Genomic DNA, 121,821 nt, shown 5'->3' with positions numbered 1-121,821 from the left:
ATGCTGCTTCAATACACATACTCATCGATCTACGACGCCTACCAAGCCTTTACCAGTATCGTGTTGTGACCATTTCGTGCAATTTGCTTGTACTCGACATAAGGATACATTGGGTATTCGATAGTTTCTGTCAATACTCATCTCCAAGCGGTGTGTACACAATGGCGTAAAATCGATCGAAAATTATTACAAGTTGAACACTATCACCTTCGTCAACGTTTTGCGTCGAATACTTTATTTCTCCCAATATCTGCAGGCTGTCGCAAAACAGTTTAATTATGAACATAAATATTAGCAACATTTGAAGAGCAAATTCGTTATACAAATAGCGAAAATGTTAGAGCAGATGACAACGCATCATATATTGGACGAATATAATATAATAGTTTCATGCCTACGTTAATACTATCCTATGTAAACGGATAATATCGCATCGATCGTCTGCACTATATTCACGTTTATGAAAACCGGAAAGTATTAATAATATAACTTCGACACCGACACTAATTGATATCGGATGGCCTCGCATTGCTTGACACGGCCGATGTTTGCTTAACCTCATGACTTCATATCGCAGATTATGGTTGACCCGCGCAGAATTATATATTTCGTAATTAGAAATGATAGTATTCTCCCAACGCTTGCTCCTTTGGTACTACTCGCGACACCTTTCTGTGCAGTTGAAGTTTTAGGCATGAATAAACACAAGCCAATGACAGTGCAACTCAATATTCGTTACAGTTTGGTTATCTGACTCTCATGCAGGACAATATAGAAAACGTAGAGTAAGTTTCATTCTCAGTTTTGGTTGACTTCACAAATATCTCCCTGTTGCCGCGACTACAAACGAATATGCCGTTGCCCGAAACCAGCAGAATATATTACGTCGGCAAGCTGTGAGTCTTCGGTAACATGATTCTGACATATGTCACTGCAACGCATTGTATATCAATGATATGACGTAATGATAATACTGGTAAAGTTCTGACCAAATCTTTCGAAATAAGTAATATGCACCGAGAGATTATATAACTGAGAGAAAACAACAAAAATATTACCGCTATTATGACAATCTGATTCTGTAAGACATTTGAGCTGTTAGCCTATCACACATTTACCATTCTTATTATTAGTTTCGAAGCACTTTTGATTTGCTCATACATTACACATTTCGACCAAACTGGGCCATATAGCCGGTAAAGGTCTGAATCCCGGAGAACACAAAACACTATACACACAGGACAAGGACATTATCACGGTCCTTCCTAAATTTTGCATAAGAATTGACGCAATGGCACGTCGTGGCAATCCCAACGCGCTACAAAATAGGATCCCAATGCACTTACGACGGAAATAATACCAATGCCAGACATGCCCTTTTCAGCACGATATAATTACAGAAAGATAAACGTTTTTAGAGTAGTGTCTAAATTAGCGTATCGCTGTTAGCTTTGAGAATGTTCCTGAATGGTAAATACATGTAATTGCAAGACTCTGTCTGCCATGAACAATTTTCGACCACCTAGTTTCATGCAGGCATGATAAAGCAGGCAGGTGGTTCTATGGGCCCCATAACCTCAATCGATGTTTTCTGCAACGTATAAAGGTTCACTATCCTGCGTGGAATAAGATCGAAGCATTTATGAGTCTAAAACCGGATGCACATGGATTCTCGCGACATGGTAAATCGAGAGAGTCGCTTCTATTAACGTCACACTGCTGTGCAGCAGGGGTGTCAAACTATAGATAACTAATCTCCGTAGGTTACTTATCTATAGTCAAACTCAAGTGATTCAACACTTCAGATCGCTCGCGGGCCACACCAAAATTCCACAGTCCCAAAATACCTATAATCCATGCTCTTGTTTCTCATTTCAATACTTCATTAACCAGGCTATATAAACAATAGTATATTACATTTTATGGGGAAGCGAGTGGCGCAGTGTGCTAAGCGACACCAATGGTTCGTGGTTCGAGTCTCGGCTTTGCCATGTTTCTATGTGTCGGAGGTTTATCTGGGCTCCTCATCGCCGATCCCGCTGATACGCAGCGCCTTGAATGAGCCCAGAGGAAGAGTGAGCTGAGCTCCGAAGTAGGCAGCAGAGACCAGCAAGAGGACGCATGAAAGCAAGAGCGAATGGAAGAGTGGATGTGCGCGAGCATGAAAGTCGTCCAGAGTGTACAAGAAGCAAAGAAACTGAACTTTACGAATACATTGTCGTGGCGCACAAGGCCTAGACAGGCGATAAGCGCCACTGTCATTGTTGTGTGATAATAATAATATTACATTTTATAACGGATCATAGAGGTTATATTCTAGGGTTACCATATTTTAGAAATCTGAAAATTTTGAAAATTTTGAGACTTACAATGCTGGAGTAAAATCCGAAAAAATAATAAATTTTCACCCGACATTGTGGTTGGTTTACTGAAAAAAATAAGGTCAACTTTCCGGCACAACTCCCGAAATACCCGCAGGAGCGTTACTTGAGTACTGATTTGCTACATCTCAGTCGAATTTCAACCAATATCTAACCTAATTTTCAAAAAAGTGGACAAATTCTCAAAAAAGAGGACATTTGGGCGTCCTCCGAGGACACTTTCAAAAAAGTCAAAAAAGAGGACAAATCCTCTTAAAAGAGGACGTGGTAACTTTATTCTATTCTGGCTGCACGTTTATTCACAAGCAGTGGAACTACCAATAATACAGTTATAAACCGACGAAACTGTGGCTCTAAAGATGATATCAGTTGGCATATTTCTGCGCTTCCTTCGTTTTAGAGATATATTAGCATCAACCCTTCGTATGCGTTGTGAGGAATGCAAAAGATTTAACTGTGAACACGGACGTTGGAATTTGCTTCATATTATTATATCGCGACTCGGGTTTCTCTCCAGGCTGGGGACCTCCATTAGATATTTACTGTAATCTGCATATAAGGGTTTCGCATTGGCGTTTTCACTTATGCGAATAACTAGTTTTTGGTCAGCGAAATGAATTCGAACTCTCTTGCCAATGTCAGCGCCTCAGCGGCCTGCTCCTAATGGTGACTAGAAACCACAACATCGCAGACGGGTGGTTATAATGTGGTCTATAAACATACTCGACATGTGCTGTCTTGAAGGACTATTTAATGGAAGTATTTCTTATTAAAAATCTCAGAATTTGTTAGTAATGTGCTATATAGGCTAACACGCATTTTTCAATCTTCTCAGAACTGCTTCGCGGGCCGGACGTTTGACACCCATGCTGTACAGTGCATACACTGCACAGTTTGGGGATTTGTGATTCATCAATCCGGCTATATGTTTCTGTGACATGACCGGTAAATCTATGAATTTGAAAGCGCTTATTTGTATCGGTTTGGCTACACAATGGAACAAAAGTGCTTAAAATAGTTGTCGGAAAATTGAGCATGCGACACAATGGACAACGACAGTTGAGCATGGCAAACTTTAGCATGTGTCACTTCAGCATGTGCCTTCATAACCCTGAAACTAACCCTAACCCGTAACATAACCCTGAAATTAACCGCTATTATATATATCCTAACCCCAAGCCTTACCCAATCCAAGCCTAAATTCAACCTTAACCTACCCCTAACCCGTAATTTAGCCCCCATGCTCGTGTGTCTCATCCAATTGCCGCATGCCGAATGCCCATGCTATAGTGCCGCATGCTCAATACTCATATGTCCGCGGACCGCTTAAAATACAATAATACAGTTTCCTATTGAATGGTTCTCAGACACCACGACTTCATTCTTATTAGATACACCGATGTATGGTACACATGCGCTACATACGTCCCTAACTCGCTATCAATTGCTAAAGAAACGCCCTGATGTAACTCATCCAAACAGGTATAGTTGCCCGAATGACGAGGAAAACTCTTCGCAATTGGCTGTATCGCCGCGCATCTTCTATGACCGAGAGAGGACCGGAAAATCCCTGTGATTCTCGCATCGCGAAGCATGTGTGAATCAGACAGGATACGCTCTAACGCAATGTTCGCACTTGTTCTCAACATCAGCATACATTATCACACCGTGTAACACGATTTTTGTTCCCGGGTTCTAATTGATATTTCCTGATCACTCTCACCTAGAAACTTCCAAAAATCAATATACTTCAATCCAAACTTTGATTTTGTGGTTTGGAGAGTGATTTTTTGAATTTATTAGCATGTGTAATATACTGCATGGTTATACTGATTTACCCTGTAGGAAATTGATATTTACCAAACTGTCATTGATCGCTGATACATGGTACATTGGAATTTGCACAAAAATGTATTAACTGTATCCGAATCAATGTTAAATGCAAAACTAAATAAATATTTCAGGCTAATACAGTTCATGTATAAAATCAGTCGAAAATGGGATGTTTCGCTGGATTTCATCCTGTAACACGATTTTTGTTCCCAGGATTTCATTGATATCTCTTGATCTGTCTCACCTGGAAATTTCCAAAAATCAATATAACTCATTCCAAACATGGATTTTGTGGTTGAAAGAGTAATTTTTTTAATTAGCTAGTATGTGCAATATTGTGCATGGTTATACTGATTAGCCCAATGGGAAATCGATATTTATCGAACTGTCTTTGATCGCTGCAAGTCCATTTTTAATCGCTTGGCATCGACTAAGAAGTAATATTCTATAAACATATTTACTAAATATTCTGACGAGTTAGTCCAGTGGTTCCCAACCTTTTTCGTCTCGTCCCCCCCTTGGCCGATATTTGAGCTAAAATCCCCCCCCCCCTATGAAAAAGTTGCCTCTGACTTAAAAAAGGAACTTTTAACGCACAACCATTTGTCGACTGAGCGATTATTGGCCAAACATATCCAGATATGTCCGACGCATGTCGAATGCGGACCGCACTAGACTTTGGTAAAGTACAGTTAAATTTGACCTGTTTTTTACTAGTTGGGTAGCCGCTGATGAAAAATATATCACCAAGTCCGCTTGCTATGGCTTTGAGTTGAATCAGTGAATTTGGTATGTTTTTCACGTGAGCTCATATGTTTGCTTTAAAAGTTGAACAATTTCAGCAGCGGCTTTGTGCTGAATTCGGCTTGACATTTTCCTGCTTAGTAGCAATTTGGTCGAGAGGCTGTCGCGGGCCCAACGAAATCGTCTCGCTAGCCTCACATTATCAGGGGGTGTAATATTTACAGAAGGCATTTAAGCATACACATAGCTTAAAATCCGCCAAAGAAACATACAATTGTAAAGAACTAATTTCTACTTAACAGTTCCATACCATAAATATCTAAAATCCTTGTGGACCCAGTGTATCTTCCGATACAAAGCCATAGCCAGATTCCCCCCTCAAAGTTTCAAAATTCCCCCCAAGGGGGGAATTCCCCCCCGGTTGGGAACCACTGAGTTAGTCGTAGGCTATCGATTGCTTTTTTGCGAAGCAAATTAGAAGTAACTTTTGGTTATTTTTCTGTCTGGCATGCGGTTGATTTTGACTTTGCATAATAATTAGAACTTTTGTTAATAAAATCAAATCACAAAGCACAGGCATTTGGTACATGGAAATTTGCACATAAATGTCTTAACTGTATCCGAATCAATGCCATCGTTAAATGAAAAACTAAATAAATATTTCAGGCTAAAACAGTTTGAGTATAAAATTATTAAAAATGGGATGTTTTTCGGGATTTTCTTTTGTACTCTATATCTCTACTTTCCCGCATTGAGGCCCAGACATAATCTCCCATCACGCTTTCATTATATTGCCCTTAATATTTCATTTCAAAATATTTTATTTCTTGATGCAATCGCTCCCGTTGTTCTTCTGAATAAGCTCCCATATTATCTTTGAACTCTTCCAAGTGAGCATCAAGCATATGTAGTTTCATAGACATTCTGCACCCCATGTTTCCATACGACTTTAACAAATTGGCAACGAGTTCAGCATACTTATATTCCTTATTATTGCCCAAGAACCCGTTCACCACATCTGCAAAGCTATCCCAAGCCTTCAATTCAACATCACTAAGCATTTGGATAACATTATTCGACTTGAAAATATTTTTAATTTGTGGGCCAATAAATACACGAACTCCTATTTTAGCTTCTGACAGTTCAGGAAACAAGTTCTGGAGAAACTGGAATGCGTCACCACCTTTATCCGATGCTTTCACAAATTGCTTTATAAGGTCAAGTTTCATGTGAAGGGGAGGCATAAGCACTTTGTTTGGGCTAGAATCAACCGAGTTTGCTTTACGTTTGTCTCTGCAACAAAAAAAAATCGTTTCGTTTTGGCCATATTTGCTTTTTGTAGTGTTCTGTGGTTGCCCTACTATCCCAAAGGCAAAGGTGCCGAAGATACTTGGTGAACCCCTCCTTGCATACCCATCAAAAACGATACCATTTGTAAGTCCCCAGTTACATCCGAGTTATATTTAAAAAATAAAAAATATTTAAAAATTAGCAATTGCAAATCATAAAATATCAAAACCTCAAAACTCAACCCTGCGAACAGAAAGATCTGTAAAATGGCAAATATTGCAGAGCATATTAACATTTAAAAGTGATTAACATCCATCTTGGATGCTCTTTAGCCATATTTTTGATTTTTTTCTCAAAAATAGTGCGATTTTAGAATTTCATTCTCTAAACCACAAAAGCAAAGTTCATATGGAATAAAGTTGATATTTGACACTTACTGCTTCTAAGCAATAGGGAAAAATTGATTAGAACCTGGGAACGAATTTTTTTTTTGTCGTCACATTGTGTAATGAATCGAAGTACTAAATGTGAACGTAAAATTATATGGCTCATATTTCGCCCACGATCGCCCAACTGCGTAATTCTCCGACTTCATGACGTATTCCGATAGTTTGAAATGTTCCAACGGATGTGTCGCTAAAAGTACGTGGTCTTACTATTATCATGTACGCGTGACTCAAATATACTCACTGCATCCATCAGCACATCACTCATGACGTATACAGCGAGCTATCGTGAAACACCCAAGCAGTCGAAGAATCCACGCACTTCAAGTTATCGGTCATGTGAAAATACACGATTGATGCAAGAAAGTGCATTACGGGTGTTAGCTATCTCTACTACATATTTCCCGCTAAGAAGGTAGTTATGAGAAAATATGTCTACCATAACTATACATATGACGTATTTCGCACCGAAAACCATTGTAACTGATAGCTGGATGTAGTAAAACACAACCCCCACGAGCAAATCCGGCTAAAATTCATGACTCATCGTCTTATCTTTTGAAATTGAAAATTCATCTCACGCTATGTGAATTCGAATCAGTTTTATTTGCATCAACTCTGACAAGAATGGGAATAAATTTACAGTAAAGGCGAAGGAAGTGCACATAAAATTAGTTTACAATTTATTCGAAGGATTTTATACTATGACAGCGTCCTGATATTTTAGCCCTATTTAAAAGAGGGGTTGCTCGTAATATCAACATTTCCCTGATATGGTGGCAGACAATAATACCAGTGTACTTAAATATTAAATATAATCGCTTTTCACTGTATCTGTTTGATGTTTGATATAGATTGTCCAAGCACGTGATTCCATCTTAGAGTGAAATAGACCGTTTACTGTTCAATGTTCAGTCGCGTGCGCACGAGGTACGTCTGGCATCTTCAGTCTCAACTTATTTTTGTTGCAAATATTTTACACTTTTACAATCCTAAAACGAAGATTGAGATACGAAGTTTGCCATAAGCACAGCAACGGAAGAGACTAGCCTGGTAACCAGTCCACCGTTGATATGCACAACGACTTCATTTTTAGTTGTATCCTCTTGATTTTGTCATTTCTTTACCTTCGTAATTTTTCCCTCAGATAGTAGCGATGGATGCAATACGCCTATAATGTTTCTAAAACGGCATATTTCTCCGGTGAGGGGACACCTTTACGCCCCATTGACTTTGGAACGGGTCGGTAGCATTTAATCCGGCATTTCCAAGTTGATAACAGGCTGGATTATCATAGTCACAAGCAACATGCAATTTATCAATCAGTATGGCAGGTCGGAAACAAATTACATAATCGTTAGTTCGCCGAAAGCGCCAGATTTCTGAATCAATATGGTTTTCACTAATACTAAGAAGACTCTATATATTTTGCATACAATTAGTGGATTTAGTCGATGATTAGAGTAACACCGTCTTCATTTGTCGGCAATGGACATGGTTATCTTACTCCCCGATATATATTTCCGAAACGGAAAAGTTATGTCAGCAAATATGATGCTGAAAAAATCCAGATTTTCGGACCAAACCCCGGAAACGGTGGTAATGCTCGAAAAGTCCAGATCTGGATGAAAAAAAAACAGGCTTAGGATGTCTCCAGAACTATGTAGTACTATGTGATATAGAAGATTAACGATGACGCGATCGCTCTCTAGAAAACGATTAACAACTTAAGCAATAAGCATACAAGTGCTTAACAATCGATTGTGCCTATGGTTTACCAACGGTTTGAGAATCACTGAGTAAGGGTATTGCATGCTGAACCCTGCATTTTCACCTCTATGACTGACAACTCGCTTACTTCCGCAGCTATTCTAACTTTCGAAGGCGGTTGATGATCGATAAAATGGACTATTTTCTGCGGATACGAGTAGCTAACATTCGGCACTGATTGCTAAGATCTACCAATCGAAGAATGTTGCTACTATTGCACTTATCGATGACCGAAACGCCACTGGTTGCCTTCCCGAATTTCTGATGCACGTCATATTAGTTGGCAGACAACAACAATACATTTCACGCTGCCTGACGTAAGTCCGGTTCTGATCGAAGACTTTGCGATGACGACTCAATAAAGTCTAACCGCTTGGGACGCTGACCACAAGCACCTATATGCCGACTGCTACTTGACTGTTTGTTTACGAAGAAATTAAACAGGGTTCGATTCAGACGCATGTATATATGATTATATCCGTGGTCCGTCGAAATAGGAATATCAACATTATCATCATCTTGGTTTTCATAGTGTTCAATTGTATGCGAGCTAGTATGAAATGTTCCGATAAGTATACTCGTATAAATAGTGCCGAAATAAGTGTGAAGAATCAAATCTAGCATATATATCACTATCCATCCACGTTACAGTATTGGGCGGAATTGGCTTGATGGCAACGTATATGCGATTTATCGGGAAGCACCATCCAGTTTCGCTTTGGTCTTTCTCAACATAACTTCAACGAGTTCGTCTACTCCGTATTCGTGCGACCACCCCCAGTCTTTTCGGGCATTGGCGTCGTCAAATCGCTTCGGCCACTTATCAGCTGAAACATACAAACTGGTAACAGCCAAACCCGAATGCAAGTCTTGATATATCCAGATTTGGTGATACAAAGTACGTGTAGAAACTATAGATTGATAATGCTGTTGAGCGAGCGAAAAGTATTCCACCTTGTTTACATAGAGGTGCTCAGTAATTGTCGGTAGCCACTTTTACTTTTATTTAGTAACGAAATGGCACTGTACGTCTACCTTGCCCTTTACAATCGGTTTACATGTGTGTCTTTCGAACATTTAATTTTCTATTTGAAAATACGCATGCGTTAACGAAGTTTCGACATTGCACTGATTGAAGGCAGAAAACTTGAATTTTACTTCAACATAATCTTAGAGCAGCGTCTCAAGAATGACACCATGTGACAAAGACAACCTGCGTTGCTCTTAGACGTCACCATCGGACGCCACTGTCGGACGTTCGTAATTTTCATGCTAGAATCCACATGGAAAAACTCACCAATATCTTGCATCCTCTGGACTACTTGGTATTCAATTTGGAAGTTCGCTATTCGTCGTTTTATTGCGCTTGCTAGCTCTTCCGGAGTAAAGCTCATTGCGTGGATGTTGTAGGTTCTCAAACTCAGCTTGTCGCTAGGAAATCCCATGAACTAGAAAGAAAATATTTATTATTTTCGTTTAGGCGCTGACCGTGACCACGAAAATACATTTTCTAACACGACCTGCGTTGCATGTTCTCCAGCACAACATACACCAGAGGTTAGTGGTTGTAGAACAGGGGCGGCCAACATACGGCCCGCGAAGGGATTTTGTCCGGCTGGCGGACAGTTTTCCGTGTTACATGATAGTGTGACCCGCGGCCCCAGTCTGCCGAGATTCCCCACTACTTGCTTACATACGTCAAATTTTAGTGACTGTATGTCATTATACACATGTATGCCCACTTGCGCAGCGAGCGAGGGTGGAGCTTACGCGTAAATTCGTCGAAGCGAGAAGACTTATTGCATTATCGGCATGTACGGTGTACTCAATCCTTAATGTCATTTGTTGTAATCATGATGGTGTTTGTCGACTACAATGGTCATTTACACCAGGCCGATAATTCTTATTTTTGATTCCGTAACCGTCGACTTCTAGCACGGATCACTTCTAGGCTTCTGTAAGACACCGCTTAAGCCAGGGGTCGCCAACTCAAAACGAGTCAGGGGTCTCCACTTTCAAATTTCGTGGAGGCCGCGGGCCGCATGAATTCAATATCGAGATAAAATAGGCCACATAGTTGAAGAACCACACTATCTCGTCCCCTACTAAACCCAAATGAATTGATATCTTGGTAAACTTGGATACCGGGCTTATCGAACGCCTTGAAATCTTAATTAAGAATTGCACCGCGTGTTGATTGATCATAGAGAAGCAGACATCGCGGTGCCTGTATGACAATGCTGTTTTCAAATCCACATTGTCTTCGTCATTATTGGCGAGAAATGGCTTCGAAGTTACATTGCTGTCGTTAAAATACATTCATTGAATACGATTTATCCCTTGTATATGTGGATAAATGGGCGAATAATGTATCGATTCAGCAATCCGGCCCGCCAAGTTCCTAATTTTCCTATATCCGGCCCGCCGACTGGAGAAGTTGCCCGCCCCTGTTGTAGAAGGTATGTTCGACGGTTAAGGGTTTCCCAGCGTTCCACATTGTCAATGGCATCGGAAATTTGAACGGCTACGGGGCAACGTGCTCGATTTGCTGGGATTTCAATTTTTATCGGTCGGCTCTATCACAAAAGTCATATTTTCAGCTTGTTTTGGTATAAAAAATCATGGAAAGTAACCAGTCTACGCTGCTCTCATAAGAATTCGTGAGACGGTTCTATATTACGGGCACGGACGGGCTAACACCACCCACTTGCTGAAGTCATAATATACATCGGTATTATGTGATGAACGGAGCTCTAAACACGACCTTCGGAGTCCAGCGTCACAAGTAAAACTCATTGCATCAATTAGGCCTACTTGACCGTGACTTGTACTCACATCAACCGTTGCCCGTATGCAGTCATCAATATACATCATAGGCAGCCTCGTGTCTGACTCCAAGTTACATGCAAACCTCCCACTGGTCAACGCGGACTGGAAAATATCCACCGCGTAGTCTGCAATCGGTTATCTTTGTCATTCCGTATGCGGACTGTGACTTTGGTGTATTCCTTTACCTGTTGTTCCACCTCCAGGTTCTTTTTCAGATGAAATAATTCCGGGATAACGCAGTGATCGGAAATCCACCCCGTATCGATGGTGGTAGTACTGTGGGGATGGAGAAAAATTATTTCAGCAACATATGTGAAAAGATGACCTCACACATTGACGCTTGACACGTCGGTCGCGATTGACCGGACTACCGACCCGCTGGTATAGGGGTTTATTGTCAGTCCGTGGGATGATTTTAGATTGATGATCTACCATTCCACCATGACTGATAAATATTTGGAAGTGTGCCGTAATTGGTCTGATCAATTGGGAGGTCAATTGGGAGACATTTCACAGCCTGTTCACGGTGCCACTAGACGGCTGTAATAACCAGCTTACTGGGGTTATTTACGCGCAACTCGGTGTGGATGGTCACGTCCGATCAGTGATTACTTGTTAGGACATGCGCAGAGTTTAGATGGAACGTGAACAAACATGCTTTTTTGCGTTTGAAATATGTTTGCCAATGAGTATCGTACTAGTATTTACGGTATGGTTATTTCAAGTATCGTTCAAGGTATTACTTTTTCGGAGAGTGTTGTTTGAATGTTCGTTTGGGGTTTCGGTACGCCTGACTGGAAGAGCGGTGTTGGAGGTCAGTTGTTTCCCACATGAGCAGCTACTTTTTGAAATGGAGAATTGCGGTGATAAAATGGGATCCCACCAGCTCTCGGCTACATGTTTCAGATTCTCCGTTTTCTCGCATCATTTATTCGTTATACTGCTTGGAGTAAGCACAGATTCGAGCATTAGGGAATCTGTAATTTGGCGAGGCCGTACAACGTTATTGGTACGGTCTGATTGCACGGATAAGCTTAACCAAAATTTGCTGTAACTTTGAGCTGACGCCAATGTTGTAGTTTAGTTAGTAAAATTCTATCGATCGGCAATGAGTTTTGAGTTCGTAACACAATGAAGCAGTGTTGGGATCAAGTCACTACCTTCGAGTCACAAGTCATTTCGAGTCACTGCACATTTTGACTCGAGTCAAGTCAAGTCAATCGATTTTCGAAGGAGACTCGAGTCAAGTCAAGTCACTAGATTTTTGGAGGTGACTCGAGTCAATTCGAGTCTAGTCAAGTCAAGTCACGAGTCAAGTCGCAATTCAAGTCAAGTTGTATTTTAGAAGTATGAGGCACGATTACGTCATTGCATTTGGCGATCAGACAGAAATACAGATTGAGCCTGCGTCAATGGTTGAGGAGTATATAAACTATATTCGAATTCAATTTCAATAAAACAAGAGGTTTGGTTAAGGTAAGAACAGAGAACAGATAACAGATATAAATATTTTGCTAATAAATTAATTTATTGCTCACGATAACGTAAGCTGTAAGCTTCAATCACTTGGTTTGTGGTCAAATTATTTGAGAGAACAATGGAGGCTCAGTAAAACGCACGATCAATGAATAATTGGTCGCTCTCACGGGGTACGCCGCCGTTTCGCGAACAATCCGAACACATGCAAAAACAGTGATTTTTATCGACACCGATTACTTGATATGACTTGAAAATGACTTGTGGATTTTGCTCCGAGTCACGAGTCAATTCACATTTCTGATACGGCGAGTCAAGTCAACCCAAGTCATTTGTGCAAAATGACTCGAGTCAAGTCAAGTCATACGAAAAAGGTGACTCGAGTCATCCCAACACTGTAATGAAGTCACCATAGTCTATAATATTTACCTCGCCCAGTAATTCGGCATGGACCTTCGCCACTCCGTATATTGTTTTAGGTCTTTGAATGCAGACATCCGGAGTTGGGTCTCGTGGCGATTCGGGACCGAATGCTCCAATAGTGCTGGGAATAAACACCCGTAGATCGAATTCTCTAGCTGGAAAATGAACGGGAATTAGATAAGCAAAATATCTTCCGGACAAAATCAACTCGGTGTGTGACGAAACTGTCTCAATCCCATTCAACAACTTGTATTATCTAGTGCAGTTCGTGCTAAATAAATTTGATGAACCAGCAGTCCGATTACGGTGACTTTCTGGATTAGTAATAATGAATTGATCGCTTCTAGTGCGACTGAGACATACAGAATGCTTCGAGACGTAGAATATGTGGTAATCTTTACCCATATATTTGTATCCCAGTCACGAACCATTTCACATTTCTCATAGGCCGAGTCCCAGTTAAGGTCTTTTTGCGGCCGTGACTGGAGTTAAGTCAAGCCATTCAAAGATCGCGACCCTATAGTCTAACTCCAGTCAAGTCATGAGTCGAGTCGTTCCAACACTGTCTCTGATATAATATCGTAATTTCGAATAAGGTAATTAATTTACTCACCAAGCTCGAGGACGTTGTGTACCGACTCAATGTTTACTTTCATCGCTAGAGGTACATTCATCTCTCCTATTGAACTCAAGAGGGCACTGTAGTGGACTATCCAATCCACTCCATGATTCACAACAATCTTTCTGAGACTTTGCAAGTCGAGAACATCAGCAAACACAAACGGGCCTGCACATGTAAAATTGAGTCGAATAAGTTCACTTCTAATGGGCCGAATACAGAGTGTCTTTAGAATAACTAGAAAATCTGTATACGCCAAAATCTTGACCTTGAGTAACAGTAAGTTTTATTGGTCAGGGCGCCGATTTTGTATTCTGGTGTTCCAATCCAAAGTGGTTTCGATGTCGGACTGGACAATTAACGGCCACTGATTGAAGTAATGTTTCAGTCATCCGTGCGGATTGTACGTTAATTATAACTTACTCACTTAACCGGCCGAGTCGCCAAACCTCCACCGGATACAAATATATGTGTATACGAGGTCGGGACAATATTTTGAATTCTAAAAAATTCGTAGCGTAACGAGGTTATCGACTCGGTACCTGATGCAGCCTCTTCTGGTGTTGGCTTCTTAATATCTGACAGTAACACGCTTTTGTTGCCGAACAATTTTCTGAGGTTTCTGGCGAGACCGAGACCGAGTTGACCGAGTCCACCTGGAGAAATAAAAATCCCTTTTATACAGGAGACAGACAGGCAAACAGATTTGCCCGGTAAAAAAATGTCACACAAAATAGTACAACACGGATCATAAACAGCGATACGACCATATTTTGGCGATCAAAAATAGTGTGAAGTTCCGGAAAGATTTCGCTCGAAAATATCTGCGAGGTGTATAGTATAACATCTTGGTGGTATTGAGCAGAGATGTTCAAAGTAGTCAAGAAAGATACTCAAGTAGAATTAGAATAAGCGACGAAAAAAATCTACTCAAGTACGAGTAGAATACTTCTTACATAAGAAATCTAAAACTACTTGTAGTAGGAGTAGAATTGACTGACTTTAAATCTACTCATGTAAGTAAGTAGTTGTGAAAACGATCGTAATTCGTTCGCATGGACTGTCAAAATCAGCAAATGTGCAAAACGATAGTTTCAAACGCTATTGGGGCAATACTTACTGTGATGAAAAATTGGATATAAGCGACAATGCGGTGTGAACGAAACCACGCAGCCCAGTATCTAAATTATATTCAGCGATACTTTCGTTAAAACATATTTGTGACTCCATAACTACTGTGCGCGAAGCGCAACGAAAATTATGGGTGTTACATGACTTTTATAAAGACTAAATGTTGGTCCTACGTGAAAACAGCCCAGAAATTCCGTAGGCTATCTTTCTTATTGGGAGATTAAACTACTTCTACTTGACAAACTGAAAATAGCGAAAAGTAAGTAAGTAGTTCACAAAATATTACGAAGTAGAAGTAGAAGTAGCGAAAAAAGATCTACTTGAGTAAGTACCAGAAGTAGAGGATAACTACTTGAGTACTTCGAAAAAGTAGAAGTACTTCGCTACTGACCACCTCTGGTATTGAGATATATATCGCTTTACCGATTCTGGAGATGCATACTTTAAGAAGTCAATCAGTTCATGGATAGGAATGAGGATACGTCTACAAGATTTCCTTTCCCATGATTCAAGACACGTTCCATGACACATCGTCTGCCCGCATATTACCAGGGGGCATTTTCCAGACATCGTTCCCTGGCAATGCGCATTGTGAAAAGTAGGTAGCCTATATGTGTTCGGGATAGGTAGATTATAGCGATATGTGTGGATGATGTCGCCACGAAAACCTTGATGAAAACACATTTTATATAACGGTAGCGAATGGACAAGACATTTTATCTAAAGCTTCCCTTTCAAGATCCCTTCACAATAACGACTTAAGACATGTGCAGTTGACTAGAACATTATTTCCATTACCTACCATCGCTTGCTGGCGACACATAATAGAATGAAAAGGCTTGTGCAATATATGATTGACATTGCTATGTCCCTACAACATGATACCAACAGCCTTAGCGTCGGTAGATATCGACTGCGACCACAATTGTTTACATTGAACACCGTCGCTTGGTGGCAGTTAATACAGCGACAAAGGAGCTTTTTAATTATGAGGCAGACATTAGACCAGAGGTCTCAAACTCAGATGTGCTTGCGGGCCAATTTCCTAATTTGTGATGACCCGCGGGCCGCAGCATCAATAAATAGGGGTATTCAATCTATAATATCCAACTAGGCCTTATTTAACGGCACCTTGCAGACAGGCTTTCCACAACCATCGAGAAAATGCAATTTACTATTATACTATTCACGCTTGGCACGAACAAATCACATTTTCAAATATTTGAATAAAATAGTTTTTGTGCCGGGCATAATTTGTTAGAAATAATGAGTTTAGACATCATGCGAGACGATGTATCATGACATCGTAAAAGCTGTCTGTGGTGATTCGTATACTCTTTTGTATTCAAGCCATCGTGCATCATGTAATCATTGCTTTTCTAATCATTAGTTTCCAATTCCTCTGTTACTTAAATCGCTACTGTTACTGTTATTGTTCTATTTGACGCCGAGATTTAAGTTAGTAAAAGCCAACGAAACAAGAGTCTTCTGTTTACTGGTACGACACTGTCGAGTTGTAATATTGCAGCTAGTGGACCTTTGAAATGCCACAATTTTATGTAGAATATTTTAGAATTCACCAAAGATTGATCTGATATCAGAGCATGTGAGCGGTGTAGCCTAATCGGGGTTTCTGATATACTCGTGATAAGTATAGGCTATTGTTACTGTCATTGCCAAAGTCAAATTAAACCAGCGTTAAGTTTTCTTCGATTAATATTGGAACAGATCAATAACAACTTAAATATAATCATCATTGTTCCATAGTAATAGAATTGTTTCTTAACCGTTTTAGCGATCGTACCCCTTGTACTTTCAATTAGATTTCCAGTGCCCCCTGTCGATTTTCAACACAATTTCTGATATGGGTCCTATAACAATCAGAAAGCCCATTCACATAAAACCGCGCGTAGCGCGAATAATATTTTCCAGTTTGCTAATTAATTAGCCCAGAAAGTATTCCACAGCTTATAGGCCAATTTCCACAATGCATCTGGTACCCCCTGTGGTTCTTTGTACCACGAAGGGGATACGGACCCCTGGTTAGGAACCCCTGTAATAGAAATGACTAATCGCGGAAGAATCCATTGGTGTTGCAGCTGTGGAGCGTACCACTACCTTACTCGCAACCGATAATAACATGGACAGAGAGCACAAACAACATCCAGGATGTAAATATATGTCACGGGGGCCACAGAATGCCGATGGTTTCAATACAGACCTGATTAGATTTCTATCTATATTCTATATACCCTACGCAACGCAAGCTAAGGGATTTTGATATATTACTATTCCCCACGACAGCTTCCTAGATTTTTGCGTCCGTAGGATTGCCAAGTCACTATTCCGAGAGTCAAGTCCTTCTCTGATATTAATGTTCGACCCTACTCAACTCGAGTCACTTTTAGTTTATCACTCAGTCAATCCAAAATCGAGTAATTTGACGAAAGGTCGCACCACACAAAATCACAATTTTCAGTCACGAATCATCAACGGTTCATGTTTTGTCACCATGAACCTGAAATGTGACGTGATAGCGATCTTCCACTGCATGGTAGATTTTAGGAAGCGATGTGATAGTGAAGTTTGTTTAGATTTCAGGTTTTTGTAGTAGTTTTAGAGTAAACTTCAAGTTCCTAAATCTAAAAAAAGATATATGATACTAGAATATATTGTGGAATACTTGAAATTGAAAAATGCCTTCGCGGGCCGCACAAAATGTTCTCGAGGGCCGCATGCGGCCCGCGGGCCGCGTGTTTGAGACCTCTGCATTAGACAATACGTTACCTGTAATTAAGACTCTCGTGTCTGAGTTGTCTTGTATTTCAGACATAACTTGTGACGCAGGACTCGAGGAGAATGACGGCCGACTTTCTTTGGTACTTTTAACACACTTTGAATGCCCAATAGTGGGTGCAACAGAAGAAAGTTTCGCTATTACCGACCTGGGATGGTCGGCGACGCATCGACCAATATTTATTATTCCTTTACGCATTATGACCGTTCAAAGTTTCTAACCTGCCTGCAATGGAATAAATGGATGAAAGTTCACCGTATTGCCTACCACCGATTTGACACATATCTATAAATATACTGTAATTGCATGGCGGAAAAACAATATAGTGGATCGCTCTTCGCATACTATCATGCAGGGAAAATTACCAAGTGTATGGGTTTCGTGGCTCAAATATCTGTTGTTCAACGAAATCATCTGTTCAGATATTGACCCTTAAACCTCATATGATTGGCAAATCCTGTCTATAGAGACTGTGCAGTTGGAAAGTTGGACTCATTTTGCGCACTCTTCAGATACGACTCCGACGAGCCTCGACTACACTCATGGACTATCCACATCGTCCGTTTGTATATATATACTGTATATATCATTCACAAAACAATCGCAATTCAGTTTCACGTGTTGAAAACTTACACTTTCCTTGCCTCGGGCGCTGCGAAGTTATATGATTTATCAAATCCCGAATATCCTGAACAGTATACCTAATTAATCCAATTATAAACTCTTCCCTCAGTATCTCCTGCGGGGTAATGAAGTGACATGACTTTATTTTAACTTGTCAGGTGTGTGTTTTGAACGATAATAGAAAAGAAACACAAGACAATTGATCTAATAGGTAAACTACAAAAGAATCGATGTGATCTGATACCTGAAGTTTGACATGAGCGGGTCACGTGACTGACACACCTCTCTGTATCTGCGACGGCGGCAAAAACGGAGAAAATATAAGTCTAAATGCAGTAATGTAAAGTGTTCTGTAATTTAGTTTTTTAATGCGTTTTAATGACATATAAATTTCACAGTAAAACAGCATGACGGTGCGAATTATGTCCATTCATAGTCTGTCCCGCCTTTGTTCGGCATACAGCGTTGATGACCTTACATATGCTGATCACATCGATTGTTGTACGTAGCGAAGTAGAAGCATACTCATAATATAATTAATCATAAGGCATAACGTAATCATGAACACTAGTGTCTGGCCAAAGAGACTTTATTTTATGTTAATTTGCGTCAAATGTTATGGTAGGGGGCATGGCTCTTTTCGTCATCCTGGATACGGCAATGACTGTTTTATTTCAGGGTTTACTGCATCGAAAGCCATAAGGGTGTCTGTAATGAATGTCTCGATCGGTAAATACAAATTCCTCTTGTAAAACCATTCGGATAAGCATTGCCGTGAAGCAGGGGTGGCCAACCTTTTCAGCCAAAGGGCCACATTTGATTGACAAATTACTGCGCGGGCTACAAGCCGCGCGAAGCGCGAATTTTTTTCGAAGTCCATAGGTCAATAATATCGTCACTTGAATATAATGCGGGTCTGCTGTATATCGCTAGGCTCAGTTTGCAAGGGAAGGACTATTCTGCGCCTGGACATATCGATATCGAAAGCTTCGACCAACATGGGTCAATCATTTTGTGCCTAGGTTTCATATAGTCGACGGTCTTTCTGCGAGCGCAAACGCAGGTCGCATATGTTAAACGACACTTTGTGTCGTAATCGCGAATAAAGTTAGACTCAATCTGATACATTAGGCTTTCTTTCATCTTCACAAAAGGGTAACAATATTAAAAGCAAGAAATCGAGTGACAACATGTTGCGCGAAGTGTGTAGAAATTTTTTACTTTTGATAAATCTATCGCAAATTATTCTGCTTTATTGTAGTGTACGAAGATAAACCAAAATGTGACTGTCTCATGGATCTGCCAATGCGTTGGATCTGATATTTTAGTCATCACATTTCAAGTGTTGCAGCCAGACTAATCAGAGTTTTGGTTGGCCTTGTAAGTTCACACCACAATCTGTGCAGTCCATTTTTGATAATATTACTAATTTCGGAAATTACCTCGCGGGCCACTCAAAACCTTCTCGCGGGCCACGGGTTGGCCGTCCCTGCCGTGAAGAGTACGTTGTCAACCTTTCAACCTTTCGTGATTTTACTGTAATCATATTCTCCATAACTAAACTAATATAGTGTGCTTATTCACTTTTTATGCTGTCCGAGGAGGTCATTCGATACTGGACAACTTCAGGTTTTCCATTTTCGTTTGAGTTATTGTTGTTGTAGAGTACGATTTGATTGGCGATTTTAACTCAATGGTTTTGTTCGCCATTTTTGCGATGATTGTTCATGCATTAGATTACTGCATTCGTTGAAAGAGTGAAATCTATGACATCCTCGAAGAGCCGTGGGTCTGTCAGTGGGACTTTCAATTTCATTGATACTTTGAGGTGCGAGCATTTGTTAATCAGCGCTTTCCTTTGAATTATATTCCGATACTTCCACCCGTCAGTTCTTCTCGGATTACTACATGGGGCGGCGATTCATCGTAAGAACTTGATATCCCAAATAGCCGACTATAGCGTTGAAACCAAATCACGCCGTTTTCTTATGGTGCAATGAAACAACGATGTTGGCCGTCATTAAAATCATTTATTGAAATGCTTGCAGTGAATACATTTTCAATATGAAATCTTTGTTTCGCACAAAACCGTGATTGGCAACGAAAATCCCGACGAGGCTGGAGACGCAGGATGCTTGATTAAATTTGGTACACGTTGCAACACTTTTTAACAGGGTTCTGCACCCATTAAACCTATTTCAAAATATAGCGCAATAAGTCACAATGCTCTCAAAATGATTATAATGTAGGATCAAAAATCATTGAAGATAAAACGAGCTTTTATGATCCGTTCGGGTTACATTTGAATAATTGTGAAGATGGTCATTGCTTCTGTAGCCAGACTCACATTATAACGAATTTTTGAAGCCTTGAAATGCCGGAACTATTGGACTTGGACTTTTGTAGGTCGCAACAGTTGCTAGTACCTCTCATCACAACATAAACCTGCAACACTTATCGTCAATATGGCACATAGGCAGATTGTTGGCAATCGGGTCATGCAACTCGAATCAACAACTTTTTTCGTAATACGGGCATTAAATTATGCTCGCTGTCGGCGCTAGTCATCATTTGAACCTGTATCCCCCTCTATCTGACATTTCACTGAACAACTTGCACCATAAATCTCTACGATACTAAACAGTTATACGGAAGGTTTTAACCTTTCTTCCTTATATTGTTTGGCACAATAGCAGAAATAAAGAAGTAAAACTTGAATGAAGGATAGTATAAAATGGGCAATAGAATGGGGCGTGAAAGGTACAGGAAACTATAGAACACCGTGTCGCGAGAATGGAATCATTTAGTCGCCGGAAAAAGGCATGTCGGTAACAGCCTGGACTCTGTTCGTCTTTGGCGGAGCGTTGGTGATCCGCATTCCGCCTTCTTATGTCCGGAGTGAATCTTCGGGGCGAATCTTTCCTTTATTAATGGAGTCAGTCTTCTGAGTGTTGTCTAAAAGCAAACATAATGAATGACACCACGTTCTACAGCTATACTGTTTAGTTGTAAATTTTTACTTACGATTTTGCTTTCGGAAGTTTCGTTGGATGCATTGCAATTTGAATTGCCTCCCAAAGTTATGTGGTCATCGGGAAACCTGACAAATAGTTAGAAATGTTTAGGTGGCTAGGCAACAAATTGCCCTTGTTACTGAGATATCGAAGCAGAGTCTCACGGGTAACTTCAATTTGAAAATGTTTCCCAATTGAACCAGCGACAAGCATAATTTTAACCGATTCCCTTTTAGCATCTTCCAAACTTTCTATCTTATATTTATATAAGAAATCGTTAGAGTTCTAAAGTTCTATATACAAAATACAGCAGATTGCGCAGTCTCATTTGTATTAACTTCATGGAACTGCAATCGCTTAAATTTTGCGCATTATGGTCAACATTATCCACAAACAGGTCACCATGCTTCACAATATTTATATTATAATAATTAAAATAACCATGGTTTTTCTAAGAACGGGATGCATCAACAATGCTCTGATGTTAATTGCAGTCACTGGGAAAGCAAGTAGTTGCATGAAACATGATTTATTTTAAATCTGTATAGCTTTCTTACTTAGTCTATCGCACTTTTTATGCAGTGCGAATAAGCTGGGATATCCGGCGATACGACTTGGTCCAACCCAGCTGCGAAATTTGTTCTGTTATTGCACTTCATAGCGATTTGGTTTTGAGATTTACCTGTAAAGTCGGCTTGAATCTGCGAACACTTCCTCCTCCCATTTTCCCTTTACGGTTTCTATTAAGTGACTGGAAAGGTAGTGCTGAAGAAGCTTGACTGCCTGAAATAAGTATTATCCGTGTTGACCGGAACGACTGAACGTGCGTACAGAAATTTTTACTCATCTATATCCTACGTACAGGCACTTGGGATTCTATTGGGAGACAATTTATTCCTGAGGATTGGTATTAAGATGCTATGTTGTTTCGAAAATTGTCATTTTCACGACACATCCTACATTTTCTTACAATAGCATTAAATCTCAACGACAAAGAGCAGAACAGAGTGCAAGCTTTTCAACAGTGCTTTGCACATGTACAAATAAGTGATTTGTGGTACAGAACTTCAGAATAACGCGAAACAATAACTTCATATTGTTAATTTATTCGCTAAAAGCTTTTCGACTAACTCTCATCAGTAGCGAACGTTATTCACCCCATCACTAACGTTCGCTACTGATGAGAGTTAGTCGAAAAGCTTTTAGCGAATAAATTAACAATATGAAGTTATTGTTTCGCGTTACATGTACAAATGTACATTGTGCAGTAGGTCTATACATGTAGTACATTCTCATGTCATATGGGCAGCTATAGATCCATTGTAAATTACCGCACCTGCGGCAGTACATACGGTGATGTTGAAATACGTAATCTACATCAATTCAGATCTTTTCATCAGACACTTCCTGGCAACATCGAATGGTCCAAATTTGCATGCTCAATGGTCATGTTCTACCATTCTATAGCTACCGTACATATTAAAATTGTGATTCTTGTAAAAGGTCTGGGTGACAGCATAGCAACAAGAGACGATATTAATAAATAATGTAGCTATTTACCTGTGCGCGTTCGGGTTTCCGAGGCAATTTCTCATTCCCCAACATGATATGATATAACACATCAGTCGCTTCATGCCCAGAGAAACATTTCGAGTAAGTTTTAAGATTCCTTCGGTGGTTCCTACACTGCATCGACTTTCGAAAGGACTGCAACATTTCGTTCCATAGCTCAGTGAAACGGTAGGTCGGCTTTGATCGGAAAGACGACCGATATTCATCCGGGCGATGTCTGCTACTATCCTGAACTGTATCCTGAGACATGGCGTGCTGCATTCTGAGTAACTATAATTCCAAACGTATGCTGGTTCGAATCCAGTTATTGACAGCCAAGTATGAGTTCGCAATACTTTCTCTGTCCATTTATATGCCTTTGGTTGTCATGCATAATCCGCTCTCCAGAATGAAAGCGACGAATATCACCTGTATCGACTTGACAGTAACACGATTTCTCCGATTGTGACATCATCATCAAACAACACGCCTTTGTTTGCAAACAGCCTGCCTGGTTGAGAGCTCAATACTTCGACCGGAAATATTCATGATTACCTATTTTGTTCTTGAACCTTGCGATTAAATGATAATAGGTCGCAATCTAAATTTCACTTACGGATGCAGGATGATTTCCACTGCAGCTTTGTTTCTCTCCAACTGCATTTTGTTACAATTGTAACAAACACATCTTATAGCCTGGAGTATAGTCGCACCTGTGCATATGCCGTGTCACAAAAAGGTTGTAGGGTACTAACCACAAAGTATGTCGGAAGTGAACGGTGATTTTATAATTATATATAGTCTATCATCATTTCAATACCTATGGGGCCGTAACAACCGGGTATATGCAGACGCCAATGCTAGATGCGTGCGGTAGTTACGGAACAAATAGAGTAATTTGCCGCGGCACAACCTATGGAATGTGTTGATCACAATGGAATCGATACAATTGCGACACGACTCGACTCGAGTCAATCTGTGTATTGACTCGACTTGGACTCGAGTCATTGCGCATGACTCGAACCAAGTCATTGGCTCGAGACTCAGACGGCCCAGACCGACATTTAATTGTAATTCCGAAGCCAACACACTATTGGGATTTCGTCTGCTGGTACTGGTACTTGAAAATGCGACCAGAAACTGCTAAGAGTGAGGAAAATTGGTATATTTTAAATGCGAGCCGTTCGATATCACCAAACAGAGTTATAAAAAGTGGGTTTACCAAGACTTTAACTGGAAACTGAGCAGTGAACACAATGACTTGGACTCGGACTCGATTCCTAATTCCATGACTCGGACTCGACCCTCCGCTCGATGACTTGGACTCGGACTTGACTCGGTGGTGAATTGAAATGACTCGACTTGACTCGAGTCAAAACTATAAAAGTGAGATTGACTTGTGACTCGGAGCCTTGTGACTTGGTTACAACCCTGAGTATTACCATGAACTCGAAACATTAATTTTGCCCCAGCCCGTTTCGGTTATGAAATTCCGTATGAGGGTCGTGATTCGCAAGAGCTACATCACAGCCAGCAGCAGAATGCGGGTATATGCCATTGACTACGGGCTTCCTCCAGGTGATTATTTTTTTATTAAGTGATAAATTCGCAGGGTATGTGCGATTTTGGAGCATTTCTATTATCACAAAACTTTAACTGCAGTGGTACGGCGCTATTGTGAGCATGAACGTAACATGGCTTTCGTATGTGAATGATATTGGAAAATATAGCTAAGGCATTCACGATGAATAGAAACATGTCTTTCCAAACCGCCCAAACGGTTGATATTGTTGAGACAAGCGATAATTTAAGCCACGTGAATATATAAACTATTATATCAGCGACCCAATTTAAGTCGAGACGTAGGCCTTATTCAACATGTCTTTTCTGCATTCGAACACGAATTACTGACCCGGAACATAATTTGATTATATGTATTATGTAAGTCCATGACGATCTCAAAAGTATTTTAAGTATTTTCTTAGTATCGAAGTTGTAACGAAATTAGTCATCCGTTGTTGGAAGTATAGACAACAGGCAAGATGAACCAATACATATATCACGGTGTTGAATTGTGTTTTATCCTCAGGTGAAAGGTCCGGACTAGACAGGATTCAGTATTTAAAATTAGGTTGACATTAAAAAATTAATCCTTATAATTTTGTAAACATTCTTCCCGTGACTATTTCATGGCGCTTTGTGACAATGCCACGGGTAAATCACGAACTCACAGAAAAGTCGTTTCAACGAACCTGAGTATCTTTCTACGACATGTTTTCGAAGCCGAGTTACGAAAAACCGAGGGTAGATAAAAGTATCGAAACTTTATTTTTCGTTCATAAGATAACTCTCAGTGAGAAAGGCGTATATTTTCTTTTCTCGAAAACATCGAATCTCATTACTCGAATCGAATCATCATAATTGATTCTCGGCCCAGATTGGTGCACTCGAAGCGTTGTACAAAGCCCTAGCAATGACCCGAATATGAACGTTGGGACCACAGAATTATACGCCCACATTCGACATAACCGTTTAACTTGTCATGAACCGATCACTCGGACTTGTGCAAACTTCTAGATTTCCAAAATGCGCAATTGTAACTAGAGCAAGATCTAGAACTATACTGAAATACGGTACTTAGTTGACGGTCAATTAACTAGATTGGTAGTTTGTGCGATTCTGACGAACCATTGCCTGCTTCCTATATTTTAATGACTGTGACCGACATGTCCAATAGGATGACCATGGCCATACTTGTAATCCACAAACCGGTAGTATATACATGCCGATTTGCCACCCTGGTGATAATCATATTCTTAATGATTTCAGTCTGGATTTGAATATATATTCTGCTTGTCTCTCTGGCATCACAATCTAGCTCGGAGTCCGCGTAGAATAGGACATGGATTACTCTCAGCCTAACATGATGCAGCAAACATCGCAGCGACAACACCTTTAAAGTTGCCGTAACAGCAGTTTTATATTAGTATAGGCCAGGGGCGGGCAACTTCTTAATCCGGCGGGCCGGATAGGGGAACATAAACATGAGGTGGGCCGGATTCCTGATTTTTTTTTTTAATGATTTCAGGGTAACTCCCCCCGTGGGAAGGCGCCACAGATCCGCTCATCCTACCCTCCACTACCCTTTGTACATACAATTGAGAGACGCACACATTCCTGCAGTTGGGCGACCGATTCACGAGCGAGCCCGAATCGGTGATATGAATGCGAGTCGAAATCCGATCATATTTGGCATATAGTCGCGCGAAGCGCGAAAAGTTTTTGCATATATGAATGAATTTGATCAATGGTATTGGTGAGTGTATGAGCAAGTGGTTTCTTCGAAAATTTACAGCACGTATAATTATAATTATGAACATTGATCATGGCATAAGAATATACAATCATACATCCATGAGCTTATCGCAACTCCTGCAACCCAACGGTCTCGGGCTATTCTAGTGTATTTATGATACTGTATTCTCATAATCAAGACACGCACGTAGAGACACTAAACCACGCGCCGCGCGCGAAAAGATTTTATTTTGAATCCATCTGCCCGAAAATATTCCACTATTTATAAATATCACGAAATATTCTCGAAAAATTTGGGAATGACATGGACCCATTCGCCCCTGGCTACGTCAATGCGGTGAACATCAGTTGTATTGGAAGGTCGCTTTGTCGTGCTACTGTTCATGCTTGAAAATGTTTGTGCCTAAATGCATGTACACGGCGACGCGGGCCTCTTCATCACGTAAGACCGAAAACTGTCAGCGGGCCGCACAAAATCCCCTCGCGCGCCGGATCCGGCCCGCGGGCCGTATGTTGCCCGCCCCTGGTATAGGCGAAAGGATGAAAATAATCAAAACTAGCATTAGTATTGCAGAAATTGACCAACACCATGGAATGTGAAAAGTACGAACACGTATGGAACAATTACGGCGAGCAATTCGAGTCTGTGAGGGGGAGGATAAAGACATCGCGGTACCAGACGTGATGCTGTCATTCTTTGGCGGATGATTGGCGATCCGCATTCTTCCTCATTTCTGTTGCGAATGCTGTTAGGGTCGAATCTTTCCTTTATTAACGGAGTTAGGCTTCTGAGCTTTGTCTAAACGCGATAAGAAAGAATGCTCCGATTTTCCACACTGTTAATAAGTCCTCAATTTTGTACTCACGTTTTTGTTTTTGGGAGGTTCATACGATAGACAGTGTGTTGAATCAGCTTCCGAAGCTCTCTGTTCGACAGGAAACCTGCCAAAGAAAGATAAAGATTCGGTGAAAATGGTACGGCAAGGAAGTATCCCGAATGATGGTGACGACATTGAACCAGCACCATGTACACATGGCTATTGGTAGCTATTAGTCAGGCATCGCGGCGTTACATCTCCCTATTTCATCGCAGTGGTCGTTTATACCAATGTCTGAAGGCACGGTTCGACATCTCGATATATAGTCGACTCCGCTAAATTTAGATACATTTTGGCTCCGCTAACTTTTCGCCGAATTAACCGGGCTCGACTGTATATCAAAGGCGGACTTTTATATTAACCTCGTAGGACTATACTGATATACCGACATCGTTCGAGCGACGAATAATGCTCTTGTGATATATCCAACCAACCTGTATAGTTAAACAGATCAATTTATAAATTCGTGATGGTCATAGGCACACAAATAGAGCAATTCCAACTTGGATTTTTTAAAATTGAGTGACAAATTGGTATAGCCTACTATTACTATATGGCACTTCTAGGGCAAGGAGGGACGATTTACCTGTACAGTCGGTTACAATCTGCGAATTCCCTTTTCTCCCATTTCCCTTTGACAGTCTCTATTAAGTGCTTGGAAAGGTAATACTGAAGCAACTTGATAAATGATAACCTGAAATGACAGTAATAAGGTTTGATTTGAAGACTCACGGTGCACACTGCACACACACAACCTATACGAGTATGAGCAATATACTTAGCGTATCAGTCTCTACTAGGAAGTGGACAAGTGAGGGATACAACCATCAAAAGCCCAGTGAACGCCTAAATACACCGGAAACACCATATGCCGATGCTGATATCGTGATATGCCCGTAAATTGCACCCACATCTTGTCCGGTCTTGTGGTTATATACATCTCATTGGCATTTAGCATGTTCGAATTTTAACATGACTATTTTACATGTTATTACAGGGAGAGTTGAAAATAAGGATGATGACAATATAATGTCAGCAGCAGTATGATATTGCAATACTATCCCTACCTGTTCGCGTTCCAGTTTTCGAGGCAGCTTGTCGCATCCCAACAAGATATGATACAAGACACTCGTCGCTTCGTGCCCGGAGAAACATTTCGAGTATGTTTTCAGATTCCTCCTGTGTTTCCTACACTGCATCGACTTTCGAAAGGATTCCCACAAATCGTTCAGTGAAACGATACTTCGGTATTGAGAACAAAGTCGGCTGATCTTGATCCAAATGGCCACTACGGTTGTCCTTGACTGAATCCGTAACTTGTAAAACTATAATTCCTAAGGTACCGATTACGATTGCGAGTCAGGTTTGAACATTCACGAATTTAATTCTCACTACTTTCTCCATCGATTTATACACCCTTGATGGCTATGCATAATCCGCTCTCCATAGAATGTGATTAAACTGGTATCAACTTGACGGTGACATCATATACTTTCGTTATCATATCACAATCAAACTACATGCATTCCTGTGCAAACAAACTCATGCATATGGTCGAAAGATAAATAGTTCGAACGGAAACCTTTATCATTGACCTGTTTTGTTCGTGACCCTGCGTTGTCACATATATAAATAGTTGCACGTGCCGACGATGTGTTTGTGCGATTTGGAAGCAATTTTATTATCACAAAACTTGTATCTGCTATTTGAACGGCGCTACTGCAAGCCTAAGTGTATGAATGGTATCGGAAGAAGCTAACGCATTTGCACTAAATACAGTCATGTCATTCAGAGTTGAGACAAGCGATAATTTAGGCATCCGGATTATATAAAAGCGACTCAATAGATCATTAACCAAATATGAATCGAGACTTACCCCAACACATCGTGCCTGTATCTCAATCCGAATTATGCATCCGGAACATATATTTGACAAAATTTATTATGTACAAGCGCAAGATTATTTTGTGCAATTTTATGTCATTTGTGTTAGTATGTAATCGGACTCTAGAGATAAACTGGATTATTCTACAGTACGGTGTCCGGACCAAGCAGGATTCAGTATTTCTAATTCACGAAGAAGGCATAAGCCGTTTACATATTTAGGTGGTTTCGACCTGCATTTACACCATCTTATCATATTTATATATGAGTTGACTCGAGTCCGGCTCGAGTCACGAGTTTCTGATGACTCGACTTGAATCGAGTCGTTTTTTCAAAATACGGAAATGACTCGACCCGACTCGAGTCATTGCGCATGACTCGAACCAAGTCATGCGTCTCGAGATTCAGACGGCCGAGACCGACATTTCATTGTAATTTCGAATAATAGTAAAGTAACCACACTCTTGGGATTTCGTCTATTGGTACTGGTACTTGAAAATGCGACCAGAAACTGCTAAAAGTGAGGGAAATTAGTATATTATAAATGCGAAATATTCGATATCACCAAACAGAGTTATAAAAGTGGGTTTAGCAAGACTTTTAGTGAAAACTGAGCAGTCAACACAATGACTTGGACTCGGACTCGAGTCATAATACCATGACTCGGACTCGACCCTCTGCTCGAAGACTTGGACTTGGACTTGACTCGGGGGTGAATTGAAAATGACTCGACTTGACTCGAGTCAAAACTATAAAAGTGAGATTGAATGAGTTACTACCCTGCTAATCGACGCACATTATTACCATTGATGCTTGACTCGGATTCGAGCAACTGAATCGTTGGGCCCATAGCCCTAGAAAAAGCACGGATTTAAACGCTGTTATTCCAAAATTGTAGCCCGATTCAACATATATATATATATATATATATCGGCTTTCAATTAAATAAAAGGGCAAAAGAAAACAGGAAACAAATGAACATCAAGATAATCAGTTTTGGGCCCTTATTAAGCGCCTCCAGTGTGGGCGGTCGTGGGCGTCTTCGAGCGATAGCCCGCGTTGCGCTAGCTCGGTCTCTATTGTTGAGCGCCATGTGGTTCTATTCCAGCCACCTCTGCGCCATGGCTCCGTCGGAATGTGGTTGATGATGGCGGCGGCTGGTTGATCGTCTTGATGCCGCACTAGATGACCGATTAAGCATAAGCGTCGTTCAGCAGCCAGCAAACGGCATGGGACTGTTTTTGTGAGTTTGCGCAGAGCATTGGTGGATATGTGCTCCGGGTGGTGGATGCCGAGTGCGTAGTGGAGGAGTGCATCGTAGTTGGCGTTGAGTGTCTTAGCCAGCTCTTCTGTCAGCGTGAGTGCTTCTATTCCGTAGAGAAGAACCTGCTCGACAGTGGCACGGAAGATGCGGGTCTTGAGCTGGGTTGAGGCACTTGAATGGAAGAGGCTATGTAGCCGTCTTGCCGCGCCCCAGGCCTTTTCTCGCCTCGCCTTGAGCGCTTTTCCAGAGTCAGCGACGTCAATACCGAGGTATACAAAACTCGTTACATACTTTACTCAACATCACCATAGCTTGCAATGCTAAACCGCTCACCCACAAAGACACACGATCCTAAGTCATGGTTTGTACTTTCATGACTATTTCTAACAGGTCACATAGGATGAGCAATTCACATCCGCAAACCGGTAATACAGGTCTGTCTATACTGCCATATTGGCAACTGTATTATATTTAGTGCTTCTGGTTTGGATTTGAATAGATTCTGCCGGTTTCACTACCATCACCTTCTATAGCTGAAAGCCTGCGTACAATCGAACATGGATGGATGATTCTCAGCATATTATGATGATGCAGCAAACATCGCATAGACAATATGCTTAGAGAAGCTCCACAGGTCAAAAGTAACCTGAACAGCATTTTTATATTGGCAGGCAAAATCGTGAAAATAACGAGTCAAAAATAGTATTAGTATTACAGAAAGTGATCAACAGCATGGGATGTGAAAAGTATGAAAACGAATGGAACAAATACGATGCACAATTCGAATCAGTCAGTGGGCGGGTAAAGACATCTTGGTACCAAACGTGATGTTGTTGTTCTTCTTTGGCGGAGGATTGGCGATCCGCATTCCGCCTCATTTCTGTTGCGAATTCTATTAGGACCGAATCTTTCCTTTATTAACGGAGTTATGCTTCTGAGTTTTGTCTAAAAGCAAGCATAAAGAATGATTAAATTTTCCACACAGTCAAAATCGTCACTATTATACTCACGTTTTTGTTTTTGGGAGTTTCATATGATGAACAGCGATTTGAATCAGTTTCCGAAGCTCTCTGTTCGACAGGAAACCTGCCAAATAAATATAAATATTCGGTGAAAAGTATTCCGCAAGGAAGTATCACGAATAATGCATATGGCTTTGATATTGAACCAGTACCATGTACAATTTTGTACATATGGGTATTGTGCTAGCCATTGCTTCCTATCTCATCGCAGAGGTCGTTTTAACCTGTGTTTCAAAGCAAAGTTCGATATCTTGATATCATCACCATAAGTAGTCCGACATGGGGTAAACGAGACATTATATCTGCCGCATATGGGCCCATATAGGACTACTTATTAGTGCGGAACATGAACCGGAGCCGGATTGGATATCCGGCCGGATTTTTACAATTTTGGCCGGACTTGATCGGAGCCGGATCAGTACTCTTTCTGTTACGGCCGGAGCCGGATCTTAGCCGGATCACTACTTTTTTGATACGGGCAGAATCTTTATAGATAAACATGACTTTTATAACTAAATAACTACCAACCAACCACACGCAAGGAACCGCCAAGCCAGTGCGAACATAAACAAGGCATATTTATCAATTCACGGAACCCCCGTACCGTGTAGGGCCGGATTTCTGGCCGGATATTTTCATTTTTGGCGGGAGCCGGATTGGAGCCGGATCAGTACTTTTTTCTGATACGGCCGGAGCCGGATCGGAGCCGGACCAGAGAATTGAAAAACCGGATAGGAGCCGGACCAGAGAATTTTACGATCGGCTCCGCACTACCACTTATATGCTGACATCGTTCGAACATAGAAAAATGCTCATATGATATACTAAACCTGCAGTTCAATAGTTAAATTATTCAGCATTAAACACATAAGAGGGATATTACTACTAAAATTCGAAAAATATTGGCGGATATTTATTATAGTTCTAGTGCATTACTAAGGTACTTCTGCGCCACGAAGGGGGAGATTTACCTGTAAAGTCGGTTGGAATCTGTGAACACCTCTTTCTCCCATTTCCCTTTGACAGTTTCTATTAAGTGCTTGGAAAGGTAGTACTGAAGCAACTTGACAGCCTGAAATGAAAGTCATAAGGTTCGATTTGAAGATGCGAACACACAAGATTTATGCGTATGAGTAATACGTTCAGACTGTAATCTGTATAAGCAAGTGATGGATACTAGATTTGACGCTCTGGCCCCATCTTGTGTTCAAAACACCCAAATACACCGGAAACACGAAGTGCCGATTATCGTGTTATGCCCGTAAATTGCACCCACATCTTTTCTTGGGGTTATATACATCGCATTGGCATTTCGTATGTTCTAGTTTCAACATGACTATTTTACATGCAATTACAGGAAGAGTTGAAAATACGGGCGATAGCAAGATAATGTCAGCGACATCACGATAATGCAATACTATACCCCTACCTGTTCGCGTTCGGGTTTTCGAGGCAACTTGTCGCATTCCAACAAGATACGATATAACAAACTCGTCGCTTCGTGCCCGGAGAAACATTTCGAGTATGTTTTCAAATTCCTCCTGTGTTTCTTACACTGCATCGACTTTCGAAAAGATTCCAACAGGTCGTTCCATAGTTCAGTGAAACGATACATCGGTTTTGATGACAAAGTCAATCGGTTTTGATCCAATTGTTGAGTGCTGTAGTCCTTGACTGAATCCGTAGTCATTTTTTGTATCCTGAGAAACTCCTAAGATATCTATCACGATGCGGCGTCGATTTGGAGAATCCACGAATGAATTCTCACTACATTCACCTTTCATTTATATGCTTATGGTGGTTATGCATAATCCGGTCTCCATAGAAAGCAAGCGATAAAGATGTGATTAAGCCCATGATATCAACTTGACAGTGACATCATAACCTTTCGCTATGATATCACAATCAAACAACATGCATTCCTATGCAAACAAACGCAAGGCCGAAAGATAAATAGTTCGACCGGAAATCTTCATTGTTACCCAGTGTTGTCGACCCTGCGTTGTCACCTAAATAAACAGGTCGCTTTTTGGGGATGCTACGCGCGGGTCCGCTATAATTTCCTCTGTGGCTTGCTTTTCCCCGATTGCACTTTGTGACAATTATGTAGACTAGTACATTCTATATCCCGGGATAGCATAGTCTATCTGCATTGTTGTAGAAGCTTTTAGGAGATAGTGATTTCAGTGTTAAAAGGATGTGAATTGTCAATTTATAATTGTACAGTGTGCCTGTGCAATTAGAAAATGTGCAATTACCGTTCCACGATGATGCCAGCGGCGTGATAATCGGGTTTGTGGACGCCTCCCAGATGCACACGGTAGTTCCGCATATTAAATCTACGTCTTTGATTGGCAACCGTAACGTATTCCTTTGATTATAATGATCATAGGGTGGATAATAAGAATGGAGCACTGGTAAAACTGAACAACGGAACCACCCTTTACACTTACTTCTCTATGTAAGTATACAAGGAAACGAATGAAATATTGACAACGTTAGGAATGGCTGTTGATTTAAAAATAGTGATCGTTATTGCCTCATACCCGAATCGTTCCCTATATGTGGTATATGACAATGGTTCTTAAGCGGCGATCCATGGAACACTAGGGGTACCCTGGAGATCAACAAAGACACGCACTCAACTCATGCATATGACTTGTGATGATACGTCCGTCTTCGCTGTCATTGGTTGCAAGTATTTACGATAGGAATGGTGTGAACCCCTGAAAGGTTCATGTTCGTGTGAACGCGAACCTTTTTGAAAGGTTCTGTGTGAACGCGAACGTGACGTCATATATTGCTAATCCCAACCCTACATTTCAGTGAAGTGATGTACAAGATACCTGGCGACGACTCAGGCCACATTATGCCACAATGCTGAAGTATATGCTGACTTTTTAAACATCACCAAATGTATCAACTGTACCAATCAAATGCTATAATAATCCTAAAATCAATATCTTCCGTCGCTTGGCCAACAATTTCGACGAAGACTTGCGAGGGAATATAAGCTTACGCCTTAACGGTCCAGGTCAGACCGGACAATGTGTTCAGCGGAATCTGACTATTGCTACGTTGATATTGAATAGAGTGTAAACGGGTTTCTATACTTGCTACCGATATTACCCCATAAACAAGTTATACAGTGGCCAACACCCCAATCGCACAGATTTGGGTTTTATGATACAATGAACATATCAAATCAAGATGGATCCCGTACGCCTGCTAGATTTATTACATTAGACAACGATGTATTCTTAATATAAATTGCATCGATTGGTTGAATAAGCATCATTTGCTGACTACCTACATGTACTGTATTTCATTCTTGATTTGTGATTGCGGGTCAAGCTCACAGCAGAGAGTTACTAAATATTCACGAACAGCAAGTATTTTTTTTACATTCATGGCAAGGTGCGTGCTCGTTTACTGTTGATTTTTTAATGTTGCCAGCGCTATGCATAGAGTGGTCCTATAGTTGAAATGCAAAGAATTTTAACCAAAGATGTTAAAATGACGTGATAAATCGTGATATCTGAAAAAGGCTCACAGTGAAGAACCTATCAAGGTTTGTTTGTGAACGTGAACCTCTAAATTTCCGAGGTTAACACACAGAACGCGAACGTAGACTTCACGTTCACACCATCCCTAGTAACTGGGCCCGATCAATAGTCGAATAGTGACTGTTGTGGTTAGGGTGATGTATTTTTTCGTTTTAATATAGTAGTTTCCTTGCAATTTGAGCGCGGCATCGTACAAAATGATGCGCCGCATAAAGCAATACGAATTTGGAATCCTGTGCGTGTCACGAATGAACTATTATTCTGGTACGTTTGGACGATTCCAATATATATTTTACTATCCCGACAACCCTGATGAGAGGTTAAGAGACAACTACATGCTACAAAGTGATTAAAAACAAATTGAAGATGCATCATCATTAATTTAGTGCCCAAAATCTTCGAAGACAATCCCTCCGTCAACTTTACCGGTACATCTGATCACGTAGGCTGAGAAAGAATTTTGATGGTAATATGTGCAGTAGGGTTGTCCAAAATTTGGAAAATCTCAAAAATGTTGGGTATCAATGTCTTATTCTATAGATTAGTGATAAAAAACAGCAATGAGCCTGGAATACGCTCACAGGAAAGTCGTTAAGATTTGTCGCAAAGCGTTTGAAAGTAGCGACCGACGAGTGGGCGTGCCAGCGGCCATACAACGGCCACAAAACTAGTAATCACGAAATCGCGACTCTCGTTTGGCTAATCGGCTATGCTTCAATGATCACGACGGTGGTGGCTTGCTGATTAGTTGTTAAAAGAGTTTGCTAACGACGGTGATTCTGTAAGCGCATTGTAGGTTGGTTGGCAGATAATGATTTACGATTAGTTCAGAACATGTTGAGTTACTAAATACATGATGATGAACAAACAACAGCTGCTTCACACAAACTTAAAGCACGACTGGCTTACTGTGAGAGAAACGGCCTCAGCCTACGTGTCTGTTTTGACCGAGGGAAAGCAAAGAAACTGCGGAGAAATATTGCAAAGGCGCTTATATGCAAGTGGTGATCGAATTTCTTGTTTCAGAAAGGATGCATCATCATTAAATACAAATATAAAGCTTAACAATGACACTACTTTGTCTGATCTTATTAGGCTCCAGCCGCGATTTCTGTGCGTAGTAAACCTGCTAGGGATTCTGTTTCTACAATTACAGACTTTTATGCGCAGAAAACAGTGAAAGTCCAGAACATCACAAGCAGGGCTTTGGAGCCTGAGCCGGAGCCCGGAGCCTGAGCCCCGGAGCCGTGCATTTTTACCGGAGCTGGTGCCGGAGCCGGAGCTCTACATAAAATTCAGCCGGAGCCGGAGCTGGAGCCAGTTATTTGAGGGGTAGCTCCGGCTCCGACGTATTTCATAAGATGCTATTATATATGCAACAACCATATCTGCTGAGTTCACATAATTCAACAGCAGGCCTTCGCGAAATTAAGAATCTTTTCCTCTTTGGCGCTACCTTTTCCGACTAACCATATTCCCGAGGATTTAACAGCGGAGCAGTCATATGTACAATGTTCAATTTTCATTCATGAGTGCCGAACCTCGGTATGCGAAATATGCCTGTGAATGTTGTGGGTATTCGGCATACCCGCAATTTCATCATCAGCATAACCTTGTTGGCCAATTGTACGGTTCGAAAATAATGATCACTATGTATTACGCGAAATGGGAGAGAGGATAAAAACGTGATTTCGTTGCACATGTCGATATGACGAGCACGAGACGAGAAATTCCATCTCATCGTTGCTGTGAATTGAATGAGCAAATACTCGTTCTTTCGTGATAGTTCTTTAATCGGGTCGCGAAATTGGACAGTGCTATTGAGCATGCAATTATGCATGCTAATTGGAATTCATTACTGCGCATGATCGTAATTCACTCCAGTAAGGATGTTCGAGCTTAAATAGGGGATGGCAGAAAAGTAGCCCAAAACATCGTTTCACTCAGCAAACAATTGTCGCGGTGCGAGCTACTCAATACGATGTCAGGACCCCATGGTATTCTATGTTGGAGACAAATTACTGATTTGATACGCGATTTCCAATTTGTAATCATCTGTTGCGTAAATTCATTCTTGATGTCTGCTTGATACTCTAATATTCCCGGATTATCGCGCACTGTGACTTGTAAATGTGCAATGTGCAATTGTGCATACTGCATATTTTAATTCGTTATGGGCATGGCGCAATGTGCATGGCACACTTGGCACAGTGTTCAATTCATTTATTCGATTCGTTTGAACGGGAAAATATTATATTCCGATAAACTTGATTGACACCGGATGGACTGGTAACGAGTGTACCAATAACCATTGGCCCTTTGGTACAACTCGAATTTCTGTTGATAACGTCGTGATATCCGCCCATATTGCTCTTACTACAGTTATAGTTGAATAATAGTCGCACATTTAAAGATTGAATTGAGCTGTATGGCTTAATGTTACCGAGTACAGTGCCAGTGTTAAAACGCCGCATCAGAATTCTAATGCTGTACACAGCAATGGCAAGGAGTAAAGTGCGTTCTAGTGCAACTATGATGTTATCGACAATTGACAAGTATTCATTATGACGTCACAAGGCGACACGGCGGCACCTACCACCTATGTCTTCGTTGCTGCATCCGATGTTACGAAGGCTGACAGACTCTAGATCAGTGGTTCTCAACCGGGGGTCCGCGAAGCATTTTCAGGGGGTCTACGAAGCCTCAAATAGTTGATAACCTAATTTGTATTCTTTTACATCCGGATCAATTTCGCTTCATTACTAGTAAAACTCCAGAGCTCAAATCAGCAGAATATTCGTCTGAGATGAAATATCCTACTGTGAAGACCCATTTTAATTGCTAAATTGCCAATAGCCTACTGATACAAACATTTTGCTGTATAGAGATGTTTTGTTGCGGATTGTGGAAAAAATAGATGAGGAAGGTCAATCACGGTGACTTCGCAGTGTCTACAAAATTCATTTTATCCAGCGATATCCACAACCATTTTTCCATAATAACTGCTGCTAGCTAGAAATGACCAGTCTTGACGTTATATGTTTATTTAAAAAATTGTTTGTCAATAATCCTGGTGCCATATTTGTTGCGATCATACCTAAATGTTTGTTCGGAAGCGTTACTCGTTATCATTACATTCGCCACCATCAATGTTTGTGGAGATTGATTCTCGGCATTCGTTCATAGCAAATCGAAGGCACGGATTTTCAAGACACGACCACGTATTTCAATAAATGCAGTTGCAGAATTCGCTTTGAAATAATGGAAGTCAACCCAGGCAATTTCAACATGAACAGTATGATCATATTTTCGGAAAAAGTCATTTTGCTGCTGTTTATCACTAAGCCTGCAGTTATCACTTGCACAAGACGGATGACGATTGCACGATGATGCGCTAAATTGGATCAAAATTTTCATGGGGCTCCGCGGGGGTCCGTGACGGTCCAAAAGGGGTCCGCGTAGACGAAAAGGTTGAGAACCACTGCTCTAAATTACTATGGATAACCAACCTACGGGTAAATTAGTAATCTATATAGACCAGGGGTGGCCAACCTTTTCGGCTAAAGGGCCACATGAAGTTGACGAACGAGTGCGTTGCTCACTAGCCCGCACCAGGGTATATTGTGGGTCGACTGTATACCGCCCGCTGGGCTCAGTTTGCAAGGACAGGACTATTCGGCATCCGGACATATCGATATCGAAAATTTCCGCTAATATACAACAATCATTTTGTGCCTACATTTCATCGTCGACGATCATTCTGCGAGCGCAAACGCGAAAATACTTTCTCTCGTAATTGCGAATATAGTTAGACTCAATCGGCTAAATCAGGCGTTTTTTCATTTTCAGGTGGGGGTAGGCTACAAAGCAAGAAATCGTGTGACAATTAAACACGCGAAGCGTGAAGAAAAATTTTACTTCTTTTTTAGTTTATTGTAATGTACGACGATTTACTAAAAATGTGACTGGACCCTGGATCTGCCAATGCGTCGGAACTGATATTTTAGTCATCATCATCCCAAGTGTCGCGGCCAGACTAATCATATTTTTGGTTGGCATTGCAATTTCACAATCAGAGCAATTCAATTTCGATAATATAACAAAATTTCGATAATATAATGGGAAATTAGCTCGCGGGCTACTCAAAACCTTCTCGCGGGCCACATATGGCCCGCAGGCCGCGGGTTGACCACCCCTGATATAGGCAGACACCTTCGATAGTTTTCAGAGCCGGAGCCGGAGATGGAGCCGGAGCAGTGGTAACAATGCGGCTCCGGATCTGGAGCCGGAGCTAATGTATGATAGAAGAGAGCTCCGGAGCCGGAGCAATGCAAATTTACTGCTGCTCCAAAGCCCTGATCACAAGGGCTGTCCGTGGGGCGAAGTCTCCCAGCAACCAGTTTAACATGGTGTACCATTACGATTGTCTTCTGGAATTGAGCGGGCATGTTAGATGGATTATCGAAATATGGACGGGAATAGCAAAAGGGTGGAACACTCCTGTCTTTGATCAAAGGGGTTTGCTGTTGTGCAATGAAGCACCCAGATGCAGTGTTGGGATGACTCGAGTCATGACTTGAGTCACCTTTTTCGTATGACTTGACTTGACTCGAGTCACTTTGCTAAAATGACTTGACTTGACTTGACTCGGCGTATCAGAAATGTGGATTGACTCGTGACTCGGAGCAAAATTCACGAGTCAATATCAAGTCATCAAGTAATCGGTGTCGATAAAATTCACTGTATCTTGCATATGTCCGGATTGTTCACGAAACGCCGGTGTAACCCATGAGAGTGACCAATCATTCAATGATCGCGCGTTTTACTGAGCTTCCGTTGTTCTTTCACTAATCAAGTAACCGAAAACGAAGTGATCGAAGCTTACAGCTTACGTTGTCGCAAACTAGTATAGTAAAGTAATTTAATGGCATCATAATGTCTATATCTGTTATCTTTTCTTATCTTCAACAAACCTATTGTTTTATTGAAACAGAATTCGAACATAGTTTACAGTCCTCAACCATTGACGCGGGCTCGAATTGTATCGTATCAATTTGTAAATGGCTAATGTATTGTATCTTATCAATTCGTTTCTCAATTCTCCATTTTGGATGGAAACTATAAACTGAGGCTATGCAATTACTTACGTAGTTTAGTAGTTCTACGTATATGTAAGTGCTACAGCGCCTTCTTGCATGTATATTAACTTCTATATTCGTTCATCAGTTCAAAATCAATGACCAGTCAATCTGTATTTCATACATGCTAGCAAAATGCAATGACGTAATCATATCTCGTACTTCGAAAAGGCGACTTGACTTTAATTGTGACTTGACTCGTGACTTGACTTGACTCGACTCGACTTGACTCGAGTCACCTTCGAAAATTGATTGACTTGACTTGACTCGAGTCAAAATGTGCAATGACTCGAAATGACTCGTGACTCGAAGGTAGTGACTTTATCCCAACACTGCCCAGATGGTCTCGATCAATGAGAAGAGGAACCGACCTTTTTCATAAATTACAATGGTGAAGAGTGTGTAGATAGTTGTAATTCGGTTGTGTCATAATGTGTAACATTTTCTGGTGGTAAGACAGCCAGGAGTATTTAGTTGTATTAAGGCAAGCATCGCCTTACTGGACGCGGGGCGGTGCGAAACCCTAGTGGTCCAACCTAAATACTATCCAATCACTGTCTCATGAACCCATAGGGAGAGTATGGCAGCCAGGCCTTCATATTCCGACCCCGGGGATGCGGCCCGTAGTTCACGGCTGTTCTCCCCAGGCACAAGCATGGTGGCGGAGGGATCAGTGGCCGCAGACGCCCCCTCTAAAGCCTGCTTGTGCCGACCGTTTGAACATTGAAGAAACAGACGAAAAACGGTATAAAACGGAAGCAACCTTATGGGTGCTTTGAGTCCAACGACTCAGAGGGCCCTATTACGGGCGCTTGTGGCACATAGTGCTGTGGTGGAATGCCGCAGTGCTGTCACAAGCGTCACGGGGGGAGGTTTACTGCGGTTCCTCCAGACCCCTAAAAAAAAAGACAGCCACCTCGAGAAAATACAGAATGGTTGCGACAGTAACTCGCCCGAAGCGCGAGAAAGTATTTCAAGTTGAAGTATCTGCCGTGACGTACTCTATATTATGTTGATTTATCCACTTATTTGACCACCTGCGCAACTGCCGGGGTTTGGATTGCGGCAGTTACACACCTGATGGCGACAACATATGCCTATGGAAACAGCGATTTATGTGGAAAAGAACTAATCAGCGCCGGCTGTTGCGGCGCAGGATATTTCGATGCCATGATGCCGTTGGTATTTCTCCTTCATAGTGTTTTTATTGTAGTACTTTTTTATTATTCACTATACGTACATCGATGATTTCCAACCTTTTCCTGTATATCACGAGTTATATGAAGCCAATTTTGAAGCTGACGGAACTACATCGGTCAATTAAATTGGCAATTGATTTCACAAAAGAATCACTAAAAATCAGTGCGCCCCTGTACTAATATTCAAACAGGACTCAAGCTACCGCACCCTAAACCCCTCCATTATGGGGTGCTAGAAGGTAAATCGTAAATCAGCATAAAGTAAAGTCATTTGGGGCAGATTTTGTTCTTCTTGGTAATTTTCGTCGCCCGATTTAGTTTCATCGGATTTCTTTATTACATTATATGGATGCTTAAATATATCAAAAGAAAATATAATATATGCATAATATACAGAAATGTCTATTCGCTATTCTAATCAGTATCTAATCTAAATTCACGCTTACCAAAGAATCGGACATTGATAACAAATGAGATAACCACAGCACACATTGGTACCGAAAAAAGACAATGCAGCAATTTACCACTACATCCATCAAAGACAAGGAAGGACTCAGGGAAGAGAGAGAGACGACGATAAGCGAAGGAGCATGAGAATGCAAAGCGGCCGAAAGCTTGAGAAGTCAAGATATACGTGAACATAACAATTACCAATGGCGCGGCGTAAATGAATACACAGATAAGCGCGACGGTAGTATGCATGGGAAAACGAAGACAAGAACAAAGGAGTTCCCACAGTGAATATAACAACAATAGCATATAGCCGACCTGCATGTACGTGATGCGATAAAGATACAATACCAAACAATGGAATTCGCGATTCTGGTCCACGACCCAAGGACGATGATATTATAAAATATAAATTTTGGGAAGCGATATCTTGCTTTCTTGTATCAACGCTTTCGTAAGAAAACGTTTCCATCACTTCGCAACCAATTTAATTCGGTGTGAAGATACCTGCACAATCCATTCGGTTTTTCGTTATTGTGGCGTTAATATCTTGCCGTAAAACATCAATTCGTAAATGTCTAACCGTTTAATAAACGATACCGGCGCATCGCCAATCCAATTCGCCGGAGGTCCGCAGACGAGACCAAGGTATCGATTTACAGAATTATGGAACGAACTGCTGCGATACTTTCGCAGGACTATCAAATGCAAGAAGCATAGAAGAAAACTGAAATCGCATGCGGAGAGTTTCACTGGAACCAAGGCAGCCGACGTCTTACATCGAATTCTGGTGGAGAACGAAAATCTGCAAAAATTGCCAAAGAGACAACAGGTGTGGATTTGATATCACTAATATTGTCACATCGGGATATAGGTAGAAGTGGTCAAAGCAGGGTCATTGGTACTCAGGTTGAATTAGAAGCAATTATGTAATTTTATTCTCAAGTATATAACTCGACGTAGCGATTTCCAAGTAAGTAAAAGATAAATATTCTAGGCCTAGTTTTTGCCTTAAAACGAAGAATGTTATAAAAAAGTAGCCTGAAATCGAAGCCCCTTGAGGGGGCAGTGCAAGTGTAGGCTAAAATGACTTGGAGTACTTCACAAAATTGAAGTATACTTCGTTACTGACCACCTCGGAATATAGGCTATCCATCCGATTATTAGAAACGTGACGATACGTCAGCAGGATGAAGGATGTATTCTGAATAGTATATCCTAAACATCATATTTGTATAATTTTATACATTAGGATACTTATCGTGTATAAATATCATGTCATCTACAAAGCCATCATGTATTTCGCTCTGATTCAGACAATCCAGTCTAGTTGTAGGCTTACTGTGTCGTTAAACTAGCGGTTTCGCAGTGCCAGCTATGTGCTAGGGATGGTGTAAACCTCTGAAAGGTTCAGGCTCGTGTGAACGTGAACCTTTTTGAAAGGTTCTGTGTGAACGCGAACGTGAGCCTCATGACGTCACGTGACGTCATATTGCTAATTCCAACCCTACATTTCAGTGAAGTGATAGCCTATATTAATGCAGAGTTGTACACGATACCTATAGCGACGACTCGGACCACATACTGCCAATATTCTGAAGTACATATTGACGTTTTAAACGTCGCCAGATGTATCAACTGGGGCAATCAAATAATATCATAATCCCATAAAATCAATATCTTCCGTCGCTTTGCCAGCAATTTCGACGAGGACTTGTAAGGGAATATAAGCTTACGCCTTGACAGTCTAAGCCAGACCGGACATTGTATTCGGTGTCTGAGTATTGCGACGTTGATATTGAGCAGAGTGTAAAACGAGTTTCCACACTTGCTACCGATATTACCCGCATTAACAAGTTATGCAGCAGTAGCCGACACCACAATCGCACGGATTTGGTTTTTATGATACAATAAACCTATGAAATCAAGATTAACCCCGGACGCCTGCTAGATTTTGTACATCAGACAGCGATATCAATTTCATTGATTGGTTGAATAAGCATCATTCGCTGACTACCTCTACACGTAGTGTATTTCGCTCTTGATGTTGTGTAATGGCGGGTCAAGCTCACAGCAGAGAGTCACTAAATATTCGAGCAAACAATTTTGTAACAAAGCAAGTAAAATCTTTGAGATTGTCAAGGTGCATGCTCGTTTAGTGTTGATTTTTTATGCTGCCAGCCCTATGTATATAGAGGCCCGCAGGTGAAATGCAATAAATTTCAACCAAAGATGTTATAATGAAGTGAAAATTGTAATATATGAAAAAGGTTCACAGTGCAGAACCTACCAAGGTTCGTTTGTTAACGTGAGCCTCTAAATTTCCGAAGTTCACACACAAAACGCGAACGTGAACCTCACGTTCACACCATCCATACTATGTGTCGTGAAATAGGAACTTTGAAAAGTGCAGGGTAGCCACCCCGAGTACGCCTGTACCTTCATGGAATCAGTTCCAAATCGTATCCTATATATCATGCCAAAAATGACCATATATATGCTCAAGTCTTCGCGCTACAAACACCAGCGCAGTTGATACAATATTCATACGCGGAGGCTACTCTGGTATGGACCTTATATCAAACCAGTTGCATATTCAACAGGCAATCAAGTTGCTACAAAAATACCTCTCCGATAACATTATCGAAACTGTACGAGGGACATGGAGAGATGAGATATTTTCAGATTCGAGGAAGCTGTACAGGTACTCAGACTATATTGTACTCTAATTAAACCCATGGGTTAAAATCCCTTCAAACGCTGAATTACAAATGGGGAGTTTGCAAATATATTTCTTTTCAAATGTCAGCTAACAATAGGCTACTTTTATTGTATTCGCAGTGATGTTGCACCGTCAGTGCTTTTTCATTTTCCTCCCGCAAAAATATGCGCCATGCTGAATCTAAAAACATATTAGAGTGGACTTTGGACCCTTAGATCCAGTTCTCCCGGACCAATATACTCCGTTGATTTGACAATAAATCTTGAATATTCATTCCATGACTTACCGTGCAGCGATTATACACATGTGCATAATGCATACAGGTTTTCACGGCACAACGCCGAACCAGGTCCTAACGAGATCCCGCATTCCGATAAAAAGACAAATGAAAAAGGAGAGCTGGAGACGGACATCAAGTCGGCGTTGATCCCGAGACATGGCGGCTGCTTCGTGTTCAAGACCTTCTCTCGCATATTCAAATGATTCATGTTTCTTCACTTCAGTTTCACGTCCTTTACACGATGCCAAATTCTGCTCTTATAGCCGCAAGCAGGAATTATTTCCACTCACACCGACAAGCCTTTTTGTTGAAATAAACTAACTTTTGAGGTGACATTCTATTTTGGCGTCTTTGTTATTGCTGACCATAGAATAGTATCGACCAGGGGTCAGGAACTTGTGGCTTTTTGGCTACTGAATTCGCATCTTATTTATCAATTTGCTGTATTTTTTCGTTAATTTTCATGACTGTCAGAATTATAATGCTTGCGGTAGCTAAGACAAGTCTTAATATGTTCAAAACCTGGGACATCCAGGTGGTTTTAGGGGTTAGGAACCCGTCTTTTCATAATATTAAAATTTATCTGAAATATTGCCGGCTGATATTTGCTCATTTACCAGTCCGAGATAACAAATTATTTTCTATATTGGTGAAAACACCTTCAATATTTATTGGGATATTCACCGGTCAAATCTAATCCGTCGAGCCCGATGCTAAATTTGTATATAGTTGGAACGGCAAAGTTGCTATCGCGCAGGCAACCATAATTCGCTGTACCCGATATCGCGCGATGCGTTGAATAATCAGAGAGAAAAGCGAGCTTGGCGACGCCTTTATGACAATCCAGTATTCAAATCCCTATTGGCTTCCTGATCATCGGCGAGAAATGGACTCACTTTGGAATGAAAAGATAGGAAGGTGTCGAAACAACTTGGAATAGTTTTTAAGATCAGACACCCACCTTGGCCTATAGAGGCGAAGTAAAGAAGACGCATACACACTGAATGAAAAGTAATGCAATTAATATAAGACGCAAGCGATAAAATGAGGTGACGATGTTAGGTCTTGGTCCGGTTATCCAGAAGGCTGACTAGTATACGTTGAGATGACTTCGAAAACTCAAATGTATTGGACGAAATGGTCTCTTTGACAGGGATTAACGTACCCTATTGTGCAGGCCTATTTTCTACAGAATCGAAATCCTCCAACAAATCGTGCCCAGCACAGAAATAACTTTGGAATACTAATATAATTTCGCCTCGCATGAAATATGCCTCGCTATGCAGTGGCGGCCCTACGAACGGGGAGGCCCCGGACCCCCCTTTAACATCTGTTTTTATGATCTATCTTTCACCACGTCAAGGTTTGGCCAGATGCTGGATTGGACCACATCTATTATTACATGTGTGTAAGGATAGACTATATCAAAACTAAGTAATTATACCGCATGCAGAGACGTGATGATTATCGGGATACGGGACTTTTCTAACAAATGCAGAGATTTGATGATGATTGACACATCTGTACGGAATCATATTCTTGCTTGGTACACGGATTTCCATGTTTATTCGCTATTATCCTTGAAAAAAGCGCGAAAATCAAAAGGGGGGGGGCCTTCGAACAGGGGGCCCCCGGGCGACCGCCCACCTCGCCCACCCCAAAAGCCACCACTGTCGCTATGTGCCTTACGTATGTACCGGACATCAGCGTGGTTTCTAGCATATCCGACATTCTCTAGTATGTATATTGATCATGAATATAAGTCAGCGTACAAAATGTAATGATATATCTTTATTATTACGTCAAAATACGATTCCATTATGGTTCACGGCTGCCATTAATTTTGACGAAAATATGTAGGCCCATATGCAATTCCTTGCGAGTGAAAGCGATCGGTCAGACCTTAGTTGCTGGCCTATTAGCTTCAAGACTACGTGCGAAATAACCACAAACTATGCACTCTAAAAACTGGGCCCACCTTTTAAGGTGTTTCAAAAAAAACCTTCAAAAGAGGAGGGAAATTTTCCACCTTATTCTCACCTGGTGGTTATTTCCCACCTCATCACAAGGTGGGCAACTTTCCACCTTGTCCTATCCGGATTCTGCTTCATCCTACCCGGATATCCTCGAGGTACAGCATACAACCACACTTTAAGCCTTCACAAAACACTAAATCATCTTCATTCCAATGCCTTTATTTGCAAATTAGTCACGAATGTGATCCAGTTTGGCATACTCTGCAGTACTGATGTCTTTTACACCTGGCAAACGCGCCAGAAAAACTGACATGACAGTCACAAACTGCATTTCGAAGATCCAATGAATTTCTAGCATCACTGCAAATGCCTCATGGAAGCTCTCGATATTCTTCACCTTTTCAACATCAAACCAGACGGTCCACTCTTTCTTCGTTGTATCGTAGCAAATTGTAGGGCACGCGGATGTGGGTGTCTTGAAGAAATATATTATTATGTGAAAGAAGCATCAGGTCAAACATACACTTAACACACACACACATTGATGTTATTTCAGTATTCAGCTTATGAAATATACCGGCAGCAGGGCACTGCGGATCCTATTTTCAGTCAACATATGATATCAAATAGCAAATAGGCCAATGTATACGCGGACTTGGCCAGGTGGAAGTGATGACCATTTTGAGTCATCAGCTAATGTGAACAGTAACCTTTAGTAGAGTGGCTCTCAATTTTTTGTCGGTGCGGACCCCTTTTCTTATACATCAGGGCAAGGCATCCGTGCAGACACCCCTAAAGTTTTAGTTCAAATCATGCTCAATAATAGGGCAACCGCCAACCACCTCTTGTCAATAGTCCTTTTTTTGCAAGTTACAAATATACATCTTGGCGAGTTTAAAGTAGCAACCTCGGATAACTGCTGATATCTACTTTTCGAACTACTTGAGTACTTTGCAGCCCTTCATTTCCTACTTCCACTTGAAGTAGCTTTGACGTGGATTTGAAATCACTACTTCTACACTGTAATAACCTAGAAATATCCGAAGTGATGCTTTACCCGAGCTAAGAAAATCACAAATTATATTACCATTCAGATAAAAATTTTAGAGGTCTGCAAACACCATAAAGATGTGCTTCACGGACCCAGAGTTAGAGCTGCGGGTTGTGGGACCGAGCTGAAAAGGGAGCATGGGCTTGTAACACCGGTTTTAGGTTTGCTCCTCACTAAAAAAGGTTGAATACACCACATTAACAGAAATGTATTGATACTATAATTCAATAATTGATAATATAAAACGTAATTTTCAGTATTTAAAATCGTCTCCGAATCTCCACGACTCGACTACAGTTGAAGCTCGATTTTGTGCCAGTAGTGGAATAGTTTTTCCCATCCCAAATTTTAAGCAAACAGGTACTTATAATATTCATAAAAATCCGTACCTGTTGAACCTGGAAGAAATTGCCACATCCTTCATGAAAAATTGTAGGTATAGAAACAATCCGGTCTAGATTTTGAGATGCTGTAAAACAAAATATATTATAAGTCCAAGTTGATCACTGAATACATACAGGTCAACATCAACTCATTACAATACAGCAGAGTGGAGTGCGTCAACGCGTCGCGTCGTAATGACAGATTAGTATAGATTAAAAACAGTGCGAAAATTGATGCCGTGCAATTGCAACATGACTGAAGAACGCTTTATAGGCCTATATCCGGAGAGGCAATTTATAGATGGAAATTACCTACTCAATACAAATATTTGAAGAGATCAATGCTTATGTCAAAATCAACAGCTTTATTACAACAAAAGTAATAGATATAATAGCAGAAAGAGAAAAACATACCAATCACAATCCATCATTTTGTCTTCGGGACATCGATGTCAGCTTCTGCGCTTCATCCTATCAATCATATTTTCAACCAATTCCGCGTGGAGGGGAAATCATGCTCATCTCGTCTTCAGGGACGGGTCTTCTGCAAAGCAGTCGAAATTTGAAATATGCAGTAAAACAGAATAAATATTTCATTTGGAGAAAAATTCGTCAAACCGAACCTCAAATCATTTTTTTAACAGGTGAAGCAGCAAAAATGAGCAGATTTAAATTTATAGGCTTTACTTTGCCTTGATGAGCCAGTCGAACTTTTCATGCTACTAGTAGGGCTGGGCAAAATCGAGTACCTGAGTGATTCAATTCTGAATCACGTAATATGCTTCGAGTCGGGTCAAGTAATCAAGTATCACTCATTATGGCGTCATAACAGAATGTAAGATGTCAAAGTTGGAATATGTACCGTTTATGCCACCACCAAGAATTTAATGCCTTTTATCCATCACATATAAAATGCTTTGGTATTTTTCGACTTCATCAATTTCATTCGACTTGGTGACGATGCTGTTGGATGATCATGACTTCGGAAATATGCTACGTCCAGTAACCTTGGTAGCTTTGGTACTATAGGTTTCGTATGCTACGATACCGCCAATCAAGGTTTAAGGCTTCAACTGTGAAAATTAGTATCGAAACTATAATTCTTGGGTATAAAGTAACTTTCAGTGGAGAGAAGCGTAATATCAGTACCGGTACTCGAAAATATCGTATTTTACTACTCGACTCGAATCATAAGAATTAATACTAAATTCAAGATTCAGGTTTGGGTACTCGAATCATTGTGCCCAGCCCCAGCTACAAGTGATAGTCAGCCTGCCAGTCGCCCAATTGTGCTGCGTACACCAATTCCCTACTGGATCTACTATATAGCATGGTTTCATATCATAGGCTTACCATACGTCCTCTTTTAAGAGGATTTGTCCTCTTTTTTGACTTTTTTGAAAGTGTCCTCGGAGGACGCCCTTTTGTCCTCTTTTTTGAGATTTTGTCCTTTTTTGAACATTTAGGCAGATTTAGAGCAAATTGCGAGTGATATGCCGCATATTAGCACAGAAGTGAAGCTCCGGCGGGTATTTCGGAGTGAAAAACGGTGAATTTACCTCTGAGCGAAAAGATGACCTTTTTTTTTATTTTATTTTTTAGTCATCCACCTAGCAATATGGAGTAAAAACGTTATTTGGAGTTCTGAGCAGACGTGATGACCTTTTTTTTTTTTTTTTTTAGTCAACCGATCACAAAGTGGGAAAAATTAACCGGTTTTTCAGAATTTTACTCCGGTTTTGCAAGTTGCAAATTTCTGAAAAAGTGTCCTCTTTTTTGATTTCCAAAATATGGAAAGCCTAACATATCAGAAAATGACCATAAATTGCAGTTACTAAAAAATTTTTGAACAATTATTTCAACTGAACTGAAACAAAGCTCACTCTGACTTAAGCATGTAGATTTGAAAAGGCAAGTTTGAAGCATGAAAATTCATTCATTAGTCCATTATCGTCTCACCTTCCATTTCTTCACGTGGCGTAATGTAATCTCCATTCTCCAATATGGCGGCCGATCGTCAGACAGCCGACAACGACAGGAACAGTTGAGCAACTATATACGGGTTTATGCTAGCGAGAAAAGAATGCGTTCATACCGCATTCCTTAACAGGAAGAAGCGGTTCATATTTAAAAACGTACAACTAGTGTCTGTGTAGTAAGAAAAAGCACAAGTCATAAGAATAATCTTCATAATGAAATTCAAGAGAAGACATGCGTCGCCAACGCGGTCTCTTCGATCTGTCTGCTTCGAGGTTCGAACGCTGATTAATTAAAGCGTAACCGACATGGCTGATCAGTCAGCATGAGATATTAGAATCTTCGCTTTTTGTGTTCGAATTACTACTTAGTACACTAAATAAATATTATAACTATCATTATTGAGTACAGACTAGAAATTGACTGAAAAGGATAGTAAGATGCAAGTCGAACCATAAGTAAATCGGTGTTTATGAAACTCGATGGTTGAACGGGGTCCGTTGAGAATGTGGTTCCCGCGGAAACTAAGCTGACTTCACGGAATCGCCGCGCAAGTAACTGATGCGTTGCATTACTTTAGTATATATTATTCGATATTATTTTCGTAGTTAAATGCATTCATTGCTATGGATCAAGCCCAGGCTGGTTTCGGGAATATATGACAACGTTGAAACCGCTGATACCAGTCACGTCTTTGAAATGCGTAAGCAACATAATTAAGTTTCTGTGCAGTGATGTGATGATGAATGCTGAACGAGGACGACGGCAGGTTCCTGCAAGCGAGCTGCAGAAGTGTTTGTTTTCGAATTCAGTTGTTCATCAGACATTGATTCTTATACTGCATGTTCATCTGCCATTAGGTTACTTGATATCAGTTGTCAGGATGACAGAAGAGCGAGGTGTCCGTGTTGTTGCAGAGGTAGCGTGGTGGTTCTGATTTCTGCTGTCATTTGGAATGATTGTGTGGTGAGGTAATGTATGAATATATGCTGGCATGGTCAATTATGCATGTTTATGATTTCGGAAACACACTGGAACTGAAGAACTACCGGTACTCTTTGATTGATTGCGCACATCATCATGCTGGTTATATAATAATATTTATATTTCCTATTCATTGCTGTGCTGCTTTATCAAGTGATAATTTTGATTGATTCATCCATTTTGTTTGATACATGGCTGTTCTGTGACTGCTTACTTCTTGTGAAAATTTAGTATCATTCTTCAGGAGTATTATGGTAGGAGGCCTAGTGGTCTTGGCCAAGTCACAGTAACACAATATTTAATTTTGTTGTTGGCATCAGCAATGCATCATGGCATGCCTGGTTTACTTATGTTAACTCTCTCCATTAAGCAACTAATATTGCTTTCTCTGTTCTCGCAGTCTTTTTATCTTAGTTTCTCTGCCTAGTTCCTACCACTTGCATTTATATTCAAAATATATACCGTACCTAAGATTATTGATTTGAAATGTAATATATATAAACCCTTGTAAGGCATTTGTTGATACTAATTTTTTGATTGTAATGTTCATATCTGTTTTGCAGGCTATATTTATGTGAAATAGCACTAAATCAATAGCAGGATTTTTTTCGGATCCTAATTTTGTTACTCAGCTGTCGGACTCCGAAATCCTATTTGACTGTTGGATCAGGACGGATACAGATTCCCCAAATCCCATCTCTGAAATCATCTCATCAAATCATCTCATTTGGCTGCAATTCTCAAGATTCCTGGACAGTAACGGTATGCTGAAAGATTGGTGGAAATTCGATTACGGCATTGGCTATCTGAACCGATTGAAGAAGCAGTTTTGCATCAATATGAGAAGTTTGAAGACTTGACTGTCACTTCATAATAACTGTTTCACTGGCGGATCTGATGTAAGCGCGCGTGGAAGGGATGGAGCTTGTGTCTCTCCCGGTGCGGTAATTCTCCCCATGATGTGGCACGGCGTTGTTATGGTTTTAGTTTGGGGAATTTGTTCATTGATGTTAGTTTAGGGCAGGGCTGGCCAACCTTTTCAGCCAAAGGGCCACATTCGATCGACGAAATATTGCGCGGGCCACTAGCCGCGCGAAGCGCGACAATTTTTCGAAGTTAATAGCTCAATAATATTGTCACTTGACTATATTGCGGGCCTGCAGTATATCGCTGGGCTCAGTTTGCCAGGACTGGACTATTCAGCACCTGGATTTATCAATTTCGAAAGCTTCGACCAACATGCGTCAATCGTTTTGTGTCTAGGTTTCATAGTCGACGGTCTTTCTGCGAGCGCAAAAGCTAGGTCGCATATGATGAACGACACTTTGTCTCGTAATCGAGAATATAGTTAGACTCCATCTGATACATTGGGCGTTCTTTCATTTTCACAAAGGGGTAACAATATTAAATGCAAGAAATCGAGTGACAACATGTTGCGCGAAGCGTGTAGAAAATATTTACTTTTGATAGATTTATCGCAAATTATTCTGCTTTATTGTAGTGTACGAAGATCTACCAAAGTGTGACTGGCTCACGGAAATGCCAATGTGTCGTAACTTATATTTTAATCATAACATGTCAAGTCTTGCTTCCAGACTAATCAAATTTTTGGTCGGCCTTGCAAGTTCACGATCTGTGCAATTCATTTCTTACCAATTTCGGAAATTACCTCGCGGGCCACGGGTTGGCCGGCCCTGGTTTAGGGCTAGTGTTCTGCTAATGTAGTGAGGTCATGCCCGTGTTTGCGGTTTTGTTGATGATTTTTAACTTTTTTATGGTATTTTGTGAGACTGCTGCTATAGGCACTTCTCAAGTTCGATCGGAATAGTGTAGCAGCTGTGTTCTATACTGCTCCTTACGTCAGTTGTAGTATCATCGCATCGTGCTTTCACTTCCGCTTTTGCTACTGACCGCTTCGGCGGACGGACGTGTAATAAAGTCTCTTCAGCATTGTTGAATCGTGCGTGATCATGATAAACTACAGATGGAGGTCTTTTACAACTATGCATTCGCATTCAGATTCATTATCAGGTGATGCATTATATGATCTCGCGCGAAAATACATCTTCCACCTCCTAAAACCCTCCTTATAAAGTGGTGTATCGTATATCACTTTATAGGAGAGTTTTTGGAGGTGGATGATCTATTGTCGGAGGTGGGAAGACGTACTTCACCTTCTTCAGAGGTGTATACCATGTTCCTACCTCTTGTGAAAGGAGGAATTACCGTTTCCACCTCAATTTTAGCCAAAAACCCACCTTTATTTTTTACAGTGTGCGTGTCGTAATTGGAGACCCGTTCCAATCAAAGATAGACAAAACAAGGTAGATAGCATGAGAACGCGTTTTGTACAAGTCGTTTATCGAAGCAATGGTTACGGACTCGAGTCTCTTGAAAACTCGGTATATATGGACTTATTAGTCGGTCAAATAGACTTGTCAGCCTATCTGATGTTTTTAAACGCTTATATTATCCCCGCATCCGCATATTTGTATAATAGAGGGGCTACGGCTAGGGCTGGGTACAATGAATCGAGTACTCGAATCTGAATCGAGTATTAATTTTAATGATTCGAGTCGAGTAGTAAAAGACGACTTGTTCAAGTACAGAAATTATACGCTCCTCGCCACTTTAAGTTAATTTACCAATGAGAATTATAGTCTTGATACTATTTTCCACTGAGGAAGCCTTGAAACCTTGATTGGCTGTGTCGCAGCATACGAGACATAGTATATATATAGATATATATAGATTGTTACTGGAAGTAACACATTTCCGAAGTCATGATCATCCCACAACATTGTCAAGATGTGCAATGAAATCGGCATGGTCGAAAAAATACCAAAGTACCTTTAATGTGACGTAATTTTGCGGCGTGAAAGCATCAGAAGTGGGGCGTGAAGCTGAGCTCAACTGTAAAAATGTTTCGCGCTCGGCGCGATTTACTAACAATATCATTATTGTTTCTCTGTATTTACTTTGAATTTCACATTTAAAAATCTCTCATCCATAGTCGTAACCTTCCATGCCATCAAACTATCCGTTAGGTTTGCTAGCAACCTGGTTGCATTTTGTGATACGACGATATGATCATCCCACAACATTGTCAAGATGTGCAATGAAATCGGCATGGTCGAAAAAATACCAAAGTACCTTTAATGTGACGGTTAACAGCCATCATGTTCTTTGTGGTGACATAAAATGTACATATTTGAACTTTGACATATTGCATTCTGTAGTGACATCATAATGAGTGATACTCGACTCGACTCGAAGCGTAATACGTGATTCAGAATCGAAACACTCAGGTACTCGATTTTGCCCAGCCAACGTCACAATACTACAATGTCAAATGCCGAAGCTGAAAATATTACTATATAAGCAGAATCTGAATATCGTTTGGTATCTGTCAGGTATTATAATGATGTATCTTTATTCGGAGTAACAACTGATAAACACACACACACAATCCGGGGAGCATCCCGTTCCCTAAATAATTTGGTGAGGTTGCTAAAGTAAACTATGGCTTACCTAAATGACTTCAAATTACGGTTACTGTGAATGTGAATGGATCCACCCACTTACATTCCTGGTCCCCAAGCCGTTTGCGGTACAGTCGACGAATCGTCTTTAACAAATACCTCCTCGTCATCTGATCCACGTAAACGGTGTCTTAAAAAGCCCAGAAGTGGGCCGTGCTACAAGTTGGCAGCTGCGGAATAAAAATAAGGAACATCGACCTGATGACTGTTTTATTAACACAATTGGTACTTATAAACACTTGGGTCATTTGCGCTCCCACACTGCGCCACTCGCTTCCCCATCGGCCTGGAGTAAATGACCATCGCCCTTGAAAACACCATGAATACCACAAACCAAACAACCGACATACTTGCAAGACACCGCGCCGTTTGAGCGAGCTCATTACCAGGCACTGCAGGTGGTAACTAGCCGTCGAAATAATTGGTTCATTCAACTTCTGCATATAGTACTTGCTGTGTCAAATCGGCATTTACGTGAGAGAGGGATTCGGCGTAAGGCCGGATCCGTCACACTCGCATTAGGCGAACATCTATTTAAAAGATGTATCCACTTTGTAATGAAGAAACACTGAAGTCGACATATGCATTATGCATCGCTCCCTCACGTCAAGTCGGTGACCAACGACGATTTCGCAGCATGTGAAGGAACGAGTAGTTAATGACAATTGCGATATCATCGGAAGCATATGCGAATCGCGGAATGCGGTTTGTTTGCCGTGACAGGGAGAAAGGATTCAACAATTCATAACCACTTCCAGCTGCGCATGTGAAAAGCTGCGCAGAACACATTGGACGTTAATAAGTTGATCCTACTTTTGGCCACGAAAAGGTTTCATCTCCACATGCATTTCAAAGACCGACACGGTCAGGGTGAGGTGATCGCTCAAGTTATTGGGCTACTGGATGTTCGGCTATTCTGTAGTGTCGTGAAACGTTGTATTTGAAAATCATGGTTGCCAGTGATACAAACGAATCAGGTGGTGGTTTGCTTCGGAAACCGCAGTACAGGTTTACGGAATTGTGGAATGAGCTGCTGGGATGTTTTCGTAGAGCCGTTCCGTGCGAAACGCATAGAAGGAATCTGAAATCATATCGTGAAAGTTTCACGGGACATGAGACTGTCGATGCCTTGCATCTGATTCTGCTGCTGAATGAAAAGCTGCCGAAAAAGCCGAGTAGAGAGCAGGTACATATTTCATATCATATTAAATAGGCTCTTATAGATGGTTTATGACGATGATTTGTCAATTAAAATGCATATTTTAATATTTTCATGCTGGTGCGATAGGCAACCGTCTACCAGTTTAACCATAGTGTCCTACAATGGTGTGGACACACGTAAATCTCACGGCTCACTGCAATTAGATTACGTCACACTTTCCATTCGGTCAAAGGCATATTTTACGATAATTTTTGACCGGCTGGCCGAGCGCGAAAATTGATGAAATTGGTATTAATCGAAAGCCACCGCGGTACTGATTTCGGAAATATAAAATTTATTCTGCTCGCTGTCCTGGAACCCCCCAAAATCAACCTTGCATTTTGCATTGTAACGGAGTTTGGTATTGTCACGCAACGTAATTTATGCTTAGGAGCCCACTGTCAAAATGAAACCAGCTTGGGGAATATTTGCTTGTTTTACAATGGTTTCGTAACAATTAGGCCTTCTAATCCACTAAGGAAGCATGCCTGCTTGCATATTGTGATTCAAACTTTAGGTAGCCTACCACAAAGTTCCATACATATCATGCCACAAATAAGTCTTGACGTTATAGAAGAAGAATGCTCAATACGATATTGCAATGCAGAGGCTACGCCGTCATGGTGCAAATATTCCCGATATATTTTGAGTGTTAACTCAATGCAATTCGATTTCAACAGGCTGTGAATTTGCTGCAGATATACCTTTCAAATCACATGATCGAAACCGTGCGAGGGAAGTGGAGCGATAAGACATTCCGTGATTCTAGGAGACTTTACAGGTATGGGTATTCTCGGCACGCACATTTTACGCAAGTAAATTAAAAGCGAAAAATCTTCGTACGTGATTTTCATATGTTTCGAATGTCAGATCCGACCAACATATATAGACTCGAGTATAAGGATGGCACGAATTTTCATAACAAAAAGGTCCGCTATGTCCTCTCAAACACAAATCACATTTTGTCGTCTTGTCTGTGCCTCTGTCTGTAAAACATCTTGGCGAAGTTGCATAAGTCATTGATCAGGGTACGCGGGGCCTACGAATATCGTAGGCCCCGGGGTACGCTTGGTGAAATTGGAAAGATGTCACTATGACCGAATTACACTGGAACGAAATGTCTTATCATTATGTTAACATACTCCTGGATAATGCTTATGAAGATCCAAGGTTAGTTTTCGGTTGACAAACACCCCTTATTCGTACCCTGTGTTGTTGGGCAGCTCATATAATTTTTTGAGCCCAGTAACAATTTGGCACCGCGAGACCGAAATATTATTAGTAGTTTCATCACCAAGAACCAACTGTGCTGTTGCGCTGGAATAACAGCTCATAATACCATTTTAGTCCGTTTTCGGGACAACCCTTAACGGGGACGGAAGCCGTGAAAGATTGATATCCCAAGCAGAATTATCGAGAATCAAAAATCTTTTCGCCTATCCTCTGTAGCATGGGTCACCAACACGCGGCCCGTGAGGTCACATTCTGCGGCCCGCGTCCTGATTTGAGAATTCGGAAGTATGCTTGGTAAAGCACTTCAAAATACTGGAATCGATTTCAGCTTTAAAGCATTGCTCTTGTTGTTCAAAATATGCTATTCTCCTGTGCCCAATGCCACCTTTTCTCACTAGCTGATACGGTTTCGGCGGTGGTAATAGCATTCCATGGACGCAGAATTAGCTGATTTGAATAGGCAAAGCATATAGCCTTAACACGCAATGGCCCTGAAACTACCAAGAAGAAAACGACTTAAGGCAAGATTAAGCTTTACGAGAAGCGTATAGTTTTCCAGTAAATATCGTGTCTAAAGTAGGGTTACCATATTTTTGTAATCCAAATTTCGGACGCTCTTTAGCGACCACTAGCGGATTTCAAAATGACTTATTACCACATTGTGGATCAATATGACATCACAGCAGTAAAGCTTTGTCTATCGACTAGAGGTGGTCATGATCCGGTTCAGGAGTATGTGGTTGTGTGTTGTAGGCTATAACCAGAGCTGAAGCCACATTTTTTCAGCTTCCTGCCGCCCAAATAAACACTGATCTTGAGCCCATCGTAATTGATGCAACTTTTGAGGCTTACTTTATGCATCTCGTTACTATATGCCTATGGTTTCTGTATGCATCTGGTCGTAAATGATTCGAATGAATTAAATGAATTATGGGAATAATATTGGTACTTCCATGTATTACTATTTAATTTGATCCTCTCTCCGCCCACATGATCAGAGTTAGCGGTAGAGCTGGTGGTGGAGGATGATGACTTCGAAAATTCAAGGAGCGAAATGGTACATCGTTACGTCATGTCAAAACGGCCTAAACCGACTCTATGAACATACCGTTATATTGTAATTGCGATAACAATTAGACTCATTTCTGTAACTGAATGTTATTTTTATTTAATTTTGATCGCAGTCTTGCGAGGGTTGTATTCCTCATATTAAAACCAATATACACGATACTAAATCGCGCGCAGCGCGAAGAAAATTTCATTTAGCACTAATCTTCCCAAAAATAAAAATAATATTTTTTATGTGAATTTAGGAAAAATTATGAGATTAATTCAAAATTCCGTACAGTTAGGCATATTGTAGAAATTCCTCCCGGACGCAGTTTCAACAGTGAAATTCCGGACATGTCCGGGAAATTCATGGCAACCCTAGTCTAAAGTAATCCCAATATCGATTAACTTAGTCGCTGAAAAGTATCGTCAGGTATCATGCGCAGCTCATAGTTCAAAATAGAATGAAAGTGATCATCATGATATTTTTTCAAATAAAATATTATTCATTTTGTGCCAAATATGCCCTTCCCCATTTTAGAAAACACAGCGTTGTACTGAAGTAAAGTTCTAATAACGTGGTTGTTACACTTTGTGGCCTATTTTTATTTCGATATTGAATCCATGCGGCCCGCGGCTTCTACGAAGTTTAACAAGTGGTCCGTGAATCGTTTTGAGTTGGCGACCCCTGCTCTATAGGTTCAATTTAGTTTAGTGTTCATGCAACCTACTTGTATTGCAGTCGCCGTCATGCAGCAAGTAGGCCTAATAGGTTTAGAAGGCATCTGGATTTTAATATTATTGTGAAATTATGCTATTTCGAAAACAGCTTCACGGTGTAGAATCTTCAAGAATTAGTTAGCGACCACGAACCTCTGGCATATCGAGGATCCCACCACGAACACGAACGTCAACAGAAATGTCGCACAATACCTAATTGGGTCACAAGAGGCAATTTTCTATTTAATGAATGATACTTAAACCATATTATTCATACAGATTTGTCTACGAAAATGATGGAGAAACACCTAACGATTACCCATTTGCAAATATAAACGAAATAATGAAAAAGAACACGACGGACAAGGGACACACGTGAAGAATCGCAAGTCGTCGACTATCCTAAGAAAGAGAGGGTGCACGCATTTACGCCCTTTCATCGTCTAATCGGATCAGATCGCTTTTCTGTCGCCTATATATATCAAGAACTCTTGGTATTCGGGTTGTGATTCAAACGTTTGGGTTGTTTAAAACGTGTTTTTATTATTGTTTCCTGTTTTATTAGTCATGGCCACTTATATATGAGTAATAAGTAGGGCAAGTTTTTGCAACTTTTGCAACATTTTTTACAGCTTAAGACAGCTTCCTATGATACTCATAATCTGTGTACTATGAAGTTTTAAGCTGTTTGGAGGGATTTTATGGTGTAACTTTTTGCAACTTTTCTCTGTTTTCATGCCAATTTTTACTGCAAATTTTTATCAAATATTGAGTTGAAATGTGAGTGAGTGAGTTAAAAACATGTTATAAACGATTTCTAGTATGGTTGTTGCAAATGACAACAACCACTAGGAGCATCATATAGGTGGCGAGATAGCGTGTAGTGGTCAGAGGTGGTCAAAGTAGTCAAGAAAGCTACTAAAGTAGAAGTAGAAGTAGCGACGAACCAATCTACTTAAGTACGAGTAGAAGTACTTCTTGCATAAGCGACCAAAAAGTACTTGAAGTAAAAGTATAATTGGCTGACTTTAAATCTACTCAAGTAAGTAAGTAGTTGTGAAAATTATCGTAATTCGTTCGCATGGATTGTCCAAAGCTACAAATTGAGCTACGCGAAAGGTGCCAAGCTTGATTTATATTAATGCATACCAGGGGATAATCAATTTTCGACAGCATAAGCATTCGTCCGCATCACGGAATGAAAATAATGGCATTGATAGGGAAATGCGATACTAATCCTCTGTTTACTCGAACAGCACGTTTTTGAAAATATCATGGTATGGCGCACTCCCCCATAGTATAAGGTCCGTAGTTTAGTCGAAGATACGGAGAAGTTGTATCAGATACGGTGCGTGATTAGTAGACGTTAATAAAAAATATGGTGTATCGTAAAAATGCCATGTTGCGTAGCTTTTATTTCTGGAAATTAAAGACATTACTACACGTGCTTTTATGCTTCAACATGTATGTTATCCAGACAAAAGAATTGATCTTGATAATTAGAACTCAAAGTATATGATACTGGGAGTTGAAGTGAAATATAAATACTACTTTTTAAAGCGGAAAATTATTTCATGTCTTTAGTCCTGAACGTTTCAAAGGTGGTACGCTAAAACAGCTCTAAAACTAAATAGAAAAGATTCCACTTTTCCAGATTAGTAGATGCCATGGACTGCTAGATCACGATATGATAAGTAAATGCTAGATTGCAAAACATCAGTTTCAAACGCTATGATGGACCATATTTAGCGTGATGAAATATTTCATACGGGCGAAGGGCGACAATGCGGTGTGAACGGAACCATGCCAATCCGCTACCTAAATTATATTCAACGATACTTTTGTGAAATCATTTTGGTTACTCCGTAACCACTGAGCGCGAAGCGCGACGAAAATTCTTGGCTTTACTCAACTATTATGAAAATTAAATGTTGATAATCCGTGAAAACAGCCCCAAAATTCCTCAGGCTAACTTCCAGATTAGAGGATTAAACTACTTCTACTTGACAAATTGAAAATAGAGAAAAGTAAGTAAGTAGATCACTAAATATTATGAAGTAGAAGTAGAAGTAGCGAAAATCAGATCTACTTGAGTAAGTACCAGAAGTAGAGGAAAGCTACTTGAGTACTTCGAAAAAGTAGAAGTACTTCGTTACTGACCACCTCTGGTAGTGGTATAATCCACAGCTGCAGCACGAATGGATTGCGGGTTCGAGACCGACCGAGGTCGACTACAGAATTCCTACCCAAGTTTTGCAGGTTTACCTAGGCTCTTTCTCGCCATCTCGTCAGGCTAAACGGTGTCAAATTAAAGCCTAGACGTGGGTCGTGCTAAAAGTCGACATCCACAGAATAAAAATAGTGAAAATTGGCCCGGCGTCAATGACCATAGCAGCCGACAAGCACCATGAATACCACAAACAAACAAACAGGAGCATCATATGCGTTCTTTCCACCATATATACTTGAAAAGATGGCCCATTACCCACCGCGCAATGTTTGCTTACCTGTACAGTCGCCTTGAATCGGCGAATACTTCATTTTCCCAGCTTCCCTTCACGGTTTCAATGATATGCCTGTGCAGATATTTCTGCAGGAGCTTCACTGCCTGCAATACGCCTGATGTGTTTAGCATATACTCGGTTGTCCGCAATGCAAAAAATTCAGAGATGAGTTGAGTAGCCTACTTCGCGTGCTGTTAGGATATCGAGATGCTCTTGAAGTAAGCACAATGTTACGAAATTTCTCGCGTCACGGGTCGATGACAAGCTTATGGACATTTTTTATGCTCGATGTACTTTTCCACACCCTTAGAACTTGACTGATGTAAAAGAAAGGCATAAAGCCGCTGTGAATATTTGATTCCAATCGGCGGTGCTGTCACTCGTGAAATTGCTGATGCCGATTGATAGTCAGTGCAAGCAGGGTTACTTTGTCGCGTAAACGCGTAAATTTTGTGGTGGTGCGGAGTGCGAACCCCGGAAAGGTTTTGTCTCGCGTGAGCACGAACTCTTTCAGAAGGCCCGCCTAATGCATGTATTTGTACATATATGTGCACAAACTTGAACATTAACCTGTGGCATCACGTGGTGTCACATTGCTAATTCCAACGATACATTCCACAGGGTACAGATGTAATATGCTACAATAGCTGAGTAACATATTATAGTTTCCAAATATGCGATTACTTGAAAATTTGATTGTGAAATTCAAAAATGCGATGGCGTTAGTATGACCTATTCGAATTTCTATATAGCAGTGGCTCACAACCGGTGTTCCACGGTACACAAGTAGGGGGGGGTCCATGAGTCAGTCTCTGGGGGGTTCCGAGGAGGTCAAAAGTCACTCTATTCGGGCAATTAGGCCCGATCAGCAGTCGAATTGTTATTGACGTGGTAGTGCATCGTGTGCAGTATCGTGTGGTACATCACACTGAGGACCCTCTTGAACCACGTTTTCACAGTATTATAGGTTATTCAAATAATACGGTGATTATACCAGAAAGGATGACATATGATGCCTTATTAACGCCATCAAACCAAAGACATAATTAAGGGCAAGTTTTTGTTGCAGTCAAATCCGTGGAAATTGCACTTATTTTTCACAAAAGTTGCACTAAAATGTTGCATTTATGGACAAGATCCTTAAAATGATTAGGGTTGTAGATACTCGAATCGTTCCGTATCCAAGGCTCCGTAGCGAATTCCACAGATGCAATAGCCTGAAACAATTGACCCAGTGAAAATATAATTTTCGGCGATCTAGAGCGTGAATGTAAGCTACATCAAATCAGAAAGGACCTAAAATGTAAACGACATTGAAATAATTACGAGATCCATTTATATATAGTGCCAAATATTTCCAGTAAAAAGTTGGTTGCATAAAAAAATCGAAAGAACTTGCAAAAAGTTGTATGAAAAATCGAAAAGAGTTGCAAAAAGTTGCATGAAAAAAAATGGAGAAAAGTTGCAATATAAGATTCCTCCATACCAGGGGTTCCCAACGTGGGCGATATCGCCCCCAGGAGGCGATTTTTCGGTCCAGGGGGGCGAAAATAGCCAAGGGGGCGATAGATGGGCGAAAATGAACGAAGGGGGCGATAGGGGGGCGATTGCGCGTTGAAATGGTTGTATTGGCGTTCATGAACATAACTGCCACACCCAAGCCCTCAATTGGGATGGGGGGCCCACAGCTTTTTCGTGAATTAACATTAAATAAATTATAAAGTATTATTTTGGAAATTAAGGCAACTTTTTCCAAAAAATTTCGCGCTGCGCGCCATTTCGTGGTCACATATTTATTGCTTATTGGTTACCCTTCCTCCAAGAAATAATACGCATGAGTTATAGAAATGGGCATCTCGGCGTCAGCCATTATCGCACCAAGACATATAAAGTTTCAGGCCGTGTAACATGCGACTCCGAGAAGTGTGCCAGAATGAGAAAACCTCGGCGGAAAAGGACTGCCTTTATGCTGACCGACTTCGAAATATATACTATATACATATATATATTTAATTGTCCATGGGCGCCTAAACGGCTGGCGCCAAATGTTTCTGTTCTGGCAATCAAAACCCCACAAAAAATGCCATCTCGCAGAGAAAAATTAATTGCCAGTGCAGAAATACGAAATGTCATTACGTAACGAAGTCATTATACCCACGGGTCCGTCCGAATATGTTCAATTAATATTTACGGGCCCTACATTTTCCAAGACACCTCACTCAGCTGTACCGGTAAATCTGGATAAAAAATTGACAGCAATATATATGCAATTCCCGATCATATTGACCGATTCAATCATGAATGATAAAAATTTTTCGCGCTTCGCGCGAAGTAAGCCGACTAACTAAAGAGTCCAAAAATTTGTGCTGAGAAGTTGCGGTAAAGAGGTATCGGGGGGGGGAGGGGGGTCTGAGGGGTGCATAAGTTTGCTTTATCGCTCTATGGAGGAGGGTCAAGGCCAACGTATTGGGGGGGGCTGACAAAATGATGTTACGGTCCTTTTGGAATCAAGTCGGAGAAATCACCTTTTTTGTTAGTCAAATCACCAAAATTTAGCTGGAAAAGTGTAATTTCGAGGTCGAGCCGAAAAGTTGACCTTTTTTCTTAGTCAACTCACCTGTGATTTCAGTCTGTATGCCCATTTTTTAATTCCCAATATTTGGGGGGCGAAGATCGGTCTGGAGTTTGAAAAGGGGGCGATGAGTCGAAAAAGGTTGGGAACCACTGCTCCATACAGCTTAACACACCATACTGCATAACTTCTGAGTATTAAGGAAGCTGCGGGAAGCGGTAAAAAAAGTTGCAAAAGTTGCAAAAACATGCCCTAAATAATGTGACGGTTTCATTAGTTTTGGCTTCCAGTCCACGAAAGCAAAATCTTTTACCCAGAGTGGTAATCAAGATAGCGGCACCAGATGAATTGAGAGTGACCTTGCTTCAGATTGATTAAAATCTATCCGTCATAAACCTTCATAAATATACCGTCTCACGTCAGCAGCCCTTGCTATTCAATCATCAATTTCCGTTTATGTTTTGCCGGCCCCACGCGAAGAGCAGTTCAATGCCTGAATTACCTGTTGCCTTTTGGGTCTTCTTGGCAAATTTTTGTTATCAAGCAACACGGTGTGCATGACGTCGGCCGCCTCAGAACCTGTGAAGCTCATATAATATGTTTTGAGAATCCGTCTGTGCGTTGTGGTATGCACTTTGGTCCGAAACGACTCCAGCAATTCATTCCATAATCTTGTACACCCAAAATTCGATCTGGACGTTGTCCGGTCGTGCTCTGACAGTATTATGCTATCCATAAGGCTACGGTTATCGTAGTTGTAATCAACGAATGATCGAATGATTGCTGCGGCTTATGCTGGTCACTACAACTGAGGTATCCGTCTATTTTATACCGTTGACAGCTGATGATGGATGGAAGGAGATTACTGCTAAGCTTGGTATCAATGCAGTTCGTACGTATGCCAACCTGTACAAAGTTCAGGAGCATGGCGTAAAGATTTCGGAACTAACGATTAAATATGTTTCCATCGTATTTCGAATTAGTGATAGCCAATGAACAATTGCTGATGATAATGTATGGCCGTATATAGTGTAGCTCGATGAACGGAGCTTACGAGTAGAACATCGAAGGTCACAGTTAGCGATTGAAATCGATATTGTATTCAGAATTAGATAACTCAAATAGATAACACATGCAATTATGCATACGACAGTGACTCTTCCCTGAATCGATTGGATGTCATAGATTAATGAAGATAGGTATTTACTGTTTTTCTCGATACTTTAAATGCGTTGTTGTCTCTGTTAAATCACGGGGCGTTGTTGAACGCAGTAGCCTACCCCAATGGTGCAGATAATTCACCAGGGAATCAGATGAGCTCCTAAAAATCGTCAGTCTTTCAGTTTTGAGAGAATGATGGACAATGGACATACCCTGTATGATCGATTTGGCAGTGGTCTCACAACTCATTTAAATGATGATATCATTAAGGTACGCTCCATGCTTTCAGAACGTTCTTGACTTCTTACTAAATTTAAAGATGACTACAGATTTGCTGATGACTTACATACAAGGCTATCATTCGCGTGAATGTCTACAGACCATTTATGCGGGAAGACGAGCATTGGCCAAAGACGGTTCGGTCTCGTTGGAAGCTGGTTCAGGAGCAATTTGAATAATCCATATATAGGGGGATTATGCTATAGGTGGGTTTACATGTTTTCGAAATGTTCTAGACATGTCCTATAATTTAACTTCGAGACAATTATGTGTGCATATGGCTTGATGCTTTACATACAACTATGGCAGTATAATGTAAATAGGAGAATCAGGGCTTTGGAGCCGGAGCCCCGGAGCCGTGCATTTTCGCCGGAGCTGGAGCTCTACATAGAATTCAGCCGGAGCCAGAGCTGGAGCCCGTGATTTGAGGAGTAGCTCCGGCTCCGACGCATTTCATAAGATGCTATTATATATGCAACAACCCTATCTGCTGATTTCACATAATTTAACACCAGGTCTTCGCGAAATTAAGAATCGTTGCCTCTTTGGCGCTACCTCTTCCGACTAACCATGTTCCTGAGGATTTAATCGCTGAGCAGTCATTTGTTCAATGTTCAATGTTCAATTTTCATACACGAGCGCCCAACCTAGGCATGCTAAATATGCCTGTGAATAGTGTGGGTATTCGACATACCCGCAATTTCATCAACAGCACAACCTTGTTGACCAATTGTACGGTTCGAAAATATTGATCACTATGTATTACGCGAAATGGGACAGAAGATAAAAATGTGATTTCGTTGCACATGTCGATATGACGAGCACGAGCCGAGAAATTTCATCTCATCGTTGCTATGACTCGGATGAGCAAAAACTTGCTCTTTGGTGATAGTTTTTTAATCTGGGCGCTAAATTGGACAGTGTTATTGTGTATGCAACTATGCATGCGCATTGGAATTCTTTACTGCGTATGTTCACCGTTCAACCCAATAAGGATTTTCGACAGTAAATAGGGGATGGCAGAAGAGTAGCCCAAAACGCCGTTACACTCAGCAAACAATTGTCGCGGTGCGAGCTACTCAATGCTACCCCATGATATTTTATGTTGGACACAAATTACTGATTTGATACGCGATTTCCAATTTGTAATCATCTGTTTCCTGTATTCATTCTTGATGTCTGCTTGATAGTCTAGTATTCCCGAATTATCGCGCACTGTGACTTGTAAATGTGCAATTGTGCACATTTCAATTCGTTACAGGAACGGCGCAATGTGCATGGCACAGTGTTTAATTAAGTTGCAATATTAATGAAACATCATATTCGCCGTGGCAACAATTCAGATTTTTTTCTATTCGTTTCAACGGGAAAATATTATATTCCGATAAACTTGATCGACACTGGACTGGTAACGAGACCACCAATATCGAACGTCAAACCATCGGCTATCTGGTACAAATCGGATTTTTATTGATCAGGTCGTGATATTCGCCCATATTGTTCTTACTGCAGTTACAGTTGAATAATAATCGCACATTTAAAGATTGAATTCAGCTGTATGGCTTAATGTTAACGAGTACAGTGCAAATGTTAAAACGTCGCATCAGAATTTTAAGGCTGTACACAGCAATGGCGTCGAGTAAAGTATACGTTTTAGTGCAGGGGTGGGCAACTTCTCCAGTTGGCGGGCCGGATATAGTAAAATTAAGTACTTGGCGGCCGGATTGCTGAATCGATACATTATTCGCCCATTTATCCACATATGCAAGGAGTAAATCGTATTTAATGAATGTATTTTAACTACAGTAGGGTTACCATACGTCCTATTTTTTGACTTTTTTGAAAGTGTCCTCGGAGGACGCCCGAATGTCCTCTTTTTTGAGAATTTTGGTTAAATATAGGGAAAAAAATCGACTGAGATACAGTAAATCAGCACTGAAGTAACGCTCCGGCGGCTAGTTCGGGAGCTGAGCCGGAAAGCTGACTTTTGTTAGTCAACCAGCTGATAATGTGAAAGAAAATTTGTAATTCGGGGTTTGAGCCGGAAAGTTGAATTTTTTTTTATTAGTCAACCGACCACTAAGTGGGAAAAATGCACCATTTTTCACGATGTTCCTCCGGTATTGCAGGTCTGAAAATTTTGAAAAATTGTCTTTTTTTCAGATTTTCAAAATATGGTAACCCTAAACAACAGCAATGTCATTTCAAAGCCAATTCTCGTCGATAATGACGAAGACAATGGTGATTTGAGAACAGTATTGTTATCCAGGCGCCGCCATGTCTGCTTCTCTCTGATCCATCAACACACAGTGCAAGAATTCAAGGCGTTCGATAAGCCCGGTACCCCAAATTTACCAAGATATCAATTCATTATGGTTGAGTAGGTGGCGCGATAGCGTAGTGGTGTAATTCACAGCTACAACACCAATGGGTTGTGAGTTCGAGTCCGAGCGAGGTTGACTCCAGAATTCATACCTAAGTGTTGGAGGTTTATCTGCTCCTACTCGTCATCTCATATGTGTAAGCGCTGTCTTATAAAAGTCCAAAACTGGGCCGTGCTACAAGTTGGCGGTTACGGAATCAAAAATAAGGAGGAATATCGGCCTGGTGTAAATGATCATTGTACTCGACAAACACCTTGATTACCAAAAACAAAATTAGGCTTAAGTAGATCGTAAATGCCGATAATGCAAGTCTTCTCGCTTCGACGAACTTACGCGTAAGCTGCACTCTCGCACGCTGCGCACACATGTATATAATAACATACAGCAGACATGGGGTAATCGCGATTAGTAATCGTAATCGATTACGACGATTACAGCATTTTGAAGTAATCGTAATCGCAATCGATTACATTCGAAAAAAATCCGAAGTAATCGTAATCGTAATCGACTACTTCCCATATCTAATCGATTTTTTTGTGAAAGAACGATTACTTTTTGTTTGTACAAGGACGATGACATAAACTGAATATTCTTGATCTTGAACAAGAATGAGATAATATACCACGTTAGCGATAGCACAAACGTCTGTTTTCAAGCGCCACTACTTATTATTACGTCAGAAGTATTAGCTCTGCTCGTCATTGCGTAAGAAGTATCCACACATAGTAAACAGACATGCGATGGACATTGTAGTGTGATTGTAAGAACACCCCCGTGTTGTATATCAGATTATCAATACACTACAGAAGCCCCTACCTCGCAGCAGGATATTGATCACCACTCATGCCTATAGTTTCAAATAGTAACTTATGTATTGGTGTTTGGTTGTGCTTAGTTAAACGCAGTTTACCGTTGCTGCTTGGCGAGCAGGAGGCCTACGTACGCACGTGCACCTGACGAAGATTCGGAATTTTGTACTCGTCGAATAAAACATTGCAGTTTCCACAACGAAGCATTACAAATAAACAGCTGCTGATATATATCATAACCGAGCCGTGCTTAGCCATTTCTCGTAACAGCAGCTCGCAGTCTGTATATGTATTAAGTTTAAGGCAGAATTTTTATGTTCACGATATCTTATTCTCATATAACTACTTGAAACAGGCGTTGATCGTTATTTCACAGTTCGTTACTCAGCATTTGGGCCTGCCGCCATAACCATCCGCTTATATAGCCTGACATGTTAGCGTGGGTTGTAGCTAGAATCAGAGCCAAAACAGCAATTCGTCCCCCAGTCCAACCGTTGGTCAATTTTAAAAACTGAATTTCGTCAATAATATTGGTAATTGCATTATATTACTATTCATTTATAACCTCTGTCAGCCCCGAGTGTCAGATTTACCTGTAGATCTGGGGCACGTAATTCATTATAGCATCTGGTCTGTTGTTATAATTACTTTATTTTATGTTGTTAATTCGCGACCTCCAGTCTGTTGTATAATCAAAAGATATTGTACTCGCCCAAACGTAGCAGACTAAAAGAATATCTTTCGTGAGACGCACACACAAATTGTTATGGCTTTATTCCTTTGTGGATGCACCGGATGGCATTTGCATTGTGGGCCCAGATTGGAAGGACAGGAGTTATTAGTCACGCCCACCCAGCGCGGCTATTGACAATGGACGAATCCTAAGTTTCGGCCAAGGTATTTCTTTGGTATCGCATCCCGTGGAGTTGCGTGTTGGCCGAAACTGCATATGTCTTTTGGTGTGTTGTGGGATCGTGACGCGGTAATGACCGGCTCCGAAATGCCTGTTCCCATAAAATAGCCTATGGATTTTTTTCTTGGGGGGAAGAGGTATGCATTTCAAACCCAGGTATCTACTGGAGCAGAGCAGTTATCTACCATACGTTTTGAAACAAAAAGCTACTTCTTGTGTAGTGTGTACTGAATATTGCGACGACCGACGGGTTACCACTTACTCCCGCCGTTTATCCGTGTTCAGTTGCATTTCTTCACTTAGAGTTCACCTAGGCCGGGTTTCCGCCCCTTACCAAGAACAATAAACGCTCACTCGCCGGAACTCACACCAGTTCCTCCGGGCTCAGTTGCGTTGCTGTAGTTTTGAATATACACGCAAGAAGGCGCTGTATCGTTCACATATTCGTAGAACTGCCAAACCATAGTTTATAGTTACCATGCAGCCAAAATAGAGAATAGATACGAATTGATAGGATGCAATACATAACCCATTTACTAATCGATATGATACAATTCTTCGAGCTTGCGCCAATGGTTGAGGACTATATAAACTTCGAATTTAATTTCAATAAAACAAGAGGTTTGGTTTAGGTAAAATCAGAGATTGATTACTTTACTATACTAGTTTACGACAACGTAAGCTGTAAGCTTCGATCACTTCGTTTGCGGTCAATTTATTTGTGAGCGAACAATGTAGTTTCTGTAAAACGCACGATCATTAAATGATTGGTCGCTCTCACGGGTTACACCAGCGTTTCGCGAACAATCCGAACATATGCAAGATTCATTGATTTTTATCGACACCGATTACTTGATGACTTGAAATTGACTGGTGAATTTTGCTCCGAGTCCCGAGTCAATCCATATTTCTGATACGCCGAGTCAAGGACAGGACTATTCGGCATTTGCACATATCGATATCGAAGGTTTCCGCTAATTTGCGACGATCATTTTGTGCCAACATTTAATCATCGACTATCTATCTGCGAGCGCAAACGCGAAAAGACTTTCTCTCGTAATTGCGAATATAGTTAGACTTAATCGGGTAAATTAGGTGTCTCTTTCATTTTCAGGAGGGGAAGGCCACCAAGCAAAAAACCGTGTGACAATTAATGAATTAAACACGCGAAGTGTGATGAAAAATTTCACTACTAACTTAGTTTATTGTAATGTACGACGATTTACTAAAAATGTGACTGGACCGTGGATATCCCAATGCGTCGGAACTGATATTTTTGTCATCAACATCCCAAGTGTCGCGGTCAGACTAATCAAATTTTCGGTTGACCTTGCAAGTTCAGAATCTGAGCAATTCATTTTCGATAATATAACAGGAATTCGATAATATAATAGGAAATTACCTCGCGGGTAACCCCTGATATAGACAGACCCATTCGATAGTCTTCAGAGCTGGAACCGGAGCTGGAGCCGGAGCTAATGTATGATAGAAGAAAGCTCCGGAGCCGGAGCTGGAGCAATTCAACATTTACGGTTGCTCCAAAGCCCCGAAGAGAATGTTCAATTGATGTGGTGCGATCGAACAATGCCAACATTGAAATGTTTTGCACGGTCGCACTGCACACCTCCTGTTTAGACTTCAATATTATTCAGGGGTCAATGTGGGCCTAAATGCACTTGACCCCTCATCACCTATCTGAGGCTGGTGAATCGACGACCTGGGGATACGATTGGGACTTAGTTATTCGCTGGGCTTCAGGTCGAGTAGAGCATTGGTTCTCAACCTTTTTGTCTTCGCGGACCCCTTTTGTACCGTGACGGACCCCGCGGACCCCTTCAAGTTTTAGTTAAAATTTAGCACAATTATCGTGCATCAGTCATCTAGGCTAGGCTAGTGATAAACAGCAACAAAATGACCGTTCTTGAAGACATGGATAGACTTTTATTATTTCGAAGGGATTTCTGTAGCTGTATTTCTTATTTCTTGAAATATGTGGTCATGTCTGTAAACTTCACACGTTCGATTCGATATGAAGTGCCGAAAATCCATTTCCACAAAAGTAGCTGGCGTTGAATACAATATTAACGCCTGACGCTTCCGACGACACCATTGAGCACGATCGCAACATATATGGCACCAAAATTAAGAAATCGATTTTTCAATCTAGTTATCATTTCCTGACTAGTCATTTCTATATAGCAGCTCATCTTCAAGATATTCTGGGTTAGTGGTTATGTATATCACAAGATAAAATGGATTCCGTGATGAGGTTTTAATCCTTTTTTTTTGAGACGGACTATAGAAAAAAAATATTTTTTACAATCCTCAACAAAACATCTTTAAACAGCAATATGTTTGTATCAGTAGGCCATTGGTAACTTGAAGATTAAAATGAGTTTACACCGTGGGTGTCAAACATACGGCCCGCCAGACGATTTTATCCGACCCGCGAAGCCATTCCGAGTAGATTGAAAAATGCTTGTATTATCCAGCACATTTGTCACAAATGTTGATTTGTTTGGAAGAAAATACTACTGTTAAATATTCCCCAAGTCAGCAAATGTCGAGTCTGTTCGTAGGCTGCATTATAATCACCAGACTACAGTGTTTTGGTTTAACACTTGTTACCACTATAGGAACAAATCAGGGACATTGACACCCAATTTCGAAAAGGCAAAAACTGAAAAAACAAAGTTGAGTTTTATGGAATAATGTGCTAAAAAGTAGTTATTCAGACAAGCGAAAACGACAATGCCGGACCGTTAAATGAAGTTTACATGGATAATATGTTATTTATACAAAGAATACAATTCAAATATCAGTGCATGGCAGTGACGTGCGGTCAATGGAGGCAGGTGACGCAGTGCCTCACCTGTCGTCAGGGTGAGTATGGGAAAATTGTGAAAACCCTCAATGATTTTGATATATTTCATCGATGTTCACGAATAACTAAATTTGAACATTTTTCACCCAGAATCAACATTTTGCAAATTTAATATTCAAAATACGGCTCGAAAGGAGAGGTGAGGCACAGGTGAGGCACGGGTGAGTCGTGCCTCACCTGCGACAATGCAATTCATGATATACAACTCAGAATCAAAATAACTGGTATCCATCAAATGCTATTGTCGCACTGATTCTGAAAATACGAATATTATTAATGTCAGAGCACCAGAACCCCCTCAAAATCGCCAAGGAATGTTAAATTCGGCTTAATTGCTCACAATGGAATCGCTCAGAAACAATGGCCAGGTGAGGCACAAACGAATCTGCCTCATCCATTATTCGCGGGTGCCTTTATTTTGTGCTAGGAAAATTATGAAAATTATGGAAACTTATGAAACTTATGAAAACTTATGAAACTTATGAAAATTATGGAAACTTATGAAACTTATGAAAACTTATGAAACTTATGAAAACTTATGAAAACTTATGAAACTTATGAAAACTTATGAAAACTTATGAAAACTTATGTTGTGGCAACCGTTATGATTTATTTGACGAGTACAAAATTTCACATTTTTGTCCGGTGTACGTACGTAGGCCTACTGCTCGCCAAGCAGCAACGGTCAAACTGTGTCTAACTATGCCTGCATAGCCAAACATCAATACGCAAGTTACTATTTTAAACTAGGCAGAGTGGTGATTAATTATCCTGCTGCGAGGTAGTGGTGTGTGGAAGGTGTTGATAACCTGATAAACATCACGGTGGGTGTTCTTACAATCACACTAATGTACGTACAGTCGTACATCGAATATCAATTTACTGTGGATACTTCTTACGCAATGACGAGCAAAGCTAAGAGGCTACTTCTGACGTAATAATGAGCGGTGGCGTTTAAAAATCAGATGATTGTGCTATCACCAAACTGGTATCCTTGTTCAATGTTCATGAATGTTCATCGTTCAGTTTATGTCATAGTCTTTGTACAAATGAAAAGTAATCGTTCTTTCACAGAGAAATCGATTAGATATTGGAAGTAGTCGATTACGATTACGATTACTTCGGAATTTTTTCGAATGTAATTGATTGCGATTACGATTACTTGAAAATGCTGTATTCGTCGTAATCGATTACGATTACTAATCGCGATTACCCCATGTCTGATCACGGTATCTGGATATATACGAGAATTCCACCTATTTATATGTGACGCCATTAGTAATTTTGCGTTAATCAAAAGTGTCATTTCAAAAGTATAGTCACGGCTCCGATAAACTGGTAAACGTATGCGATCCGAGGCCAAATCTATACTTTTTGAATCCACTTGCTTTTTACATCTTTCATTTTGAACTTCCACTTGATGTAGTTTTGACATGTCTACGTGTAACTGAGTAGAAAGTTACGTCGTCACTTATATGTCTACTGCGTGTGGATCTCTACGTGTGTGATCAGGATGGCAAGAGAACTCATGGTAGTCATTAGTCAGTCGGCTAGTGCGTACAACTGGAACTGTAGCATCGACTCCAATCGGGCACTATACCAGCCTGTCTTGCGCACACTATACCTTGACTACCAAATTATTTTCTACGATTTTTTAATGTAGCGTATGTAGTTATAAGCTGTCAGCGCAATGGTAGTAAACTCTGTGATTGCATTGTTGGTGACATTCCAATCATATCAATATCAATCTTTACACGAATTTATATTTTAACGGCACCAATAATGTGAAGCATAATATAGCTCACAATGTTGCCATCAAGTCTCGGAGGAAGTATACAGTTCAATTAACATAAAGTATAGCACTATTAATTCATAGCTAGAATAAACAATGAACCGGGAAGGACCTATAGCTGCTTCTCAAAACTAACGTCCATTGTATAGTCAAATTGATGAATTAGCCGAAATAAAACGTCAGGCATTCTGCGTGATCAATTTCTGAATACATCCATCGCATAACTTATATTTCTGTATTTTGCATATTGTTTGGCCTGGCTTGACTTTTATTATTCGACTACGGACGAACGGTATTGTGCAGAAGCTAAAACCGATCCAGCGTTGCGCTTGTGTTGTTCAGCAATTCGCATCAACTGTTCGTGTGGCCATAGCTCAATATACTACTTATAGTTCGGAAGGTGATATTATCACGCTACGGGTGCGGTTGAATGGGAGCTAATTGTAGTGATTTCATCTGTGTGTTTGCTTATTTTTTCATATTTCATATATGGAAGGAGGAGTATTTATGAAAGGATTGGCATATCTATCTGCTCTTCCAAAGTAAATCTTCCCAGTTATATACCCTTAATCTACGTGATTTCACAGTTTGTGTGCTTGTTACATTAGTGGTAATATGGTGGGAAGTTCATTTATATTTCGGCGGACCTGAATACATACCGCACTTATTACAGTTATTGTCGAGCGATGGTAGGAATTGTAACTTGAGAACAAATACTTTTCGACGGATTCTATGAAATCCAAAATTATGCCGTGGGGCAAGGAGGGTACGGGGACGTCTCTGAGTATCCGATCCTCATATCTCAGTAATTACGCAGTTGCAATAATATGTAAGCGATTAGGGGAAGGGAGAGGAACTGGAATATATGAGCATTGTAAGCGCAATGATCAGGTTCATAATCAAAATAATATTTGCGACCTGCTAATCGAGGAAGGGGAAAAAGAATTATAATTTTGTTTTACGAATTATGCAGTGTAACTTTGGTACACAGTGAAGCCCAGTACAGCATCGGAAACAATATTCATCGAATCACGTCATGTAAGGTTACCATATATTGAGATCCAAAAAAGAGGAAACTTTTCAAAAATTCTGAAAGCTCTTGCACCGGAAGAGAAAACTGGTGATTTTGAGAACTTTTTGACCAATAGTGTTGTGTTGACCAACAAAAAAGGTCATCCTTCCGACTCGACTTCCAAATTACCCCATTTTTGCGGTGTTGACTAAAAAAAAGGTTATCTTTGCCATCTCTACTCCACAAATATCCGTCGCGCCGTATTTTTCGTTGATTGTCTTCTCAACTCTAGCGTTCGCTGCGTCTTTGATAACATTTTAACACTTTTTCCAAGAAAAGGGGACAAATTACCAAAAAAAGAGGACATGTAGCCGTCATCCGAGGACACTTTCAATTTATTGAAAAAGAGGGCATATTGTTGAAAATTTTGTTGAAAAAAGAAGACAAATCCTCTTAAAAGAAGACATATGGCAACCCTAACGTCATAGATATTGATATCATCCCAATATGAGGAGATTGCGCATTGAGCAGTACCATTATTCTGCTGGAGCCTATAAGTTCACACAAATAACCTCAGTATTGATCTTAGAATCGTCTGGGACAATACAACCCTACAGGCAGGGCCGTAACAGCACTTCGTCAGCCCCCCCAAAAAAACTAGAGTCTTGGGCTCCCATTGGGTGATAAACCGACCCCCCCCCCTCACGTTGTTCGCCTTTGCCACGAAATTATAGACGTATCGTTTAGTGAGCCAGCACGAAGCGCGAAAATTCTCGATAATTTATATTAAGCTCGGTCAATAAGATCGGGAATTGAATATTTATTGCTATCAATTTCTTATCCTCTCTGCTCACGTAATCAGATTTACCGGTAGAGCTGAGTGAGGTGTAGAGCCCGTTAATAATAATTCAACATCTTCGGGCGGGCGGACCCGCTGGTATGACTGCGTTACATGATGTTATTTTGTGACCTCCTGTCTGCTATATCAAAAAAAATATAGAATTGCCCAAACGTACTAAACTAAAAGATCACACGATTTCAAATTGGTATTTCTTCACTGGCATATAATGTTTCCCTGCGGGGATGATATTTTTCTTGTGAGGTTCAGATTGCCAAGACCAGAACTTGAACCAGACATGAACGCATGTTACATGGTCTAGAACTTTACATGTCTTGGTGCATCGTGGCGCCGTAATGGTCAACGCTGATATGCCCATTTCTATAAATCTTGCGTATTTTTTCTTGGGGGAAGAGTACCCAATACTCAAGATATTGGGCAAATTGAAATCGCGCAACGCGCGAAAAATTTTTGAAAAAGTTGAATAAATTTTCAAAAATTACTCTATCATTTATGCTAATTCACGAAATAATTTTGGGCCCTCTTCGATCTCCCCCCCAATCGGGTGGGTTTGGGGTGCGGAAGTTACGGCCCTGCCTACAGGTCAGCGAGTAGGTTGTGGATTGTGGTTCATATTACTGAAAGTCATCAATTTGTAGAAATTACGTAAGTCCACAACCTGGGCATAAGCAAGCCTGCAATAACCGAAATGGAAAAGGTAGTTGTCACGAACTGTCCATTGCTAAGGGATATAATAATATATGTATCGACGAAATATGCTCAAGACATAGCAATACAGTTACGAAAAATGGGCTGAAGGTCGGGAACGATTCGTAATTGATCAGACCAGATCTAACATGGATCACAAACACGCTTTCACCACTCTGGGGGGATATTATTCAAACCCTATATCATGGGTGGTATGCGGGGGTGTCCTAATACACAGTTACAAACTTTTTTCGCTGAAGTGGTTGCTCAGCCACTAAACTGTCTGACTACTTCTTGGAAATCTTGTACCATTAAGAGAGACGAGAAGTTGAAATACCCGCAGATACAAATTCTAGCTATGATCAATAAAATTTCATTGAGAGGATCATATCCGACTGTGAATCCTTAAGCAATAGAACGTCCTAATATTCTGTGTTTCGATGTATCGAACCTCCCATTGGTAATGCGTTTGTTCACATAGTCTACCTTCCCATTCAGGACCGTAACTGACGCACCCCAAACCCCCCAATTGGGGGGGGGGCGAGCCCGAAGGGGCATAAAATTATTTCGTGAATTAGCATAAATAATATAGTATTTTTTGAAAATTTATGCAACATTTCAATTTTTTTGCGCTACGCGCGATTTCAAGGTGCCAAATATCATGATTATTTGGTACTCTTCCCAAGAGAAAAGAACACGCAAGATTTTTAGAAATGGTCATGTCGGCGTTGGCCAATACCGCGACACGACGCACCAAGACATATAACGATTTAGGACATATTGCATGCGACTCCAAGAAGTGTGCCAGAACGATCGGCAGCGTAAAAACCTTGGCCGAAAAGGACTGCCCTTACGCTGACCGAAAACTTCGTTATGTATATAAAATGCATATTGCATATAGGTTTATTCGTCCATAGCCTAGGCGCCTAATGACTGGCGCCGAATTTTCCTGTGTTGGCAATCTGAACCTCAGAAGACGAATTCCATCCCGCAGGGAAAAATTATACGCCAGTGAAGAAATACCAATTTGAAATCGTGTGTGTCTTTTAGTTTAGTACGTTTGCCCGATTCTATATTTTTTATATAGCAGAAAGGAGGTCACGAAATAACATCATGTAACGAAGTCATACCAACGAGTCCGACCGCCCGAAGATGTTTAATTATTATTTATTATTTACGGGTCCTAAGTTTCCAAGACACCTCACTCAGCTCTACCGGTAAATCTGATAAAGTGAGCAGAGAGGACAATTATCGAAAAATTTTGCGCTTCGCGGTGGCTCGCTAAACGGTACGGCTGATTTCTTGGCAAAAGCGATCAACACGATGGGGGGGGGGTCGGTTTATCACCCTATGGGGGGCCCAAGGCCAACGTTTTTTGGGGGCCTGACGAAGTGCTATTACGGCCCTGTTCCCATTGCACAGGCTGTGACATTTTCCGTGAAGAGTCAACAAGCTGTCAACAAGATAGGCGTCGCTATAACAATGCATGTATGAGGTAAAAAATAATACCGCTGCATGTCACACCAATGCGCTCCCAGACCGGCTTTCAAAACACCGATGAAAAGGACATCTTACTGTGTCATTCACGTAACGCGTCAGATGCCGAACTATGCGTAGTTAGTTACACGATAGTGTGACGAAGTTGCGAAGTCATTAAATTTATGAGCAGAAGATATAAGCATAAAGCAGTTGCTAAATTTGCAATTGAACCTATAAATGGCTTGCGAAATTTTTATCGGCTCCTCATGTCATCGTCACACTTTTTGAATTGAATTGAGCATTCGCTATATATCGATATAAACATTGTACATAATAGAAATTATTCCATAAGTACCGGGGATGAGTTTGAAAAGTATTCGAGAGCGGTCTTATGCAAGGCATTGGACGTTCATCTAGGTCAGAGGTGTCAAACATACGACACGCGGGCCGCACCCGGCCCGCCAGACGATTTCATCCTGCCCGCGAGGTAATTCTGAGTAGATTGAAGAATCCATGTATTATCCAGAGGTGGTCAAAGTAGTCAAGAAAGCTACTCAAGTTGGAGTAGAAGTAGCGACGAAACAAATCTACTCAAGTACGAGTAGAAGTCCTTCTTCCATAAGCAACCTAAAACTACTTGAAGTAGAAGTAGAATTGACTGACTTTAAATCTACTCAAGTAAGTAAGTAGTTGTGAAAACGATCGTAATTCGTTCACATGGATTGTCAAAAGGTCCAAATTGAGCTATGCGAAAGGTGCCGAGCTTGATTAATATTGATGCATACAAGGAGGTATCCAATTTTGGACAACATAAGCATTCGTCCGCATCATGAGAATAAAATGATAGTGTTGATTTGGAAATGCTATACTAATCCTCTGTTTACTCGAACAGCTCGTTTTAGAAAATTTCATGGTATGGTGCCCTCCCCCATATTATAAGCCCTGTAGTTTAGTCGAAGAGCAATACGGAAAAGTTGTATGCGATACGGTGTAAACGCTTTGCGCGAGTAAAAAACGTTAATAAAAAATATGCCGGCTCGTACATACTGTGTAGATCTATTTCCTGAAATTAAAGGCATTACCACACTCCCTACTTCAACATGCATGCTATCCAGACAACCAAATTGATATTATTGAGAACTCAAAGTATATGATACTGGGAATTGAAAGTGAAATATAAATACTACTTCTAAAAGCGGAACAGGTATTTCATGTCTTTAGTCCAGAAAGTTTCCAAGGTTGGTACGCTAAAACAGCTTTAAAAACTAAAAATAAGTCAGAGTCCACTTTTCCAGATTAGGACACGCCATAGACTGCTAGATTACGATTTGATAAGTAAATGCTAGATTGCGAAACACCGGTTTCAAACGTTTTGATGAGCCATATATACTGTGATGAATATTGTATTCTGCGATGAAATATTTGAAATGGCGAAGGGTGATACTGAGGTGTGAACGGAACCACGACAACCCGCCACCTAAATTATATTCACCGATACTATCGGGAAATCATACTGGATTGCGCGCGAAGCGCAACGGAAATCCTGGGCTTTACTAAAATTTTATGAAAATTACATGTTGATATTCCGTGAAAACAGCCCCGGAATTTTTCAGGCTATCTTCCCGTTTGTAGGATTAAACTACTTCTACCTGACAAACTGAAAATAGCAAGTAAGTAAGTAGATCAAAAAATATTAAGAAATAGAAGTAGAAGTAGCGAAAATCATATCTACTTGAGTAAGTACCAGAAGTAGAGGAAAGCTACTTGACTACTTCGAAAAAGTAGAAGTACTTCGTTACTGACCACCTCTGGTATTATCCAGTACATTTCTAACTAATGTCCAAATATTACAGCAAGAATTACTTCCCACAAGGCAGCAAATGTCAAGATCATAGGCCACATTATAATTATCCGACAGCAGTGTTATGATCTCACTGAAGTCACCATCAAGATCAAGTTGGTGATACTGACATCTAATTCCCAAAACACAAAAAAGTGCACACTGAGTTCAGGAAACGTGAGCCAAAAAGTTGTTATTCGCGAAGCGAAAAGCCAAAGCGAAACTATTATATTCAGGTCGCATGGAGAATATAATAGTTACAAAATAGTACTATTCAAACATATTTGGTGGCACTATGCTGTATCACTTCTGACTCAAAAGGTCCCAGACAGACAGAGAGACCAGAATCACGATTAATAATAATGGGCCAAATTATAACGTACGCCTTTACAGTTAAACCTCTTGTATTCCCCACAACGCATATACAGAGTTAACGCCAGATTACGACTAAACGAGAGGGAGCATAGACGTTTGCCAACTTATTCCGTCGTTAGAGTAAGTGTTTTAGCGGTTAAATTCAAACGAGTAATCTTGGAATTTTTGTCAAAATTTCCGCTGTTTGCAAATAAAGGTGTTGCTAGATAGCCTTATGATCTCTAATCTAATGTAATATACTATTGTGTATACATGATTGATAATAAAGTATTCAAATGAAAAGCAAGGGAGCGCATTTTGAGGTCACATATTGGAACCATTTGACTGGTCTGGCCCGCGAGCGGTTTGAAGGTTTGAATCCGGCCCAGGATGCAAGTGGAGTTTGACACCCTTGATCTAGACCAGGGGTTCTCAGCCCTTTCTTGGCCGTGGCCCATTTTCCGGTTTAAAAATGTGCTGTGGCCCACCTGATATCTTGGAGTCATAATCCTGTTTAATGCGTGGTCATGGACAGCGCCGATATGCCTATTTCTCTAAAATATACGTATTTTTCTCTTACTGATGAATGATGTATTTAAATCTCGATCTCCCGGGATATGTAATCGCGCGAAGCGCGAAAAAAATTCAATTAAAAATAAATATCCTCCAACGAACGACCAACGAAATAATATTGGGCCCCTTCGAGCTCCCTCAATTGGGGGTGTGCATGCGGCAGTCACGTCCCTGGTAGATCATAAGCTAAAACTCCTAAGTAGATTATTTTCGTCAGCTGCTCCATTCGCGTCGCGAAACATAATGATCAGATCTCCGCATTGTGTGGTTGGAACTTTAGTGATACTATTGTGGGGAATATTATAATCATTCTGGGCCAGCATCGAACAATTCATTGGTGACTGGGGAGAAATATTTTTCAATATGAATGATGTACTTTGTATGTCTTGTACCAAAACAACTGAAGTTGTGATGTCAGAATATTCAATCCAATGATTCAATCAATTCCTGTGACTCTTTCATTATGTAGCCTACAATGATTTCCAGGCCGGACATTTTAAACCGACTTCAAAGATTAATGCGCTCCGATAAATCCTCGATCCATTATGACTCGTTGCGGTGGTGCTGTATACCTTCGCCAGAAGTTGCTAATAATTTGAAATTATGGCTATTTTTAGCCAGCAATAATACGGCCGGCAAGTACAGTAAATCTGTACATCAATTGCACTTCATTGCGAGTTCATTGCATACCCCTTTCAACGGCATACGACATATCACCCTGCCGGAATACTTGGTTACTTCAGCATTATCTTCCAGTTATTATACGCTTGAAATTATTTTAGTTGCTGTTAGCCGTAGGTTGTCATACCCAGTAGAAAATGCCACCGTTTCTCCCTAACGTTTTCGATTTGTACATGCTGACTTCATACGTGCCACTACGTCTAATCAGAGTCGGCTGAAAAGCTTTATGTAGCCTATATATAATTAGGTAATACGAATATATTTTTAGCGAATAACATAAGAAATATTACTAAACTTACATGAATTCTGAAATTTTCTAAATAGCTCTGTGGCCCACCTCAAAATGCTCCGTGGCCCACCAGTGGGCCATGGCCCACCCTTTGAGAACCCCTGATCTAGACTCTTAACCAGGGGTCTCCAACACGCGGCCCGCGAGGTCCTATTTTGCGGCCCGCGACCTGATTTGAAAAAAAAAATCAGAAAAACGCTTAGTAAATCATGTTGAAACGCTAAAATTGATTTCAGTTGAAACATAATGTTGTTGTTTTTCAAAGTGAGCCATTCTATGTGCCCACTATCACTATTACTCACTAGTTGATACGGCTTCGGCATGGTAATATCATTCCATGGATGAAGAATTTGCTGGTACGAATGGGCATATTGCCTTGACGTGCAATGGCCCACCACTGCCAAGACCGAGACGCCTGCAAAACGACTTCGGGCGCTCCAAAAGACCATGCTTTACGAGGAGATAGTTGTCTAGCAAGTAGGCCTACCGTGTATAGCTAACCCCAATATTGATTCTTCAATCCATGGGTGGCCAATCTGCAGCAGTAGAAGGAAAATTATGCGGCTGTCGACACTTGTAATAACAACCCTAAGTTTTCGCAGATACCCCCTGCATCAGCTGTATCTGGGAATCTGATCACATTGGCCGAGAAAGGATAAATATCTTATAGTAATATGTGAAACTATACTAATATTTATTGACGAAATTCACTCATGAACATGAAAAATTTTTCGCGCTTCGCGCGACTACAGATTGGTTCTCTGTGGCTCTTTACAACATAACTACTAACGATTTGGTGCGCATAGTAAGCCGATATGTGCATATAGATTAGTTCGGAGTGTACCGGCAATGGACATGGACATGATAACGTGGGTATTTGGCCCCACCTATAGTTTGTCACGACTAACCACCGGTATGCGGCCGCAGGCTAGCCTACATGAGTACGCGAAATGCGGCCGTGAATTACAAAAATGTTGGCCACCCCTGTTTTAGCGGCTAAAGAGTGTTGTCATTGTCAGGTATCGTGTACAGCTCATAGTCCAAAATATAATGACATTGATGATCATGATACTTTTTGTTGTATTTGTGTTTGTTCAATAAAATATTAGTTCTTTTGTGGTGACTATAACCGTCGCCTATGTTAGAAAGCACAGCGTTGTAATAACGTAGAGTTATCAGACGTGGTTGTTGAACTGCGTTGCCTACTTTTATATCGATATTGATGTCATGCGGCCCGCGGCCTCCAGGAATTTGGAAAAGTGGCCCGCGACCTATTTTGAGTTGGCGACCCCTGCTCTTAACGGTCATCAGATCCCCACGAGGGGTGTTTTACTACAGCCTATAGCCATAACCAGGATCGAAACAGCACTCCGTCAGGGTAGCCTTTCCATTCCTTTGAAAATTTTATCGCAATTAATCAATGATAAAACATATTGGGGCGTGTCCGTTGCTATTAAATACCTTAGTATTATAACCGGGGGGGGGGGGTTGCGGTCCTGGATATAACGAAAGTTGTCCGTGGTAGAGGGTTTTTGGCCCAGCATTCATAAGAGAATAACGGCCTGGTGAAAAATGACCAATGACCATTGATGTCGAAGCATACCATGAGTTTAGGCCTACCTATCAACAACAATAGCAAACAAATTATTAATCATATGTTTTTACTTCAATGGCTGACGATAGTATTGAGCATTCGAATACGAACATTAACTATAGCCATCCAACTGCTGACATGTTAGGCAACAACGACAACTCGGTCAACAGAAAGGATTTTGAAGGTCAAGATCTCGTCAGCAACTACGAATCCAATCAACTGGAATGGCCCGACGAGATGAGGCAAGCTATTTTGGAATGTCTAAAGCAAAACGAATCGTATGGAGTTCGCCGGCGTCTCCTCTTGGACGTTGGCTGTGGGGCTGGGAAGTTAACAAAGGTCCTTGCGGATGATTTCGATCATGTGATTGGTGTCGACGTCAGCAAAAGTATGATTGAAAATGCTAGAAAGACAGTAACTAATTCGAACGTGAAGTTTGAATTGGTATCAGATGATCTTTTGCCAGTTGAATCATGCTCAACCGACCTTGTAACCTGCGGAATATCTTTTCATTATCTGAACACGCCGGTCTTCTTGGCGGAATGTGATAGAATATTAGTGGATGGCGGCATATTAGCTTGCTTGGTGTACGGTCCAAATATACTCACTTCATTGGATGGCAGACCTATAGCGAACTACTCAGCGGACTCGTCAAGGTGGAAACAAGTCTTGCGGGAATTCCACATTAATTGTGGTGTCAATGAAACTGTACGTGAAATCCATGTAAGTCGCTACGCAGCCATTTTCAAGTCGCTGGCTAACCCCACTAAGCGCTGGCTCCATGTCGCAAAAAGTGATAGAAAATACACGGTAAAGAAAATGCTGGATTACATGTCGGTAATTGCTGGATATCGCACCAAAAAATATCCCGAGCCAGATAAAGATCCAATAAATATATTCCGCCAGGGCTTAGTTGAGATACTTCGTCATGCAGGACTGGACGGCAATGACGATACGGAGTTTATGGTCACATTCGAATTCTCGGCAATGATCATTGAAAAGAAGAAGCCGTTTGGAATCGCATAATTCCAGCCTGCTACGCAACGTTTTTGTTGCCATAGGAACCAAATCTGGAGATGCACGTTCCCATGCGAACACCGCAATAGGTTATTTGCTGCTGAAGTAGAAATATACTTGCAAAAATTCAGATTTAATATGTGTTATTTGTTGCTGAAAGCTGAATTGCTGATACACTGCTGTACCGTTATCTGTCTATCACTCTCACGGAATATATAGCCTATTCCCATCCAATGATTTCGCGTCTAATATGTTCTATTCTAGTGCTATCATGGCTTACTCAATCAACATCATTCGCTAGACTCAGTGACAGCACTAAACCAGGCATGCCACACTTGGTTTGGGTTTCCGCCCGGATCCGGATCTTTCGATTCCTTGCCGGCAGAACGAGTGCAAGAATGTAACAAATGGTAATCGTAACCTTCGCCTTTGTTTTTCAGTAGTATGGTAATATCCAGCCTACATTTGTGGGCGACAAAATATAATCAAGGGCCACACGGGATCTACCCAAATTCCAGCAACAAATGTATTGACATAGCATGCATGACCGATGACCATTTTCCATTGAACAGTGAAGACGATCAAACAACTTTTCGTCTTAATATGTGATATATGTAATGCAGGGACCATGACATTAGAAATGCTATTCATAAAATTGCCAGTTAGAAAATCTCATCGTACTTAGTTAATTGCAAACAGTAATAAACGTCACTGCTGTCTATGTCATTTTGATGAGTATATGGGGTCGAGTTAGCAAATCCTCATTGGTTCAAAACGGATGATGTAACTCGAAACTGTGGATATTCATATGTGGAAAAATTTCAAACTCGGAAATTATTTATTGACAACAGTCGAGTTGAGGATATGTAATGCTGAACTTTTGTACCACCGCAGTTTTTCCCACGATCTCGAACCGCAATATGACATTCGAGTCCGACACATGGGCTAACTTCAAGAGGGATACGTAAGCTTGAATTCTGACATTTTAGAGTATTTCAAGATGGCGACTGATCCCTTATTTTTATCCTATCCGCATGATAGGCCTATATAGCAGTGTTTCTTAACCTTTTGCTAACCCACGGTACGCCCACGCAAATATGCAAGACTTCGCGGAACACCAAATTTCCGCTGAGTCATAGAAACAAGAATGCACCACAATATATTACTGTGTAGATTATATACTGATGCAAAATATCAATTGTGCATCAAGTAAAGGGGCGTCGTATTGTTCTGTCGAAACGTGACATCGTGATACTAATCACTTAATTACAGATAATTTTATAATATCGCAGAAGGACGGGTTGAGGTTTCGAACTCCAACGTCCCCTACGTACGCCATTGCGCACGACGTACCAAGACCGCAGTCACAACTAGGCTGCTTATCGGGCCTAATGAGCTACAACCAGTGATGGGCAAGTCGGTTGTATGATCACAAATCGTGTATGAGCTGAGTGTGTGCCTTTACCTCCACAGAATCTAATAGTCCCGCAACCTCAAACAGCATCCACGAATACAGTTATATTCAATTCTGTACATTATGCTTATTTTTTCATTTCATTTATCGAAAGGCGGGTAGTCAATAATAATAGAAAAACACTGACAATATATATTGCGTGTAGTGCGAAGAAAAATTTCAAGTTGAATAGATCTGCTCCGAAATATTCAAACATATGTTAATTTACGAAAGTATATGCTGTCACCAGACACTGAGTGTGTAAAGGGATTAAATCATTATGCAAGACCAAATAATGGTTGGTATCAGTCAGAGGTGGTCAAAGTAGTCAAGAAAGCTACTCAAGTAGAAGTAGAAGTAGCGACGAAAAAATCTACTCAAGTACGAGTAGAAGTACTTCTTCCATAAGCAACCTAAAACTACTTGAAGTAGAAGTAGAATTGACTGACTTTAAAAGTACTCAAGTAAGTAAGTAGTTGTCAAAACGATCCTAATTCGTTCACATGGATTGTAAAAAGGTGCATATTGAGCTATGTGAAAGGTGACGAGCTTGATTCTTATTGATGCATACCAACAGGTATCCAATTTTCGATAGCATAAGCATTCATCCACATCATGATAGTATTGATATGGAAATGCGATACTAATCCTCTGTTTCCTCGAATAGCACGTTTTAGAAAATAGCATGGTATGGCGCCATACTCCATACAATAAGGCCTGTAGTTTAGTCGAAGAGCAATACGGAGAAGTTGTATAGGATACGGTGTAAACACTTTGCGCGATTAGGGTTATGTTCTTGATCTTGTTTGAACAATAACTCAATACGACGAGGTTGCAATACGGAATCAGTATATTATACAGCAGAATAACTTTTGGCAGCGACACGATCCAGAGTGCAGTTAAACGAAAAAGACAGTCGTCAACAGAACACAGGGTATATATACAAAGCACGACACACGAGGAAATAATGATTGGCGGTAATTACTAATCCTAGACAAATAAGAAACAAACGATACCAACGTAAAATGCACGAACATAAGAATTAGTAAACGTGAATAAAAAATATGTTGGACCGTAAAAATGCCATATTTTGTAGCTTTACTTCCGGAAATTAAAGGCATTACTACACTTGCTTTTATACTTCAACATGTATGTTATCCAGACAAAAGAACTGATATTAATTATAACTCAAAGTATATGATAGGCTACTGGGAATTAAAAGTGAAATATAAATACTACTTCTAAAAGTGGAACATGTATTTCATGCCTTTAGTCCAGAAAGTTTCAAGGGTGGTGTGCTAAAACAGCTCTAAAACTAAAAAAAAAGTCAGAGTCCACGTTTCCAGATTAGGACACGCCATGGACATGCTAGATTACGATATGACAAGTAAATGCTAGATTGCGAAACATCAGTTTCAAACGTTATGATGAGCCATATATACTGTGATGAATTATTTCATATTGGCGAAGGGCGGCAATGTGGTGTAAACCGAGCCACGCCAACCCGCGACCTAAATTATATTCACCGATACCTTCGTGAAATCATACTGGTCACTCCGTATCCACTGCGCGCGAAGCGCCACGAAAATTCTTGGCTTTACTCGACTTTTGTGAAAATTAAATGTTGATACTCCGTGAAAACAGCCCCGAAATTTCTCAGGCTATCTTTCTGATTGGAAGATTGAACTACTTCTACTTGACAAACTGAAAATAGCGAAAAGTAAGTAAGTAGATCACAAAATATTACGAAGTAGAAGTAGAAGCAGCAAAAATCAGATCTACTAGAGTAAGTACCAGAAGTAGAGGAAAACTACTTGAGTACTTCGAAAAAGTAGAAGTACTTCGTTACTGACCGCCTCTGGTATCAGTCGAACGACCATCGCGCAACGGCGACGCACACATAGTAGGGTTGCATTTAAAATAAACGGTGTTTTAAAACACTTTGTTTAAAACATGTTTTAAACAGTGTTTTAAACAAAGGTCTTTTTAAAAAAAAATCGTGTTTTTTTTTAAGTTGTAAAATTATGCCATAATTGTTTAAATACTTTCCAAAAACATGTTGTATGAGCCTACGCACAATTACCACCCGATATAGCGGACGTATATCGATATGGGATGGTTGGAACCCTCAAAATAGTCGGTTCAACAGCAATAGTACAGATATTTCGTCAAAGGAGATATATTTACCCTATATTTTCAATCGTCAATGTCAATCCATTATGACTTCACAATTGAATATTCGTGACGTCATGACTTCATCAATAAAAACATGTTTTAAACAAGTGCATATACCTATCGTATATATATATATATATATATACATATATATAGTAAGCCTGCGGGGATGTTTAGCTTCTTTAGAAAATTTTATACGGAAGGCATATCTCAAGAAATTAGTGACGGCACAGTACACCACAATGGCGCTGCAAAGTTCTCCGTAGCCAGTTTCATATGAGTATTTGTAGTCCATGGGCCATGACGTCTCTCCCCTGGAATGCGGCCGTATGCTATATATGTAATCGAAATGCGGCTTTCTACGGTATCGGTGTATTATATGGTCAGGGATGTACGAGTTTTGAGTAAACGTTGAAAGGGTGTACCACGATGAAAAAAGTTGAAGAGCACTGCCCTAAATTATACACTGAGCAATGTCGGACTTAACGCAATTTATACTTGACTATGAGCCGTTATTTTGATGTTAGCAAAGTTGTGTCAAAATTTACTCTTCACAGAAACGATGTAAAAAGGGCTATGACTAGCAGAACTCAAGATACATCCTTGTCTGACGGGTATTCATCCATGCGTTTGACGCTAGTCTGCAAGAATTCTCTTCCCCGGTTTTCAGAAGCGGCCTTGGACGGCTTTAGACATAACTAATATCTTTCATTTTATCATTCATATACAGAAATTGCCTATAGCTATTCATAGAAACAAACAACGACTGTCGCCTATTATATTTTTGTGGCAAATTTAGAGGTTAACCCTTTGGAGGGTGGCGATCATATTTGCATCAGGTTGATGGCCTAGGTCCAGGTCCTCGTTACGATAGCAATTACGCCGTCAGCATGTGCAGCAGACACTCGGTTTTAGTTTCAAAGAAAAGATTATAATTTTCAGATTCGTTTGACACCTTTTTCATATTTCTGCTAAACTTGACAGAAACAAGTTTTCCCTAATTTTTTTTCGGTTGAAAAAAGTGCTTAAATTCTGCCATAACATATCAAGTCGGCTGTGTATGCGGCTTTGTAATGCATCTTATGGCAGTCTGTGTGATTTTCTAGCATTGCAAACAACACACCGGGTTAGAATCAGTGACTTTTAAGTACACGTTCAAGTTCACGACGGAAAATTACCTAAAAGTGGTTTAGTAAGTTTGCAAGGGGCTGGATACAGGGCAAGAGAAAGCATATTAGTTTGCTTCAAGCTTTAGAAGTGGGAGTAGGGGCTCAAATGTGTATTGACCTAATTACCACGCCCTGACCACGCCCCTACGGAAATGATTCACGACATTAGTGGTGAGGGTTGAATCGATATACGCCGGCCAATTAGCGAAGGCCACGTCGCCCCAATTACCACGCCTATATGAAATCCATTGCCACATCACCCGCTACGTCATCTGTCACAGCTGTGCCACATCATCAAGCGCCGCGCCTATGTGACGCCCATTGCCACATCATCGTCACGTCAATCACCGCTAGACTATCGCCGTGTGTGTGTATTTATGTTCACCGCTCGGTTTCATGACGTCAGCATGATTTTATGTGTATTTAAGAATATGTATGATACACAAGACGAGACCTCTGAAAAGATTGGGAAATGTCATCATCACTAACTAATTAATATAAAATGTGATTTCGAGTGTAGAGAGATATCGCGGTTTCGATTTCTGAGGGTACACATGTAGATAATTTCCTCAGATGTTCTAATGATACTTTCCTCAGATATTCTGTTATGTGTATTTAGGACTAATGCGACTTGATAATATTAATGCGTACACTTTCGAGAAATAAGGACGTTGGTAACATCCAGATTCTGCGTATGATTTTTTTAATATTTCAGACTCGCATTAGACTATCAACTATATGCACGATTTTATGTGTATTTACCACTATGTATGGATAATAACTTGGGTTCAATGATGTTATCACACAGGGCGTAGGCGACTATCTTGCAGTAGGTTGTAGGTTCTATTACCATAACATAACGATTCAGTGCTAACCTTTTTCATGTACTTTAGCTGACACTTTACTCAGTCACATGATACTTTCCTCAGATATTCTATTATGTGTATTTAGGACTAATGCGACTTGATAATATTAATGTGTTGATATTGTTTCATACCGATTTGGAAGATAGTACACTTAATTTTCGTAAAGTAGCTAGATAACTACTTCGTCACGTCATGGACGGTAACGAGCGCACTAATATCGAATTTCAAACCATTGGGTATAATTGGTGGAATGTTGATTTCTGCTGATAAGGTCGCGACATGCGCTCATTTCTGCAGTTACAGTTGAACAAATCGCACCATTTCAAGATTAAATTGGACTGTGTGGCTTAATATTAACGAGCGCAGTACCGGTATTAAAACGTCACGTCACGTCACTGTTTTAACGCTGTATAATGTGTACAAACTTTACATGCAACGGCATGGAGTATAGTGCGTTCTCGTGCGGATATGACGTCCTCGACAGACGACACGAAGGAATTATCACGTCACAGGACTTTGCATGCCCCCCACAAAATGATGGTTCCTTACGACGGCTACAACCATAGATAACTAAGGTTTACCTTAGTTATCTATACTACAATCGAACGATAGTTGCCGGAGCCGGAGCTGGAGACGGAGCAGTGCTTATCAATGAGCTCCGGACACTGAGCTATATAAACACAGCAGCCGGAGCCAGAGCAGGAACCGGAGCTAATTCATGATAAAAGAGAGCTCCGGAGTTGGAGCTGGAGCAGTTTAAAATTTGCGACTGCTCCAAAGCCATGATCGACGGCATGTTCGAAACCTGGCAACGGCAGCTACGCGATGAAGCATCGTATTTTACTCTCGGACTTCACATTGAGGGCCAGCTTGGACAAAATTTCGAAATTGGATGATTTTTTTGGAGAAAAAGTTTGTTTTTTCGATTTTATAAAACACGCAAAGCGTGGTATAGGGCATTGATCGAGGTCGAAATTGATATAAGGCTATACGCAGCTCACTTTTAAACTGAAACCATACGCGGGTTCAAGTCTCGGGAAGGTCACAATATGAATTTGAAAATAGTGCTTCAATTTCATGAATATCAACCCCCCCCCAAAGGGTTAATCAGAGCCGCAAGAAGACTATCTTGGAGCCGCAGTTGGGAATCACTGGCCTGAACGTACCGGAAACAAATTTCTTTCGTGAGAAGCACACTATTCCAAGTTGGTATTTCTATATGGGGCGCATCATTTTTATCTGCTGTTTTGTTTTCTCGCAAACCATATTTGCCAAGCTAGACCATGGCAACTCCATCAATTTAGCGATACATATTGTCGTTGAAACTGAAACTGAAACTGAGCGGGTGGCAGTTTCATGTAGTTCAACGAAGTTGCACGTAAACGGTATCCGTGTAATGAGCATATACATGGGCTTCCATGGGCTTGTGCTGGATTATGAAGTCGTCGGATCGCTACTTTCGGACTGTGTGTGATGAGGAGCCTGACGCGGCCCACTATTTTCTATACTCCAATATAAAATCCCTGTCACATTTTATATTTCACTGAATTCAGTTGGAGACGTATATTTGGAATAGTGAACGAAATAGGTAGCTCGGAATCAACCATGGATTCACAGCAGAAGGCCAATAATGACAATCATGCAAATCAATGCAACCCGAACAATTACAGGTGATATTTTCATACCGATATTAATTCATAATGGGACAAGATCTGGGAGTTTTTTTTTCCGTTGGTTCAAAAGATCATCATCCATCTTCTTCCAGCTCATTGAAATATAATTTGAAAATATATGCTTCCCGGTCAAAATGTTATGGATATCATGAGTCAATGTAAATAACGTGTTATACGTATAACTGAACAAACAAAAACTAGTAACTTCCTGTTTGTCTTGGAATTACCTTAATTTTGGTTTTAAGATATGATGGATATTCGTCAAGCTACGAGGGCAGTGGAACGCAAGCTGATCGCGACAACCATGCAAATCAATTGAATCCGAACAATTCCAGGTATATGTAATGGAACAAGAGCTCGGTTGCGTTCTGCGTTGTTCGATCATTATTATGGTTTCTTTCAACGGTGTTTCGACATCGATGCTCAATTGCTCATTCTACAGTAGGCCCATATTTGTCGCTGCTCTTACGGCTAATTTACAATAATGTCCAGAGAACGACCGCGGAGAAGGGCGAATATAAGAAGCGAATGAAAAATACGAGGAAAGTGCCGTTAAAGAAAAACAGTGGCAAGACCAATATCGAATACCGTAACATCGGGCATTAGGTCGAGGTGGATGCAGTGGCGTATGAGCATATGTGCTGCCGCCCCTGGCTATCGTTGAAAATGGCGCTCAAAATTTGAAATTGTTTCAATCTTTTCAATTATATTTACTGGAAATCTTGTTGCGTTGACAAAAAAAAAGGTCATCACCTCACATTTTGCCGCCCCCCCCCCCCCATGGCGCAGAGACATAAGTGCCAAGTGGCTGCTACGCCACTGGGTGGATGGTAGATTGAGAGACCGTACTTGGTCGTTTCGACATACTACCATCTGTTCCTTACGTCGCATTGTACATTGTGTGTTGTGCAGGCAGAATGCTATTGTCGATTATTTATTGATTGATTGAAAAAGTACTGCTTTACAGCTTTGACGATTATGAGGGGATTAGTGTTGCAGCAGCGGACCATACCTGATAGAAACACACTAGGAACAATACGGGATGCCACAGATCATGACCGTCTCACTGAGAGTTTTTTCCGCTGGTTTATAGATCATCACACATGCGCTTCCAGTTCATTGAAATAAAATTTGAAAATAAATGCTGCCCGGTCAAAATGTTCTGGAATTCATGTAAATAATTATATGTAGGCTATAACCGAAAAAAATGAGTAACTTCCTGTTTGCCTTCAAATTACCTCATTGATTTTGGTATTAAGATATAAAGAACGTACGTCAGGCTACCGCGGCAATGGAACGCAAGCTGATCGCGACAATCATGCAAATCAATTGAATCCGAACAATCCCAGGTATATGTAGTGAACAAATTAGCTATCCGATTACATCGGCGTGGTTTTGCTTGGCTAATAATGATCGCGTAATTACTAGTTGGGGTTGCATTTAAAACAAATCGTGTACCAAAACGTGCTTTAATCAATGTCAAACGAAATCAGACAAAGCAAGTCGTATTTTTCCCAACTGACGACGTCAGCGGGGATATTGAAATTGAAAATGAAATTTATGACATTTGAGCAGTTGGTTAAACACAGCCCTATGTTAATGTTGATGAATCTTTTCCCTGAGTTGGTAATTAGATGCGACAACTGACTATATTCACATTCGATAATACTGTCCGTATAGCTCCAACCAATGAGATGCACCGACGTACGATAGTGCATGGAATTAACTTCAACCGACTCCAGAATCCCTTCCAAGTGTTGGCGTTTTATCAAGGCTCCTCATCATTCAATCCCCGTAAGCGGTGTCGTACAAAAGCCTGAAGGTCGGCATCTCATCAGGAGTCGTAATAAGCAATATCCACCATGTGTAAAATTACCATAGATGTTGAAACACCATGGATACTAAAACACAACAACAACAATCAACATCAACGCATTTCTTATGCACGATCTCAGAAAAAGTCACATTTTGAATATGCATGTTGCTTGAATTTGCAAATCCGGTCATGATTCAAGATGACCTGTTTATGTACAACACTGAGGAGTTGAAGTCGTGCAATTGCTGCTTAATGCAGCTCACAGTCTGTCGTGCATGCATGCCGCTTAGTGATCTGGTCACGTGAAAGTATTTATTTAATACATATTATATAATATAACTTTGTGTATGAAGAGACTTTTTGGGGTACAGAACTTTAATATACATTTTAGTAATATATAAGCTTCCGTTTAATATATTTACATTATGAATATATTATTATGTTATTTTTCATATATTTAATATATTAATCATACTTTAAACAACGGTCTTATTTTAAACATATGTGTTTCAAAGGCCTTTTCATTGTAAATACCAATAAAGCCTTATAGCTGCGTTGCGTGTGTATGGTGTTGACGTAGCCGCTGAGTTACTTCACGGCTATAGCTGAAATTACACCCCGTATGATCCACCGACTTTATTCTGGCTGCCTAAAAGTGTATATGTAGTAAAACATTCGCGATATTGTGTGAATAAAGCTAGCGCTCTTCGTAGCATCAAGTGTCTCTTTCAGCTACATCAGTAGTTCTTCACCTTTTCCCTCTCGCAGCACCCCTATTAGAGGGGAAAATACAGCGTTGTAACCAAGTCACAAGTCAATCTCACTTTCCTAGTTTTGACTCAAGTCAAGTCGAGTCATTTCAATTCACCACCGAGTCAAGTCCTAGTACAAGTCAGCGAAAATAGGATCGAGTCCGAGTCATAGTATTATGACTCGAGTCCGAGTCCAAGTCAATGTGTTGACTGCTCAGTTTCCAGTTAAAGTCTTGTTAAACCCACTTTTGTATGACTCTGTTTGGTGATATCGAATGGTTCAGATTTATAATATACTAACTTCCTCAATTTTAGCAGTTTCTGGTCGCATTTTAAAGTACCGGTACCGATAGACGTAATCCCAATGATGTGGTTACTTTACTATTCTTCAAAATTACAATGAAATGCCTGTCTTGGCCGTCTGAGTCTCGAGTCATATGACTTGGTTCGAGTCATGCACAATGACTCGAGTCCAAGTCAAGTCAATACACAGATTGACTCGACTCGAGCCGAGTCATTTTCGTATTATTGAGAAAATGACTCGAGTCAAGAGAAGTCAATAGAATGAAAAGCGCGAGGAAGCCTGAAAAAAATATCAAGCACTGCTACACCAGACATAAGGCTGAAGAGGATGCCAGATTGAGAGACCTAGGCTGTTTGGTCGTTTCGACATCCTCATATCTGTTCATTACATCGCATTGTACATTATGTGTCCTTTGCTGGTAAAATAATAGAGCCACAAATTATGCCACACTCAGAACTTGGAATCTTTAATTTTTGTTATACATCGACCTTACTTACCACATTTTCCAGCTGCACTCCCGGGCAGTCCAATCGACACCCTTGTGCAGCGGCACACCGGTTACGAACCATTGAGCTATACATGCTGCGGACAGACCCTGAAAATGCAAACGACCCTGTGCATTACCAATTAACAAATTAATTGGTAATTGTATTTGCCAGCATGTGGAAGTGCACTTCTTAAATGGCTATATCGATGATATTGATGTACGTATAATTATATATGCTGCTCTTTACATTTTATAAACGATGAATGATGAAGGACTGTAGGCCTACCTGTTTAAACCGAAACTAATTAGATATTTTAACTTTTCTGCAGATATCAAGGGAAAAGATGAGCTGCCATGAATTTCCAGAAATGTGAACGTTAACAACTAATCAGCAGTTTAATCGTTATAGTTACACTAGCAAACTGTACCCGTCAAATATTAAACGTTACCGCTCGCTTCTTTAATCTAAGTGCGATTGCTGATCCCAAATAAGTCTTCCTGTCTTCCTGACGCAGATTTGGGCGCATAATCTCCCGACGATCGAGTCAGGGGAAATTCTGACTCTTGGAAACCCCAAAGTGACAATTTCAAGCGGAACTAGACTGTCAATTGCTGTATGCAATGGAAATGGTAACAGATAGGGTAGCCCAAGATTAGAAAATGGAAAGTAAGAATTGCGTTTCATGTTCGACCGACTCGTCATAAAATGTTCAAGTCGGATCCATTGAAGTGTTAGGTTTTGATAATATGTAAGCAGAAAGTATACGTTTTACGGTTAACCGGAAAGAATGAAAGCACTCGAGATAATACAGTTGTAAGCTATATTTAGCTGCAGAGCAGGCAGGCGAGTACAACCATGTAGATGGAATTATACATGCTTGGTTTTAGTGCCAGGATATTGACTAGGGAAGGTGTGAACCGCCGAAAGGTTCAGGTTCGTGTGAACGCGAACCTTTTTGAAACGTGAACCTATGCATATTGCTAATTCCAATGCTATATTTCAGTGAAGCGATATATTAAATTCAAGTCATCAAGTAAACGGTGTCGATTAAATCACTGTATGTGTAATTGTGTATGTTCGGATTGCTCGCAATTGGTCACGCCAGTGTCGCATGTGATAGCAACCAGTCATTCACGGATTGTACGTTTCACTGATCCTCCATTGTTACATCACTAATAAACTGATCGCAAACGAAATGATCACAGCTTCCGTTGTCGTAGCAGCAGTGGTGGCCCTACGATTGGGGGGCTGGGCGAGACTTCCAGGGGCCCCCTGTATAAGTATGTAATCGCAGTATGTAACCCTCCTTTCGTATCTATTATTACCAACTTAATATTAGTGCGCCACATGGAACCGGATTACGTGATGTGTATATGCGTCACTATACACACGACTTGACTTGATGATTATCGGGATATGGGACTTTTCTAACAAATGCAGAGATCTGACGATTGACCTATCTGTACAGAATCATCTTCTTGATTGGTACACGGATTTCCATATATATACACGGATTTCCATATTCCGCTATATTCTTTGAAAAAGGCGCTTAAACCAAAGAGGGGGGCCATTCGACCAGAGGGGGTTGGGGCTGGGCGATCGCCCACCCCAAAAGCCACCACTGCGTAGCAGCAGTAGTCAGAGGTGGTCAGTAACGAAGTACTTTTACTTTTTGGAAGTACTCACGTAGTTTTCCCCTACTTCTGGTACTTACTCAAGTAGATCTGATTTTCTCTACTTCTACTTAGTAATATTTTGTGATCTACTTACTTACTTTTCGCTATTTTCAGTTTGTCAAGTAGAAGTAGTTTAATCCCCCAATACGAAAGATAGCCTGAGGAATTTCGGTGCTGTTTTCACGGAGTATCAACATTTAATATTCATAAAAGTCAAGTAAAAGCCACAAATTTTGTTGCGCTTCGACCACAGTAGTTGTGGAGTGACAAATATGTTTTCACCAAAGTATCAGTGAATATCAGTGTTGGGATGACTCGAGTCAGACTCGAATCACCTTTTTCGTATGACTTGACTTGACTCGAGTCACTTTGCTAAAATGACTTGACTTGACTTGACTCGTCGTATCAGAAATGTGGATTGACTCGTGACTCGGAGCAAAATTCACGAGTCAATTTCAAGTCATCAAGTTTATTATTATTATTATTGGTAAAAACGATGAAAAGATGGTGAAGCTTTTCACATTAAAGCCTTTTGCGTCACACCATAGCATGCATATGAGAAATGCACAAACTTATCATCCAAGAAATATTAGAATGATGAAAAAATAAATCGTCGACAGAGGTATACACAGGCATATTTGAGTGATCTGTAGGCACACATCCAATTCGGAGACATAACCACTACGAATTCAGAGATATAAACATTTAAATAAAACGCCTTGTTTCCTTGACATATTGAATGACATGATCTAACATGCATTCACTAGTTAATAGGTCTACTGTATTTAAAAGACTGTCATTATTAATATATATAGCGTTTCAGATTTGCACGTTGCCGTACATACTTCAAACAGTTCATTAGATAATGATCGACGGTTTCGGGCAACGAACATTGTTCACATAGAGGAGAATCATTGCATCCAATCTTATGCAGGTGGTAGTTGAGCCGACAATGGCCTGGTCTCAACCGAAACAGAATGATTTGCTCTTTTCTCGATGCTAAACTTGGTAACCTCTTGTAAATCGTGTCTTTGATGAGCTTGTATTGACTTCCGGTGTCGCTTGTCCTGTACAGTTGATCCCAGTTGTTTCTGCACGAGTTCCTAAGGAGCGAGTACGCATCCCCTACGGAGACGAAGTCCAATTGTTGACGGGGCGGTGTTTCTGATGCTCTAGCGCTTCTTGCAAATTGGTCGGCGATTTCATTGTGCTGAATACCACAGTGTGCTGGAATCCACACAAGTGATACTGTGACCTCGCGTGTAATTGGTGTATCTTCTCGACTATCTCGGTAATGAGGAGAGGAGCTGCGAAATTGAAATTTGCTATGCACGTTAATGCGCTCAAGCAATCACTGAGTATTGCCACTCTACTGTGGGTATTATTCAGCACCCAAGATAGGGAATCTGAAATAGCGATTAGTTCGGCTGAGAATACTGAAAAATAGGGCGGCAATAAATTTGCAGACGTAGTAATATTTGGAATATGATAAGCGTATCCACACCCTGTCTCAGTCTTGGATCCATCTGTGAAAATCTGAGTGTAGCCATGATATGCAGAGAAGATATGATCTAATGATAATGATTTTCTGACATCGGGGGTATATATCTTGCGTATTGAGTGGCACAAAGAAAGGTCCACATTTGCTGTTAAAATTGTCCATGGAGGAGTCGTCGAGATTTCGCTTCCACAAATCCGTAGTTGGTCGATATCAGCAACCCTAGATAGGATATTAAAGGTGACGAACCGTCTATTTAGCAGACTGTATGTTTCTTCCCACGAGCTTTCGAGTATATCATTGGCCAGATTGTCCTGTTGCGTTTTTAGATGGTAGCGATACTTTGAGCATTTCAACGCATGTCTATTTTTCAAAGGCATTTCATTGCATTCGGCCTCTAAGACGCATATCGGTGTGCTTCTCATAGCCCCAGTGCATATTCTGAGTGCCTGGTTACGTAACGTCTCGATTTTTGTTAAATGCGTTTTGGGGGCGAAAAAGTACGCTTCCATACCATATTCTAAGACAGATCTAATAAGAGTTTTATATATAACTAACAGGGTTTCTTTACATCTTTACAAGTCATCAAGTAATCGGGGTCGATAAAAATCACTGTATCTTGCACATGTTCGGATGGTTCGCGAAACGCTGGTGTAACCCGTAAGAGCGACCACTCATTCAATGATCGTGCGTTTTACTGAGCCTCCATTGTTTTCTCACAAATAACGTGACCGAAAACGAAGTGATCGAAGCTTACAGCTTACGTTGTCGTAAACTAGTATAGTAAAGTAATTTGATGGCAACATGTGTATTTCTGTTCTCTGTTCTGACCTTAACCGAACCTCTTGCTTTATTGAAATTAAATTCAAATATAATTTATATAGGTCTCAACCATTGGCGCAGGCTCGAATTGTACCATATCAATTTGTAAGTGGGTAATATATTTGCATCTTATCAATTCGTTTCTCTATTCTCTATTTTGGCTGGAAACTATAAACAGAGGTTATGCAATTATTTAGGTAGTTTAGCAGTTCTGCGTGAATGTGAGCGATACAGCGTGTATATTTAACTCTATTCGTTCAACGGTTCAAAATCAATGACCACTCCATCTGTATATCAGACAGCTAATAAAATGCAACCACTTAATCATACCTCATACTTCGAAAAAGCAACTTGACTTGAATCGTGACTTGACTCGTGACTTGACTTGACTTGACTCGACTTGACTCGAGTCACCTCCAAAAATCGAGTGACTTGACTTGACTCGAGTCACCTTCGAAAATCGATTGACTTGACTTGACTCGAGTCAAAATGTGAAATGACTCGAAATGACTCGTGACTCGAAGGTAGTGACTTGATCCCAACACTGGTGAATATATATTTTCGGCACCGTATTGCTTGGTTCCGCTCACACCATATCAAATAATTCATCACAGTAAATTTGGCCCACCAACATTTGAAACTACCGTTTCGCAATCTAGCAATTACCTATCATTTCGTAATCTAGCAGCCCATGGCGTGTACTGCTATACTGGAACATCCGGCTTTTTTTTTAACGTTACACCTGTTTTAGCATATCATAGGGTTACCATACGTCCTCTTTTTAAGAGGATTTCCTCTTTTTTGACTTTTTTGAAAGTGTCCATGGAGGACGCCCTTTTGTCCTCTTTTTTGAGTTTTGTCTTCTTTTTTGAGAATTTAGGTCATATTTATAGCAAAATTCGACTGATATGCCGTAAATTAGCACCGAAGTGACGCTCCGGCGGTATTCCGGGAGCTGGGTTGAAACCGTATCCGATATAACTTCTCCGTATTGCTCTTCGCCTAAACTTGGGGCCTTGTAATATGGGGTAGGGCGCCATGCCATGATATTCTCTAAAACGGGGTCTTCTAGTAAACAAAGGGTTAGTATCGCATTTTCATATCAATACTATAATTTGCATCCCATGATGCGAAAAAATGCTTATTTTGTCGAAAATGGATACCTCCTGGGATGCATAAATACGAATAAAGCTCTCTGCACCTTCCGCATATCTCAATTTGCAGCTTTTGACAGTCTATGCCAGGGGTGTCAAACATACGACCCGCGGGCCGCATCCAGCCCGCCAGACGATTTCATCCGGCCCGCGATGCAACTCTGAGTAGATTGAATTTTTTTTATATTTTCCAGCACAATTGTGACAAATGTTGAGATATTTTGCAGGAAATACTTCAATGCTCATAAGCCCAATTATAACCACCCGACAACGACGCTGTCGTTTCAGCCTAGTTACCACTAGTAACGAATCTGTGAAATTGACAGCCAATTTAAAGAAGGCAAAAAGTGCAGACTAAGTTAGTTTTATACCAATATGAACCAAAAAGTAGTTGTTTACAGAAGCGAAAACGCCAATACGGAGCCGTTATATGCAGTTTTCATTGAAAATATATTAGTTGCACAAATATATAATAGAAATAGCCTATCTATGGTCGCACTGTGTGTCATTTTCGATCCAAATTCCAACGTTCACGTTTCCAATTAAATATCTTGTATTCCTCACGATGCATAGGCAGGGCTAACTCCAGATTACGACTGAATCAAAGGGAGTATAGAATATTGCAATATATATCGTCGTTAACGCCACTGTTTTAGCAGTTCTTAACTATATTCAACCAGACAATCATCGCATTTTTGCCAATTTCATAGTTCTCGAATAAAGGTGTTGCGACTTGCTTCTTAAAAAAACATGATCCGTGTATTATCTATGTATGCTAAAGTATTCAAGTGAAAAGCAAGTGCACGAGGCAACATTTTGAAATCCGTCGACTGGTCCGGCCCGCGAGCGATTTGAAGGCTTAAATCCGGCCCGCGACGTAATTTGAGTTTGACACCCCTGGTCTATGCGAACGAGTTAAGACTGTTTACAAAACTACTTACTTACTTGAGTAGATTTAAAATCAGTCAATTCTACTTCTACTTTAAGTAGTTTAGGTGGCTTATGGAAGAAGTACTTCTACTCGTACTCAGAGGTGGTCAAAGTAGTCAAGAAAGCTACTCAAGTAGAAGTAGCAGTAGTGACGAAAAATTCTACTCAAGTACGAGTAGAAGTACTTCTTTCATAAGCAACCTAAAACTACCTGAAGTAGGAGTAGAATTGACTGACTTTAAATCTACTCAAGTAAGTAAGTAGTTGTGAAAACTATCGTAATTCGTTCGCATGGACTGTCAAAAGCTGCAAGTGGAGCTATGCGGAAGGTGTAGAGAGCTTGATTCATATTGATGCATCCCAGGAGGTGTCAATTTTTGACAGAATAAGCAGTCGTCCGCATCATGGGATGTAAATAATAGTATTGATATGGAAATGCGATACTAATCCTTTGTTAACTGGAATATCGAATATCATGGCGTGGCGCCCTCCCCCATATTATAAGGCCCCTAGTTCAGTCGACGAGCAATACAGAGAAGTTGTGACGGATGCGGCTTTAACACTTTGCGCCATTAGTAAACGTTAATTAAAAATATGGCAGATCGTAAAAATGCCATAGTGTATAGCTTTATTTTCGGAAAATATAAGGCATTACCACACTGGCTTTTATACTTCAACATGTATGTTCTCCACACAAAAGAACTGACAATATAATTAGAGCTCAACTTATAATACTCGTAATTGAAAGAAAAATACAAATACTACTTCTAAAAAGCGGAAAATATATTTCATGTCTTTTGTCCAGAAAGTTTAAACGGGGTGGTCTGCCAAAACAAGTCTAACGTTAAAAAATGTCAAAGTCCACTTTTCCTGATTAGGTCACGTCATGGGCTGCTAGGTGTAATAGGTAATTGCTAGATTGTGAAATGGTAGTTTCAAACGTTATGGGAGGCCGTAGTTACTGTGATGAAATATTTGATATAGGCGACAATGCGGTGTGAACGCAACCATGCTACCCGGTATCTAAATTATATTCAGCGATACTTTCGTTAAAATATATTTGTCCCTTCATATCTACTGTGCGCGAAGCGCAACGAAAATTCTGAGTATTGCATGACTTTTATGAAAATTAAAAGTTGGTACTACGTGAAAACAGCCCCGAAATTCCTTCAGGCTATCTTTCTTATTCGGGATTAAACTACTTCTACTTGACAAACTGAAAATAGCGAAAAGTAAGTAAGTAGTTCACAAAATATTACGAAGTAGAAGTATCGAAAAAAAGATCTGCTTGAGTAAGTACCAGAAGTATATGAAAACTACTTGAGTACTTCGAAAAAGTAGAAGTACTTCGTTACTGACCACCTCTGCTCGTACTTGAGTAGATTTCTTCTTCGCTACTTCTACTTCTACTTGAGTAGATTTCTTGACTACTTTGACCACACTGGTAGTAGTATAGTAGTTGATTAAGCTACTAGCAACGTATCGCATTTTATTTTACGGCTCTGTGCTTACATTGCACAGCGCTTGCCTTAACCAAGACCAATTAACCCTCTTGTATGATTTAAAATAAATCGAACGAGTATATAGTTTATATGCGTTTATACAGTTTTCAGTATTTTAGTCAAAACACGTCCTAGAATATTTACTTTTTTACTTACTTGTAAATCGCTACTTCTACTTCTACTTGAGTATAGAAATTTAAGGCGTTACTTGAGTACCGACGGTGACTGCGCTTTGACCACCTCTACTTGCAGTACTTACAGTATTATATTTTCATCTGCCCAACACACGCAAAATGCGATATTTTTGTGGTGTATTGAACTGATAAAATTGCTAATAAACCAATGATGATACAAGACACACAATGCGATGTACTGAACAGGATATGGGGATGCCGAACGACCAGTTGGGGTCTCTTGAACTGGCATCCACATCGACCTAGTGCCCGATGTTACAGACTTCTCCGATGTTATTCTTTATTCGTAGGTATTTTTAGAAGTTATTTCTTGCTCTTTTTCTTTCTTTATCGGGTCTTCGCCTGCTTGGATGGCGCCGACGCTCACCACTACGCTATCTCCCCGTTCGGTCGTAGTCCTTGCTATCTGACCGAATACGGCCAAGTTATTTCAGGTTCGACTGGACCCAGAGACACATTGCAGATTCGGCGGATATATCATTTATGTAGCAGTAGGTCCCTTTCTCGCACAGCACTGTGACCCATATGACATGTTTCACCACAGTAATTATGGCCGAGCAAAACGTATGGAACGCTAGGTATCCTATTCTACGATAGCCTCTGCTACCCGGGCAGCCCGGGTTCGATTCCGCGTCAGAGATTTATCTGGGCTCCTCTTCCCTCGACAAAAAATCCCAGAAAAAGACCCGATGACAGAACGCACCCACAAGGAATGGAAAGGGCAGGAAAGAGCCGTGGAATAGTGATTGACATCGAAAAAAGAACAGTGACATCGGATACTAGGTCGAGGTGGACACATTGCATTGTGTCTTATCGCATTGTACATTGTGTCTTGATCAGATGAAAATATAATCTGACGATTATTGATGTTGATTGACCTCCACTACGGGCCTTGGCGTGAGAGAGTCATTCCATGACAGTGAAGAACCGCAGCAAATCTATCTAAATTATATTTTACTGTATTTGATAAAAATTGATAAATCGTTCGGACCTTTTCCTCGGAATCAAAAGCGCACAAGTACAACACACGCGCGTCCACGTCGTCCAAATATCATATGATCGACCGGAAAGATCATCACTCTATAAAATATGCCGGACCTGATGTGTGGAACAGTATCCCGCTGGCCATCAGACAGTCGACGAGCATGTCCACATTCAAGTCGAAATACAAGCAATTACTACTAAATAAATACAGTCCATCCTCAAGATTACCGGACCACGACTGACCTATCGATCTCGCTTCCCATGACTTGCCGCCCTATTCTTGTCGCTTTCTTTTTCTATACTGTCGTCTTTACTTTCATTCAGTGTGCGTGTGCACTGTGCATGCCTCCTTTTTACATCGCCTAGGCCAAGGTCGGTGTCTGATTCCATAGACAACTCCAAGTCGCTTCGACATCTTCATGTCTTTTCATTGTATCGCATTTTTTGTGGTGTATTGAACTGATAAAATTGCTAATAAACCAATGATGACCATTGATACAGATATACTATAAACAATAAAAAAATTTCAACAACCGCCGGTATATCTTTCCGCTTCCATGGAGATGGGCGTGAGTCAAAGGACGCCAGAACGTGAATGCGTAGCATCGTTCGATTTTCGTGTTGATTTACTTGCTTCTCATGTAGTTCAGTTCAAGTTTTTTCATAAAATTTCATCATAGTTGCAGTTTGTGCAGTTGTTCGACGCGTGGTACGTTATATTACACCTTGAATCATATCTTTCAAAGGTTTGTTAGAGATTATGGGTTGCGATAAATTGATTGTCAGTAGCCTAATTGGAGTACAGACTACCGTATATATAGAGTGATTGAAAAGCGCGCTGTATGGGGAGAGAGAGAGAGAGAGAGATTTATTTATTCGTCAACCGGATTAAACAGAATGAGTATGCAAAAAAAAATACTCAAGACAAAAACAAACACATATACATTAATAATAGCGTGTAACTGGCTACCGGTATGTAACGGTATAGACCAGTGATTCCCAAGCGCGGCCCTGAGAGCCGCATGCGGCCCCCAGCTAGCCTTCTTGCGGCCCCCAAAAAATATTAAGAAATCGAGTTATGACAAAAAATTAAATTTATATTTATAAAATACACTAGCTTTTGGCTTGGAGTCTGGAGTTTTTAATTAGGATTGCAGGAAATTTGTCTGTAGACTGCTATCGTTACGTCCAGTTAAACGAGCAGTAGCTATAGATATAGGTAAAGACAGGACTGTAACTGCCGCACGCCAAACCCCCAATGAAAGGGGGGTGGCGAGCTCGAACGGGGCTCAAAATTATTTCGTGAATTAGAATAAGTTGTAGAGTATTTTTTGGAAAATTTATGCATCTTTTTCATTTTTTTGCTGTAGGCGTGATTATATGTTGCCAAATATCTTGATTTTTGGGTACACATGCATCCCCAAGAAAAAATGCGCAAGATTTATAGAAATGGGCATCGGGCATATCGGCGTTAGCCTTTACCGCGCCACGACGCACCAAGCCAGAAAACCTTGGCCGAACAGGACTGCCCTTACGCTGACCGAAAACGTCGTTATATATACAAAATACTGTCTTGGCAATCATAACCTCACGAGACAAATACCATCCCGCAGGGAAAAATTATACTCCAGTGAAGAAATACCAATTTGAAATCGTGTGCGTCTCTTAGATTAGAAGCCTGTTTGGGCGATTCTATATTTTTTGATATAGCAGACAGGAGGTTACGAAATAACATATTACGGAATCTTACTACTGGGCCCTACAGTTTCCAAGACACGTCACTCAGCTCTACCGGTAAATCTGAATACGTGAGCAGCGAGGACAAGAAATTGATAGCAATATATATATGCAATTCCCGAACATATTGACCGATTTTATCAAGAATTATGGTAAATTTTCGCGCTTCGCGCTGGCTCACTTAACAGTACAACTAGTTTCGTAGGAAAGGGGAATAGGGATAGGTTTATCACCCTATGGGAGCTCAAGACCCAAGTTTACTATTTTTTTTGGGGGGGGGGGCTGACGAAGTGCTGTTTCGTTCCTGTCAACGATTATATACGTCCGAAGATGTTTAATTATTATAGAGGGCCCTACCTTTACAAACACACTTCCCTCGGCCCTACCTGTAAAACTGATTACGCGAGCAGAGAGAGGATAAAAATTGATAGCAATATATATGCAATTCCCGATCATATTGACCGATTCAATCATGAATTACAGAAAATTTTCGCGCTTTGCGCGTCTAGGCGATAAAACCCGACTCACTAAATCGCCCCGAAAGCAGCATAATTGGTAGTCCTGTAGCTCGATCACGGCCGAAGCGTCTGCATAATTTGATAGGTCCGGTCTTTATCGAAAGCTAGTTTCGCACTGATTCCAAAAATGCAAATTGGAATCTCGCCAGGGCAATAAAACAACTCCGAAATAGCCTCCAAAGGTCGACTGTTCTGAACAATGGAAGCTCAGCAACACAATGAGCATAACAATGGCCAATGGCGTCAAGTGATTGATCGGAACAATGCCAATTTTCATATTTTGATGACATTTGGGTCCGTTTAATTGCCCTGGTATTCTTGCGGACCCTAACGTGCTCTGAAATTCTAAATTTGGCCCTGACACCGAAAAAGTTTGGGAACCACTGGTATAGACGGGTGCCGGCGATATGATCCTTACGATCTTCATGTCAAGCCGGAACCTAGGTGATTAGAAACAAGTATACAGATACATACACTCATGCTTACTAGTTATGGTGGTTTGTAAAAAAAAAAACGAAAATAGAAAAGCAACAACGAACTACACAGTGGATGATGCCTTGATGCGATAGCAGATGGTGAATATATCCGATGGCGATTAGTACTTACTGAGAAGTAGGTCAAGGAATTCCGCCTTGAATGACGGAAAGCTCATACTTTTCAGTCACGGGGGTAATTTATTCCACACATAAATTCCAGCACGCTTCAAGGGAGGAAAAGCATTGTCGGAATTAGACATAAATAGGTTGGAAGAGCTCCTAGATCGAGTACCGTAGTTGTGTATATGCATGCACTATTCAAAGTAGTTTACAAGTGAATTTGGAACTTCTTGTTTGTTAAACTTATATATGAACTTTGCTAATTCAAAAGTATATATATCCTCAACTTTGAGAATGCGAAGTTTCTTATAATATGGAGATAAGCGATGATAGATGGTCAGTCCAGCAATTGCGCGAATGGCTTTATTCTGCAGTACTTGCAGTGCCTTCAAGATAGTTTGGGTTGCAGATCCCCACATGATAATACCATATTGCAAATGGCAGTGAACGATGGAGAAATAAAGACTTCTGAGCATAGGCCTAGGAACAATTGTATTCAGTCGCCACAAGACACCAGTATTGCGAGAGATCTTTAACGAAACATGACTTGTATGGGTATTCCAACTGAGGTCGTGGTCAATAAAGATTCCTAGATATTTGATTGATTTGCTAAAGCACATCACTTGACCAGCCATCATTAATTTGTGATTAGTATTGGAGAGTTCTGTTCTCCTTTTTTCTTTGCCTATGGGTAATACTTGGCTCTTACTAGCATTAATGGACAATTTGTTACATGTGAGCCAGTTGCTGATAACTTCAAGTTGGTTGTCAGTTGATATCAATAGATTTTGACTATTGGATGAGGATAGCAGTAAGTGTGTGTCATCTGCAAAAACGGTAGTGGCGAATTGCGAGCAGGCAGTTGTATCATTAATATACAATAGGAACAAAGTTGGCCCCAAAACTGACCCCTGTGGTATACCGCAGGAGACAGCACGGTAGTCAGATTTCTCTAGACCGATGACTGTATAGTGTATATTGTTGTCGGTCAGTAAGATAATTACGAAATATTTCGAGAGCAGAACCACGTACACCATAACATTCTAGCTTATCAATTAGTAATGAATGGTCGACAGTATCAAATGCCTTCTTGAGGTCAAGCGAGATAGCCACACCATAACTGTTGGCTGATTGTACATCATAGTATCCTGTCATTATTTCAAGAATGGCGTGAATAGTAGAATGTTGATCCCGAAAACCATATTGGTGATTGCTGATTATTTTGTATTTTGACAAAAAACTAATGAGCCTACTTAGTAAAAGTTTCTCAAATACAATTGCTGGACTAGGTAGAACTGAAATAGGCCTATAGTTGTTTGTCGTGAACCTTGAACCTCCTTTGTAGACAGGGGTTATTTTACCTATTTTGAGGGAGTTCGGAAAGCATCCGAGTTCAAGCGATTTGTTGAAGTAATATGATAATGGAACACTCAGTGGATCTGCAATTATCTTAAGGAGGTTATTTGGTACTTGATCATGTCCCGCTGCTTTAGCAGATTTAAGAGTATGTATGGTACGTTTCACTTCATCTGCTGTTGATGGCTCCAGGAACATTGACGACGTATTTCTTCTCAAGTAATCTTGCGCTTTCGTTGCGGATGGTGGAATAGCAGAAGCTAACTTTGGACCAATTGATGCGAAGAAGTCGTTGAACTCGTTCGCTACCTTCTTTGGTTCTTTGATGGTACTACCATTTACATCACATTTCAGATATGGGGGTGCAGAAGTTTTGTTGTTATTGATTAGCCCTTTTATGATCTTCCAAGTATCTCTTTGATTTCCATGACAGCTTGAAAATAATTTTCGGAAATATGCTTCTTTTGTTTTTTTCTTGATTGAGCACAATTTTTTGGCATATTCTTTGTGACGTAGCATATCTTGTACATTTTTTGCTCTAATAAACTTCTGATACAAAAAATTCCTAGTTTTTATTGCTCGAAGAATGCCAGGTGTGAGCCATGGTTTCAATTTGATTTTTGCTGTCGTCGAGAAAGTCTTTTGATAGGAGCGTGTGAATCGAACACACTCTTGATTTCATCAATAAAGTTGCCGAATTTCTTGTTCAATTCGTTACTGTTGACACATGGTGTTGTAGCCGCTTGTTCAAATTATTTTACTCAAGTCTCTTTGCAGTGCATGAGATGGACGAGATACAATAGGTTTTAAACCAAATTCACATAAAATAGGAAAATGATCAGAGATATCATGGCACAGTATGGCTGGAGACAGCTCTATGTCACTTACATTGGTTATTATATGGTCCAAGATGCTTTCACAGTCTTTTGTAACACGGGTTGCATCAGACACAAATTGAATACAGCTCGAGGAGTGCAGGCAGTTTTTGTAGCGTTCAACGATTTCAGAATTTGCCAGGAGGTTGATGTTGATGTCTCCCATAATTATGAAGTTTCGTCCACAATGAATTAACATCTCCAATGTCTTCTCGAAACAGTACAAGAATTCTGAAGGACTTCCATGTGGATGCCTCTATATGATGCCAATGGTAATAGAATTTGATCTCATTGTATCCAGCGTGACGTCCGCCCATATCTCCTCAACTGATGAACAATTGAGTTTGTATTGATCAACCAAGTAGTAATCATATCCTTCGGCAATATACATCCCAACTCCACCAGCATCTGTACTAGATGGACAGTGGTTAAATGAGTAGTTGGGTAGGTCTATATTGATTTGTGGGTTACTTTTAAGGCGTGTTTCGGAGATGCCGAGTATGCAGGGTGGTTGTTGCATCAAGGATAATAGAGTACAAAGGTCATTATGGTGTTTCTGGAGAGATCGGATATTTAGGTGCATCATGGTAGATTTTTGTTCCAATTCGCTTTAGCTCACTTGGTAAAAGTTTCTTGCATCGAGTAATGTTGGTAAACAAAAGGCTTCCATCTGCTTCGTCATTGGGATTGTGCTCAGATGTTTCTGGGGTCGCCATTTTTTACTTCAGCGTGCAAAAACATGATGAGTAAGTTCACTAGCGTTTTCTACTCAAGGCGATCCAGCACTTCCATCGAGTCAACGTGAATTATTTTGGATTTCTCGTTTTTTCGCAGAAAGATCTTTCCGTTGCTAGTCCATACAAATTTATATTCGAGCTCTCTTTTCTTTTGCCGGGCTTTATAACACAGATCTCTTTTCAGTTTCGTGTGATTTTCATTCATGAACAAGTTCTTCATTCCAGCTATGCCGAAATCAAAGGAATCTGTGATATCCTTTCTCTTTTTGAAGAAATCATCACGTGTCGACATTGACTTGAAGCGAACAAGAATGATGGGATGGGATTGTTTTGCATCATCTTTTTTATTGGAGGGGATTGTTTTGCATCATTTTTTTTAGTAAATCTGAGGCAGTAGGATATTTCACTCCGTGTCAGGCTCATGTTGAATTTTGAGGCAAGATGAATGACAAGCTGTACAAGATCTTCATCTGCCACCATCGGTACTCCATGAAGCTCCAGATTTTCTCTCCTGGATCGCATTTCTATATCATCTACTTCTTTTTCGTTCGTTTTGACTCTTTCCTTGAGTTCCTGTGTTTCATTTACGAACTTTTCATTTTCAGATTTCAAGTCTTTCAAAGCTTTTTGCATTTCAGTTATTTTAGCTTTTTGTTCTTCGTATTGACTACCGTAGAAGGATTTTTCAGTTGCATCTTGGTTTATGTGATTAGTTAGTTCTCATTTTATCTCATCATTTTCTTGTCCGAGGGATGCCAATTTTGCTGTGAGATCATCTTTTGTGTTGGCGATACAATTCTCAAACTTTTTGCACATGCGTTTTTCAGATTCTTTGATTTTGTTGTCGATAAGACTCTTGACGGCATCAGTTATCAGATTTTTCAGTTGCTGTGAGAGGGTGCCCGTGATTCTTTCCTCCATTGTATCTATCCGTAACAGCAGCTCCTCAATTTTTGTTTGCAGTTGCGCTGTCGTTGGCATGGCGAGTACCGGTAATATACCACTCTTCACGATACAGCAATATTTCAGTTTATTTATGCAGTATATATCTATATATATATATATATATGACACATCACTTTCCATACACAGCTTTACAATCACTAAGTGAAAAAGGTGCCCATAAGCCATGCTCCAGAAGATCGTTGTGGATGAATAGTAGAAGCTCAGCGGATGCCACCTTTTCTCTGGTGCAATGTTCCCTCTAATTTTTCAAGAGTCTGCGCAAACACGCCAACTCACTGCGCAGGTCCTCGGACAACAGTGCGCAACCACTCTCCAATAGGGTGATAAACTAACTACTGGGGGGCTTCGCCCTAGGGCTCTAGGCTTTTCCGGTACTTATCATCCACATTGGGTGCCCATTTAGTAGCAGCGTCCCTAAACGCGCGAAGCGCGAAAAATTTATGTAATTCATGATTGCATCAGCCAATATGATCGGGAATTGCATTTAGTAGCAGCGTCCCTAAACGCGCGAAGCGCGAAAAATTTACATAATTCATGATTGCATCAGCCAATATGATCGGGAATTGCATATATTTTGCTATCAATTTTTATCCTCTCCCTGCTCACATAATCAGATTTACTGGTAGAGCTGATCCAGTGAGGTGTGTTGGAATAGATATGCCCTCTAAATAATAATAAAACATCTTCGGGCGTACCCGTTGATATAATGACTTCGTTACATGATGCTATTTCGTGAGCCCCTATCTGCTATGTCAAAAGATGTTGAAATCGCCAAAACGTACTAAAGTAAAAGACGTACACGATTTCAAATTGGTATTTCTCAACTTGAAAATAATGTTCCCTCGATATGACATTTGTCTTGTTGTAGGACTCGGATCGTCAGGACAGGAACATTCGGCGCCAGCCATTTAGGTGCCTATGGAAATGGAGAATTACACATATATTTGTATATATCGAAGTTTTCGGTCAGCACCGGGGCAGTCTTTTTCGCCCAAGGTTTTCTCGCCGTAGATCGTTCTGGCGCACTTCTTGGAGTCTCTTGTTACATAGCCTTTAACTTCATATGTCTCGGCGCGTCATGGTGCGGTAATGGCCGAAGCTCAACTGCCCATTTCTATAAATCATGCGTAATTTTTGTTGGGAAAGGATACCCAATGATCAGATATTTGACAATAAAAAAAAAATTCCTGAAAAATTCCAACAAATACACCATGATTTATGTTAATTCTCGAAATAATTTTGGACCCCTTCGAGCTCGGCCCCTCCAATTGGGGGGTTTGGGTGCGAAAGTTACGGTCCTGAGTAAATCTAACGCAATGTTCATGCCACGCGGAGAAGACTATTCGCTAGTTTCTCGGAGATTAACTTCGAGGTAGCCCATTATTATTTATAACTTTGTTAAACCATGTTATTTCGCCATTCCCAGAAAATAATGCGCCATTGAAATGATATCAGTATCGCTCATGCGTACGAGGCCATACTAAAAAATATATTCCGTGAGATGCACGTTATTGTGAATTCTTATTTCTTCACGGAGCGCAATAGTTACCTTTGTGGGGCGCACTTGTACCTCGATTTCAGACTTCATTGATAGCACTATTTGGCCCTGATAATGTCCCATCTTAATTTTCACGAATCTGCGCGCCTGCGTGGATCATTGGACAACAGTGCGCAACAACTATAAAATAAAACATCATTTCTGATTTTTTGTGCGCAGCGTAGATTTTCTGTGCGCAGAGACCGTTTCAGCACTGCGCATTTGCGCACGTGCGCAGCTTAGAGGGAACATTGCTCAGATGTATACGTTAATCAACCAGACTGAAATGAGTGAACGCGTGTTTCAGTATTCAGTAATACCGTTATATTATATTCTAAAGATGGCTATAGATCAGTGCGGCTGCGGATGGGAAAATTGCAGTGTGGATCACAAACGCGTGTAGAAATTGTGAATATTTTTTACTGTTTTTCAACTGGAATAAATTCTAGAATAATTCAAATCAACTTGATAGGATATTAGTTTCAGAGCTCGCTAACTTTTGTCGTTGCGACGCATTTGTAACAACTTGTTGGAAGACGCACCGCTATTCGCAGCCTTAACTTAATTTTTGTCTCGCACGAGCCTGAGTGTATTAATATTTGCGCACTAGTATTATGGCGTATTCAAAAGTCTGGTTCTAAAGCGGGTATAAAGACATGGCCATACAAGCACTAACCTCACAACTTATTGGCTGAATAGGTCTTTAGTGCAGTAGTTGTCATAAGAACGAGGAACGGGGTTGTCTTCTTGATGAAACACTTGATGACCTAATGCGGGGAGCTTTGCAGCAAGTCATTGATAAACCCGGAATCTACGTGTTGGACATTTCAATAAAAATTGCCGATCTCGCTGCATTATAATTTTGTGGCATAGGCTAATCTATTTCGACTGAGTTGTGCGAAAATATAAGTTCTGATGGTCCTCGGAAAGGTTGAAAAGCATTTTTAGTTATAGAGATAGATGATCGTGCATACATGATACAAATGACTAGTTCTCACTAGACTAGACTAGGGTTACCATATTTCTGCGACCCAAATTCCGGACACTCTTCAGTGCCCACTAGTGGATTTCAAAATGAGTTATGACGTCACACTAGAAAAGCTTTGCTCATACATAGGACCAGAGGTGGTCACGATCCGGTTCAGGAGTATGTGGCTGTATGTTGGGTAACCGATACAGTGGTTTCCAACATTTTATGGTCGCGACTCCATCTTCAATTTGAAAATGTTCCGTGGCCCAGATCAAAATTTGACGAACTGATTACTAAAAGAAGTCAGCACCTTTTCCCAGACTTACTCACAGGCTATTTTGAAACCTGATTACGTTCAACATATTCGCAAACCCCAGAATAAAGCCAAACGACTCACACGTTTGGAACCACTATCTTTGAATAAAGTATTTAAACGGCCTTAACGATCTCTAGGAATATTCCGTTCTCCTATAATTGCGATTACAATTAGGCTTATTCCAGTAAATGAAGGTTGTATTTATTTATATTTTGTCGCAGCTTTTGCGAGGGTGGTAATCTCCATATTAAAATCAATAAATGTTATAGTAAATCGAGCGCAGCGCGAAGAAAAATATCATGCCACAGCATGAATAGTCCCGAAAATAATGTTTTTATGTTGATTTACGAAAAAAATATGAGCCTTACGTAAAGTCTGCAAAATTCCGGACATTTGGCATATTTTAGAAATTCCTCCCGGACGCTAGCTTGAACAGTGAAATTCCGGACATGTCCGGGAAATTCCGGACGTATGGCAACCCTAGCCTAGACTAGACTCATTCACAGTTTGGAAAGCGAGAAATCAAATTAATAATTTTCGAACGCTCCAAAATACCCGTAACTCAGTGCGATTGGAAACACGGATGGCGACACATCTCGAATGAACTTATCAGATGAGAAACATTGGACGTAAGCCCAGTAGTATGAAGGAGAGGCAAGCACAGCGAATACCGACGATTTTGCCTCAGCATCTGTGAAGTGAAATTTCGTCATTGAGATGGCTTGTATTCTAATGTCATTTAACCCTAGCTATACATACATTCCGGCTTTGCTTTCTGGTCGATTCTTCCATCTTGATTTCTAGACATGGCAGCGAGTCCGTCTTCTTTTCGTAACAAAATTAACTATTTTGGATGTGATATTACATTGGATTGAAGAAGCGCTCAAATCTACATAGGGTTATGGCTTCAATACACCCGCATCCTGCAACCCTCGCAGAATGAGAGACTCAGGTGGGCATCGAGATGATCATTTTTCAGCAGTAGCCCACGAATATATCTGGTCTGAAACGATGTTCTCATACCCATACGTTTGAGGAGTACACAAGTAGTTGATCGTTACTTGATCGATTTAATATTGACAATTTTACAATGTTTTACCTCCTTAAAATACTTACATTTTAAACTTTGAATGTTGTATCGCAAAACGTAGTTTTGGGACATGTTTGCATCACTTTTGTGAGAGAAATTGGCCAACTGGCCGAAATAGTCCAAGCATCACGGTAACTGGATAGATTTTGGAAAATTGCTATTATCGTGAGGTCATTGGTAGGGCGATTTTTGTTACATACAAACGTAAGATTTTGACCTAAAAATCAACATTTTGACTTTGTTACCTTAAAAACTTAATTTTGACCCCATGTATATAAATTAGGTGTTTTCCCACATAATGTTAGAGTTGTACTACTCATCTTCATTTCTGTTTGAAACTGTCTGGCCTTACGAAGTAGTGCGGCCTGAAAAAATTTTTGACTTGAGAACTGTCAATTTTTTACATGAAAAAACTTTATTTTAACTAAATCTGGACCTATGAAGAATTCCCGTAGTTAGCCTACATCACGCATTATGGTATAAATAATTAAAATTTGTTGTAGTACAACGAAAGATGCGTTCCTACATTCTCGGGTAGAAAGTGTTTGTCCTTACTAAGCAGCTTGCCAAGAACGGAGTAAGAACGTTCAGCAGCAGCAGTTGTTGGCTGGCGACACTGAAGTAGTGCGTATACACTGTTTTTGACACACCGCGTTGCTTCATTCTGACAATGTTGTCTAAATCGCGATTTTTCATCATGCTATTCTTGATATAAGAACCAATGCCTACGCAGTCTTGCTTCAGTTAGGAGATTGCGGTACGTTGAGCATAACACTATGCAGGGCATGGTATGGTATGGTATGGAATGAGAATTTTCCATACTCCATACTTGCCTTACTCTCTCCATACCATACTTGCAATTTTCCATACCATACCAACATTGTTCCATACCATACTTGATACATATTCCATACTTTCAAATACTTCAATATCATAAGTATAGTACCTTTTCTAGCACCTATATTATTGATATTTCGGATGTCATCAATGCTTAAACTAGCCATGATGCGAATCTTACTCCTGGTAATAGTTTCACAGAGTCTGTTTTGGTGAGGTTTAGTTCACGGTGGTGAGGTGCCGTGTACCTTTACTCTGTCTACAGCAGTGGTTCTCAACCGAGGGTCCGTGAAGCATTTTCAGGGGGTCCGCGAAGCCTCTAAATTTGTAAAATGATTGACAACCTAATTTTTAGTTTTTAATTAAGAAAAGCATGAGCCTTTTTCGCTTCATAATAACTAAAACTTTTGGAATCACATCATTGAAATGGTCGTCTGAGATGAAATATCCGACTGTGCAGACTCATCTTAATTGTCAAATTGCCAATAGCCTGCTGATGCAAACATATTGCTGTTTAGAGATGTTTTGTTGGGCCTTGTGAAAAAATGAAATGTTGGAGATAGCAAGGTCAAGCAAGCAAACATTTCGGATTTGGAGTTGTCAGTCTCAGCAAATTAGTAAACAGTCGTTTGAAATAGAAATTCCTGAATTTGTTTTCCGCATCTGTCTCAATGAAGGAATTGAAACTTCGCCACGAAATCCATTTTCTCCTCTGATATACCACTAAATAACTTCAATATGAGATGCTAGGCTGGACGTGAAATGTTCATTAAAAACTCACACCAAATTCTGCCATCGGAAGCGTTACCCGTTACTATTACATTCGCCACCAATACATCGTTCTGGAAATGGATTTTCGGCACTCATTCATATCAAGTCGAAGACGCGGATTTTCAAGACAATAAATACAGCTGGAAAATTCCCTTCGAACTAATAAAAATCTACCCAATTTCTACATATAGTGTGCTGTTATTTTCAACAAAAGTCATTTTGTGGCTGTTTATCACTAGTCTACATTTACTATTTGCACAAGACAGTTGACGATTGCACGATAATTGAGCCAATTTTGAGCGAAAATTAGAGAGGGTCCGTGACGGTCCAAAAGGGGTCCACGAAGATAGAAAGGTTGAGAACCACTGGTCTACAGCTTCCGCGAGCAAATTGAGATAGTCAGGAGATTTTTATCTAGGACCGTCCATAAAAGGGACTGGCAACATACGGCCCGCAACAACATTTTGTCTGGCCCGCGGCCCCAGTCTGTCGAGATTCCCCACTACTTGCCTAAACGCCAAATTTTAGTGACCGCATGGTATTATATAGGTCTGCGCACTGCGCAGCGAGCGAGAGTGGAGCTTACGGATAAGTTCTTCGAAGCGAAAAGACTTGCATTATCGGCATTTACGATGTACTCAACCCTAATGAATTGTTTGTTTTTTGGGGTATTCATGGTGTTTCTCGACTACTATGGTCATTTTACACCAGGCCGATATTTCTTTTTGTATTTTCCGTAACTGCCGACTTATAGCACGGCCCACCTCTAGGCTTTTGTAAGACACCGCTGATGCGGATGAGGTGGCGAGGAGGAGCCTAGGTAAACCTCCAACACTTAGATATCGGAATTCGGAAGTCGACCTCGGTCGGACTCGAACCCGCACCCATTGGTGTTGCAGCCGCGGATTATACCACTGCGCTATCTCGCCACGCCTAATGAATTGATATCTTGGTAAATTTTGGGTAAAGGGGCTTATCAAACGCTTTGAAATCTTAATTAAGGATTGCACTGTGAGTTAGTTGATCAGCGAGAAGCAGACATGGCGGCGCCTGTATGACAATGCTGTTCTCAAATCCACATTGTATTTTCATTATCGGCGAGAAATGGCTTTGAAGTGACATTGCTGTCGATAAAATACATTCAATAAATACGATTTATTCCTTGTATATATGGGCGAACAATTTATCCGTTCAGCAATCCGGCCCGCCAAGTACTTAATTATCCTATATCCGGCCCACCGACTAGAGAAGTTGCAGGCCCCTGCTCCATAAGAATATCATCGCATTTCCGGTATACATTGGCATGAGGCACTAGCAAGTTTGAAGTCAATACTTTATAAATAATTTATAATATAGGCGCACCCATAAAATATCCCAGCTGCAGGCGATCAATACTGCAGCGATCTGCGTGATTATTAGTAAAGTATTTGGTTGGGGTTAGTGGCGAGAATTTCAAACTAAATCTACCCCATTCCCTGATCTATAATCCTAATGCGAGAGCGTTTGAAATATGACCAATAAGATATCTCGGTATGTAAATAGTATAAATGTGCGGATCATGTTTCAGAAGAAATGTAATTATCAATCACATTGAGCATTAAGTACGTTGCATCATGATTGCTTGTAAGCTCTCGTCACTCAAGGAATGAGGTAGTTGGAGTTGCCAAAATTACCAATTATTGCCTCACATTATAGACCAGTGGTCGGGAACCTTTTTTGTCCGAAGAGCCATATTGGCCATATTTTTTCCATTTGACCTCCCAAAGAGCCATACATATCAATCAGCTGTTACGTCACAATTGAAAAGTCCTGACGTCATGGTAGCACCAATTCGAACTCGACTATACGGGATTCGTCGTGTGCGCCACATTTTCTCTGTAAAAACTTGAACTAATCATGCTGGTTGGCATACTTGAGCATGCCAAACTTGAGTTACGAGAACGTAGGTTCCCCGTGATGACCCTTTTAACTGTGAGAACCCATTTTATCACATGCGTAGGCGGAGCCAAACATGGTCACTACAGCAATGGCCTACCCACTATAAGCTGTTAGCGAAAATTTTGAAACCTTCAATTATTATTGGTATTTTCTATTGATGTTCATGGATGACTAGATTTTGAACATTTTTCTCCCAAATTCACACAATTTGCATTTTATTGTTCGAAAATAAAGCGCGAAACGAGAAGTAAGGCACAGACTGGTCAAGCCTCACCATTAATAACGCAATTCATCGTAAATAGCTTAGAATTGATTATAACTGATATTAATCCAATGTAACTGTCGCACTGATTCCGAAAATCTAAATACTGATCGACTTCTCAATTCTCAAAGTATTCGGTGGTAACATATAACGTTGCGCTACTCGCCTGCACGCCTATTTTATCGCTGGTAGAGCTACTTGCCAATCAAGAACGTTGATAGCTATGGCGTTGTTTGTGATTATTCGAGTTTGTAATTGTGAATGTCACGTTCACGGCAGCTCATTTCGCGCCGTAGATCAGGAAGACAATGTGTATTTGAAAACTGCGTTGTCATATTGGTGTCACCATGTCTGTTATTCTCTTAAATCAATCAACGTATCGCGCAATCCAAGATTTCGAGTCGGCTAGGCCACATCGAATTCGCGATTGATGTTGGTCTTCGGCGCGGCAGTAACTTAAATTTTGAGGATTTTCAAAAGAGTTCGAGCCCCTAAACCTGAAGACGGCATTGCCTTTACCTCTCAAAGACATGTTTATACTACCATGGCAATAATTATTCTGGTCGTGATGAAAATTTACTAACAAGACGCTACAATATTGATCAATTCAGTAAAAAATAAATATTTGGCAAAGAGCCATATCTTATACCCAAAAGAGCCATATATGGCTCGCGAGCCGTAGGTTCCCGACCACTGTTATAGACTATGCTCGGAGACGTCGTGTCTAGACTCAACAGAATATCGGATCAACATTACTGTTGTCATTATTACATCACAAAATCATGCCATTCCAAGTGCTCCTAAATTCGTTGCACAAGCGTGTATTTGATCCTACACAGCGTTCAATAGTTCACGTTCACACATAACAAAAGCGATCGTATTCCGTGAACAGCGAACAACGTACGCTTCATAAAGCTTGCACAGATCACGATAAAATGTATAAACACCAAAGTATGGAAGTATGGAAATTTCATTCCATACCATAGATTAAAATCTTCCATTCCATACCATACTTGCATTGTTCCATATTCCATACCAAAATATCGATCCATACCATACCATACTTCCATACTTCCATACCATACCATACCATACCATGCCATGACACTATTTCAACCTATTAGTTTCATTAGACCGTTTATGATTCACAATAAGCAGACAATACCACGGTAGGCATATGAACGGGTTGCCATAGACATGGACCCAAAAATAAGGACGGTCGAAAATTAGATTAGCATTAAAAGGCGTTGTTGTACATGCTTTGTTTGTATTTATACGAGCTGCGGCATATCACAATCAATTCATCTTATTGCTTATAATTTCGTCATTCTAATTCACCACAAGACTGCGATACAATGAAAGAAAAGACGGTGTCGAAACGACTTGGAGTAGTTCCGAAATCAGACCCCCACCTGGGCTGGGCGATGTAAAAAGGAGACATGCACACTGAATGAAAAGTAAAAGAAGATAATATAAATATAAACATAAAAGGACAGGAGACAAAAAGTGGCATGTGTCGGAAGGCGAGGTCGATATGTCAGGTTCGGTAAACTAGAGGGCTGACTAAGTAAGATTCATTCAGTATAATTCGGTGGTATTTCGACTTGAATGTGGACAGGACATGCTCAGTGACTGTCAGATAGCCGGCGAGATACTGTTCCACAAATTGTGTCCGGCATATTTGATGGAGCGAAGATCTTTTTTGCCTACCATATGGTAGTTGGACGACGTGGACGCCCGTATGTCGTGCATCTTTTATACCGAGGTGGCAGTGGCACTGATACATAAACTTGGCAATTTCTAGTTTCCGCATATCTTTTATGTTTAGGAGACCAAATCTTTTATAGCAGTGATTTGCTGGACACACATCCCGGTCCCTGTGGGGCCCTGGTCATGATACGGAGAACATGAAGCTGTGGTTTTTGCAAAGGCTTCAGTGCGCTAACACTGGCAGCCTCTCCAACAGATGATGCCATATTGTTGCTTTGATTGGAATACTTTTTGCCTGAAATAATCTGCTCCAGCAACTACTTGTTATTAAAAAGTTCTTCATGGATCTCACGACAACTGAGGTCTAGGTTTACCGTGACTGGTAGCTGGGATTTGACTGTCATTTCAATCTTATACGTCCATTTTAATAGGCTTGCCGAGCGCTAAATTTAATAATCAATGGAAACCTGTATACCGATTACGAGAATATGAATTTTATTCTGGTCATGGCCCTGGAACCCCCAACCCCCAAAAAATCACCCTCGAATTTTGCATTGGGATGGAGTTTGGCTTTGTGACGTAACGATGCTGTCTAGCTCCTTCTCTTGAGCTGCACTCTCGTTTTACCAGACAGAATTGTTGTGTCACAATGGAAAATTCGGGATGGTTTTTGGGGTACCAGAGCCACGAACAGAGTAAAATTTATATTTTTGTGATCAGTGCAGTAGCAGCTTTCCATTATTACCAATTTATCAAAGTTAGCGCTCGGCAAGCCGGTAAAAAATGGCCGTAAAATTGCCTTTGGCCAAATGAAAAGTATGATGTAAACCTGGGGCGGGCAACATACGGCCCGCGTACAGTTTTCCGTCTTGTATGATAATGTGGGCCGCGGCTACAGTCCAGCGAGATTCCCCGCTACTTGCTTACTACGTCAAATTTTAGTGACTGATGTATGTTATTATATACATGTATGCACACTGCGCAGCGTGCGATAGTATGTAGCTAACGCTTAAGTTCGTCGAAGCGGGAAGTCTTGCATTATCGGCATTTACGATGTAGTCAACCCTAATATCGTTTGTGGTAATCATGGTGTTTGTCGACTGCAATGGTCATTTACACCAGGCCGATATTTCTTATTTTTGATTCCGTAGCCGCCGACATGTAGCACGGCACACTTCAAGGCTTTTGTAAGACACCGCTTATGCCAGGGGTCGCCAACTCAAAATGGGTCTCGGGCCACTTTTTAAATGTCGTAGAAGCCGCGGTCCGCATGAATTCAATATCGAGATAAAATAGGCCACACAGTTGAACAACGACCCTGTCTCGTCACCTACTCAGCCCTAATGAATTGATATAACGGTATATTTGGGGTACCGGGCTTAGCGAACGCCTTGAAATCTTAATTAGTGATTGCACCGTGTGCTGATTGATCGGAGAGAAGCAGACATGGCGGCGCCCGTATGACAATGCTGTTCTCAAATCCACATTGTCTTTGTCATTATTGGCGAGAAATAGATTTGAAGTGACATTGCTGTCGTTAAAATACATTCATAAAATACGATTTACACCTTGCATATGTGGATAAATGCGGGAATAATGTATTGATTGAGCAATCCGACCCGCAAAGTACTTAATTTTCCTATATCCGGCTCGCCTACTGGAGAAGTTGCCCGCCCCTGATATAAACCCAAATGCAGTGAGCC

General features: G+C 40.6%; 7 protein-coding genes and 2 long non-coding RNA genes across 9 annotated transcripts; 4 read left to right on the top strand and 5 right to left on the bottom strand.

Annotated features, from left to right (window-relative positions):
* Positions 1 to 8,910: 8,910 nt before the first annotated feature.
* Positions 8,911 to 17,989, bottom strand: LOC145448076 (L-threonine 3-dehydrogenase, mitochondrial-like). The gene is made up of 8 exons (XM_080326405.1): positions 17,730 to 17,989; positions 14,354 to 14,467; positions 13,806 to 13,979; positions 13,199 to 13,347; positions 11,479 to 11,569; positions 11,300 to 11,418; positions 9,762 to 9,912; positions 8,911 to 9,291 (listed from the first exon to the last, which is right to left on the bottom strand). Exons 1-8 carry the CDS (start codon positions 17,935 to 17,937, stop codon positions 9,155 to 9,157), a joined length of 1,143 nt encoding a protein of 380 aa, XP_080182531.1. The 5' UTR covers positions 17,938 to 17,989; the 3' UTR covers positions 8,911 to 9,154.
* A 3,018-nt stretch (positions 17,990 to 21,007) lies between these two features.
* LOC145447697 (DEP domain-containing protein 7-like) lies at positions 21,008 to 23,355 on the bottom strand. The gene is made up of 4 exons (XM_080325950.1): positions 22,938 to 23,355; positions 22,060 to 22,160; positions 21,388 to 21,463; positions 21,008 to 21,318 (listed from the first exon to the last, which is right to left on the bottom strand). The coding sequence occupies exons 1-4, from the start codon at positions 23,208 to 23,210 to the stop codon at positions 21,163 to 21,165; spliced, it is 606 nt and encodes a 201-aa protein (XP_080182076.1). The 5' UTR covers positions 23,211 to 23,355; the 3' UTR covers positions 21,008 to 21,162.
* Positions 23,356 to 30,886: 7,531 nt separating this feature from the next.
* On the bottom strand, positions 30,887 to 34,074 carry LOC145448085 (DEP domain-containing protein 1A-like). Its single transcript, XM_080326413.1, has 4 exons — positions 32,721 to 34,074; positions 32,263 to 32,363; positions 31,280 to 31,355; positions 30,887 to 31,214 (listed from the first exon to the last, which is right to left on the bottom strand). The coding sequence occupies exons 1-4, from the start codon at positions 32,979 to 32,981 to the stop codon at positions 31,056 to 31,058; spliced, it is 597 nt and encodes a 198-aa protein (XP_080182539.1). The 5' UTR covers positions 32,982 to 34,074; the 3' UTR covers positions 30,887 to 31,055.
* A 7,950-nt stretch (positions 34,075 to 42,024) lies between these two features.
* On the top strand, positions 42,025 to 44,986 carry LOC145447744 (DEP domain-containing protein 1B-like). Its single transcript, XM_080326003.1, has 3 exons — positions 42,025 to 42,476; positions 44,248 to 44,348; positions 44,690 to 44,986. Exons 1-3 carry the CDS (start codon positions 42,219 to 42,221, stop codon positions 44,847 to 44,849), a joined length of 519 nt encoding a protein of 172 aa, XP_080182129.1. The 5' UTR covers positions 42,025 to 42,218; the 3' UTR covers positions 44,850 to 44,986.
* A 1,839-nt stretch (positions 44,987 to 46,825) lies between these two features.
* LOC145447698 (uncharacterized) lies at positions 46,826 to 48,593 on the bottom strand. The gene is made up of 3 exons (XR_013917687.1): positions 48,471 to 48,593; positions 48,063 to 48,142; positions 46,826 to 47,097 (listed from the first exon to the last, which is right to left on the bottom strand). It is a non-coding gene; the product is annotated as an uncharacterized LOC145447698 (long non-coding RNA).
* Positions 48,594 to 53,502: 4,909 nt separating this feature from the next.
* On the top strand, positions 53,503 to 59,513 carry LOC145449071 (DEP domain-containing protein 1B-like). The gene is made up of 3 exons (XM_080327540.1): positions 53,503 to 55,745; positions 56,441 to 56,541; positions 59,043 to 59,513. Exons 1-3 carry the CDS (start codon positions 55,509 to 55,511, stop codon positions 59,140 to 59,142), a joined length of 438 nt encoding a protein of 145 aa, XP_080183666.1. The 5' UTR covers positions 53,503 to 55,508; the 3' UTR covers positions 59,143 to 59,513.
* A 1,710-nt stretch (positions 59,514 to 61,223) lies between these two features.
* LOC145447867 (DEP domain-containing protein 1B-like) lies at positions 61,224 to 65,210 on the bottom strand. The gene is made up of 2 exons (XM_080326131.1): positions 64,342 to 65,210; positions 61,224 to 61,371 (listed from the first exon to the last, which is right to left on the bottom strand). Exons 1-2 carry the CDS (start codon positions 64,573 to 64,575, stop codon positions 61,267 to 61,269), a joined length of 339 nt encoding a protein of 112 aa, XP_080182257.1. The 5' UTR covers positions 64,576 to 65,210; the 3' UTR covers positions 61,224 to 61,266.
* An 18,357-nt stretch (positions 65,211 to 83,567) lies between these two features.
* Positions 83,568 to 84,455, top strand: LOC145448813 (putative methyltransferase DDB_G0268948). Its single transcript, XM_080327261.1, has one exon. It carries the CDS (start codon positions 83,568 to 83,570, stop codon positions 84,453 to 84,455), a length of 888 nt encoding a protein of 295 aa, XP_080183387.1.
* Positions 84,456 to 91,653: 7,198 nt separating this feature from the next.
* Positions 91,654 to 95,561, top strand: LOC145448389 (uncharacterized). The gene is made up of 3 exons (XR_013917894.1): positions 91,654 to 91,779; positions 92,028 to 92,117; positions 95,471 to 95,561. It is a non-coding gene; the product is annotated as an uncharacterized LOC145448389 (long non-coding RNA).
* Positions 95,562 to 121,821: the final 26,260 nt, after the last annotated feature.

This window comes from Botryllus schlosseri, chromosome 10 (assembly GCF_051294905.1).
Source record: "Botryllus schlosseri isolate E-star chromosome 10, Bs_hap1, whole genome shotgun sequence".
Taxonomy (NCBI): Eukaryota; Metazoa; Chordata; class Ascidiacea; order Stolidobranchia; family Styelidae; genus Botryllus; species Botryllus schlosseri.
This window is presented reverse-complemented; position numbering and strand designations above follow the sequence as displayed.

Excerpts from the sequence above, each read along its gene's own strand:
- LOC145448085 (XM_080326413.1), bottom strand. The coding sequence starts at position 32,981 with ATGACTACGGATTCAGTCAAGGACTACAGCACTCAACAATTGGATCAA. Across the intron at positions 32,364-32,720 it reads GAAAACCCGAACGCGAACAG|GCTGTCAAGTTGCTTCAGTA; the intron begins GTAGGGGTATAG and ends CTTTCATTTCAG. Across the intron at positions 31,215-31,279 it reads AAACTCCCAAAAACAAAAAC|ACAAAACTCAGAAGCATAAC; the intron begins GTGAGTATAATA and ends GCTTGCTTTTAG.
- LOC145448813 (XM_080327261.1), top strand. The coding sequence starts at position 83,568 with ATGTTAGGCAACAACGACAACTCGGTCAACAGAAAGGATTTTGAAGGT.
- LOC145447697 (XM_080325950.1), bottom strand. The coding sequence starts at position 23,210 with ATGCAGCACGCCATGTCTCAGGATACAGTTCAGGATAGTAGCAGACAT. Across the intron at positions 21,464-22,059 it reads GATTCAAGCCGACTTTACAG|GTTTCCCGATGACCACATAA; the intron begins GTAAATCTCAAA and ends ACTATTTGTCAG. Across the intron at positions 21,319-21,387 it reads AAACTTCCGAAAGCAAAATC|ACAACACTCAGAAGACTGAC; the intron begins GTAAGTAAAAAT and ends GTTTGCTTTTAG.
- LOC145448076 (XM_080326405.1), bottom strand. The coding sequence starts at position 17,937 with ATGCGTAAAGGAATAATAAATATTGGTCGATGCGTCGCCGACCATCCC. Across the intron at positions 14,468-17,729 it reads CACGAGAGTCTTAATTACAG|GTGGACTCGGTCAACTCGGT; the intron begins GTAACGTATTGT and ends TTATTTCTCCAG. Across the intron at positions 11,570-13,198 it reads ATGCCGAATTACTGGGCGAG|TACTACCACCATCGATACGG; the intron begins GTAAATATTATA and ends CCATCCCCACAG.
- LOC145449071 (XM_080327540.1), top strand. The coding sequence starts at position 55,509 with ATGGTTGCCAGTGATACAAACGAATCAGGTGGTGGTTTGCTTCGGAAA. Across the intron at positions 55,746-56,440 it reads AAAAGCCGAGTAGAGAGCAG|GCTGTGAATTTGCTGCAGAT; the intron begins GTACATATTTCA and ends CGATTTCAACAG. Across the intron at positions 56,542-59,042 it reads GATTCTAGGAGACTTTACAG|ATTTGTCTACGAAAATGATG; the intron begins GTATGGGTATTC and ends TTATTCATACAG.
- LOC145447744 (XM_080326003.1), top strand. The coding sequence starts at position 42,219 with ATGTCTAACCGTTTAATAAACGATACCGGCGCATCGCCAATCCAATTC. Across the intron at positions 42,477-44,247 it reads AATTGCCAAAGAGACAACAG|GCAATCAAGTTGCTACAAAA; the intron begins GTGTGGATTTGA and ends CATATTCAACAG. Across the intron at positions 44,349-44,689 it reads GATTCGAGGAAGCTGTACAG|GTTTTCACGGCACAACGCCG; the intron begins GTACTCAGACTA and ends TAATGCATACAG.
- LOC145447867 (XM_080326131.1), bottom strand. The coding sequence starts at position 64,575 with ATGGATAGCATAATACTGTCAGAGCACGACCGGACAACGTCCAGATCG. Across the intron at positions 61,372-64,341 it reads GAAGACCCAAAAGGCAACAG|GCAGTGAAGCTCCTGCAGAA; the intron begins GTAATTCAGGCA and ends GGCGTATTGCAG.